General features: G+C 52.8%; 2 protein-coding genes across 4 annotated transcripts; both read right to left on the minus strand.

Annotated features, from left to right (window-relative positions):
- Positions 1–53,007: 53,007 nt before the first annotated feature.
- Positions 53,008–109,434, minus strand: NRF1 (nuclear respiratory factor 1). 3 transcript variants are annotated; one of them, XM_077340404.1, is made up of 11 exons: positions 108,959–109,434; positions 91,592–91,826; positions 88,635–88,749; positions 83,088–83,214; positions 81,054–81,194; positions 77,384–77,542; positions 76,064–76,294; positions 73,892–73,993; positions 70,885–71,042; positions 67,425–67,549; positions 53,008–55,002 (listed from the first exon to the last, which is right to left on the minus strand). In XM_077340404.1, the coding sequence occupies exons 2-11, from the start codon at positions 91,812–91,814 to the stop codon at positions 54,839–54,841; spliced, it is 1,545 nt and encodes a 514-aa protein (XP_077196519.1). In that variant the 5' UTR covers positions 91,815–91,826; positions 108,959–109,434; the 3' UTR covers positions 53,008–54,838. The 3 variants fall into 3 exon arrangements, with proteins under 3 accessions (XP_077196519.1, XP_077196520.1, XP_077196521.1); XM_077340405.1 differs by lacking the exon at positions 108,959–109,434 and adding an exon at positions 92,780–92,798; XM_077340406.1 differs by having other exon boundaries at positions 53,009–55,002; positions 76,100–76,294; positions 108,959–109,428.
- A 3,136-nt stretch (positions 109,435–112,570) lies between these two features.
- On the minus strand, positions 112,571–117,899 carry SMKR1 (small lysine rich protein 1). Its single transcript, XM_077340407.1, has 3 exons — positions 117,691–117,899; positions 116,918–117,019; positions 112,571–115,841 (listed from the first exon to the last, which is right to left on the minus strand). The coding sequence occupies exons 2-3, from the start codon at positions 116,918–116,920 to the stop codon at positions 115,626–115,628; spliced, it is 219 nt and encodes a 72-aa protein (XP_077196522.1). The 5' UTR covers positions 116,921–117,019; positions 117,691–117,899; the 3' UTR covers positions 112,571–115,625.
- Between the last annotated feature and the right edge of the window lie 5,231 nt (positions 117,900–123,130).

The raw sequence follows: 123,130 nt of genomic DNA on the forward strand, positions 1-123,130 counted from the left end.
TTTTTCACACTGAAAACCCCTCCTCGGCTTATACGCAGGTATATACGGTAACTGAAATAAAAGCCAGCTCCAGCCAGCCAATCGTTGCATTGCCTTTTGCAAATGTGTCCTGCACGTTCATCTTGCTCTGGCAGCTTGTAGGACATCAATGGGTTGACTGAGGGACTCTGATATTTTTTTCCTTTTGCCTTCAGTGGCAAAAGGAATGGCAGGGCTGGGTGGGAGAGCCTGTGATGAGGGAGCATTTCCCACCCTCGGCTTATATGTGAGTCAATAAATTTGCCCAGATTTTGTGTTAAAATTAGGTGTCTCGGCTTATGTGCGGGTTGGCTTATATGCGAGTATATACGGTATTTATTATTGATTGCCAGAACATGAGGAAAGGGGCATTGCAAGAAATCCTCTTGTGGGGGGAACACAGACCGATCGTCCGTCTGCCCCCCCCCCCCACCTTCGTTGCTCAGCCAGACAACTCACCCACCTGGCTCCGAAATATCCCTTTCCCAGAATTCCTATAAGGACTGTGTGTTGCTGGGGAATGACACCGTGCTTGTGTTTTTCCAATTGGACACATGCCTTTTGACTAAGGATATCGAACATTTTGGGGAGCTTTGGTCGGGATGCCATCCTCCAGGTGAGACCTGGGGATCCCGCAGAATTCCAGCTCATCTAAAGACTGTAGAGATCAGCTCCCCTGGAGAAAATTGATCCTTTGGGAGGGGGACTCTGTGAGATTGCACCCCACTGGGCTCCCACTCCAAATCAGGGTTGTCAAACTGCGGCCCTCCAGATGTCCATGGACTACAATTCCCAGGAGCCCCTGCCAGCATACGCTGGCAGGGGCTCCTGGGAATTGTAGTCCATGGACATCTGGAGGGCCGCAGTTTGACTACCCCTGCTCTAGGCATTTCCCAACCTGGATCTAGCCAGCCTCACCCCACCATCTCCTGCTGGTCGTCCAGGAGGGGGACCCGGCAACAGTTGTGAGTTCCCTGCACAGTCCAGGGGGTTGGACTAGATGACCCCAGAGGTCCCTTCCAACCCAACGTAGGAGTAGCAAAAAATATGGGACTTAGTTATTAGTACTGTCAGTACAACAATTATATGCTCAAAAACGGAAAAGCTTGTCGTTACTACCTGGGCTTGAAGAATGCTCGACAAATATGGTAGAATCATCTGAAAGGGCTTGATTTACTGCTTCAATTAAAGGAAAGACAACCACGATAGTTTTAGCTATTTGGAACTTTTTAATCTGCATGAACCAACTCTTCTTCTTCTTCTTCTTCTTCTTCTTCTTCTTCTTCTTCTTCTTCTTCTTCTTAGCAGGTAGTGGCAATTCTGTGGCCCCGCAGATCGGCGGCCATCTTGTGGGTCAGTCGAGCGGCCATTTTGTGCCAGGCCATTACCCCAAATGGAAACCGAGGCCTCCTCAGGTGTTTCTTGGGAGCCAAGGATGGGCAGAACGAACACAGAGGCATTTCCTCTCCTCTCTTCCACCCCCGGGAAGATCCAGCGTCCGATGGACAGAACTCCCCAGGCCGAGGCGGTTGGGGAGCTGTCCACGTGCCAATGGCCGCCCTTCATCCCCTCTCGCTAATGGATGCTCAGGCCGTGTCCTGAAGAGACGAGCAGGCCGATCGACAGCCACCGAGGCAAGCAGGAAGCCGGGCCGAGGCCTGGGCTGGCGGGATGGGCCGTCCGCCTCGGCTTTGCGGCCAGAGAGCCTCCGCGGTCTAATTTTCTCTCCCGGCTCCATTAATATTGCATCATCCTTTCTCCATCCAGCCAGCGGACTCATCGGCGGATTTAATCCTCTCCCTAAAGGAAACAATGGCTTTCAAAAAGAAATAAACTGGACACACACACACACATGCACACATGCACACACGCACAAAAACGCCCTCCCCGCTGAACAATATCCCCGCTCATCTTCTCTGTAGCAGCCGGGCTATCCTGTGACATCTGCCACTGCGGCCCAGCGAGGGAGAAGAAAAGAGGCTTGAGAGCATTGCCGTAACCTGATCTGATCACTCAGAGGAGAGGGAAACGGCCGACAATGGATTCGGCAACCCTATCTGCCAGCCGGTTAATTCATTAATTTAAGTGTCTGTCTGGCCTGGCCCTCCCGCGTCTGGCCAGCCACGCAGCCGGAGGGACGTACAAAATGGTGGCTCGAAAGGAGCATAGGGTTTGGGGGGGGGGGGTTGTTTTTTAAAGGCGGAACTAAAAATATCCTGGGAACAGCCCTCTGTGCACAGCTGTTAGCCAGGAAACGCAATGGAGCCTCCAGGGGCAGGGGCAGTCAATGGGGTTGTGTGTGGGAGTCTCCTTCACCAGGGGAATGAACCGAAGAAGTTGCACGGCAAATTCAAGAACAGTTTTGCGCCATTGAAAGGCTTGCCGGACCTTGGTGGGCCAGACTAGCTTGATCTCACCAGATTTCGGAAGCTAAGCAGCTTTTAGCCGTGGTTAGTCCTTGGATGGGGGACCCCCGAGGCAGACCTGGGCAAACCACCTCTGTTTGTCTGATCTGACTTGGATGGTCCCGTCTAGTCCAATCTTGGCAGATTTGGGGGACTCAACAGGGTCAGCCTTGGTTAGGGCCACCAAGAAAGTCCAGTGCCTCTATGCAAGGGCAAATCTATTTGCCTCTTCCTTGACCTGTCTGGTCCAGGTAGCCTGATCTCATCCAGTCCGGGACGCTGCCCAGGATCAGCCCTGCTTGGATGGCAGACCACGAAGGAAGTTTAGGATCGCTGCAGAGTGAAGCCCTGTAATTGCATCTGATAATTTCAAACTTGAGGAGCTGTGTTGATCTGCAATAAAACCCACTAGATTCCAGTGCAGGGGCAGCAAGATCTCTGGGTTTATACCGAAAACCCTTGAGTCTCTACGGTGGCCATATCTTAAATTTACATTTTCAATGTACTTTTCATTGTTTAAATGTTCTGATGTTTTTCATGTTAGAAGAAGAAGAAGAAGAAGAAGAAGAAGAAGAAGAAGAAGAAGAAGAAGAAGAAGAGTTGGTTTTTGATACCTCGTGCTTCACTACCCGAAGGAGTTTCAAAGTGGTTTACATTCGCCTTCCCTTTCCTCTCCCCACAACAGACACCCTGTGAAGGAGGTGGGGTTTTGAGAGAGCTCTGAGAGAACTGCTTTGTGTGGACAGCTCTAACAGGATTGGGGCTCGCCCAAGGTCACCCAGCGGGCTGCACATGGAGGAGAAATGGGGAATCAGACTTGGCTGTCCAGGTTTGAGGTTGCTGCTCTTAAGTGCTATACCAAATTGTCTCTCCTGGCTGGGTCCAGTGGTGGCATAAATCTATTTTAAATTGTGTGTGTAAATTTTAGGAAAGTCTATAAGTTTATAGATTCAAGTGCAAGTCAACCAAGAGCTGCGGCATAGAAATTTAAAAAATAAATACATACATACATCCATGAATACATAAATACATGAATACATAAATTAAAAAATATACATTGGAGAGAAGGTGGGGAGCTCTTGGGCTTGAATGTAAACTGGTTTTAATAGTTAATTTTAATGTTTTCACTGAACAGGCACAAGACATGCTGTGAGCTACCCTGAGCCCCTGGGAAGACTGGCATAGAAATCTGAATAATAAATGTGTGTGTACAACCATGTAGGTTATACACACCATTATTTATTTCCCTTATATACACTCCCCCCCCCTTCTCATCGAGACTCAAGGTGGATTGCAGGCGTTTCCAAAATTCCAGCAAACACACCGGGCAAGCTGGGAAGGTTTAACCCCTGTCTTTCGTTGATGCACAGGAAATGGAGAGGAGCAGCAGAAAATGTGACGCTCATCTGAGAGGAGAAACCCAGTTGCAACGTGTGATTCTTCAGTCACCCCGGAGGTGAATCTGGGGAGACATGATTTTCCTGGGTCTCCAAATCTGACCAAAAATGCCGCAAAACGGATATTTACCACCAATCTTTGTCCCCCAATCTCAACAACCTTAGGCTGCAGCCAGAGTACATTGGGGTGATTTGTCGGAAGCATTCGTCTGTCCCAGCCCACGGCTTGCAAAATTCTTTGGGCTCGCTTCCTTTGCCCTGGCCGAGTATCAGAACTCCGCTGGCCCAGGGCCCACTGATTGCCTGGTGCCAGGAGTTGACTCCAGCCTCTTGGCTCTGCTCTCAGGTTCAGCACCCTGGCAGGACTGGCCCACTTTACCTGGAGGCCCATGGGATGCTGATCGCAGAAGTGCCACCCTTCTAAAATTGTGCTGCCGATGCTAATTAAGGTGGCCTTGAGAGCCAGTGTGGGCTGGTGGCTAAGTGGGTCCGATGGGTATCTGAGAGACCCAGGTTCAAATCCCTCCATACCAAGGCAGCTTACTGGGTGCCCTTGGGCCACTCCCAGGCTCTCAGCCTAAAAGGGAGGTAAAGGCAGATTTAGCACAGGGGCTCCTTGGCAGAGATATCTGGAGACATTCTACACTAGTAGAAACCTCTTCTTAGAATTCTCTTATCCACCTTATGGTCCCTTTTGCAACGGTGCATCTGTGCATCCATGCGTCAATGGATCTGTGCAGTCGTGTATCATGAATAGTGATGCTTTTAAAATCTTAAATGCACACTCGCAAACGTTTCTGTTTGTATTTGTTTTGTATCCTTTGGATTTAAACATGTAGCCTATCCTGCTTCTCAAGCTCTTAAAAATACCCAGAATTAGATTTTGTAAGTCTTAAAGGCGGGCAGAAGCACGAAAATTCACACCCAGAATTGGATGTTATTAGAATCCTAGAACCCGAGTTGAAAGGGGACATCTAGTCCAACCAACCCTCTGCTCAAGGCAGGATCAGCCTAAAGAAGGGGTAGTCATACTGGCAGGGGCTCATGGGAAATGTAGTCCATGGACATCTGGAGGGCCGCAGTTTGACTACCCCTGGCCTAAAGTATCCAGGATAAATATCCAGACCACCAGTGAGGGGGAGCTCCCCACCTCCTTCGGCAGCCCATTCCACCGCTAAACTACCTTCTACATTGTCAATTCTTGACTGTGGGTTCTCTGGTCTGCTGCCAGCAGGAACTATTTATTGCCCTCCCCTAAGTGACAACCTTTCAGGTACTTCAAGAGATCCGTCTTGTCCCCTCTCCGCCTCCTCTTCTCCAGGCTGAACATTCCCACGTCCCTCAGCCTTTCCTCACAGTGCTGCGTCCCCAGGCCCCAGTTCGTTCTGTGGCTCTCCTCTGCACCCTCCCCGTTTTGCTGGTCTTCAAAGGTGTGCACCTGGAAAATTATGCTCCTTCTAACGGCTGGTCTTCAAAATGCCCAGCATTTGGATTTTGTTGGTCTTCAGGGGGTGCACACTCAGGAACTACCCAGCATGGGGTCTTCAAGGTGCCCCTTGAGCTCCATCGTGGTTCGGCTGCCTCAGACCCCCCCCCCCTGCCCTGGGGCGCCCACCTGAATCGGACTCACTTCATGCAAATGGCCCCGAGTTCCTCCTCAGAGAAAGGCCAGTTGGAATGACCGGAATCAATGTCCTCCTTCTCCCGTCTGACCCCGGATCCCAGCCGGCTCTCCCCCCACATCTGGGGCAACGAGACCCCAAAAGTGGATTGGACCCCCCCCTTCCCTCTTAGGGCTATGATTACGATGATCCTTACTCCCTCCTTGGGTTATGAGCTGGGTGGTCTCATGTCGCCTCTGCTTGGATTGGTGGGGTTAAGGTTGGGTTGTTGGGCTTTTCTAGAAGATTTTATTGTATTAGGGGGTTTTATAGGGGTTTTATTGTTGTGACCCGCCACGAGCCTTGTGGGTGTGGCGGGCTACAAGTCCAAATAATAATAATAATAATAATAATAATAATAATAACAACAACAATAATAATAATAATATTAAAAAAGGGAACCTCTCCAGTCCCTGCGCTTTGTCCCTTCGCAGTTCCCCCGTTTTGCTTTTTCCTTGCTCTTTAGGCGAACAAGAGATGCAAGGCCCCTCGGAAGAGAGCCCCGATCCGTGCGCTTTTCTCCACCGCGTCCCCCTCGAGATCCCACTTTCTCCTGGGTTTTTCTCCCCCTCTCCTTTGCCCTCCCCCAAGGCCGGCTCTCCCCCTCGCAGGCCACAATCTGCAGCCGGCAGTGAGCAGGCCGCCCCCTCCCCTCCCCCGCCCCCTCCCCCTTCATCCGAAAAGGCCGGCCAAGTCTGCAGCAACCCGATCCCGTCGGCGGGCAGGCGGGCGGACTGGTTGGACTGGTTCGCTCCTGCGAGATCCCGAATGCAGTTTTCCCCCTGGATGCATTTCCGGAGAGGAGCCAAAGCAGGGTCTTCCTCGGGGAGAGGAATTCGCACGCAACAAAGCAGATCCAAGCCGGGACACACAAACACACACACCCTACACGCACGAGAACGTGCACACAACACACGGCAGGAGCCCCGGGCCTCAGCTGTCCTCAAACGGCTCCAAGCTGCGGGAGAGCCGGAGTAGCCTCCAAGCTGCGGGAGAGCCTCTTTCGGAAGACGTAGGAATTCGCGCAAGTTCACACGTGAATGGGCACGGCTTGCACGTGGGAACAGGCTGGCTCCCGTCTCCTCCACCTTCCCCGCGCCGCTTGCACGTGGGAACGAGCTGCGTCCCCCCAGACGCTCCACCGTCCAACACTTCACTCAATAGACCTGTCCCCCGGAGGAGGGGAGACGCGCGATACTGGCGCACGTGGGGATCGCTCTTGCGGGAAAGGGGCTCAGACCGAACGGCTTTGCCTCCCAAGACCGGAGCCTTCCGGTCCCCGCTTCCGCGCGTCTTTGCCGCAATCAAATGTCTCGTCTGAATGCCAAATCCAGCGAGTGGAGGCCTTGGGAAACGGGGGTTCGGGGCGCGCCCCTGGATTTCATTTGTTAAGGGGGGGGGAGAAAGAATAGGCATGTGGGGAGGGGCTGATCGGCAAACAGAAGGCCGGAGGGACCCCCCTCCCCTGCCCCCGTCTCCCTTTTGTCGAGAGAAGGAAGCAGGGCGAGTTGGAAGGTCTGTGAGAAACCCCCCGAAGGCTCCCCGTTCCCCAGAAGGTCCCCGGTTCGATCCCGGGCAGCTGCAGTCCCGTGGACCGGGCAAAGTAATATCTGACGTCTGACCGCCTATAATGTCTTACTCTTTAATGCAAAATGGTATTTTCATGATATTTCAAAATTCAAAAAAATCAAAATATTGCAAAATTCAAAATATGTATCTTTTATAAAAACCAAATCAAAGCCAAACGCAAAAGCCCAAACGGAGTCCGGAGAATTCCATGTCAATTTCAATGTCCCGCTTTCAACTGCGGCGTCTTCAAAGGCGAAACCGTTTGGATGACGATTCACCTTCTCTGTCCATGCATCGTTTCATAGGCGGCATATAAATTGCCCCCAGCCCCACCCCACCCCGCAGGCTCTCAGTCCCTACAAGAATTGTTGTCCTGCCCTGGAGCAGGTTGGCTTTGATTTGGCTGCTGTAGGAGCCTTCCTGGGTTAAGTTTTTGAATTTTGGAATATTAGGAAAATACCGCTTTGCATTAAAGACGGAGGCCCTCTAAGGCGCCACGCGTCGAATATTCCTTTGCTCTGTTTGTGATTCGACGGGCCTGGACTCACTTCCCTTCCTAGGAAAGCACCAGGCGGAGGAGGCCAGGCTGACCTGGAGGATCCGAGGGCCTGGATCCTTCCTTCCATATTCCCTGCGTTTACACCGGGCCTTTCTCTCCAAGGGAGACTCACAGCAGCCGACATGGTTCTTTCTCAGAGGAGACCTGTGAGGCAGGACTCGAACTCGGCTCCCTAAGATCCTAGCCTCACGCTCCCACCACTAGACCTCCCTTCCCACGAGTCCACCGTTCTGCGTCCTGTGCAGGATTCAGCCCTCCACGCCCACTCCGTATGGTCTTCCTTTTTGCCGTTCTTAGTCTATTTCCTCTCCCACTTTCTTATTCCCCTTTCATCTTTCTTCCCGGTTTTCCTTTCTTTCTCCCTCTATTTCCTTTAGTTCTTCTACTGCGTTCTCTCTTTTTTCTTGTTCCATGCCCTCTTTGTTCGTCTTTCCCTTCTTTTCGTTGTATTCCTGTTTCCTTCCCTCCTTCCTTCCTCTCTCTCTCTCTCCTCCCCCTCCCCTGCCTCCCCGCCTTCCTTCCCCGTCCCCCGGCGCCCCCTGCCTCCCCCCTCCCGGCCCCCCAATGTTTCCAGGCCGCCCCGCCCGCCGTCCGTGCCCGGGAAACGCGATCCCCGCGCGGGGCCCGTCTCGGGTGTCGCCGGGCGGATCTCTTTCCTCGGGCCGGCGGTGTCCGGTGCGCGGCAGCAGGCGAGCGGGCACAAAGGAGACGGCCCCCCCGCGCCCCGCCGGCCGCCATAAAGGCCCTCGGGACGCCGCGCCCCCGGCCACCCACAGCCGCCCCGACGGCAGCCGCAGCCGCAGCCGCAGCAAGACGACCAGGCCGGGCGGGCCGGGATGGGGTGGGCCCGTTGGGGGCGCTGCCCGGCCTCCCTCTCTCCATCCGGCCGCCTGGCCGGCGCCGCCCGTGCCGTCGGGGGAGCCGCCCGCGCGCCCGTCGGACCAGGTAGTGGGCGCCGCCAGGCCCCGGCCGCGCTCCCGCCCCTTAGCCCCTCGAGGGCTGGCCAACAAGCCCCCAGGCCGGCCGGCCGGCGGGTAGGAGGCCGGGCCCCGAAGGGGCGGGCCGGGTCGGGCCGCGCAGCCCCCGAGGGAGAGAGGCGGGGAGGGCGAGCCGGCCAGTTCAGCCCCGGCCTAGTGGCCCGCCGCAGTGGGGAGGGCGCCCTCCCTCCCCGGCCCTCCTCGGCCCAGCCCCTCCAGGCGTCCTCCCCCACGAACAAAGCCGGGGCCACGCGGGTGGGTCTCCCAGAGAACGGGAGCCGCGGGTGGGTGGCTGAAAGAAAACCCCCGCTTCTCCCACTAGGTATCCTTCTCCTTGCCTCCGTTCATTCTGACAACAACCCTGCGAGGCAGGTTAGGCTGAGCACGGGTGATTAGACCCTAGTCCAGGTGGCCAACCTGTGGCCAACCTGTGGGTCTGCCAGCAGGACCTCATGGGAATTGTAGTCCATGAACCTCTGGAGAGCCAGTTTGGCCTCTCCTGGCCCAGCGCTCTAGCCACCCCGGCGCCCCCTTAGGGCTTTCGAAAAAAATCTCACCCTTCCTGCAAGGAGCTCTGAGCCTTATACAAAGTTTCTGTCCTCACAACAACCTTGAAAGGTAGGCAGGGGAGAGAGGGCCCCAAGGTCTCCCAGGAAGCTCTATTGCGCGCGGTCATTTGAACGTGGGTCCCTCGACCCTAGCTTTAACCTGGGCACTACATGGAGGGCTTAAAAAGGGAAAAATAACCCCCCCCCCACAGCTGTTTCTGATGCATCACCCGCCACAAACCTGCCTCTTGGGGCCAGATTCGCCAGTGGGCGGCTCGAGCGGCCTCTTCCTTCCCCTAAACCAGAGGTCCCCAACACCCCCGTGGCGCCCCAGTGGCCGTCCGCGCCCTCCCCGGATGGCTTTGGGGCTGCGTCCCCACCACCACCACCACCGGCTCAAAAGGCTTGCCGACGCCCGCCCTGGACTGTGGGGGCACCGCGAAGCCCCGCCCTTCCTTTGAAGTGGAGGGAAGGGGGCGGTTCCTCTCGGCGGAACCCGCCTTTATTTATTCTTTCCAGTCTCCTCCACGAACCGGCCAGAATCGGAGGAGGGACCCTGACAGCATCGATGGGTCTCCTCGGAGGAGTGGCCCTTTCCCCAGAGAGCCGGGGCCTCCGAGACTCGTGTGAACGCGTTACGCGGAGGGTCTCCGGCGTGTCCCGCGCCTCGATCCGGCCCTCCCTTTGAAGACGAAGAGAATTTGTTTCTTTCTTGCCTTGTTTATTTATCCAAAAACAGAAATCACAAGAGCGGCGCTTTAATCTTCCCGCGGGGGGGGAGGGGGGGGTCCTTCCTTGGGCGCTTTTTGCCGCCAGGCTCTGAGCCCGGGTGGATTTCCTCGCGAGTAAGCGCTGCTGGGTTTCTCGCGCGAAGCTTTCGGAAGGTTTGGGGGCTGCGGATCCCCCCCCCCAAAAAAAGAGGAGTCAGGTGCCTTTCGGCGAGCCAGTCGGGGGGATCCGGCCAGGGACCCCGGGTCCGCGCTCTGCAGCCGGTCAAAGCCGCAGCCGGCTGGTCGGGAGTCCCTAATCCGTCTCCATCCTCGACGGCTCCTCTAAGAGGGATTAGGTGGGAGGGGGTGGGCTTTCTGGGGAGGGACGACGGACAGATTCGCCTCCAAAACAAATGGCTCTCGAGCCGCCCAGCTTTACGCGGAAGCAAACCCCGTCCACAGTTTTAAGGGCTTCCTTGCGAGTAAATGTGGGATTGACTCCTGCGTAAACGCAGGTGGAGTCGGCCTGCTGGCGGCCCTTCCTGGCATGTCCGGGGAACTGCGGATCGCCACCGCGGGAGGGTCGGTGGATTCCGTCCAGGCCGGGCTGGATTCGGGAGGTTTTTGGTCCTGATGGGGCCAAAATTGAAATTGGGGTCACCGTGCGGGGGCAGGTAGTTGAGAGTGTCCTGCACTGTGCAGGGGGTTGGACTAGATGACCCTGGAGGTCCCTTCCCACTCTATGTATGCTTATCGGGGACCGCTCAACTGGGTGCAACGGGGATTTTGCGGGGAGAAGGGATGGGTTAAATTGGTGTTGATCCTCAGGATGCCGCCGAAGGGCTTAATTCCGACTGGATGGCGCCTTGGCCGTCCCCAGGTCCAAGCCTCGCACAGGGGGGGGGTATGCCACCTCCCCCCCCCCACCCCCGCCTTGCAATGGAGGGTAATTTTGGCCTGTTTGAAACGATTACGTCGCTCCTTGAAACATTTTTGTGAAAAGGAAAATTTCGCAGAGGGGAGAGAAAAAGCGAAAGTCGGGGGGGAGGGGATGCCCGGGGCTCCGGCGTCGGAAAGACCATTTAAAAAACAATATATGTTTTTTTCCCCAAGGTGGGGGAGGGAGGGAAGCCCCCCAAGATCTGCGGCGCGGCCTCCAGGAGGGCGAGGGGAGCCCTGGGCGGATCCGGGCCCCGATTTCTCCCTCCGGGCTCTTCTGAAAAGCCGCTTCGCCATTGGCTCGTTGCCTTTTCAAACTCGGCCTGAAGAATCAGACGATCCACACGTTACGGTGATTCGGGACCAAGCCCCGCCGCCGCAGCAGCCCCTCCCGCCCTCCGCTTTCCCTGCAGCCCAGCGGCGGGAAAGGGCCGGGAGGCAGAAGCTGCGCCGGGGCCCCGATCCACCCCCTCCCGGGAGCCGCTGCCCACCCAACCTGTTGACGGGGGGGCGCTCCCCGAGGGGCTGAGACCCCCCCGAAAGGTTTGCTTCCAGCTGCTTGGGAAGGATTGGGGCATCGCCCCCCCCCCCCCGCGGCCTCTGGATCGCGGCCCTTCTTGGCGTGCGCCTGGGCGCAGGGACAAAGAGGGGTGGGCGCGGCGGGGGCGGGGGCAGCAGAGGAGCCCTCGCCAGGGACGGCCGCGCCCCCAACGCCCCCCCCCGGACACCCCCTCCCCGCCGCGGCTGGGCCCGGAAATCGGCTGCGGGGCCCCTGGACGCCCTCCCCCAGCCCCCCCCCCCGACGGAGCTTCCCCGGAGAGCCCCTTGCCGCGCTCGGCGGAGAGGGCCCGGGGGAGGGGGCCGGATTAGTCCGCCTCAATGGTCCTCCCCCGCCCCCTCCCCGCCCCTTGCTCTCCGGGCCGGCCGCTTCCGCGGGACTTACTTCCGAGTAAGCCTCCCTCCGCAAGCCTCTCCCCGCTTCTCGCCCCGGTGGGCGCTGGTGCTGCTGCTCCTCCCCTCCAGGGACCGCCTATGCCGGGAGCCAGGCCCCCTCCCCTCACGCCCCCCGCAGCCGCCGCGCAGGTAAGGGCCCCAGGAGGCGCCGAGGCCGCCCTCCCTCCCTCCCTCCCTCCCTTCCTTCCTTAGCCTCGGGGCTTGGCGGGGGGGGGGCAGGGGGAGCCTCCCGGGGAGGGCGGGAGGAGCGAGGGGGGGCTGCAGATCGGGGGGAGAGGAGCGTAGAACTAGCAGCCGCCCCTCCCCCTCCCCCTCCCCCTCCCCCTCCTCCTCCCCCCCCCGCCGGGTGACACCGGATCCCCCGGAAGCCTCCCCCTCCCTCTGCCTGCAGAGATGCGCTCCTGCGGCAGGCGGGGCGGGGCTGGGAGGGAGGGAGGGGCTGCGCCTGGCCGCCTCTCTGATCCGACGTGAGCCGGCCCGGCGCTCCCCGGCTTGTCTTCTCTGCTCGGCTCACCTGTCCTCCTCCTCCTCCCCGCCGGGCCAAGAGCCGCAGGCAGGCAGCAGGCAGGAGAGAGGCAGGCAGGAAGGCAGGAAGGCGGGCAGGAGCAGTTCCCTTCTCCCTCCCTGTCCGCCCCCCAAGTCCAGCGGGCCAAGCGGGGCTTCCAGCCTCGAGGGCGGCGCGGCCTTTGTTCCTCCCCCCCCCCCCAACCGAAGCGCCCTGCTCGAGCCGTGTGGACGCAACGGGAGCTGGTTCGACCCCCGCGCCTTCGACGCCGGCGGGAAGCCGAGGCAAGGTTGGAATCGAAGCGGGGTCGTCGGAAGGCTCGCTCTGGCTTCTGCGGGGCGGGGGGCGAGGACTCCTCGGAAAGGGTTTGCCACGGATCCTTTCTCCCCCCCTCCTCGGGCCGGCGGGACGATCCTTTTGTGCGCTTTCGCGGAGGGAGGGGAGGGGAGGGGAGGGAGGGGGGTCTTTGCAGAAAAGCTTTTGAAATAGGGGCTGCCTGGCGCAGGAGGAATTCTCCGAGGCGCGTCTACTGCGGAATCTGTTTGCGCGGGGTGGGAGGGGGGGAGAGAAACATTGGGGGGGGGGGGCTTTGCAGTAGATAAGCAGGAGAAATCCTCCGCTTCGGATCTCCTCGAGTTCGAATCCCCGCAATGTTTCTATCGCAGCCGGGCCGGTCCGAAAGCCTCCCGAAGTGATACCCAGAATGAGGCTTGCTTGGTGTGCCTGGAAGTTGTGCCTTGGTCGTATCCAAGCGGGCCGGACCCGTCCGGGTTCTGGTCAGCCTGGCCGGGAATTCGGAATTCGGGAGGGAGGGAGAAGCGGCGCCGGATTCGGATTGCTCGGGAGCTGCTGGCGCCGGACGGTGACTCGGGGAAAAGACGGCCGGAGGCGCTCCTGGTTCCGATCCAAGAGATTCTCTCCCTTTTGTTTTTCCATCCTCGCCGTGTTTGTGAAACGTGCCCGAACCGCAAACGGATATAAATAGCTCCGTCGTCTTTGGGCGCGAACCAAGAATCGGATTGCATAACGAAGAAGCGGTGCCTTGGCTTTTGGGGAAATTGCATAAGCGGAGCCGGCGGGGAAAGCGCTTCGCTCGGGCTGCGGGCGATTCTCCGGTCTGGTTTCGCCCCCCTTTTCTTTCATTCCTTCGCTTCTGCAGAAATTGGGGAGGGAGAGGGGGGGTTGTCGTGTTTGGAATCGAATTGAGGCCCCTAATGCAGGGTTAGTCCGCCTGGGGTCCTCCAGAGGTTCATGGACTACAAGTCCCATGAGCCCCTGCCAGCGTTCGCTGGCAGGGGCTCATGGGACTTGTAGTCCATGAACCTCTGGAGGACCCCAGGTGGACTAACCCTGCCGGTATCCTGCGACGCCCCTGTTTCTCCGTCCTACTAACCGGCTCGCGTGTGTTCTAGCCGCGCAGAGTTAGGAAGTCTTCCGAAAATATTCCGGATTTTTAGGATGCGCTATTTCTCTCTTCCTTTTAATCTCAATTCTCTCTCCCCCCCCCGGACGCCGCCCCCAGATTGATTCCCACCCGTTCTTATTATTCCCCCCTTCTCTTTTAAAAACGCAATCCTGGTTTGCGATTTCTTGGTGACCCCCACCCCCAACCTCAAATCCACTTTGTTGGCGTTGGAAAAGTCAATCCTGGCTTCTCTGGTTTGAATTCTGGCTGCGTTTGAGGCCGGCTGCGTTTGGTTCGGCTTCTCCCTTTTAGGAATTGTGGGGGGGCACCCAAAGTAACCTAGTCGTTCCCAAGCCAGAAAGTGATTTCATCGGAACCTGTGCTCGGAACCAGCACCCTCCAGGGAGGCCGAGTCCTAACAGAGATCTGGGGGGGCTGGGGGGTTGGGGGGGGACAGAGAGAGAGAGAGCCTGGGGGACTCTGGAAAGCCTCTTTTCTGGAGATCTTGTTTGTCTTTATGGGGCGGCTGGACTCGAAGCGCCCCATAAGAAGGGCGTGTCCCTGCCCACGGGCACAGTGCCTTTCAGCTTCAGCGCGGGAGGGCTGTGGGTTCGAGTCCAGGCAGATCAGGGCAGCAGCTGGGGTTAGGGAAGGCAGGTTTGGGGGCCCGGCGTGCAGCCCAAGAATCCCTCGCTGGTGCAGGGCAGATTCGGGCAGAGGCCGGAGCCTCTGGCTTCTCCGCTATCCGGAGGGAGGGAGGGAGGGATGAAGGGGGGGGGGCGCTTCCCGGGCTCCTCAGGCAGGGCTTGTCTGCTTTGGCGCGGGGCAGCTGGAGCCCCCCCTCCCGGTTGGCCAGGGGAGAAGGTGGGGCCGCTGGGGATGCTGCAGGGCGAGGTCCCGCAGTGCCGTCTTTGCAGGGCCGGCGGGCGGGGAGGGGGGGTGGAGCCCCGTTGGGTGTGGACGCCGCCGAGGAGGAGGAGGAGGAGGAGGAAGAGGAGGAGAAGCGCCAGGGCGGCCGTCGGGGCTAGCGGCTGGCTCCGGGCTCTCTGGGCCCCCGGCCTTGGGAAGGTGAGTGGGACCCCCTCCCCACCTGGCCCCCGGCCCCCTTCCCCCTCCCCCGCCCTCTGGAAGTGGCACCCTCTTTCTGCCCGTGGGTTGGGGAGGGGGAGCGTGTGGTCCCTCCTAATCCGGGGAGGAAAGGCGATTAGGGCCCAAGCCGCTGTCCGAGGGTGAGGGGGGGCGCTGGGGGGGCGGATTTCACCCCGGAGGCCGCCCAGAAGGAAGCCGCTTGAGCCGTCGGGAGGTCACAGCCCGGCCGGAGCCGCATCTGACCCTCCAGGCTTTGTCCCCCCAAGGTCGCAGCCCAGCCGCGGAGATTTTGTTTTTTGGGGGGTCGGGGGGGGGTCGGAAGCCCCCTTGCCCCCCTGCCTTGAGCCTGTGCCGGGACCCCACCCCTCCCGGCCAGGGCGGCTGCCAACCCCCGCCCGGGTTTCTGTCGCTTTCCCGTGCCGCCTGCAGCGTTGGGCGGGGGCTCTCCCGGGGAGACGAGGCGTTTCCTTCGGGGCTTCGTGGAAGCGGATCGAAATCCGGTGGGCGAGCCGCGAAGGTGTCACTCCGGACTCCCGGCAGAGGCTTTCGATCCAGTTCGCGGCCGGAGAGACCGGTCCGAGCTCGAAGCCCCCCGGAGCCCGGGCAGCCGACGGGGCGGCCCCTCTGCAGGGTCGACCCCACAGGCGGCTCCGGCGAGTTCTGACCCGGGTCCGAGATCGGGTGGGATGGGTGACCTCGGCAGCCCCCCTCCCCTGCCCCCCCCGCACCCACTCTTTGCCTTCCTTCGCACCCTTTCGGTTCTTCAGAGAGACGGTTTGTTTTCAACATCAAATGCATGTTTGAACCCCCCCCTTCCTCCACAAGTCACTGAAAAGAAATTCGTCTAACCCCCCCGTTTTGGCATGAAAAGAAATTCGTATTTAGCCCCCCTTTTGACGTGCAGTGAAAAGAAATTCGTATCTAGCCCCCCTTTTGACAGTGAAAAGAAATTCGTATCTAGCCCCCCTTTTGACAGTGAAAAGAAATTCGTATCTAGCCCCCCTTTTGACGTGAAGTAAATGAAAAGAAATTCGTCTTTAGCCCCCCCCCCCGTTTTGGCATGAAAAGAAATTTGTATTTAGCCTCCCTTTTGATGTGCAGTGAAAAGAAATTCGTATCTAGCCCCCCTTTTGACAGTGAAAAGAAATTCATATCTAGCCCCCCGTTTTGACAGTGAAAAGAAATTCGTATTTAGCCCCCCTTTTGACCTGAAGTAAATGAAAATCAATCCGTATTTAGCCCCCCTTTTGATGTGGTCAGTGAAAAGAAATTCATATTTAACCCCCCTTCTGTCATGCAAAGAAATTCGTATTTAGCTCCCTTTTGAACGTGAAACCGCCTGTTAGAAAGGAAACGCAACCCCCCTCCCCCTTTTCACACGAAATGTCCATTGAAGGTGCATTTCACCATGAAGGCACTCTGTTAAAGGAGAGGCCAAGGAAGAATCAGCAAAACCACCCGGATTTTTGCACTAAGTACAGTTGTGGATTTGGGGTGCATCCCCCCCAATTTCCAGTGCCCCCCCCGGGATCCTAAAGAGGAAGAAGAGGAGAGAATAACGCAGATCTCAGAGCAAACCCCCGGGGGGGGGGCAGTGGCTTCCCAGGGGCTTTTTCATGCGGGGGGGGGTTGGGAGGGGGCACCCCTGTTTCCTTAGATGACCCCAGCTCAGCCGTGGAGAGATGGATTGCTATGGGATGCCTCGAGGGGGGGGGAAACCAGTTTTGTGCTTTTGCTTCTTGTTCCGCGCCGCTCAAAGAGGAGTCCTTTTGTGTCGTTGGGACCTCTGCGAGTAATAGAAGGAGCTGGATGTGGGAATCGAGGTCCAAAAGGCGTAACATGGGAGGGGGGAAAGGCGGCTTTTCCCCAGACGTTCTCAATGAATCCATGCAATTTGCAAGCCCCCCAGAAATGCCTGATGCATTTCAGGGGAGCTTGCAAATTGCAACAATTGCGTTCTGGGCAGGGTCTGTAGCTCGCCCATCGAGAACTGCGACTAGCCCAAGGTCACCCGGCTGGCTGCAGGCAGAGCAAGGTGGGGGGATCAACCCCAGTTCTCCAAGATGGCTCTCTCTGAATAGAGACCCCAGGATCGGGTTGGCGGCAGCCCAGGACCATCCCCGCCCTGTTTGCTTTAAAGAAATAAAGGCTGCAAAAGCCAAGCAGCTTCGGCCTTGTTTGGTGTCGCAGTTGAAAATCGCCTCTGGAGAACCGGGTTTGATCCCCCACTCCTCCTTCGCGTGCATCCAGCGGGGTGACTTTGGGTCAGTCCCAGTTCTCTCTGAGCTCTCCGCCCCACCTCCCTCACAGGGGTCTGTGGTGAGGCGAGGAAGGTGTTTGAGACTCCTTCAGGGAGTGAAAAGCCAAGTGTGGAAATCTAGTTCTTCTTTCCGTTCCTACGGGTCTCCTCGAGGACAACAAGGCTCCCAACGGTTTCTGTGGGGTCACTCTTCCATGGGGGTCCACAGCAGCATCCGCAGGGCTCTCTGCCCACTGCTGGCCTGTTGTGCAGCTAGGAAGGCTCTGCCGCATCTTTGGGGGCACATGATGTCAGGTTTCCTTCCAACCTGAGCTTCTCCTGCGCCAGAACATGAGCTCATGTTTCAGAAGGGCATTGTGTGAGCTGCAGCACAGGGAAGGAGGCCGGGATGGGACGGGGAAAACAGGCCGGGAAGCCTAGCTGGGGGGCGGGGGGGGAGGAAACGGACAGCAACAGAGAAAAAGAAAAAGAAAATGGCCAACATCCCCGGATATCTAATTCTTGTGTTTTCGATTTCCCGTTTGGGGAACTTTTTCTGACACGATCCGGAGAGGGGAGACTGCGCTTCTCTCCCCCCCAGTTAGAAAGCCAGCCTGGTATAGTAATTAAAGTGGGGATGGGGGTTCAAATGACCTTGGGCCACACACCCGCTCTCATTCCAGCCTACATCACAGGGTTGTTGTGAAGATAGAACAAAGGAGAGGAACGCTAACCAAGATCAGCCCTGCTTAGCTTCTGACAGCTGAAGAGCCAGGGCTAGCCTGGCCCACCAGGCCAGGGCTGTTGTTTGGAACTATTTACTAACAAATCAGTTTGGGATAAAATCCCCTGATGGGGTGGGAACACTAGAGACTCAACCTTGTGCTTCACTCGCCCACGCTCTTCCCCCCTCCCCATCGCTGCCTCCGTGGCTGATCCGCCGCATACCTCCTGAGGAGAGCCAGCTTCCAAGAGAGCGTGGATCAGACCGGGCTGTTTGTGTGCAGTCCTGGAAGGAATGACGTCAACAGCAAAGCCGCCATTGGCTTGTCAGTGGCGCAGGCTGGCGGCCGCATGCGTCTCCAAAGCTTGGGCCTAAATAGTCTTGAAATCCATCAGATGCCCTTCCCAGCAGCAAGGGCTGGGCCGCAAGTGCTCATATCTAAACAGATATTTTAAAGCAGGGGTAGTCAACCTGTGGTCCTCCAGATGTCCATGGACTACAATTCCCATGAGCCCCTGCCAGCGTTAGCTGGCAGGGGCTCCTGGGAATTGTAGTCCATGGACATCTGGAGGACCACAGGTTGACTACCCCTGTTTTAAAGAACAGAGTGGGAGAGAAGAAAGGCCTTCCTTTGTGCTTCTCCCTCTCTCGTGGTCGCCCGCATCACCTTCTGTGGCAGCCATTTTGTGCCTGCACCTCTCGCCCTGTGGCAGAACTCCAAAGAGGTGCACAGGCTCAAGTAGGTTGGGGACACCCGGCCTAAAACATCTCAGGAAAAGCTTAATTGCAGTTCTTGCGTCTGCTTTTTGGACGGGAGGCCAGAAGCCAGGACTGCCTCTAGACCCGCAATGGTCGGTGTCGTTGCGGTTATTGTCTTCAGATGAGGTTTGCGTAGGGCGGTTTCTCGGTCTCGTTGCCACCGTCTTGCTCATCCAGTTTATTTTATTCGTTTGGTCAAAATATTCATGCGCTGCCTTTCCACCCCGCCGGGGTCCCCTGGCTCGGGACTGGCCTCGCTGTGCATCTGTGAGTGTCCGCTCTTTTCATCTGAAGGTTGTTGAGGGATCTGAATAAGGCGGCCGTCGTTTCTCTAATACTTTGACTGTGCTCCGTCAGCCTCTGTGGATTCCTGGGAAGAATGTTATTCCCCGTTTACAGATGGAAAACTGAGGCTGAGAGAGAAGTGCTGTACTTTTAATAGCTGAGCAAGGAATTGAGCTTAGCTCTTCCAGACACAACCGTAGCAGGGAACTGGATCTCAAAACATGAACACACATGAGGCTGCTTTCTACTGAGTCAGACCATTGAGCCAGCAAGGCCAGGATTGTCTGCTCAGACTGGCAGCTGCTCTCTAAGGTCTCCGAGAGAAGTCCTTCCCATCCCCTCCTGCCTGGTCCCTTCAACTGGAGATGCCGCTGGACGTTGAACCTGGTCCTTCTGCAGGCCAAGCAGGGTCTCTGCCACTGAGCCAGACCCCCTCCTGTGCTTATATATCTATCTTCTATATATCTATATTGCTCTTGTGGAAAGCTGTGAGGATACCAGCTCCCATCCTGAATGTTTGTAAAGTAAGCCCCAAGATCACTGCTGCAGGTTTATAGTTGTCTGTCCTGCTCAGGTTGTCGGTCTATTTCTTATTATTTTAGTGTTATCATTTTTGTTGGTGTGTCTCAGGAAAGCAGCCTTACACTGAATCAGATCATCCACGTCAGGATAGTCTACTCTGACTGGCAGCTGCTCTCCAGAATTTGAAGAAGAAGAGTCTTTTCCATCACCTTTAGCATGATCATGTCAACGGGGGATGCCGGGGATTGAACCTGGGACCTTCTGCCTGCCAAGCAGAGGCTCTGCCACTGAGCCAGGGTCCCTCCCTACCCATGAAGCTGCCTCATATTGACTCAGACCCCTGGCCCGTCAAGTTCAGTATTTTCTACTCTGACTGGCAGCTGCTCTCCGGGATCTCTTTCCCATCACCCTCTGTCAGATCCTGTTAACCTGGGACCTTCTGCATTCAAGGCAGAGGCTCTGCCACTGAGCTATGGTCCCTCTCTGCTCCTGCTGGCATTAATGCCAAGGTGTTAGTTAAAGTTTTTAAAAGATACTGTGGTTTCCAACTGCATTCCCCACCCCACAAAATCCCACGGGGTCCTGAGGGCCGTTGGTGTTTCTTATTTTCTAAATTACATTATTCGTACTCTGACTTTCCAAGGGGGCTGTTTACGCACACGGCGGATGGCACCTTCTAAGGCACTTTAGCAATTGTTTGCAAGTTGATTTCCCTGCGTGGAAAAGCAAAATCCACTTGGAAAGGATCAGGACAGCACACTCAACGTGCGAGAACAGACTTGAGGAAGACCACACCACGGGCGTCAAGGGCATTGGGGGGTAGGCTTTCATGGCACAGTGAAATGAGATTAGGGTTGTAGAACCAACCAGAAGTCTAGACCCAGAACCAAAGCCAAGCGTCAATGTTACGACACATGAAATGGCGCAAGAATTACAGAGTAAGATTGAGTTTCAGCGCTTGTTGCACAGTGGCATTTGCCCAATGGCTCCATCTAATTTTTAATAATGGATCATACAGTCGCAGGATGACATTTCAAAGCAGGGAATGCAAAGGTTTTGAGACTAATCAAGGAATGTCTTATTACTTGCACAATGCTCCCTGTGTGAAAAGAACATCACCAGTCAGTGTGGGGTAGTGGTTAAGAGCACGAATCTGGCGAGCCGGGTTTGATTCCCTGCTCCTCCACTTGCAGCCAGATGTATGACCTTGGGCTAGTCACAGTCCCATTAGAGCTGTTTTCGCGAAGCAATTTCTCTCAGGGCTCTCTCAGCCTCCCCTCCCTCACAGGGTGTCTGTTGTGGGGAGAGGAGAGGGGAGGCAAATGTAAGCCACTTTGTGACACCTTTGGGTAGAGAAAAGCGGCATATAAGAACCCACTCTTCTTCTTTAGTAAGAGACGATCTCCACCAATGACGTGTTGGAGATGCACCTCTAAATCGATGTGGGTGTTCAGTTCTCATCCTGACAGCTTTTCGGAGGGTGAGTGGGATGGATTCGCATTGACCTGTGCCATTTCTCCCTTGGGTGCCAGGCGGCTTGCACAAATCGAGCCAACGCAATCCATAAACCTTATGGATAAATGCAAGCATCGTTTCAGAGTGACTGTGCCCTTTCTCAAGCCAGGATTTCATCCCCACCAAAGGGCCCTCTTTGCCGCCCTCAATTACATGCCTAAAGTTCAAAGGTGACCTTTAAAGATGGTTGCCCTTTTTCTTTTCTTCTTGGAACAGTGACACCCCCCCCCCCCATTTCACAAGCTGTCTCTCCCGAGCAATTTGGCCCGAGGACGTTGTCTTCCCAGCATGGATCGGGGGCAGGCCTCTCTTTGACCATCATGCTGCTGCTTCCGAGGGTTACCCAAAGAGAGCCTAGGGCCAGTGGTTCCCCGGTTCTGGGGCCGGAAAGAAAGAGCTGGCCTTTCTAGGATTTTGATGACGGTGAGAAGCTGTCATGTCACGGCAAGAGAAGTTCAGGGGTGGTTTTGCCACTACCTGACCCTGCTTAGCTTCTGAGATGTGGAGAGATCGAGCTAGCAGCCTGTGTTATCCCACAAAAACCCTGGGAACGAAAGCATAGATACCCCCTTTTTACAGATGGAGAGTGAACGCAATGCTGTTTTATGCACAACATCCCTGCAGGCAGTATTTGTCTGCGGTACTTATCACAACACTATTTTGTGCATTCGATGCTCTTAACACGCCTCCGTAGGGTCAGTTTGTGGCGTGTATTGAAGATCCAGATGCTAATGTTGTCCTCTTCCCTCCCCAGCAGAGAGTCTCTTTGCTCTTGTCTTGAGATTCCTGGAGGTGCCTTAAATTTGTCAGAAGAGGCCTTCTGGATCAGACTGGGGCTTGCTTTCCAGCCATCGCATAAAAACCCAGCTTAATTGAACGGACGGGGACCACCTAGCATCTGTCAAGCCGACATCCAAGTGAGTTTCACACCCGCAGTTAAACTGGGCTACGTTTCGCATGATTTTGGTGGCCATCCGCAAGCCAGACCCCGATTCCACATACGCATCCGTGAAAATGACTCTGGGTTTTATGCGCCATCTGAACGAAACCCTAATTCCCAACTGCAGGATACCCCTGGAACATTTGCAGGCAAGGCCTAAAGGCAGGTGTTGTCCTGTGTCTTAGCATCTGTTCTCAAGAGGTAGACTGCCCCTGAGCATGGAGGTTCCATTGACCAGCAATGTACATCTGCGCCCTCGGTTCACCCTCTCCCTGCTAGTGTGTGTTGTTACGGGATTGTTAGACTGGGTATGTGCTTTTTGCCCCATCATGTTTTCTGGTTCTTTATGGACCTTTGTAGTGTACTTAATGGATTTTTGTGCCTGTTTTTAAGGGGGTTTATGGGGGGTTTAGTCAAACATTGTAACCCACCTCGAGCCCTTGGGGAGAGGCGGGCAATAAATTTAAATATAATAATAATAATAAATGTAAATATAATTTTAATATAATAATTAAATAAATGTAAACATAATAATAATAAATGTAAATATAATTTTAATATAACAATTAAATAAATGTAAACGTAATAATAATAAATTTAAATGTAATACATGTAAACATAATTTTAATATAATAAATAAATTTAAACACAATTAAAGAGAAAAGGACAGCTGTAACACGTTCGAGAATATCGAGCCGGAATGTGGGGACAGAGAGCTTTCCAGGAAAATGGTTATGCCTAAGGGGGAAAGCAGGGCCAGCTTGTACCCATGTGGGGTGCTTTTGAGCCAGAAATGTTACATGTGCCCATTTGCGCAAGGGAAGCAGCATTAGCTTCTCCCCCCCTTCACCGAATCAATCTAAGTGCTCCCAAAACATACCTCCCACCCGGCAAAGCAGACCGCTTAGAGATCGTAAAATATTAATAATCCTTCTAATTGATTTCCCCCCTCACCCTCCCCAACCTGCGCCCCTAGGAGAGCCGTACAAGAAACGAAACATGGAGAGAGAGAGAGGGGATTAAAAATTGACATGGGGGGGGGGGTGGCTCTCATCTCTTTGACCCTGGGCAGATTGATTTCCGTCGAAATGGGTGATACTTCACCCTGGAGCCCGTGAGTCGCCTTTGGAGCGGGCGTCAGAAGGGGGCTTTGGATCAATGTTGGGCCTGCTGAGGTTGAATTTGGAAGCGGGAGAGGACGGGCAGCAAGGAAATGCGTCCTAGAAGCACAGGCCCTAAAATCTCAGGCAGGCTGGATACATCGACGCCTTCAAGGAGTTCCTGAGGTGCTTTCTACGCAGACTGGCCATATGGCGTCAGAGCTGGGACTTGGCTGAATTTGCCACATGTCACCCAAGCCCAAGGCTGTGACAGGCGTTTTCGGGGCCCCGTGGCAATGGAAATAGCACACTCAATTGGTCTGGGTCGTCTTCTGACATCTGGCAGGAAGAGAAAATGGTTTCATTGACAGAAAAGAAAGAATCCCCTCTTTCTTCCGCCCTCTTGTATTTCCCCTCCTCTCTTTTGACTTTTACGGCAGTCTGTTTGATTTAGGGAGGTTTGCTCTCTGTTTCTGGAGGGCTTTGCTATGGGGTGTGGCCAAAATCCAGGCTTCATTGCTGGGAAAACTTTGAAAAATCTACTGTCGACAGCTTATTTTAATATGTTTCTTATTGAGGGCAAATTGTCTTTTGTGGGTTTTGTATCTTTTCACGTGACTTGAATAAGTGAAAATATTTGTATTCCTTGAGGGGAAAAGGAATAAGAGGGGGGAATTCCAAGGTGATGAGAACTTTGTAAGGATTTGTACCCGATCCCACATCCCAGATTCTTTCCACCGGATGGCAGTGTTTGGAAAAATATTCTTAAGGTCTGAGAATAGAACTTCCATGTTTAGGAGCATTGTACCTCTGAATGCCAACTTAGGATCCGCACACAGGATGGATTTTGTTTTGCTTGTGGATTTCCTGAAGCTTCTATTAGGCCACAGTGGGGTGTCAAGGAGTCTATAATAGAAGCAGCGTAGCAGGAGTCATTTTACTGTCTTCTAAAAATGTCTTTGGCCTCACAACAAACTTGCAAAGTAGACCTACATATATCTGCCAATCGTGTTCCCAGCAGTTTGTTCCTCGAAGACTCCTTCGGGCAGAGAAAAGCGGCATATAAGAACCAACTCTTCTCCTTCTCCTTCTCCTTCTCCTCCTCCTTCTCCTTCTCCTTCTCCTTCTCTTCTTCTTCTTTTTCTTCTCCTTCTTAGAGAGTGAGGGCAAAAGGCCCGGCTCAAACTGATCCCTGCTTATACCGAGAATACAACTCTGTCGAACTCAAAGGTGTGCATGCACACAAAAGCTTATATCCAGAATTATTATCTTGGTTAGTCTTAAAGGTGCCTCTGGACTCTTGACCCTTCACCTTCCCCGGACAGAGGCCCTGGCAACCTGCAAACTGGAAAGAGAGACCTTTGCCATGCCTTACCTGCTGTCCACAACAGAAAGGAAATGGCCCTTTGCCCCTTTCCTATACTCCTGGGAACAAATCAGTGGGCAGAGCAAGCGTTTCAGATCTCCTTTCCCTTGTTCAGGGCCACATACAGGCCCTTTTGGCTGTGGCTCAGTAGTAGACTCTCTGCTTGGCATTCAGAAGGTCCCCGGTTCAATCCCCGGCATCTCCTGCCACAAAGGCCAGGCAGTAAGTGATGGGAAAGTCATTTGCCTGAGACCAGGAGAGTGGCTGCTGGTTCAGTCTGAGGCAGCATCATGTGATACGTCATTTTTTCTAAAGCATCTTACTGCTGGGCCAGGCATCACCTGAATCTTGGCCTGGACTGATTGCAGGATGCAGGTTTTGCAGGATGCAAATTAACCTGATGATGGGAACTTGGTCCAGAAGGCATGGCTTAGGAGCAGCGCAGAACTGGGGGCTGGGAACTGACTTCTGGGCCAGGAAGTGCTGAGTCCTGCAATGTCTCTACAGTGGCCTCGGGCAGACAATCTCACGCTCTGCTTTCTACCTTCCCTAGGGGAACAACAATGACAACAATAATATGTTATTTATGATAATACTAGCAGGGCTCTTCTGATGTTTTTACAAAGGCCTCGGCATCTCTGCCCTGTTGTCTGTCCTCCAGAGCAGGGGTAGTCAACCTGTGGTCCTCCAGATGTTCATGAACTACAATTCCCATGAGCCCCTGCCCGCATTTGCGGGCAGGGGCTCATGGGAATTGTAGTTCATGAACATCTGGAGGACCACAGGTTGACTACCCCTGCTCCAGAGGATCTGGTTGGCCCCTGTGGGAGATGGGAGGCTGGACTGGAGGGACTCTTGTTGGTTTGACCCTCCATGTTCTTAGGAAGACCTCGGAATCTCTTCCCTGTTGTTGGCTGTACAGAGGAACTGGCTGGCCCCTGGGTGAGACAGGATGCTGGACTGGAGGGACTCTCCCTAGCCTGACCCAGCAGGGCTCTTCTGAGGGTCTTCTCAGGGGAAGGCCTCGGCCTCTCTGCCCTGTGGCTGGCCCTGCAGAGGAACTGGCTGGCCCCTGAGTGAGACGGGAGGCTGGACTGGAGGGACCCTCCCTGGCCTGACCCAGCAGGGCTCTTCTGAGGGTCTTCTCAGGGGAAGACCTCGGAATCTCTGCCCTGTGGCTGGCCCTGCAGAGGAACTGGCTGGCCCCTGGGTGAGACAGGAGGCTGGACTGGAGGGACTCTCCCTAGCCTGACCCAGCAGGGCTCTTCTGAGGGTCTTCTCAGGGGAAGGCCTCGGCCTCTCTGCCCTGTGGCTGGCCCTGCAGAGGAACTGGCTGGCCCCTGAGTGAGACGGGAGGCTGGACTGGAGGGACCCTCCCTGGCCTGACCCAGCAGGGCTCTTCTGAGGGTCTTCTGAGGGGAAGGTCTCGGCCTCTCTGCCCTGTGGCTGGCCCTGCAGAGGAACTGGCTGGCCCCTGGGTGAGACAGGAGGCTGGACTGGAGGGACCCTCCCAGCAGGGCTCTTGTGGTGTTCTTATGAAGGCCTCGGCCTCTCTGCCCTCTTCTTGGCCCTCCTGGGGAACTGGTTGGCCACTGAGCTAGACGGGATGCTGGACTAGATGGACCTTCTCTGGTCTGACCCAGAAGGGCTCTTCTGATGTTCTAAAGAATTTGGAAAGAGGATGTCCCAGCCTTCCTTCAAAACGCAATTGCTGGCTTTGATTCTTGTTGGCAAGTGTGTTGATATATTCCATTGATTGATTACACTTCTATTCCTCCTTCTTTCCATCTTGGAATGCAAGGTGGCTTCCATTGGGCATCGAGCTGGTCTCCCACCAAAACAAGTTGCTTTCAAACCATTCTCCTGTGCCAGGGAGTGGAGCGATTGGTACCAATTTCGGGCTGCAGTGTGAAAACGTCAGAACTGCAGGAATGAATGCAAGCCAGGACCCAACTCTGGAAGCCTTTTTGTGGTTTTGGTGTGATCTCCGCCTTTCCTTCTCTGGAAATTTTCACTCTCTTGGGATTTCCTGTCAAGCCCTTGCATCGGGCAGGAACAAATCACAGTTGAGTGGGGACAAATTGTGGAATTGAAACAGAAATTGTTGGAGTCATCTTGGGAAACAGAATCGTTTTTCTCTGGCAGTTTTTTAAATGCCAGAAATGACTAGATGGGACCTGAACGTTTGGTTTATGAAGGAAGTAGCAAGAGTCCAGCCGCACCTTAAACTCTCAGAAAATGTGTGGCAACAGAACAGCATTTGTATGTCACTGCTCAGGGCTGCACATCTTCATTTACGCAGAGATGCTTTTCGATTTTGCTCATTTGTTTTATATTCATAGAATAGAATCAGAGCTGGAAGGGACACTACAGGCCATCTAGTCCCACCCCCTGCTCAGTGCAGGGTCAGCCTCAAGCATCCAGGAGAAGGATCTGTCCAGCCATGATTTTAAATTAAGCATGGAGAGGAAGGGTCTTACCGGTGTTTCTTAATGGCATCAGCCCCTGTCTGCCCTCCATTTCCAGAGGTGGGCCCTCCCCAGTTACCAGATGTTGGAGATTTAGAAGAACAGACAGAAGGGGGGTACGATGCCAGTGGACACAGAATCTCCCCTCTAAAGCATGTTTTCCCTTTAAGGGAGCTGATTTCTGCAGTCTGGAGATGAATTGTAATTCCACAAGCTCTCCATATATGTGGACCTCCCTTATGAGCCTTTATGGCCCTTGTTGCCAGAATGAATGCAGGACTCGATTGCCAAGAAGCCTGGCCCAGCTTGGTCCATCACGTTTCATTGTCTCTCGAAGTTTTCTTTGCCATCGAGGAACTGTCCCCCGGTCTGCTATAGCTTCCGCCCACATCGTCCAGTTGAGTAATTGGTGGAGATGACAAATGGCCAAGTTTAAATTGGCAAAGCAGAGCAGTCACCTGGACCCTTAGAGAACAGGATAGTTTTATTCTGCAGGGTAACGGCTATGTAAAGAAAGAGGAGAGAGAAAGAGAAGGAGGTCGGTTTTCGTCGTTCAATCCGTCTTCTGTTCTGGAGGCAAGCAGGGAGGAAGTGTGCTTAAAACGGGCAGGAAGTCTCCCAGTGAGCCAATCAGGACCCATCTGAAAAATATCCGGAGGTCCCTATTCTAAGCATGCCGAAGATACATCTCCTGCCCTGCCCCCTGCAGGACACTCTGCTTATGCGGCTGAATCAGGCGCGCTGCGGATCTTGCCGGTTCCAGGAATAACGAAAAGCCGAGGGGCACGGACCGCCTCGCCCAGCTGTCCTCACGGGGCATCTGCTAAGCTCTCCTTTTTCCTTCTGCCTCGATTTTACCTTCGCCGTCCAGAGAGGCCAAACCGTGCGGATTCCGCCAACGAGAGCGCTTGGCTCCCATCCCAGCCGTCTTTTCCGCCGCCCAGCCAAATGCTTGGATAATCCAGAGGCAAAGTCAAGCCAAGGAGAGCTCAATCCGGCCTGACTGAGTTGGCTTCTCTGGCCGGAGGAAGCCTTCTTAAGGGCTGCCCTATTTGGGTGGAAGCTGGATTGGGGTTGTTTTGTGTGTGTGTGTTTTGTCTCCAAAGGGCTCCCGAACGACCGGGGGACCCATGAAATGACCCAGATGATCATATCGAAGATTCAAAAATATTTCTCGATGCAACAAGCGACTGAAATGAGGAATTGGGTGCCAGAGGCATCGATGGCTATAGAAGAGGATTGGGCAGATTATTCATGGAGGACGGGACTATCGGTGGCTACAAGCAAGGTTGACTAAGGAACTTCCATGTTCCAAGGCAGTCAACCTTTGAATATCTGTGCCTGGAGGCAGCATTGGGCCAAAAACAGTTAAAATAATATCCTGAGTGACTCACAGAGAATGACCCCCTCTCCATTGAACCTGCACGGAGCTCTTTTAAGATTCCAGCAGAACCATCTTTGTAGTAAGTGAGCCAAGAAAATAAAACCCATAAAGAGAGCTGTGTGACGAAAAATATGGATCAGGTCTGAACCGGATGGGGGGGAGGGGACTGATCCTGCAAAAATAGTTCTTGTAAAGACAAGGAAAAGGAATCGAGCCGTTTGGCTGGCTTTTTGATGCGTAAAGGTGCCCTCGGGGTACACCTGGAGATCTGGTGATGTGAAGGTCTCAAGCATTCGGTCCTGGGACATTCCTGGAGATCAGAATTCTGGGGGGTCTCCAGGCACCCCCTGCAGGATGGCAACCCTAATGGCAGGGCAATCTCTGCCTGCTTATTATAGAAAATCCCATGATTTTCTGGTCTGGAAAAGAGGGTTTTGGGGCAAAGATTGTTTGTAGCTGAGCCAGCATCTTAACCTGGGTCTCTGTGCTCCTTGCATAAATCCAACATGCAAGAGATTTTCCAGGTTTGTAAAGTCAAGAGGTCAGGGCTTCTTTTGAAAACAAGCCAAGCAGAAGTCTTGCTGCTGTAAATGGAACACATTTCTGAACAGCAGCTTCTGTCCAAGGAGGTTCAGTCGACACCAGTAAAAGTCATTGCATGGCGACTCATAAGAAGATATTTCAAAATGGTGTGTTTCTCATGAACTGGCCTGGGGCTTCTCATCTGGCAAGCGGGGTTAGATTCCCCATCCCCCCCCCACGCATGCAGCCAGCTGGGTGGCCTTGAGCTTGTCACAGTCCTGATAGTGCTGTTCTCACAGAGACTCAATTCTGTCTTTTGAGCTTCTTGGGAGACTTCAGGCTCGATTTGATCTTGAACTCGCTGGGATTTGTCGTTTTGGTGGTCCTCAGTGTCGGTCAAACTCCCCCCCACACACTGCTTTTCAAAGGAATCGGCTCTCTTCCTGTCCATGTCCTTCATGCCTCATTTCTGCTGAGGCACATTGATCTGAAAGGCAGGGCAAGGTGTAATTTGAGCCAGTGAAGAACTCTCCCTTGAGAGATGTCCGCTTGAAGGGCTGGAATCCGAATATGAAGAAGAAGAAGAGCTGGTTTTTCTTCACTGCTTTTCACTGCCTGAAGGAGTCTCAAAGCTTACAATCAATCTACCCTCAACAGACACCCTGTGAGGCAAGTGAGGCTGAGAGAGCTCTGACAGAACTGCTTTGGGAGAACAGCTTTAACAAGACTGTGACTAGCCCAAGATCCCTCAGCTGGCTGCATGGGGAAGTGGGGAATCAAATCCAGCTCTCCAGATTAGAAGCTACCGCTCTCAACCAAGCTGTTTGTAAGAAATCAAAATCTTAGTATTACTTAAGAGAGCCAGTGCGGTCTGGGAGTTACAAAGCAGCGGCCTCTAATCCAGACCCTCCTTGGCGTTGATCAGGTTTTGGTGGAACTGATTTTATTCATGTTTGCAACCCTTCATTCCCTGGAACAAATTTTTGCGACTGCAGGATTTGTGCAGATCTATTGCTGGGTGCGGGTAGGACTCTGTCATCCGTGTTTATTGGATCATCTTGGGCCAGTACAGAATGGCCTTGCTTCCCCTCGGCCGGACCTACCTCACAGGGCGGTTGTGAGAACAGGATGAGGGGCAAAGCCCTGGATGCCACCCTGAATTCCTTTGAGGAGGAGGAGGAGTTTTTTTTTAAGGTCCCAGTAATTGACATTTTTATCCTTCAAAAGGGAAGACCCTCTGCTGTTTAAGAGTGTGTGAAGTTACTTGTGCGGAATGAATATGCTGGTACGATGAACGTGATCATCCACAAATCTCCAGGAATTCTCCCACCTGGAGCTGGCACAGGCAGTGAGGTCTGGCGGTCCCCTGTCGCTCCTGGGGTGGGGTGGGGTGGGGAGCGTTAAAGCAGGATCAATCAGGTAACAGGGCCCTGCACAAATACACCACCGCTGCCTCACCTGGGTCTCCTTCCTCAGGGCGGGGGAAGCCCGGCGTCCGCGCTCTCCTCCTGCTGGCAGGTTTGTCCGGGCCGAAACTCACTCACTCCTATCCTGTGTATGGCACTGGTAGAATTCACTGTGAAAAGACTCTATCAGTGAATTACCTTAGGGCCATAAACAGAGCAGAGAAAGAACCACGCAAGCGCGTCCCCCTCCGTGGCTGGGCCACTTCCCCGCCCGGGGAGAGCCCTAAGAGAACGGCGGTCAGGGGGATATTCGTAGCTGGGGTCTGCTGCGGCCACGGCAGAGGGGCCAGGGTCAAGCGGCCCAGGGGAAGCCAAAAATGTTCAAGAGAAACAGTGACCTGGATCCTCTCTCTTTCCCCGATGGTCGTCTATGGTCAGTGCTTCATAAGGTTGCCAACATCCAGCCAGGTCCTGGAGATTTCCCCAAGTTGCAACTGATTTTCAGAGGCTATAGTTCAATCTCCTTCAGGGGAAGTGGCTGTTTTGGTAGGTGAACTATGCCAGGGGTGGCCAAACTGGGGTCTCCAGAGGTCCATGGGCTACAATGCCCATGATCCCCTGCCATCGGCAGGGGCTCATGGGGATTGTAGTCCTTGGACCTCTGAGCAGCCCTGTTTGGCCACCCCTACTCTAAGGCACTAAGGTCCTTCCCCAAAGTCTAGCTCCACCCCCAAATCTCCAGAAATCTTCTAAACTGGAGTTGGCAACCCAAGTGCTCAGCTCTGTGAGCCTCAACATTGGACGACTCTCCAAAGAGGCAGTTCAGCATGGCGTGTGCTGCCCCCGTCTCCCTGAAGGCCGGCCCTGCGTACCTTGAGCTCCACAGTCCCCTGCTCCGGGCTTTGGGGGCGCATGCCTTGGCCAAGCCTCCATGCGCAGGGGGATGTGGCGGGGAGGGGGGGCCGCGGCTTCTTCCCTGCAGGGGGCGCCCTGGATCCTGCCGACCTCCTTCCGCTTGGCCCTTTTTGGCACTAGCACATTTTTGCTGTTGTGTGTAGACTGTGAGCAATTATGTGTAGTGCCAATATGGGAGAAGATGGAGAACACACCGGCGCTGGCCTCGAGAAGGCTTGGCGGGGGGTGGAACCACCTGGGGAGGAGGGCTCCTTTAGGTGGGCGAGGTGTCTACTGGGGCTCAGGGGCCTTTTTAAAGAAAATAGATTTAGCTCTTTGTTCTAAATGCAGGTTCATTGGCTGGGTGTGTGCCAACCTCCAGAGAGAGCCGGAGAGCTCCCAGAGTTTGTTTCCTTCCTTCCTTCCTTCCTTCCTTCCTTCCTTCCCTCCCTCCCCTTAGCCCTCAGTCTTATTCTCCTTCCTTCCTTCCTTCCCTCCCTCCCTCCCCTTAGCCCTCAGTCTTATTCTCCTTCCTTCCTTCCTTCCTTCCTTCCTTCCTTCCTTCCTTCCTTCCTTCCTTCCTTCCTTCCTTCCTTCCTTCCTTCCTTCCTTCCTTCCTTCCCTCCCTCCCCTTAGCCCTCAGTCTTATTCTCCTTCCTTCCTTCCTTCCTTCCTTCCTTCCTTCCTTCCTTCCTTCCTTCCTTCCTTCCTTCCTTCCTTCCTTCCTTCCTTCCTTCCTTCCTTCCTTCCTTCCTTCCTTCCTTCCCTCCCTCCCCTTAGCCCTCAGTCTTATTCTCCTTCCTTCCTTCCTTCCTTCCTTCCTTCCTTCCTTCCTTCCTTCCTTCCTTCCTTCCTTCCTTCCTTCCTTCCTTCCTTCCTTCACTTCCCTCCTCCCTCTAGGAGATTGTATGGAGGGTGGGTGGGATTGAGTTAGAACAGCGTTGTTTTTGTCTGCCGTATCTTATTTCACTGATGTCATTTTTTGATTGTATTTTAAGTCTAGGGTTTTAAGGGCAGTTTATTGGGGTTTTATACAGACTTTGTAACCCGCCACGAGCCATTCGGGAGTGGCGGGCAAGAAATCGAATGAATGAATGAATGAATGAATGAATGAATGAATGAATGAATGAATGAGTTGTTAGCATTTTGACAGTGGCATATGATGCACCTCTGAAACAAGCAGTGGTTGAAAACGCGTATGAATACAAAGCTACCGTCTATTGAGTCAGGCAGTCGATTCCTCTTACTCGGTAGTAAGAGGAGGGATTCTCTCTGGCAGAGAGAGGGATTCTCTGGGAGCTGCCGACTGAGGTCCTTTTTATACAATCATAGAGTTTGAAGGGGCCTCCTGAGTCATCTAGTCCAACCCCCTGCAGAATGCTGGAAACTCACAACAACCTGCCCGCCCACAGTGACCCTGATTCCATGCCCAGACAATGCCAAACAGCTTTTTCTCAAATTCTTGTGAAACGGAAATTCCAGACCTTGGTTGAGATTTCCATTCATCCTGGAGATACCTCGTCCTTTCTCTCCACGTGTGAAAAGACCAGTTTTGACATCATTTCATTCCGGTATTGTATTTACTTTTGTCCCTGCCTTTGCCTCCAGTGGGGACTCATCGCTGTTGGCCTCGTTCTCCTCTCCTCCGTTTTGTCCTCACAACAATCCTGTGAGGTTGACTATGGCAAAAGAATGTGACTGGCCCAAGGTCCCCGGCACAGAGGGGATTCGGACCTGCCTCCTAGATCCAAGTCCGACACTCTGACCCAGGGGTAGTCAAACTGTGGCCCTCCAGATGTCCATGGACTACAATTCCCAGGAGCCCCTGCCAGCATTCGCTGCGGCCCTCCAGATGTCCATGGACTACAATTCCCAGGAGCCCCCTGCCAGCATTCGCTGCAGCCCTCCAGATGTCCATGGACTACAATTCCCAGGAGCCCCCTGCCAGCATTCGCTGGCAGGGGCTCCTGGGAATTGTAGTCCATGGACATCTGGAGGGCCGCAGTTTGACTACCCCTGCTCTAACCAAAGGGCTTATCGTCCTGCTCAAGGTAAAAAACTAAATAAATAAATCAGATGCCCGGATTTATGTAAACCGTTAGAGCCCTGTACTGGCCGAAAGGAGCGGTTTTGATTTTTTGCAAGGTCCTCGATTGAATTACGTCATGCCTTTGGTTATTTTAAGCCGGCGACACCAAGTCGGGCGTTCTGGATATTGGAACTGAGGGAGGTTCTATTGGACGAAAAGCCATAAATGCAGATGATCTGCTGTGTAATTTCTATTTTATTTATGTCTGGAAGAAGAACGGCGTGATTGCAGTCTAGATACAACAGCGAAACTCTCTTGATTCTTTCAGTGGGCAAGAGAAAATGCAGGCGTGGTGCTTGGGGGGGCAGCAGGGGGGGGGCTTCTGGAGTTCTGGCCTCCAACGTACCCATTTTCTCCAGGGGAACTGATCTCTGTAATCTGGTGCTGATTCCAGGGGATCCCCAGGTCCCACCTGGAGGGTGGCATCCCTGTGCCAGCTCCAAACACCTGGATATTTGGAGTGGGGGGTGGGGTCCCTGTGGAGTGCATATAAAAAGGCCAAATCTTCGTTGCTTTCCGCAAGGAAGCTGAGGCAAGGAGGTGACTGTTGTATTATGACCGTTACATTATTTCCCATACCTTGATTCGGGACTCCACATCTGGAGAAAAATAATTAATAATGTGGTTTGTTGCCATCGACCATTCTGCTCCCACCTGGATGGGCCAGGCTAGGCGGTTTTCGTCAGATCTCGAAAGCTAGAAGATATTGAATCTAACATCAAAATGTGCCTTATCTCTATTTTAACGATGAATGAAGCAACCAAATCTAGATTTGTGCCGTTTTCCATGTTGAATTTTCACCAGTGGTGGTTTAATCCCAGGATTGTGAAAATTATCCGTGCAAGTTTCCAATATCCCAATCTGTTTCCTATTCTATATTGATGACAACCACGTCTTTTTACCATATATCCAACTCAAAGTTGCTCTTTTGACAAAGCTCCCCCATACCTGCGAGCTGAAGGCCGGTGTTATATGAACAGAGTTCATGCTACAACTTTGAATTGGATACACAGTAAAAAGATGGCCGGGGTGGTCCCTTCCCACTCTGGGATTCTGAGAATCTAGTTCAGCAGTGGAAGGGGCTGCCTAAGGAGGTGGGGAGCTCCCCCTCACTGGCCGTCTCCAAGCAGCGGCTGGACAGATCCTTCTCCTGGATGCTGGAGGCTGATCCTGCACTGAGCAGGGGGTGGGACTAGATGGCCTCCATGGCCCCTTCCCACTCTGGGATTCTAGGAGTCCAGTTCAGCAGTGGGATAGGCTGCCTCAGGAGGTGGGGAGCTCCCCCTCACTGGCCGTCTCCAAGCAGCGGCTGGACAGATCCTTCTCCTGGATGCTGGAGGCTGATCCTGCACTGAGCAGGGGGTGGGACTAGATGGCCTCCATGGCCCCTTCCCACTCTGGGATTCTAGGAGTCCAGTTCAGCAGTGGGATAGGCTGCCTCAGGAGGTGGGGAGCTCCCCCTCACTGGCCGTCTCCAAGCAGCGGCTGGACAGATCCTTCTCCTGGATGCTGGAGGCTGATCCTGCACTGAGCAGGGGGTGGGACTAGATGGCCTCCATGGCCCCTTCCCACTCTGGGATTCTAGGAGTCCAGTTCAGCAGTGGGATAGGCTGCCTCAGGAGGTGGGGAGCTCCCCCTCACTGGCCATCTTCAAGCAGCAGCTGGACAGATCCTTCTCCTGGATGCTTGAGGCTGATCCTGCACTGAGCAGGGGGTGGGACTAGATGCCCTCCATGGCCCCTTCCCACTCTGGGATTCTAGGAGTCCAGTTCAGCAGTGGGATAGGCTGCCTCAGGAGGTGGGGAGCTCCCCCTCACTGGCCGTCTTCAAGCAGCGGCTGGACAGATCCTTCTCCTGGATGCTTGAGGCTGATCCTGCACTGAGCAGGGGGTGGGACTAGATGGCCTTTAGGGCCCCTTCCCACTCTAGGATTCTGCAGTTCTGTTCTGTACTGAAATAGAGTCTCCTCAGCCAAACCTCTAGGTAGAGAGAAGGGAGGATTTAATTGCCAGGAGGGTTTCGGTGGAGTTCAGATGCCGAATTAACCCGCTCTCCGGTGGCCAATTAGAAGCCCAGCTGCCACTGGGTCCCATCCACTTTATGAAAACACACTTTGTGGTGCCAGAAAGGGTAACCCTTCGATACTTAGAAACCTCCAACTGCAAGTCACTTGAGACAGGGTGGGATACCAGCCGAAGGGAAGAAGGCAGGCTGGCTCCACCGTTTCACTCAGTTGAGACAGGCAGAGTCACAGAAAAGCCAGGTCGTAGAAGGGCTCTCCTTGCATCGGGCAGGCCCGTCCCAGCCTCCCCTGAGCGCCCTCCGTGAAGGGGGAATGTCTCTGGCTCGAGGCACACGGAGGGTTCCTTCAGGAAGAGAGAGGGGGTGAGGGGTCTTTGCCCCTCCTGAGGGGTGATACCTTTGGAGAGGGGGGACGGGAGGAGTCGCCTAGGCCCGTGGTTGGAATGTGCCCCCCTGCCACGTGGGAGGGCGGAGAAGGCTTCCCACAGGCCGTCGGTCCTCGGAGGGTCCTTGGGGCTGCCTTTGGATCTCAGGGGGCTGCTCCTGGCACAGGAACTGGGCCGCCTGACTCCGTTTGTCTCTTGTCGTTGGCACCAGTTAGAAGAGACTTCAGACTCTCGGGTGGGCATCAGAGCCCTTTAGGGTTGCCAACTCTGGGTTGGGAAAAGTCTGGAGGCTTTGGGGGTGGAGACAGGTGGGGCTGGCAGCAGGGAGGGAGCTCAGCGGAGCAAAATGCCACCCAGCCCCCCATTCAAAGCAGCTGTGTTTCTCCAGGGCTGGCTAGCTGGATGCATAAGGCTGGTTCTGGGAAGGTTCAAGGGGGTGGCAGGTGACTGTGGGTGAGCAAGAGGGTTGGGAGTTTCCTGCGTAGTGCAGGGGGTTGGACTAGATGACCCAGGAGGTCCCTTCCAGCTCCATAATTCCAGGATTCTAGGCCAAACAAGCGCTTTCTGACCTTTTCCTGCAGGAGGAGAGGCCAGTCTTCCTTGCTGTCTGCCTGACCCAAGGTCCCCCCCCACACACACACACACACTTCCCAGTTTATTGGGGGCAATGCAGAGTGGGTTGTCCACAGACCTGGGGAAATTTTTCTACCTCTTCAGCACATTGAAGGGCTGGGGGGGGGGGTTCCTGTTCTGACATCTCATTTAATTTTTACCGCTGTCTATAGAGTTATGGAGTCATAGTTTTTAGCTGTGGGAATTGTTTTTAGTTTTTGCTGTTATTGTTTATGGTCTTATGGAATTGGATATTGTATGTTTTGTGACTGTGAACTGCTGTGAGCCAGCTTGCTGGGAGCAGCGGTGTATAAATCCAATGAATGAATGAATGAATGAATGAATGAATGAATGAATGAATGAATGAATGAAAATAGTCAGGTTCAGTACATAGTCTGGAGCTCCCAGCAGGCCAACGGATAGTCCTCAGGGGGCAGAGTGAGAAATGAGGACTGGAATGTAGCCGGCAGCCAGCACGGTGCAGTACTTAAAGAGTGGCAGCCTGTAATCTGGAGAACCCGGTTTGATTCCTCCACTTGCAGCTACCTGGGTGACCTTGGGCCACCCACAGTTATATTACAGCAGTTCTCTCAGAGCCTCACGGGCTGCATGGAGCAGGGAGAGGAAGGGAAGGTGAATTGGAAGTCGCTTTGAGGCTCCTTTGCTGCCATTTCCCATCAGACTCCTTTTTGCTGGAGAGGCCAGGGATTGAACCTGGGGCTTTCTACATGCCAAGCAGAGGCTCTTGGTGAAAGCCATGAGAGCCAGCTTGGTGTAGTGGTTAGAAGTGAGGCGAGCCAGGTTAGATTCCGCGTTCCCCACCTGCAAGCCAGCTGGGTGACCTTGGCTAGTCACAGCACTGATATAACTGTTCTGACTGAGCAGTAATCTCAGGGCTCTCTCATCCTCTCCTCCCTCACAGGGTGTCTGTTGTGGGGAGAGGAAAGGGAAGGTGAATGTAAACCACTTTGAGACTCCTTCGGGTAGAGAAAAGTGGCATATAAGAATCAACTCTTCCTCTTCCTCTTCTTCTTCTTCTTAGCCCTGGGACAGTTCTTTTACACTGCTGAATATTTCAACTTCCATGGATACACTGGGCATATTCTTTCCGGATCTATAATCATTCCTGCTGTGAGGGATCATGATACGGAATTACAATTCTATACGATTGATCGAACACATTGATTCACGTCTAGCAACATCTTGGAAACCAATAAGAGTTTTGGGGCCGGAACGGAGATGTCAGAGTCCTTATAGCTCAGTCGGAAGGCTTTGAAGGATCCTTGTAGAGGATGCCAAGGCCCAAGGCATGGAACAAACTCGATCTGCAGTGCATTTCAGGAGAGGAGCCATGTTGGTTTGCAAAAGAACAGTGAAATCTGAGTCCAGAAGAAGGAGAGCTGGCTTTATACTCCGGCTGCATGTGCAGGAGTGGGGAATCAAACCCGGTTCACCTCCCGATTAAAGCTGTTGCACTGAACCATGCCTATGCTGGCTTATAGACCACGCGGGTTTGGGGGATACGCGTTTTGGAGAATTCAAGCCTTTTTTGTCAGGTTTCAGGTTTATTTAATATATTTTTTTAAAAAACCAAATGTGCAGGAGTGAGGTCCCAGTTTCCCAGGCAAATGCACTGAACAAATCTGCCCCCCTCTCCAAATCTCTCTCCCTGCCGAATTTTGGCACAGCTTCTGCTTGGACAGGGGACTGGGTTCGAGGAAGGCAGGCAAGAATCCCAGATCTCAGTTGAGGAACAAAACTGCCAGCAAGATGCAGGGTTTTTGCAGCAACCCAGCTGGGGAATATCTTATGGCAAATATCATTTCAACTTGTGGGGGGGGGGGGATGAAGGGGCCGATAATTGCACCGGTTGCCTCTGTTTTTCTAATCGATGGTCAATATCTCACGCGGGTCTGCAGCCATTTGTTCTTCTAGACACCGGCCCGGGGACCAAGTTCTCCCACCCGCCTTTCTCGGCCCCCGAAGGTGCATTTGGATGCATTACTCCCGACCCCCCCCCCCCAACGTCCCTCTATTTTCAGGCTCTTAACTCTTCTGCCCGGGAAATGGGATCGATTCCCATAGATCTTCCTGTCATATTTGGCTGTAATGGCTGAACGGCTCCCTTCCCTGTCCCCTCCCAGCCCCTTTTATTTTGACAACCAGACAGCAAAACCACACAGAGGGAGGGGGGGCTTAATGGAAGCGAGATGGGCCAGAGACGAGCTGATGACTCCTGGGGGGCCCCAAGTGGAAGGGGCTTGGGAGGGTCTCTTTTGTGGGTCCCTTTCACAGAATCCCACACCTTAAAAAAAAAAAAGAACCCTCAGAAGCAGACACATCCCTGGCTGGCTGCCAAATCACTAAAAATCAAACGTTCCTACAGAGGACAAACTTTGGATTGTTAAGGTCCATGTGGGACCGGGAGATCTCCTGAAATTACACCTGCTCTCTAGAGATCAAACCTCATAAAGAACATGGTTGCATTGAACATAACAGCATCAGAAGAGTCCTACTGGATAACACCAATGAGGGTCCCTCCAGTCCAGCCTCCCATCTCACCCAGGGGCCAGCCAGTCCTTCTGCAGGGCCAGCCACAGGGCAGAGAGGCCGAGGCCTTCCCCTGAGAAGACCCTCAGAAGAGCCCTGCTGGGTCAGGCCAGGGAGGGTCCCTCCAGTCCAGCCTCCCGTCTCACCCAGGGGCCAGCCAGTTCCTCTGCAGGGCCAGCCACAGGGCAGAGAGGCCGAGGCCTTCCCCTGAGAAGACCCTCAGAAGAGCCCTGCTGGGTCAGGCCAGGGAGGGTCCCTCCAGTCCAGCCTCCCTTCCCACCCAGGGGCCAGCCAGTTCCTCTGCAGGGCCAGCCACAGGGCAGAGAGGCCGAGGCCTTCCCCTGAGAAGACCCTCAGAAGAGCCCTGCTGGTTCAGGCCAGGGAGGGTCCCTCCAGTCCAGCCTCCCTTCCCACCCAGGGGCCAGCCAGTTCCTCTGCAGGGCCAGCCACAGGGCAGAGAGGCCGAGGCCTTCCCCTGAGAAGACCCTCAGAAGAGCCCTGCTGGTTCAGGCCAGGGAGGGTCCCTCCAGTCCAGCCTCCCTTCCCACCCAAGGGCCAGCCAGTTCCTCTGCAGGGCCAGCCACAGGGCAGAGAGGCCGAGGCCTTCCTAAGGACACCAGAAGAGCCCTGCTGGGTTAGACCACTGAGAGTCCATCTAGTCCAGCCTCCCGTCTCACACAACCGCCAACAAGTTCTTTTGGAGGTCCAACAAGAGGGCAGAGAAGCTGAAGCCTTCATAAAGAAATCAGAGGAGTCCTGCTGGGTCAGACCAAAGAGTCCAGTCCAGCCTCCCATCTCACTCAGTGGCTAGCCAGTTCCTCTAGATGGCCCGCAACAGGACAGAGGGGCCAAAGGGGTGGAGAGATCTGGCAACCGTTCTTCTAGGGAGGAAAGACAACGAAAGGAAGCAACACAGAAGGAAGGTAAACGAGGAAAGATGGTGGTCAGATGTGGTTCCACCTGATATTTATAGGCTGTGATTTAATCGGGAATAAGCACCAAGGAGTGGAGCCAAAGGGATGAAGGAAGATTTGGGTGTTTTTATTAAAGAAGTGAAGTGCCGTGGTAAGTGTTCGAGGCACAAGGGAGGGGAAGAAGGGGGAGAGATGCAACTAGCAGCCATGTTGAAAATGACCAGACCTCTCTCCTGGAAGGAAGGCGGGAGGTCATCCATTTTTTTTCCCAGCAGGAAAGGATGCTGGTCTACCCTTAGGGTGCCTGGAGAAATTCCTGGATGTTTGAGGTCAACCTTGGGGAGGCTAGAGTTTGTGGAGGATGGACTTTGGAGAGTCCCCCTCCAAAGTAGCCAATTTATTTGTTTATTATATATTTATATAAAACATTTTCTCCAGAGGAGCTAACCCCTGTAGTCTGGAGATGAGCTGCAACTCAAGGGGACCCCCATGTCCCATTTGGGGGCCGGCATCCCTAAACTGGAGGCTGCCTCTGAAGGGGGACCAAGAGACCTTCTTTTCGTCTCTACCCCCAGCCCTCCCCCGTGGTTTTTATTTCGGATTCTCTGTCCTGCCATCAAGGGCGGTGAAGGTGGCTGGTGGATCTATTCGCAGCCTAAAAATAACCCTGGATTAAAAATGCACCAAGGTGGTGCTGCAAAACCAGAGGCAGAGGGAGTTGAAGTGTGTTGCAATCCAAGCAAAGAAGTTTTCGGTGGCATCTCTTTGGGGGAGCCAGCCCAGAGTTGGGGTGCCACCACGAAGCCGGCCCCGTTTAGGAAAGCCCACAGGGAGGGGTCCTCCAGCTGACCTCAGAGTTAGGGTTGCCAGCTCTGGGTGGGGAAATTCCAGGAGATTTGGGGTGCGGCCTGGGGAGGGTGGCATTTGGGGAGGGGCCTCACAGTGCCAGAGAGCCCCTCCTCCAAAGTAGCCATTTCCTCCAGCGATCCGACCACGACAGTCTGGAAATCGATTGTAATTCTGGGAGATCTCCAGGTCCCAGATGGAGATTGGGAACCCTCGGAGGCCCCAGGGCCAGATCCCCCTGGTCCAAGAGAGGTGTGCAGTGCCCTTGGTGACTATCATTTGGGGTTACCTGCTCTGGGTGGTGGTTTGAGAACAGTGAACATACATCAAAAACAATTTATAACAAATTAAAACCAACAAAACAGCTCTTAGGACTAGCAGCGGCATCAATATGGTTGTCATTTCAAGATGAAGAAGAAGAGCTGGTTCTTATATGCCACTTTTCTTTCCCCAGAGGAGTCTCAAAGTGGCTTACAGTCGCCTTCCCTTTCCTCTCACTTACCTTAGCAGGTTTCTTTCCAATGAAGAAATTAATTCAAAAGAAATTCCATCTAAGCATCCGGAAGAAGTTCCTGGCAGTTAGAGCGGTTCCTCAGTGGAACAGGCTTCCTCGGGAGGTGGTGGGCTCTCCATCTTTGGAGATTTTTAAGCAGAGGCTGGAGAGCCATCTGACGGAGAGGCTGATTCTGGGAAGGCTCAAGGGGGTGGCAGGTGACAGTGGATGAGCGATAGGGATGTGTGAATGTCTTGCATAGTGCAGGGGGTTGGACTAGATGACCCAGGAGGTCCCTTCCAATTCCATGAGTCTATGATTCTATGAAGATCTTTTCCAGGGAGTGACTTTTATAGGGGGGGGGGGGCATTCGATGTTGGGAACAATGTTGGGACACTTTGGGGGTGGGGCCTGCAGAGGGTGGGGTTTGGGGAGGGGAGGGACTTCAGTGGGGTATTTAATGCAATCAGTCCCCCTATTAAATGGCCAGTTTCTCCAGGAGAAGCAGTCTCTGTTCTGGGGGATCCCCAGTTCCCCTTCTGCCAGTGGTGGGGAATGGTGGGGGGAGACCCCCTGCCAGTGTGGGGCCTACTAACACTCCGCTCTGCCTTCTCTCTCCCCCGTAGGCCCAGCCTGACCCGGAGCCACTCCTGCTTGGTGTAAAAAGATGCAAACGAGCGATCGATCACCCCTCTGCAAGCAAGAACGCAAAGTGCAGGCCGGAAGTCCCCAAGCCACACCTGTGCTCCTCAGCCCTGGACACGGCCTCCGTGGTCCCCGCAGGGCTTGGGGCGAGTCGCCCGGCAGCTCCTGGGTCTCCCTCCGGCTGTCTTTGGCAATGGTAGAACTCACACTGGTGAGGTATCAGGATCCGGTGGTTCTAGACTTGCCAACTATTGCCCGAGGGCCGAGCCTCCCGACGGGGCCAGAGGGCGGGGGGGGGGGGCATCTTGGTCTGGGGCGGGGCGGAGAACCACCCCCTTGGGTCAGTGGCTGAGGGCCGGTGCAGCCTGAAGTCAGATTCCAAATTCTCTGCCCGCTCAAAGCCACAGGACTCCCAATCCTCTGAGCCGTGGGCTCCTGCGGGCTCTTGGTCGGGGTTTCTGGGGAGCTTGCGGGGTTCCCCAGGTAGGGTGGCCAGCTCTGGGTCCGGAGATTCCTCAAAATTTGGGGGTGGGGCCTAAGGAGGGTACATCTTGGGGAGGGCAGGGATCTCGGGGGATACTACGCCAGGCAGCCCACATTTCCTGCAGGGGAGCTGAGCACTGTCATCTGGAAATCAGGGGTCACACTGGGGGGAACCTGGCTCTGATTGGAGGTTGTACAAAAGAGGAAAACCCAGTGGGTTTTCTCAACTAAGGAAGAGCTGATCCAATAGGGCAGAAGTTTCTCCAGTGCTTTAAAAGCACGAGCAATTCATAGAAATACTGCAAAGGTGTGAACAAGCTGTAAGGATGTCCCAGGACATTCCAGGGCCAGAGGAGGAACCAGCATGGTGTCCATTTCACTTGAGCCTGCTCCTTGGTGGTCCCCTCCCAAAAACTCCCAGACGACATTCACGTCCTAATGAATCTCTTCATGATTTTATTGCAGAGTGACAACTCCTAAAACACGTGAAGGACAGTGTCTGTGCTTTAAAAGCAATGGGTGAACTTTCCCTATATTGTATGAACTCTTGCTTGGTTGTGTTACTATATGGTGGGGGGGAGGGGGGTGTTTTCTTCTTTTGCACAACTGTGACACACTGTGGACCCTATTTTGTATTTCCAGCTCCATCTGGAGGGGAGCAGCCCAAAGGCCACTGTGGGCCAAGCCGGGTTTCTCCTTTCCCCTCAGAAATGGGATAATTTAAAAAATAACCAGAGCTGACCTTCTCTGCGTCTCCCACGTGCATCCATGTGCCAGCTACTGCCAGTCCCCTACAAATAGTTTATGGCTCATAGAAATAACATTGCACATACCTGGCCTTACTGACTCACAGTAAGGGGTGGAATTCTGTAGAGACAAAGAAATGCTTCCGTTAACATGTTTATCTTTTTGTACATTAAAATCGTTTCTATAAACGCTGTGTCAGAACTTCTCTCTCCCGACCAACTGCTAGATGGTACGTCTCCCTCTCCCCCCCCCCCTGTCCTGTGTTCGAGGTGACGCAGTGAATTCGATTCCAGAGGTTCTACAACCTTATTCCAGGATCAGTTTTTGCACAGCAAGAGCAGAACTGCACTGGGAGCTTCTCCTGCAAAAGGGAATGGAAGAGATTTGAATCCAGGGCCGTTTTTGAAATTTTAACTTGGGAGTCCGAGGGTGGTGTTAAGAAGTCAAAAGCACTGGGGGCCTTGTTCTCTTCCCACTGACCTGCATCACACCAACAGCCTGCAGGGGTGGATCACGGTCTTTTGTCCCCCAAGACAGAGAAGACCCCTAACCCTAAAGATTACATTGTTTAAACCCATGTTGTCACCCACCCTGAGCTAATACGACGTATGGGGTGTTACCATAAAGTTATTATTATATCTGAAGATATTAATATTGGGCAAGATTTTTGAAATGCACATGTGACTCATCCATATTCGTCTGCGCAGTTACGAGGCACGTCTAGCTTCTGGCTAGCTGCAGGTACAGGGGAAGGAGATTTAATTCAGGTGGGTCACCATGTTTTGGTCTGAAACAGAACAGCCAAGTCTGAGTCCGGGGGCACCTTGAAGACGAGGGAAGCTTGAGTCAAGGGGTATGCACACTTCCACAGACACATTGAAAGGGGAATTTCCCAGTCCATACATAAGGGCAGAGGTCAAGCAGCACAATTAAGACGTTGAACAGACGCAAGGAGCATGCCTGCTCTTGGCTACCCTGAATTCAGGGTACATCTGCCCAGTAATCACCAGTCTTGACATTTGTATTTCCTTCACTCTGTTTCCCCCCTGGAATTTGACCCAAACAAATGGGAACCCTAGAGAAGAATCATAGAATCATAGAGTTGGAAGGGGCCATACAGGCCATCTAGTCCAACCCCCTGCTCAATGCAGGATCAGCCCTAAGCATCCTAAAGCATCCAAGAAAAGTGTGTATCCAACCTTTGCTTGAAGACTTCCAGTGAGGGGGAGCTCACCACCTCCTTAGGCAGCCTATTCCACTGCTGAACTAGACTCCTAGAATCCTAGAGTGGGAAGGGGCCATAGAGGCCATCTAGTCCAACCCCCTGCTCAACGCAGGATTAGCCCTAAGCATCCTAAAGCATCCAAGAAAAGTGTGTATCCAACCTTTGCTTGAAGACTTCCAGTGAGGGGGAGCTCACCACCTCCTTAGGCAGCCTATTCCACTGCTGAACTAAAGTCCTAGAGTGGGAAGGGGCCATACAGGCCATCTAGTCCCACCACCTGCTCAGTGCAGGATCAGCCTCCAGCATCCAGGAGAAGGATCTGTCCAGCCGCTGCTTGGAGACCGCCAGTAAGAGGGAGCTCCCTACCTCCTTAACTCTGACCCTCAGACTTTGCTCACAGGGCTTGGTCCCCAGGTCCTGGATCATCCTCCCCTTCTCCGTTTTGTCCACGTCCTTCTTGAAGTGAGGCCTCCAGAACTGCTCTCAGGACTCCAGGTGGGGTCTGACCAACGCAGCATACAGCGGGAATGTGACGTCTTGCGATTTCGACGTGACGCCTGTTGATACAGCCCATGTTTGCATTCGCCTTCTTTACTGCCGCGCCATACCGTCTGCTCATATTTTGATTACCGTTAATGCAATGGGCATGAACCTGAGCGTGTAAATAACAGCCGGGAGAGCCGAGTGCTGGCTCACCCCTTCTGGCCCTCCCCTCCCTCCATTTATTGAGGGAACTCCGGGCCCCTCCTGGAGGTTGGCAGCCACCCCCTCCTCCCTTGCTGCCCATGCCCCCCACTCCCCACGAGGCCCAAGGCCCTTTCCTCTCGCAGGTGGAGGTGCTAACTCAGCTCCCTGTTTACCGTCCGCCAGGCCAGGCCGTCTGGGGCCACCAGCAAAATCTAGGGCAGCGGCGGCTGACGGTGGCCTTTCCAGAATAAGCTGTTTGGATATTGGATGAGAGGGGGATTAGGAGTGATGCCCGGCAGCCCTTTAAAATCACTTCTGATTCGCAGCAGAGGGGGAGGGGGAGCCACCGGACCTAGCCGGAGGAGGCAGCTATGGTGGCAGCGTTTGTGTGTGTGTGTGTGTGTTTGTGTGTCTGAGGAACCAGGAAGGTTCTTGGTCCATTAGCAAAAAGCAAGATGGTTGACAGTCACCCCCACCCAGCCGCCGGCAGGGTATAGAGGGGTCTGGTTGCCAGATCCAGGCTGGAAATTCCTGGAGATTTGGGGATGGAGCCTGAACTGGGTCCTCAGTGGGGTGCAAGGCCACAGAGTCCCCCCTCCCAAGCAGCCAGTTCCTCCATGGGAGTTGATCTCTGCAATCTGGAGGAGCTGGAATTCCAGGGGGTCCCCAGACCCCTCAACTTCTAATTAAAGTCTTCATGAGCATTTGCCGCTACGAAATAGAGAGAGAAAAATAGTCTGCTGATCAGATGAAACCAGTAGCAATGCAATTTATGCCGTGAATCCAAGAATAAGGAGCATGAAAGAGAAAGTGATCTATTTCAAGATTAATAATTATAGGGTTGAAGGGATTTTTCTTCTTTTGCAGATTCTTATGTGTTTTGCCTCTTTCCCCCCTGGAGGCTGGCATCCCTAAATGTCAGGTTCTACCATGCATGGTGGGGGAAGGGCTGGATTCAGAAAAGGAAGACACCCCAGGGATCATATTGCAAATTTGCACTGGTTCCTGGGAAGATAGCAGAGAATTTTACAAGGAAATCAGCTGGAGTGTTACAGACTATAGCAAAGCTTTAGACTGTGCAGCCCTTTGAAATATGGTTATGTCGGGAGTTTTACAGAGACCCACAGAGCCCCCCCCCAAAAGACAAATCCGAGAACTCTAGCTCAAATCAAGCCAGCACTCTCTCTAGAATCACAGTTGGAAGGGACCTCCTGGGTCATCTAGTCCAACCCCCTGTAGAATGCAGGACACTCACAACCCTATTGCTCATCCCATCCCCTGCCACCCCCTTAAGCCTTCACAGAATCTGCCTCTGCGTAAAAATCTCAAAGGATGGAGAACCCACCACCTCCCGAGGAAGCCTGTTCCACTGGGAAACTATTCTGACTGTCAGGAACTTCTTCCGGATGTTTAGATGGAATTTTTTTCGAATTAATTTAATCCCATTCGTTCTGGTCTGTCCCTCCATAGAATCCTAGAGTTGGAAGGGACCTCCTGGGTCATCTAGTCCAACCCTCTGCACCATGCAGGACACTCACAACCCTCTCACTCCTCCACTGTCACCTGCCACCCCCTTGAGCCTTCACAGAATCAGCCTCTCCGTCAGATGGCTCTCTAGCCTCTGTGTAAAAATCTCCAAAGATGAGAACCCACCACCTCCCGAGGAAGCCTGTTCCACTGAGAAACTGCTCTGTCAGGAACTTCTTCTGGATGTTGAGACGGAATTTAGAATCCTAGAATCCTAGAGTTGGAAGGTACCTCCTGGGTCATCTAGTCCAACCCCCTGCACTATGCAGGACACTCCCAACCCTCTCGCTCACCCACTGTCACCTGCCACCCCCTTGAGCCTTCCCAGAATCAGCCTCTCCATCGGATGGCTATCCAGCCTCTAAAAATTTCCAAAGGAAGCTAAAATGACTAAGTTGAGGCTTGTCCTTCAGTTGGTTGCATCATGAGAAGACAAGAATCACTGGAAAATAAGGGAAAACCAAATCTGAGTCCCACGGCACTGCCGAGACCAAGAAAGTGTAATTCCGGGTGCCAGCCTTTGTGGGCATGGGCACGTCACCAGATTGACACAAATACTATGAATGGTTGCAGGCAGCAGAAAGAGGAGATGGGGGGAACTCCCTCAAGGACAGCCTGACCACACACTGCATGTGCAACTGATGTTTTATTGATACCGTTTAATTGTGCTGGAAATGGTGTGGGGTGTTTTACGGAGAGAGGATAAGAAATAACAGGCACCCACAAATTGTGCTGGGGAGCGTTTGGTGTCTGGGAAACCTTGCGTTTGCATGAGTAACTGGCTGGGTTTTGAACGCTTACTTTGTTCATTTAATTTGTTGGAATGTCTTTTTGAAGAAGAAGAAGAAGTAGAGTTGGTTCTTACATGCTGCTTTCCTCTCAAAGCGGCTTCCATTTGCCTTCCCTTTCCTCTCCCCACAACAGACGCCCTGTGAGGGAGGGGAGGCTGAGAGAGCCCTGAGATTACTGAAGAAGAAGAAGAAGAAGAAGAAGAAGAGTTGGTTCTTAGATGCCGCTTTTCCCTACCCGAAGGAGGCTCAAAGCGGCTTACAGTCGCCTTCCCTTTCCTCTCCCCACAACAGACACCCTGAGAGGGATGGGAGGCTGAGAGAACCCTGATATTTCTGCAGAAGAAGAAGAAGAGTTGGATCTTATATGCCGCTTTTCACTGCCTGAAGGAGTCTCAAAGTGGCTTCCAATCGCCTTCCCTTCCTCCCCCCACAACAGACACCCTGTGGGGTGGGTGAGGCTGCATGTGGGGGAGCAGGGATTCGATCACCTTGCCAGATTTGAAGTCCACATTCCTAACAGCCGCATGTGAAACAGCCGCACGTCGTGGAAGAAAAGTCTTCATGCTGAGAAAGGAGAAGGAAACATTTACATCACATATACCTTCAGAATCCATTGCTAAACAAAACCAGAGCCTGACAATAAATCAGCAAAGATCATGGTGAATGAGAAAGTTTGTTTTGAATCCTAGAGTGGGAAGGGGCCCTAAAGGCCATCTAGTTCCACCCCTGCTCAGTGCAGGGTCAGCCCCCAGCATCCAGGAGAAGGATCTGTCCAGCCGCTGCTTGAAGACGGCCAGTGAGGGGGAGCTCCCCACCTCCTTAGGCAGCCCAGTCCACTGCTGAACTAGACTCCTAGAATCCTAGAGTGGGAAGGGGCCACAAAGGCCATCTAGTCCCACCCCCTGCTCAGTGCAGGATCAGCCTCAAGCATCCAGGAGAAGGATCTGTCCAGCCACTGCTTGAAGACGGCCAGTGAGGGGAGCTCCCCACCTCCTCAGGCAGCCCCTTCCACTGCTGAACTACTTGAAATGTCTAAGGTTTTCCCCCCAATATCTAGCCGGTACCATTCTACCCATAGTCTACCCATCCCTGCTGCCAACAGAAACCTTTCAAATACTTCAAGAGGGCTCTCATGTCCCCTCTCCGCCTCCTCTTCTCCAGGCTGAACATTCCCAAGTCCCTCAGCCTTTCCTCCTAGGGTTTGGTCCCCAGGCCCCGGATCATCCTTCTTGCTCTCCTCTGCACCTTCTCCATTTTGACCCCGTCCTTTTTGAAGGGAGGCCTCCAGAACAGCACTCCAGGTGGGGTCTGGCCCTTGAGGTATACCTCTAAGCAGGGCTTCTCCAAGGAGTCCCATAGCATCTTAGAGACCAAGAAGATGTGGGGAGCATGTTTCAACAATCCAGGCTCCCTTCGTCAGGTATCAAGGATTTTGTCCCTCTGTGGCCAGCCCCAGCTTTGCCACCTGCTTCCCCTGCAAGGCATGCTGAGCCTCCTACCCAGGTGACTTGGCTGGAGAAGCGCCTGGAGGGCAGCGGATGTCAGGGAAGTCCAAGCCCCCAAACTGGCCAGTACAGGGGTAGTCAAACTGCGGCCCTCCAGATGTCCATGGACTACAATTCCCAGGAGCCCCTGCCAGCATTCGCTGGCGAATGCTGGCAGGGGCTCCTGGGAATTGTAGTCCATGGACATCTGGAGGGCCGCAGTTTGACTACCCCTGGGCCAGTACAAGTCAAAGCAGAGCATCTCTCAACAGCTGGATGCCCGAAACCCAGGAAGCCCTTGGTTCAGAGAAGCCCGTGAGGATTACTTTGGCCACGAACGTCAGAGCCGAATAAGCCCTCCTGACGGTGGAGACCGCTCCGGAGGGCAGGCGCCCGGCTCCTGGGCAGTGCCCGCTCCCCAGCCGCAGCCAGCCTCTCTCACTCAATAGGATTGCTGCAGCCCTTTAATCTCCCCTAATCATTCCTTAATTAGAAGGTCAGGGGCCTCTGCCGGATCCCAGCTTGCACCTGTCACCGCTGATTTAATCCTCCCCCCCCCCTCCCCACTGCACCTCTCACGGGGTGTCAGGATGAGCAACAGGCGGGGAGGGGGGAGGCCTGAATCGGGTGGGGGGACACAGTCTGGAGGGAGAGAAAAGAGCATCCGGGGAACACGCTGCAGAGATGAAGGGGCCGGCTCAGTTGCAACCCCACCATTCCATGTAGCTTGATGAGATCTCTTTAGAAGGAGCCCTTCCTAAGAACACCAGAAGAGCCCTGCTGGGTCAGACCAGGGAGGGTCCCTCCAGTCCAGCCTCCCGTCTCACCCAGGGGCCAGCCAGTTCCTCTGCAGGGCCAGCCACAGGGCAGAGAGGCCGAGGCCTTCCCCTGAGAAGACCCTCAGAAGAGCCCTGCTGGGTCAGGCCAGGGAGGGTCCCTCCAGTCCAGCCTCCCGTCTCACCCAGGGGCCAGCCAGTTCCTCTGCAGGGCCAGCCACAGGGCAGAGAGGCCGAGGCCTTCCCCTGAGAAGACCCTCAGAAGAGCCCTGCTGGGACAGGCCAGGGAGGGTCCCTCCAGTCCAGCCTCCCGTTTCACCCAGGGGCCAGCCAGTTCCTCTGCAGGGCCAGCCACAGGGCAGAGAGGCCGAGGCCTCTATGAGAAGACCCTCAGAAGAGCCCTGCTGGGTCAGGCCAGGGAAGGTCCCTCCAGTCCAGCCTCCCGTCTCACCCAGGGGCCAGCCAGTTCCTCTGCAGGGCCAGCCACAGGGCAGAGAGGCCGAGGCCTTCCCCTGAGAAGACCCTCAGAAGAGCCCTGCTGGGTCAGACTAGGGAGGGTCCCTCCAGTCCAACCTCCCGTCTCACCCAGGGGCCAGCCAGTTCCTCTGCAGGGCCAGCCACAGGGCAGAGAGGCCGAGGCCTTCCCCTGAGAAGACCCTCAGAAGAGCCCTGCTGGGTCAGACCAGGGAGGGTCCCTCTAGTCCAGCCTCTCATCTCACCCAGGGGCCAGCCAGTTCCTCTGCAGGGCCAGCCACAGGGCAGAGAGGCCGAGGCCTTCCCCTGAGAAGACCCTCAGAAGAGCCCTGCTGGGTCAGGCCAGGGAGGGTCCCTCCAGTCCAGCCTCCCGTCTCACCCAGGGGCCAGCCAATTCCTCTGCAGGGCCAGCCATAGGGCAGAGAGGCCAAGGCCTTCCTAAGAACCTCAGGAGAGCACTTTTCCTCAGAAAATGAACTACCTATAGTCTGACGAAGGGTGCTTGCACTTGAAAGCTCCTGCCTTGAATAAATCTTGGTTGGTCTTAAAGGTGCTACTGGATTTTTTTGTGCTACTTCAGACCAACACCTGAATCTATCCCAAGTGAGAATATAGACAAAGGTCTCTTGAAGCCTGGTTTGGGCTCTTTCATAGGTTAATCAATTAACTGGATTTAGAGAATGCCCTCCCCAGCAAACCGGCTCAGGTGTACATCGTGCCGACAACATCAACAATCATCAAAAGTTCATTAAATTACTTTAACATCTAAAACAGGTATGTGTCAAATTTAATACAGCATCTGATGCTAAAAACCAAGGTACAGCAGCATCCGCCTGAATTTTTCTGGCGCTCTTCCGGAGCTAGGGCGTGGTCTGACCAGTACGCCAGATGGCTAGCTGCAGGATTTGCAACTGGGAGGCTGGGGGTGGCGTCTCCCCCCAGAGAAGCAAAGAGGAATAGCTATCAAGACGTCAAGGGAAGAGGTACAGTGCTAAGAATCATAAAGAACAATGTGTTGTAACTTAAGGACGAGACTGTAAAAGGAAGAAATCATGAACCTCCCCTACCTTCCCCTTTCCTTACCTGACATTCTATCCCTGTGTATTCTACTTTTTGTTGTATAAAAATAAAACAAATATTTAGTAATTAAAAAAAATAGTGGTCAAACAGAGGCTGGAGGACATTGAGAGAAAACAGGAACTTGCAAGGTCACCTGGACCGTTTCCACACGGAGAGGTAAAATGCGAGTGACGTCTTACTTGTGAACGTGGGATGGTAAGCCCTCCGTATGGGAGACCTCTCCCGCGTTTCCCTGCTGCTGTTTTACGCCTTTTCCCCTCCATACTGTACTTCCCACTCCTTTGCTTGTCAATCATCTGAAGCAACCAATCCCCTCTCAGCAGTGGTTTAGGGCAGGGGTAGTCAACCTGTGGTCCTCCAGATGTTCATGGACTACAATTCCCACGAGCCCCTGCCAGCATTTGCTGGCAGGGGCTCCTGGGAATTGTGGTCCATGAACATCTGGAGGACCACAGGTTGACTACCCCTGCTTTAGGGTACTCTAACGTTTCCCCGAGTACCAAAATGATTTATTTTTAAAAATAAAGGATATTTGCACGTTGTGACGCATTAACAACAACAAGAAAAAACATATGATCTCCCTGACACTGTCAGCGCTTGCAAACAGATCTCACCAAGGCGTGATGAGAGAATTTCCAGCCGGTCCAGGCCTAGAACTTGCAGCAGAACTGGGGGAATCTGGGCTTTCGGCCCATGGGCTGACCGGGCCAGCAGAGCTGGGCTTCACTCCCATTAGAGCCAACAGCCGACCCACGTGCCAATCTGTGTCTCTGGTATAGCGGCAAGGTCAGGCCAATAGCGCCCATGAATCCAGCTCAGAAACAGCCTCCCTCGCCGGCTGCGAATCAGATGCGTTTGCGAAGAGCTCTTAAGCGCTCCCGTTTGCCTGGCTGTGCGCCTGCGGCAACAGAAGGAGGCACGGCTGGTTTCTCTGCTGAATGCATTCGACTTCGTGGGCAGAGACTAGAGTCGGGAATCGGAAAGCAAAATCTTGGAAGTTACCCCACCAGGGGTGGCCAAACTGTGGCTCTCCAGATGTCCATGGACTACAACTCCCATGAACCCCTGCCATGCTGTGGCTCTCCAGTGGTCAATGGACTACAACTCCCATGCGCCCCTGCCATGCTGTGGCTCTCCAGATGTCCATGGACCACAACTCCCATGCGCCCCTGCCATGCTGTGCCTCTCCAGTGGTCCATGGACTACAATTCCCATGAGCCCCTGGGGCCCTCCATGGACCTCTGGAGAGCCATCGTTTGGGACAAGTTCTTGTGTGCATGAACGCTTCTTCAGTCGGGTCTCTGAAGGAGCACGCATGCCCACAGAAGCTTATACCTTAAATAAAACCTAGCTGGCTTCAGAGGGGCCCCTGGAGTCTCTGAAGAGATCGGGCCACCCAAGTCACAGCCATGGCACTTCCGAGGCCAACCAGGTCTCAAGAGGCAAAGCTCCCTTTATCAGAGTTTTGATGGCTCACAGCCCGAAAACCTTACTGGTGCCGTTGGGTCTGAAGGTAACTGTTCATTCGCTACCTGGATGTCCACACACACATCTTCTAAGGCAGGGGTTCTCGAACGACCCTTTCACAGGGGTCGCAGCAGGGCAAGCAGCTTGGCTGGGGGGGGGGGCGCCATCCACACAACAGCCTTGCGGGGTAGATCTAGATAGATTGTTCGTCTGTCTGGAGCAGCGGAAAAGAGCGAGATCGGCATGGTGGGACAAGAGGCAGAACTGAACTGAGAAACCCCAGGAGAAAAAAAAGCCAATTTATACACAATCATGAACCATGGATCTTCACCCCATTGGTCAGTCTCGGTTTAATTTCTGTGAAAGAACTCTTGCATAATTTTATGGCTAAAAGGTAAAGGTATCCCCTGGGCAAGCACCGAGTCATGTCTGACCCTTGGGGTGACGCCCTCCAGCGTTTTCATGGCAGACTCAATACGGGGTGGTTTGCCAGTGCCTTCCCCAGTCATTACCGTTTACCCCCCAGCAGCAAGCTGGGTACTCATTTTACCGACCTCGGAAGGATGGAAGGCTGAGTCGTCCTTGAGCCGGCTGCTGGGATTGAACTCCCAGCCTCATGGGCAGACAGCTTCAGACAGCATTTCTACTGCCTTACCACTCTGCACCACAAGAGGCTCATAATTTTATGGCCGGGGGTCCCTACAACAGGAGGAACTGGATTAAAGGGTCGTGGCATTAGGAAGGTGGAGAACCACTGGCCTAAGGAGACACACTTTGCAAAGGCCTAAAAATGACAGACCCAAAGCCCACCTCCCGCCCCCCCCCCCGGCCAAAGGGAATGAACACACTTCAGAGGCACAGGGGATGGACATGTTTGTAACAATTTATTGAAGGAGGAAACAGACAGAATTGGGGAGGGGCTGGGGACGGGCAATTCCATGCTGTGCTACGGGGCTTGGGGTGGGGTCAAAAGGAGGGTGGTTTTCTCTTTGGGTCTCAGGGGAATAATTTTCTCAGTCTTATCAGAACGTTATTCCGTTGTCCAAAAGGAACACCGTCTTTAAAGTCACACCTGACATCTTCACGACGACGATAAAAAATAATAATAATATTAAAAAAATAGTAAATCGGAGCCCTGGGAGGGTCTCGATGGGAATGCTTCCCTCGCCGCAATTTTAGTCCAGGAAAAAAATATATATATACAAAAAAAAAAAAAAAGGGGGGGGGGGAAGAGTTGAGCTTTTCCATAAACTCTGCCCACTCCACCCCGAGTAAATACAAGAATCCTTTTTCTTGGGGGAGGGGGGGGGGATCCTTGCCTTGAAAGCTGGATGCTGAGAGATCTGGTGAATGGCTGAGTATAATAAAACAAGGGGGGGGGGAAACACAACACTCTGTATAATTCCAGGCACCGGTGGGCGGGGAGAGCGGAGGGCGCAAAAGTGCTCGTCCGAGGAGGAGACGGCAGTGCTTGTCTTCTACCCGGGGCAGCAAGGCAGAGATGCCTCCCCTGGGGAGTTACGGAAACACCAGCGGCTAGAAATGTGCTAGGGCCGTCAAGAGGCCGAACGGGGCACCCCCCCCCCCAAAGGGCATGGGCCCACTTTGCCTACCGGGCACGATGATGCCTGGGGCTCCCCGTCTCTCCCACATCTCTCGAGGGCACCCGGGCACGTCAGCTCCTGTGCCACCGGCAGGAGCAGGGAGCAGGCATGACCGGGGGCCAGCTGGAGACCTCTCTTGGGTCTGAGCAAGGGAGTGTGGGGCAGGATCCTGCTAAGGTGCAGAAGCCGCCCCCGGGGGTGCCAGAGGCTGTTCTCACGTGCCCGGTGGGAGCCCAAGGCGGTGAGAAGGAGCACGGGGAAGGCTCAGGACAACTTCTCTGCCTGACAAGGGAAGGAGAAAGCTCTCGCCAACGCTGCCCGTGCCCCGTTGCGACCCTCTTGCCTCGAGCCCGTCTCAGGTTCTTCTAAGGAAGAAGGTTCTTGAAAGGCAAGCAAAAATGGGGGCTTGTGGGGAAGGGGGTGGTGGGTATTCAAGCATGGGCTTAAAAAAAAGGGAGGGCACAGCACGGGACCCACAGTGTTGGGTCTCCCCACCCACCTGCAGAAGGAAAGGCCACGGGCGTCCTTAGGGGGCTCCAGGGTCGGCAGGGGGCAGCCCTCGCCTGTTGCCTCCGGACGGCCTCGGCTCTTTTGCGCCTTCTCGGAGAGGGGGGGAAATAAAGCCTCTCTCAAATCCACTCGTCTCTCTCTCTCTCTCTCTCCCTTTATAAATTTATGTCCATGTTAAGCGACGCCTAAATCTCAGCACAAGGAGCTTGGCTCTACGTGCCTCTGCAGAAAGGGGCCGCAAAGGTCTGCCGGAGACCCCCGGAGAGGGAAGGGCCCCTCAATCGAAGGAAGGAGGATCCACACAGCGTGGGGAGGAAGGCTTGACCCAGCCTGCTGCCCCCCCCCCCGGCATTCTGAGATTCGGATGGTGCAGAAGGCCACGCCCCAATGTAACCCCTTTGGCTCTATTCCCCTCCCCCCTTATCATTACCCAAACCCTCGGCCTCCAAAGATGCGAGACTCAAATGCCACCCGACTGGCATTTCCGGAGAGGCGAAGAAAAACTATTTGCACGAGAGAGGAGGAGGAGGAGGAAACGGCGGCCTCACGACCCGGACGCTCTTCCGTCACTGCTCCAGCGTCACGACTTCCACCGCCTGGCCATCCATCGTGACGGTGCTGTCTGTTATCCGGGCGGCCACGGGGGCCATGGCGACCTGCACGGGGCCGTTCCCCTGGGCGAGGCTGGTGACCACGGTCTGGTACATGCTCACGGGGATCTGGACGAGTCCTGCGGAGGCCGAGAGAGGGAAGGAGGTTAGTTTGGTACAGGAGACACCCAGACTCTTCCCCCAGGGAGCTTAGCTCTGGCAAGTCAGAAGGGCAGATGGACCAACCATGTGACTCAAGGGCAGACGGACCAACCCACAAGGCCTTTCCGCCCCGCAGGTCCGAACCAGCAAGAAATTAGTGGGCTCCTGGGTGAACCAAAGGCTGGATCCGATGGGCCTTTGGTCTGCTCCAGCCTGGCTCTTCTGTTGTGATGTGCAGCAGACGGGGGACCCCTGGCAAGCCATGCAGCTCTGGGAGGCTGGGGCCAGGAGGCAAGGACAGGCACAAGAGGCGGAATCGGGGAGGTGCCAACCTGGTTTGATGGGGGGGGGGGGAGATGGAAGCCCTTCTTGGCTGAACAAGGAACCACCTGGGCATTGGGTTCAAGACAACAAAGCTCCCTCCTCAAAGAAAACACCTTGCCAAGCGTTGCCTTCTGGGCAGGCGGCATCAGGCGGACCCTGGAAAGGCCTTCAGCTACGCGGAGTTCTTTTGTCAAGCTTCATGCCCTCTGCAAGCCCGGCGGTTGGTAGCAATGCAAAGGAGGCCGAACGCCCCCGGGTGCCCCCAGGTCACTCTGCTGTCCAGGCTTCAGCATTGAAGCCGTGTCCGAGTCAGCTCCCAATTTGGCAGTGAGAGCAGCAGAAGGCCCTGCCCTGGGGATCTTCCTTCGGCCACCCCGAAACCCTCAATGCACCCCTCAAGCACCCTCCCCGGGAGAGCAGAGGGAGCCGTGTGGTCCTGGACCCTGACACAAAGCCAGGAGGGTCACGTGGCTGGATGGGCGGTCACAAAAACCGCCCGAGGAGGAGTCTGCAAGATATGCTCTTGAGCCAACCGGAAGGCATTCCCCAGAGAGGGAGGCTGACCACATGTGTCAGCGCTCGCTTTGGCCTAGGCACATGAGGAAAGCAAGAAGGAGCTGTGGGACCATAAGGTGATCCTGAGTAAAGGGAGGGTCACAGATCAGCCTGCGTGGCTCTTCCCTCCCTGGCTGGCACCAGACTTCGCAAGGCTTTCCCTCAAGAGCTCCATTTAAGAGTGAGATAAATGCTCAGTGGGGGGAGCATGCCTGCACAGTGCCTTGCTTCGGCAGGACAATTCGGACAAAACCACCCATAGGTGCCACATAGCTGCCTTGTCCAGGGAATAGCCCGGTTGCTACAAGGTGCCGTGCCAGTGCAGAGTCCTGCCTTGCCAGAATAACACTCGGATCAAGTCTGGCCGGCCCTACGGAGCGAATATTGCAGGGGTCCCCAACACAGTGCCCGTGGAGGCTGCCACCCTGCCCACCAACACCAGGGATGGCAGCCTCCAGGGGGGACCTGGGGATCCCACCGGAATTACAGCCCGTCTCCAGATTATACAGATTATTAGCTCCCCTGGAGAAAACAGATGCTTTAAATGCAAGACAGAGACACGGGTAGGTGCGTGCGTGTCACTTCCTGCATGCAGACTGAACCAAATATGGACTCTCCGGCACAGCAGACGGCTGGGGCCTGCCGTCCATCTCGCCCCCAGGCCAGTCCGCTGTCCTTGGGAGGGAGCATCCTTCACGTCCCCGAGAGATGGTCATCGGGGTGGGGATTGTCTCCATGCTGCAGCTGCCCCTCTGATTAGCCTTAATCTAGCTGGCACATGTTAAGCTACAGCTTGGGCTTCTGGACCCTTTCAATGGTATTAAAGAGAAAATCCCCTTGCTCACAACGTGCGTGTGAGTGTGTATGTGAAGTGGAGACTTGCTTCTCCCCGATAGTACACCTGCAGCGACTCAGCCGTTAAGGGGTCATCTGGACAACGGGAAGGAGGGGAGCCTGTGCATTCCAGTGGCAAACTGTGGAGGGGACACCGCATCCCTTGCGCTTTAAGCACGAATCAAAAGCATGTGCGTCACGTAGCCAGGAGACCCTAGGCTGGTAAGACTTGTCTTCCATAAAATAGTTGGATCCCCTTTTAAAGCCATCTACAACTGTGGCCATCACCACGTCTTCTTGGTCATAGGGACCGAGCCCTATGAAGATAGATTGATAGGTTTTCTGGCAGCAAAACTCCCCATTTCACTCAGTCACCGTGTAAAGAAGCTAGATTGAAGTGGGGGGTTGCACTGCTCTTAAAGGTGTCACTGGATTCAAAATGTGTTCGTGTAAAGAAGCATTTCCTTTCCCAAAGTCTTTGACCCCAGTAGTTCCCAACATAGGCCCCTCCAGTGCTGGAATCCCTTGGATCCCGACCCTCTGCTTCCTGGCCTTTACCTAATCCCATAAGATGACCCGTAGGGTTTAATTAAGAGCTTTTTCTTGAGGGGGGGCTTGCTGAAAGCTTTTGGAAAGCCCACATAGCTGCTCCTCCTCCTCCTCTCCTCGCTGACCCTTCCCAAAGATCCTAATGGGCTTGGTTATTCAGAGTGGTTTTCTGTGAGCGCTTCTGGCTGCCAATCACTTTATCTAGCAGTTTCACCTTGGAGAGAAGACAGGCCAGCAGGTCTGAAATTTCCCAGACTGTCCTAGGATTCCCCGCTCTGCACACTTGAGTGCCTAAAATGGCCTCCCAAACCTATAGGACAGGGGTAGTCAAACTGCAGTCCTCCAGATGTCCATGGACTACAATTCCCAGGAGCCCCTGCCAGCAAATGCTGGCAGGGGCTCCTGGGAATTGTAGTCCATGGACATCTGGAGGGCCGCAGTTTGACTACCCCTGTCCTATAGGAGAACAGGATCGGAATGAGAAACGGCACACAGTTCAGCAAGTTCGTCTTCAAGTCCTTGGTGACTTCTCTGTTCCCCCTTCTGATCCCGACTGCCCTTCCCACCACCCACCACGCCCAGCCGCCACTTTGGACAGGATGGGAAAAACATCCCTCCAGACGCCCGTTGCTTCTCTGCTTGTCTGCATCCTTTTGCAACAGGACTCTACTGCCACCTCCTCCCACACTGGGGTCCCTTGCAAAAGTCCTGTAGGCACTTCCTGGTGGCCCTGCACAAGATGAAGCCCCCTCCAGGTCCATCATGAGCCATTTGGGGAGGGGCGGATGGGTTGACATGACTATATATGGTCACATCACCCGATAAATGTTTGGAAAATATATTAAAAACGTATTCACTCTCACCAATTTGGGAAACCCAGGGCTGTCAAGAAACCCCCAGGGGGTCACAAAACTCTACTGGAGAAAGGCTGGGTTAGACTGTTCTAGACCCAGATTCGAATCCACATTCTGCCACGGAAGCCAGCCGGGTGACCTTGGGTGCTGCTTACACTTAGCCTGGCCTACCTAACAGGGTGGTCGCAGAGATGAAGTGGAGAAGAGACCAATGAAAGCTACTTTGGGTCCCCCCACTGGGGAGCAAGAAGTGGCCGAAATGAAGTAAACACACAGTGGGGCACTGCCTGGCTAGTCTACCGGCCCACCGTGCCCGATGCTTCTTGACTTCTGCCCAGGGTCTCACGGCTACGAAGGCGGCTATTGCTTAGGTCTCAGAAGGCCAGCCGGGCACCTCAAGGACAGGCCAAGGGCACGCGTGACCTCCGAAACAGATCCGACACAGACCCCTTCAAACCACAGGGATGGTCCTTCTCCTCCCTGAATCTGCAGCGCAAAGCCGGGGGCGGGGGGAGGAGGAAGAGGAAAATATAGGCCGATTCCCCCTGCAATCTCCCCGGCGCAGCTGTTGACTGGCTACGGATTACCGGAGTCACATGATCCGCTTTCGAGTGAAGCCAAGCTGTCCCCGGACGGAGAAGGTCACGGGGAGATGTGGGCCTGGAGGAAGGGAAAGAAGGCGGGAGCCCCTCCCTTCCCGGGCATGTCCCACAGGCAAAGGGCGTGAGTGCTCCATTCCAGACAGAAGGTATCAGAAAGAGGAGCAGCCGGGCAGTGAGGCGCTTGGCCGTCAAATCAAAGGCTATAGCATAAGCTTGGGCATTGCCAGCCTCTACCCCGCCCCCAAATTGCCCTCGGAGCACCTGGGGAAGGCAGGTGGGGCAAGGGGAATGCCTTCAGGAGGACTGAGATGTCGTAGCAATGCGACAGATGGTGGTTTGGTGCATGCTGCTCACTCTCCTGAATCTGTGTTGAGCATTTACGCAAAGCCAATCTGAATAGCGCTCGGGGCAAAGAAAACATTTGGGGGTGGATTAAAAGGAGCCTTTGGGGCATCAGACTGGGGGCAGCCCGGGTGGGGACTAGTGAGGTCGCATATCGATGATGCAAATGGCTGTGAAGCGTAATTTTCAAGACGGCAGACGAAAAGGGAGAGGCCGCTGCTTGCTCTGAGGCTTAGGGAGGGCAGCAGACCAAGCACTGTGGCAGCATCTCTTTGCCCTTCTGCCAGCAGCCTAGGTGGGATGGCCAGGAGGACCTCTCGCCGTGATTTAAACTTTTGCCCAGGAATTACGAGCAAGAGGAGAGGCCCTCCTGACTGCCCCAGTAATCAGATACGCTCAGGTAGGCACACAAGACAGGGCCTGTTTGGTGGCAGCTCCACGATTATGAAACAACCTCACCAGGGAGGGAGGTATTGCTGGCCCTGTCATCTCCAGGAGGTAGCTAAGGCCAGGTTTATTTAGAAGAAGATGAAGAGTTCGGTTTTATACACCAGTTTTCACTACCCAAAGGAGGATCAAAGCATCCTTCCCTTCCTCTCCTCACAACAGACATCCTGTGAGGTAGGTGGAGCTGGGAGAGCTCCGAGAGAACTGTTCTGTAAAACAGTTCTAAAAGGACTGTGACTTCATGTGAAGGAGCAGAGTGGAATCGAAGCAGGCCGCTGCTTTTAACCACCCACGACGCCAAACTGTTCAGAGCCACATTAGAGTCACATTTGATTTATTTCAATTTTGTTTATTGGCAGACCTAGCTTACGAACCTGCCCAACCCACTGGGTTTCAGTAAGAGTTGAGGCTCCTTTGCAATCCCATTTCCCTCTCATTTTATTCTCTCGTGGTATTATCATGTTAATGCTGTTGTCATAATGTTATTGTTATTATCACCTGTTGTTACCATATCTTATCTGCATCTTCTTTCCTGTTCCCTGTAAACCGCCCCGAGCCTTTGGGGAGGGCAGTATATAAATATAAATAAATAAATAAATGTGTTTTTATAACCACCTTATTGACATGGCAAAACACCCTGAGTTCCTCAATGTACAAATGCTACTAATAAATATTTAAATATTAAGTGAACGGAGAAATGCTGGGGGAAGAAAATGTCACCCAGCAGGAAGGAGAAGCTGGGCTGTCCGACGGCCTCTGCACTGGGTCTGGCTAGGCAGGAAGAACTTGGGCTCGGAGTACCAGGCCTCCTTCGGGTCCTCAACCTGATATCCGACCAGCCGCCTCCCCAGCCAGATCCGAAGCCGAAACCGAAAAGCTCCATCGTCCACGCGGGACCAAGCAGAAACTTCTTTGCCTGGCCCTGGACACCAGCAACGAAGGCCCCTCTGGAGCACTGACCTCGCCTAGCAGAGCTGCTCGTGGGTCCTTCTGGTCACCCGCAGCTTAGAAAAAGAGCCACAGCACCCCCTCGCTTGACGCAGAGACGGCCTTTCTTGGCACGGAGCGGTTCTCCCTGCCAGGCCGGTCGCTGGAGTGAAGAAGTCGCAGGTCAAGCGACCGCAGAAGTTACACAACGGATTCCGCTAATTAATCTGCCTATAAAACGAGCGCCCTGAGCTGGGCGGGCCGGGCCAGGTCAAGTTCATCAGGCCTCAGCCGCTCAAGAGGGCCGTCTCTTGCTAGGATTTGGGTGGGGAGCTCCAAGGAAGCTGCACGGAAGCGGGCAGCAGCAAACGCCCTCTGACTGTCTCTTGCCTTGAACCCCTTGGAAACTGGAAGGCACTTTCTTTCCACTGCTCTCAAGCAAGCATTCTCCTGAAAAGCACTCCCTTTCAACCATGTGTTAAGGGTGCCATGGCAGCCACAGCCTCAGAAGAGGCATTTTGTGTCTGTTAGCGCCGGCGTGGTGCAGTGCTTAAGAGCAGGGGCCTCCTCCATGTGCAGCCAGCTGGGTGGCCTTGAGCCAGTCGCAGAGCTGTTCTCTGGGCCCCTCCTACCTCACAGGGGGTCTGTTGTGGGAAGGGAAAGGGGTCTGTAAGCTGCTTTGGGACCCCTTCAGGTAGTGAAAAGCAAGCGAGGTATAAAACCAAAAAGCTCTTCTTCTCCTCTTCAAATAGGCCCCTTACTACCAAAGCATTTTGCAAATGCATCTATTACTCATTAGGGTTTCTTACAAACTCCGATGCTCCTTTAGTGGGGCCGGCACAGTTTAATTGAAATTAATCCACTCAACCTTGCAACGCCTGCCCGCCCGCCCCACGCAGCCAGCAACACAATCCCTCCTGGGCCGCCGGCAGCTCCTCTCTACTGAGCCCTGCCATTATGCTCCCTGCCCTCCCTGCGGCAACCAGAGACCGAGAGGCTGCTGCATTATAGATGGCGCGCCAGAGAGGCCCAGATCCTGACACGAGCCTGCCAACGCAGACCGTACGCAAAGCGGCAGAGGGTGACGAACTCCTTGCCAGTCATTTAAAATATCCCTGCCCCTCTTCTGCGAAGCAGGAATCACAGCGACTCACGCCAAATGAAACACGAGCACGCCTGCGAAGCACAGAAAGACAAGGTGGAAAAGGAAAGGCAGCCCGATGTACACGCACGAGCAATTAAAAGCGCGTCAGAAAAGCTCCAGAGAGCCTCTGGCAACCCTACATGAGGGCGGAGACACACCCACAGCTATGAAGTTCTTAGTAGCCTGCCATCCCCGTGGTAGAAACGAGTGTGCATGGATTTTCTTTTCTGCTTCCAGGAAGCAAAGATCTGCAGGATACCAAATATCAGAGGCAGCCACAGCAGGGCAGGGGGCCCACAGCCTTGCCAAGGGTGGCATCTCAGGGCCCCAGGTTCAAATCCCTGCTCTGCCAAGGGAGCTCGCTGGGTGACTTTGGGCCAGTCACACACGTTCAACCTATCCTACCTCACAGGGGTGTTGTGAGGCGAGGAGAACAACGTCAGCTGCTTTGGGTCCCTGTCGGGGAGGAAGGTGGGATAAATTCGACATTCAGTGACTCAGCTAAAAGACGCTGGGCAAACGGGACACTGGCTCGGCTCATAATCGGGCGGCTTCCTGTGCTCAAGATTCAGCTTGAGACGGGAAATCCAGAAACCGTCACGAGAGGAGGAAGAGTCACAGCATCTGGCTGTGCTGCCAACCTCCAGGAGTGACCTGCCAGGGAAGTGGGAAAGCCGAGCTGGCAGTTCTCCCGAAATTACAACTCTTCTCCTGAGACCAGTTCCCGGGGACAAAATGGCCGCTTTGAAGGGCAGATTCTCCGGCCTACCACAGAGTCGAGGAGAAATGCGTGCCGCTGCCCAGGCCATGCCCCCAAATCTGCAAGGATGAACCAAGCTAGAGCCGGCAACTCTAATGCCCGCTGACGGGCCGGGCCCTGAGCTTCACTTGAGGCTCTTTGTTTGCCAAAGCCCAAAATGGCTGCCCGTTGCCTCCTCACATTACACAGCCGGCTACTCTCTGGCGCACGGCAGACGGAAGCATACTGCAGCCGCGAGGAGCACAAAAGGGCGTCTGTCTGTTCCTTTAAATGTAACGCTAATGCCTCGTAATCAGCTTTAATTTTTAAACAGGCCCAGTCCCTCCTGTCCATTTCCCCTAATTCAGGCCACGTGGACGGCAACGGCGGTCCGGGGCTCGGAGAGATGCCATCAGGCCCTTGCCTGCGACAGCCGGAGGGGGAGACGCGGCTGCCTGCTGGAGGGAGAGGATGCCGGGGGGCCCAGCAGGGAAGGGAGGCAGCAGAAGCGGGGCACTGAGACCCCACCGCAGAGGGCTGCCTCTCTAGGGCACGATGCCAAGGGGCTCTGCTGGTCCCTGTCGATGCCTCTCCCGGTGCCCTCCAAGTGGTTTTAGGGCCAGGTCTCTGATTGGTTGTTTCGGCAGCCGCTGCAGTACAAGGATCTGCACTGAGTGACTGAAGGGAAGCTGGGGCGGCCATTTTGAGGATGGCTCCCTCCTGCGGCGGCCATTTTGTGTCTTCTCCCACCATGCCGTGGGAGCTGGGGACTCTTGCTCTCGTCATTACAGCCGGCCCTGTAAGGAAGGCCGGCACTTTCTCCCTTGTGTTTTGGGAGGGGCATCCGAACTGGCAGGCAGTGATCTGCCCAAGGTCCCATTGCACACTAATGCCTGAGCCCAAACCGGGTTTTGGGACTGAGTCGATGCTGGAGTTTTGATTGGTCGTGCCTCACTTGATTTATTCACCTATTTCACTGATATGCCTTGCTCTCCAGCGAGGATAAACATTCTCCTCGCCTGCATTTTAGCCTCACAACAACCCTGTGAGGTGGGAGAGGCAGAGAGTTTGGGAATGGCCCAAGACTTCTGTAGCACAGCAGGGGTTCACACCCAGCGGCGGCCTCTAATGTGGAGGGCTGGGTTTCCCTGCTCCTCCACGTGCAGGCAGCTGGCTGACCTTGGGCCAGTCCCAGTTCTCTTAGGGCACTTCTCTCAGAGCACTCAGCCCCACCTCCCTCTCAGGGTGTCTGCTGTGGGGAGAAGAAAGGAAGGCGACTGGAAGCAGCTTTGAGACTCCTTTGGATAATGACAAGTGGGGTATAAGAACCAACTCTTCTTCCTCTGTCCCTGACCTTCCCTGCCCAACACAATGTTAATCCCCCCCAGGCAGCGCTGGAAGTCGCACGGGAGGCATTTAAGGAGAAGAGGGGATGATCATGTGACCTCTCGGGCATGGATTTGGATAGATCATTCGACAAAGCTACTTGTCTCTCTATTTCAGGCTCCCACAGGGTTGTGTCCGGGCAGCGGCTTCACCGGCGTGCCAAAAGGGCACCAAAGAAGCAGAATTCAGCGGCCTGGAGTCCTGTGTGCAGTTCTGGAGGCCTCACTTCAAGAAGGATGTAGATAAAATTGAAAGGGTACAGAGGAGAGCGACGAAGATGATCTGGGGCCAAGGGACCAAGCCCCATGAAGATAGGTTGAGGGACTTGGGAATGTTCAGCCTGGAGAAAAGGACGTTGAGAGGGGACATGATAGCCCTCTTTAAGTATTTGAAAGGTTGTCACTTAGAGGAGGGCAGGATGCTGTTTCTGCTGGCTGCAGAGGAGAGGACACGCAGTAATGGGTCTAAACTACAAGTACAACGATATAGGCTAGATATCAGGAAAAAGTGTTTCACAGAGTAGTTCAGCAGTGGAATAGGCTGCCTAAGGAGGTGGTGAGCTCCCCCTCACTGGAAGTCTTCAAGCAAAGGTTGGATACACACTTTTCTTGGATGCTTTAGGATGCTTAGGGCTAATCCTGCGTTGAGCAGGGGGTTGGACTAGATGGCTTGTATGGCCCCTTCCAACTCTATGATTCTATGATTCTATGGCCTGACAGTTTCAGCTTCCCCTTTTTTATCTGAGAAAAAAAAAACATGTTTCTAGCCACTTATTGATTTAACTTTACTTGTATCCGGCCTTCTATACCCAACGGGGACCAAAGCAGGTGACAATACCCTTCTCCTCTCCTCCATTTTATCCTCACAACCCTGCGAGGTAGGTTAGGCTGAGAGCTTGTGACTGGCCCAAGGTCACCCAGCAGGCTTCCATGACCCCAGTGGGGATTTGAACCCAGGCCTCCCAGATACCAGTCGGACACTTTGACTACTACGCTGTGCTAGGACCAGTCATGCAAAGGGCCGGAGACGAACGCAACACCTGTTGCCCTAACCAGAAAAGCTGGAGTTATGCAAAGCAGGGCACAAGGCAGTCTCATGCAAACTGTGAGGGGTAATGCAAAACAGCACAATTTACGTAAATCGCTTTTCTTGGGGCAGAATTTCTCTTTTATTTCCAAGCCTGAAGTACACGCAGAGAACGCACTGTAGTCTTCCAGGATTGAGCTTCAACAAAATGTTTCAGAGGGTAGCCATGTTGGTCTGTGGTAGAAGAGCAAGGCTCAAGCCCCACGGCAACTCAGGAATCAACACGGTTTTTGGGGGGTGAGCTTTGGAGAGACCAAGCGCACTTTCATCAGATACCACGATGGAGCTCGTGACGAAGGGAGCTTCGGCTCTTGAAAACTCACACCCTGAAAACCTGGTTGGTCTCCATGGTGCTAATGAAAATTTTCTCCCTCTCCCAAAAGCTTCAACCTCGAGGGAATCTAATGATGGGCAGTAGGCTCAGAACAGACAACAGGAAAGATTAGAATGTGGAATTTGATGCCAGAGGATGTACTGATGGCCACAGCTTCCAAAGGGAATTAGATAGATTCAGAGAGGATAAATTTACCAAAGGTGATTGAGATGAACCTCCACATTCAGAGGCACCAATCCTCTGCCTCTCAGGGCCAGGAGGCACAATCAGGAGAAGACCTCAGCCTCTCTGCCTTGTTGTTGGCTGTCCAGAGGAACTGGCTGGCCACTGTGTAAGTCAGGTTGCTGGACCGGACAGACCCTCTCAGGCTGCCAAGCTATTAGCCAAGGTCCAGTGTGCCACCCTGCATAGCAGACCCAGGAAGCTGCCTCCTACTGAATCAAATCCTTGATCCATCAAAGTCAGTGTGGTCTATTTAGACCAGCCGTGGCTCTCCAGGTCTCAGGCGGAGGTCCTTCCACATCACCTTCTGCTGGGTTCATTTTCTAATGGAGATGCCAGGGATTGAACGTGGAACCTTCTGCATGACAAGCACGTGACCTGCCACTGAGGCACAGCCCCACAGCTGCCACTTTCCTGCCCATTCCCAAAGAAATTAATAACCACAACAGAAGTGTGATCTACTTTCTTTTTGTCCTGGGCTGGCCAGAGCCCTGGACCTCCGCACTGCCACTGATGAACACAAGAGGTGACCGGGGGGGGGGGATCTATCCCCTCTTCCTTACTCCCTCCTCCTCCGTGGACTGACTCGATGGACTAGGGAGATGCGCTAGCAGACATCAAAATCCAGGAAACCACGGATCCAAGTTTGAGCCCAGCAGCACCTTTAAGACCAACGAAGATTAGTTCTGGGTCTAAGCTTTGTTTCTGTTGCCTACCCACTCGAATCTAAAATAGGAAACCGATATGATTACGTCCTTGTAGGCAAGAAGATCAGGGTTAATTCCAGCACCGTTCTCGCTAGAAGGATGTGCAAGGGGACGTTACGACAAGCCCTTTTTTTTCAGACCAAATCTAGGGCAAAGTGAATTAGCCGGTTAATTCCACAGCCAGCGAAGAATCTCCCCCCTCCTCCTCCCAGCCAACGGGGCCAATCGGGGAGCTGCCGACTAATCTTCTGCGCTGCTGAGGCCTTGCTGATTGGCTGTGCTGGAGAGCCGACAGGCGTATAACCAGGCAGATCCTATCCTCTAAGGAAGGGGAAAGGCCTGAGAGTCAGCGGCAGGCGACTGGCACACCCAGCGATTAACAACCCAAAGGCAAGGCCTCAAGGCCCAGCAGGGATGCTGAGGCTTGCTCCATGTTTTGCCAACAGGCAGGGGGAGATATATCCAAGGGCGGCTTCTGGAGCCTTTCGCCACAGCCCCCGCCGGGCCGCCAGGTAGCTGCCGATTAGGTAATGAAGCTAACCTGGAATGCACTTTTGACAACTTCCCAGAGGCACTTTAATATCCCCCGAGATTAAGGCACCACAAGATGGGAGTAAAAGATGGGGAGGATGGAGGGAGCCCAAGGAAGGGGCGTTGAAGGGGCCCAGCAGTGAAGGAGCTGTTCTCCTCTTAACGCCCTGCCATTCCGGGCGGAACAGAGGCTGCTGCAGAGCTGGATTCCGTTCTGAGTGAGGCAGCCGGAACAAGCCGCAGTGGGGCTGCTGACCTGGCTTGACCTTAAAAGGGGTGTCAAGGCGATCTATGCCCCACTTAAGCAGGCCGGAGGTGCCCAGGTCAAGAGTTGCTGAGCCAGCAAAAAGAAAATTCTACCCTTTTTTGGGCAGGTTGACCTACCCACTCCCAAAGTGGCCAATGCTGGGCCTGGTGGGAAGGAGAGGGCCCCTGGTTGCTTAAACCTTTGGTCAGCTGAGGTTTCTCTCATTTCTGGGAGGCGTGGCCAGCTGACATCACTTCCTGGTACTACCTCAAAGCCTGAAAAATATTTCCGTGGGACCTTTGACAGTCCAAAGGTAGGGAAAGGATGCTCCCAATTCAGAGCAAGTCAAAGTGAGGGCAACAGGCCCAGATTAGACAGCGGCGCCACCCTGCTGCCCACAGTCACCTTCTGAGAGGACGGAACGACAACCCAAGCAGAGTAGCTCACCCGAGGAATCTTCCCTGTGGCTTATGAGAAAAGCCCGCTGGAACTGGGGAGCCTCCTTACGCAGGGAGCAAGCTTTGACGCGGAATCAGGAAGGAAGGCCGCCCAATGCCGGCACCGGCTTACCGTTTGCGTCTTGGACTCCGGTGAGCGCTCCGACGGCTGCGGCGGTCTCGCTGGAGAGGACAATTTGCCCGCCGCCTTGAAGGGTGGCTTCGGCGAGGGTGGCCACGGCGTGTGCGGCTGCTTCGCTGCAAGACACAGGAGATAAAAGGCAGGGTCACTCAGGAGGCGGGGAGTAGGACCACCACGGCCTCAGTCAGAGGGCTGCAAAAGGCAGCTACGTGCACGAGAGAGACATTCGTTGTCGATCCGCTTACACGGAAAGCCGCTTTAAATACCAGAGGGTAGAAAGGCAGCTAACAGCCAGTTTAAATGAATAAAATAATAAAGAGAAGAAGAGTTGGTTTTTACATCCAACTTTTCACTACCTGAAGGAGTCTCAAAGTGGCTTCCATTCCTCTCCCCACAACCAACACCCTGTTAGGTAGGTGGGGCTGAGAGAGCTCTGAGAGAAACTGCTCTGTGAGAACAGCTCTATCAGGGCTGTGACTAGCCCAAGGTCATCCAGCTGGCTGCATATAGAGGAAGAGCTGGGAATCAAACCCGGCTCACTAGATTAGAGGCTTAATCTCTACAACAAGCTGGCAATAAATTCATGGCTACTTGCCATTGCTACTCAATGGAACCCCCATGTTCAGAGGCAGTGCACTTCTGAATGACAGTTGGAACAATGTGGTGGACTTTGGTCTCCCCTTGAGTAAAGCTTTGTGGCTCTTCAAGGTGCCTTTGGACTCAAACTTCAGTCTTCCAAATATGCATCTCCTCTCATGCCCACTGCAAGATACTCTTCATATCCCTCTGAAGCAGTGGTTCTCAACCTGGGAGTCGGGACCCTTTCGGGGGGTCAAACGACCCTTTCAGAGGGGTTGCAGCAGGGCAAGCAGCTTGGCCAGGGGTGAGGGCGTCATCCACACAACAGCCTTGCAGGGTAGATCAAGAAAGAGCGTTAGACGAATGCTCTATCTCGATCTACCCTGAAAGGCTGTTGCGTCTGGAGCAGCGGAAAAGAGCGAGATGGGCATGGTGGGACAAGAGGCAGAACTGAACTGAGAAACCCCAGAAAAAAACAATTTATAGACAATCCTGAACCATGGATCTTCACGCCATTGGTCAGTTTCGCTTTAATTCCTGTGAGAGAAAGAACCCTTGCATAGTCTTATGGTTGGGGGTCCCCACAACAGGAGGAGCTGTATTAAAGGGTCGTGGCATTAGGAAAGTTGAGAGCCACTGTTCTGAAGCATGCTTACTCCACCAGAAACACGGCTGTGTAGCCTAACACTCTTATCAAAACAGCTTGGCACAGGGAAGCAATTAAAAGGCAAAAAACAAGATGAGCAAGTCCTCCTCTTTCTCTTACGCCCCTACCTGGCTGGGGTGGCACACCCAGGGGCCAGAGCAGTTTGCCACGGGAAGGGTGGCTCTGCCAGAACAATGGCCTCCCTGCATGCCCCTTGCCTGCCTGTGGGTCCCCCCCCCCAGCCCTACCTGAGCTTCCTGCAGGCAGCTGAAGCCTCACTCCCCTGCAGGTCTCACTCAGGGCAGCTCAGGTGTTCAGTGCCTTGTTAACAAAGCCTCAAGGGACACCACTAATCTGCCGCCTCCAGAAGAAGCCAGGAAAGGGGTTTGTGCTTTCCCCACAGCAGTGTAGCAGTGCTTCCTGCTATCAGCCGGCCTCTCCTGGGCTGCTGGGCCTCAAGATGAACCACAGGAGTGAAACGCCGGTGTACAACTAAAGGGGTTGGGGGGAGGGCTGTGGCTCGGTAGCAGAGCCTCTGCTTGGCATGCAAAGGGCCCTGGTTCGGTCCCTGGCATCTCCAGCGGAATGGGCCAGGCAGAAGCGTCTTCACCAGATGTTATGGAGGGGTTAAATAAAGCGATGGAATATGGGACAATGGCTAACCTTGCATATTTGATATACATCGAATCGCCACTGGAGTTCAGAGGAAAATAGAGGGAAATATTAGGCTGAACAGCAAAATGAAAGATGAAAAGAAAGAACCCATCTTCAAGTAACAAAGGAAGCTGCCTTAGACCTTTGGTCTATCAAGGATTGGTATACACAGATTGGCAGCACCTCTCCAGGCAGAGGTCTTCCCCATCCCCTCCTGCCTGGTCCTTTTAGCTGAAGATCCTGGGGATTGAACTGGGGACCTTCTGCCTGCCAAGCAGAGGCTCTGTCACTGAGCCAGGGTCTCAGGTCAAGGTCTTCCCCATCCCCTCCTGCTTGGTCCTTTTTAGCTGGAGATGAAGGGGATTGAACCGTGGACCTCCTGCATACCAAGCAGAGAATCTACCACTGAGCCAGGGTCTCAGGTCAAGGTCTTCCCCATCCCCTCCTGCTTGGTCCTTTTTAGCTGGAGATGAAGGGGATTGAACCGTGGACCTCCTGCATACCAAGCAGAGAATCTACCACTGAGCCATTGCCCCTGCTGCTGTCCGTCTGAAATGTTGCTGCCAAACAGGAGAACGTGCAGGTAATTTTTTAAACAGCAAAAATAAACTTTGCACACGGTTAAAAAATCGATCTTAGAAGTGCTGAAAATGTCACAGCATCAAGACATTGTTAAGAGATAGCTGTCAATGATGCATATTCAACTAGAGCCAGTTTGATGTAGTGGTTTGGAGTATGGACTTCTAATCTGGTGAGCCGGGTTTGATTCCGCACTCCCCCACATGCAGTCAGCAGGGTGACCTTGGGCTCGCCATGGCACTGATAAAACTGTTCTGACCGAGCAGTAATCTCAGGGCTCTCTCAGCCTCACCTACCTCACAGGGTGTCTGTTGTGGGGAGAGGAAAGGGAAGGCGAATGTAAGCCGCTTTGAGCCTCCTTTGGGTAGAGAAAAGTGCCAACTCCCCCTCCTCCCCCTCCTACTTTCTAGATAGAATCATAGAGTTGAAGGACATCTAGTGCCCCCGCTCAATGCAGGATCAGCATAAAGCATCTCTGATTAAGTATCTGCTCAGCCTCTGCTTAAGACTGCCAGTCAGGGAGAGCTGACCTCCTCCTTAGGCAGCCTATTCTCCTGTTGAACTACTCTGACGATGAACACCCCCCCCCCCCCAATATCTACTCTTGACCCCTCTTCTCCAGGGTGACCATTCCCAGGTCCCTCAGCCTTTCCACCTAGGGCTGGGTCCCCAGGCCCCAGATTATCCCTGCCACTCTCCTCTGTACCCCCTGTTGCATAGTTACCAGAGGGGGAGAAAAAAATAACAGAAATTTCGTTTTGCTATGGATTGATAATTGTTGATAAAGCGTCAGGCGTATTTTTTAGTTTCCCAAATCCGTAAACAAACCAGAGTCCAAACGACTGTCTTGCAGGGACACGGAGCCTCAGACCCCACAAATGATGTGAAGGATTCCAGCTTCTTTTGCAAGAGGAGGAACCCACTCCCCTGAGCAGGCAGCAGAGGGAAGGGAATTCAGCCCCGCTCTCCCAGGCCTGCCCGCTGCCCACAAACCTGTTGAGCGCCATGGTGACCGTTGCGCCTTGCTGCATTTCTTGCGAAGCCGCCACCGCTGCTTCCGCCAGTGATGCCACCGCCTGCGTGGCTTCTGAGGCTTGGGTGGTCTGGATGGTCATCTCGCCCCCCTGTAGCGTCGCCCAGTTCTGCTCCACCTAGTGGGATGAAGGGAGAAAGGCATTGTGGGACGGGGAGCTTTCCCAAGAGCCGTAAGACTTCGGGAAGGGGGACGGAGGAAATGCTCCTTTTGCAATACTGGAAAACGTCTCAGCTTATGATTTCACAACGCAGCACGGCTTGGTGTCGTGGTTAAGAGCGGCAGCTTCCACTCTGGTGAGCCAGGCTCGATTGCCCACTCCTCCCCATGCAGCCAGCTGGGTGACCTTGAGCTGGTCACAGAGCTGTCCTCACAGAGCAGTTCTTTCAGTGCTCTCTCCGCACCACCTACCTCATGGGCTGTCTGTTGTGGGGAGAGGAAGGGAAGGCAACTGTAAGCTGCTTTGAGACTCCTTCGGCTAGAGAAAAGTGGCATCTAAGAACCAGCTCTTCTTCTTCTTTCTCTAGACCAGGGATTCCCAACCTTCTTTGAGCCTGTGGGTACCCTTGGAATTCTGGGTGCAGCCATAAAACGGCTTCCCCGGGAGTGCAGCCAGCCACAAAAGAGCCGCCACGGCTCACCTTCAACCCCACAGAGAAGATTCTTGTGCTTCGGCAGCTGTTTTTAACAACTTGCAGTCAGTCAAGTCTCCAGTGGCCAATCAGAACCCTTGCTGGGCAGAAGCCTCACCTGGCCCCGCCACTTTCTGAAAACACTTGGGGAGGGTCAGAAAAAGTGTCAAAGGGGAACATGCTGCACATGGCACCGCGTTGGCTGCTTGTGCTGTGATCCCTCCCATGCCTTTAAAAGAAACGCCAATGCACATTCCAAAGGACAACACACGCAACTGGTTCCAAGGAAGGCCCCTGAACTGGCCAAAACAGAGGCTGCCAACCAATGAGAAACAGCCGCCATTTCCCAGAGGGTCACTTGGTCTCTCAACCCCAGACGTGTGACGTGCGCCAACACTGTGGCCCTCACGATGGCTTCAACTGAATCGTGCCCTTCGTCGGATGGTCCTGCTGCCACCCGGGGCCAAGGGCATGAGGCTCCAAAGGGAAGGACTCCTAGTTCAGTGGCAAAAGTCCCTGGCTCAGTCCCAGGAAAGGAAACCCTCAATGGGGATGGGTCACAATGGTCCCAAGCCAAGGATGTTCGCCTGGCCTCGACCCGGACGAGGGCCTTTTCAGTCCTGGCCCCAACTTGGTGGAACGAGCTCCCAGAAGAGCTAAGGGCCCTGGAGGATCTACCAGCTTTCCGCAGGGCCTGTAAGACGGAGCTCTTCCGCCAGGCATATGGTTGAGGCCAGGGCAGCTCTCCCACAAATCCATCAGAGGATCCCCTCCAATATTGAGATCTCCAACATCGATATCATGGTTAGATCTATTGTATTGGTGCCACCCTCTTCTGAATATTATTCTCCCCGCCAGGCTGAACTTGGGGGGAACTCGGGTAACTAAGATCAGAATTGTGACCTCCGCCGCTTATATGTTATATGTGACTTTTGTTGATGTTAATTGGGGTTTTTATGGGGATTTTATTGTGTTTTAACTATTTATGTTGTAAACTGCCCTGAGACCTATTTGGAGAAGGGCGGTCTAAAAATTAAATAATAATAATAATAATAATAATAATAATAATGATGATGATGATGATGATGATGATGACGATGATGACGGAGATCCTCTCTCTTCCCCAGTACCAGCGGCATCAGTTGCTGGGGAGCAGGGGCAGAAGGATGCGGTCGGGGTGGGTTTCCTAGGGGCAGCTGAACAGAACGCTGGACCAGATGATCCGGCAGGGTTCTCCTTTGGTCTTTAAAAGAAGCAGGCGGGGAAATTCGGCCCGAAACCTTGGCCAGCCACCGTGGCGAGCAAAGCAGAGGAGACGCTATAGAAGGCAGCTTTGTGAATTCATGTGCTCAAAGCGCGCAAGGGAAAGTGGAATGTGCTTCAGACAACGAGGGCTTGTCTGCCGGTGAGGCCAGAAGCTCAAACAAAACCACCTGTCTCTCGTTGGCTCTTTCAGATGGAAATGCCGGCTGCACAGGGAAACAAAGCTGTTTTGTGCTGCCACCTATAGCTGGTGAATCCTATCCCTTCCCTGAGCAGAGTGGGACCGACGTCTTCGCTCTGCCACGGAGGCCTGGGGAGCCGGGCCCAGGAGAAAGAGCAGGCTTCCTCTCCAGGCGGCTGGGAGCTGGGTAGTCACAGGGCTTTACATTTGCATTACAGGAACATTTAACACCGGCTTTCTCACCCGGAGTTTCATGAAATCTTGGGGCTTCATGATGGCCCCAGAAGGGAGTTATTTATGCAGATGACAGAGACTGAACTCAGGAAGCTTCTGCATGCTGAGCTAAGGTCCACCAAGGCCCGAATTCTGAGCCACGGTCACTTCCCACACTGGCAGGCAGTGCCCGAGGAGTGCTCTGGCTACATTACAAGCATGTCAAGGGAGGTTTGGAAACAGCTTCCCTGAAACTGTCCAAGGAGAGGCTGGGCAGAACCTGAGAGGGACGCTCCTGATGGGGTACACCCTCTGTGGTGTCACGGTCAAGAGCGGCGGCCTCTAGTCTGGAGAACTGGGTTTGAATCCCCACTCCTCCTCCACACGCAGTCAGCTGGGTGACCTTGGGCCAGTCACAGCCCTGACAGTGCTGTTCTCACAGAGCAGTCCTGTCAGGGTTCTCTCAACCCCATGTATCTCGCAGGGTGTCTGTTGCGGGGAGAGGAAGGGAAGGCGATTTGTAAGTCAATTTGGGGATTTCTTTGGGTAGTGAAAAGCAGGGTGTAAATACCCCCCAGCTCTTCTTCTTCTTCTCTGTGCAAGGGGCTGAAGCTGAAACGCACCAGGTTCTTGCCCTCCCCTCTCCCAATTCATCTGATGAGCGGCACCCGCCCTTACCTCTCCATCTGTCACTGCGGAGTAATTGACTTGTGCGACCGTGACTGTGGTAGGCAACTCAGAGGCGTCGGCCAAGGTGGCAACTGTGGCTCCTGTTCCAACCTACAAGAACGACACCGCAAAACCGTCAACAAGACGCCACCGAGGGTCACCTCTGGAATCCTGCTGGGACCCGCTGAGTGTTGGGGCTCTGCTCATGGAGGCTGCTGAACCCAGAAGCTGAGAAGTTACAGACTTGGGGGAGGGGGGGGCAAACCCCTCCTGCCTGCAAAATGGGTTAACTGGTTGTTGACAGCATCTGCTAGTTTGAGGGCTGAGCCCCAGGAAGAGCAGCAGGCTGGTGGAGAGGGCCCCACGTGAAAGCTCAGCTCAGGTGGGAGGGCTGCACGTTTAATTCCACCTCTTCTTATTTCTACCCAGGAAGCCCCAGGAGCCTTCAACAGGGAACAGAGGCCGCCTTCCCCAAAGAAAAAGAAAAAATAGAAGAATGGACAATATCTACATCTAGATCAGAGATCAGACCTGGAACAATCCCCTTATAACAGGACGAGGAAGAAACATATCTGGATAATAACATTATAATCGTGGGGGTATCCAAACAATTTGTAACACGAGGAAATGACAGATATATCTCATCTGTATAATTCTCAAAATTAAAATTATTTTTAAATAACCCAGTGAGCAGAGGCCCAAATGCAGATTGTCTGAGGGGGAAGCCAAGCTGGTCTGCAACAGAAGAGCAAAATTCAAGTTTGGTGGCACCTCAAAGACCAACAGGACTGATAAGCTGTCAAAAGTCAAAACAATCTTCAGCTCAGGTATCTGACAAAGGGACCTTTGACTCTCGAAAGTTCAACCCCCAAGAATTTTGTTGGTCTCCGAAATGCAACGGGACTCAGCTCTGGAGACCCAGATGGGGCCCTCTGGCCAACTGGTTTCCTCATCCATGATGCATTCAAGTCAAAACCCCGTAAATATCCATTTATGCTGCTCCACTGCAGCAGGGTGCTATGTTTTGTTTATTTTCAAGAACAAGTAAACCCATTCACAGGAAATAAAAAATAATATATATTGCATATACCTAGAAAGGTAAAAAGGTTAGCTTTCCATTGAGCGTGTGGTCAAGAAAAAGGAGTCGTCTTACAAATATGCACCCAAACACACAAGTTACAAGTATGCTTGGAGTCAGCGTGGTGTAGTGGTTAAGCGAAGCAGACTCTAATCTGGAGAACTGGGTTTGAATCTCCACTCTGCCTCCAAGTGCAGCCAGCCGGTGACCTTGGCCTGGTCACAGTTCTCCTAGTGCTGTTCTCACAGAGAAGTTCTCTCAGAGCTCTCTCAGCCCCACCTTAGCACACAGGGTGCCTGCTGTGGGGAGAGGAAGGAAAAGCTGCTTTGGGACTCCTACAGGTAGGGGAAAGTGGGGCATTAAAAATCCAGCTCTTCTTCTGTCCCTCACCCCAACTTTTTCTTTAATATTCTTTGATTTATTAGTATAGTAAAGGAAAAATATTATATAACAAATACAGTAACAGCTTTTTGATTCACTGGCACTTAATTTCAGAAGTTAGCTACGATGAACTGCAGTAGAACAAGTAGGATGGAGTCCAGGAGGGCCTTAAAGATCAAGAAGATTTTTGGGGGATGTGAGCTTTTGAAGTTCAACTCTAAAAAGCTCATGCCGGGAAAGTCATGTCGTTCATGAAGGTATTAACTGGACTCAAATCTAGTTGGCACTTAATATAAGCCAGAGTTTTCCAATGATCTCAGGCACTGCTGGGGACCCTCCCTGGGGTTAAGTGAGCTGTTATAAAGACAAGGCCCCTTGTGAGTTAGAAGAAGAGAGTTGGTTCTTATATGCTGCTTTTCTCTACCAGGAGTCTAAAAGCAGCTTACATTCGCCTTCCCTTTCCTCTCCCAACAACAGACACCCTGTGGGGTGGGTGAAGCTGAGAGAGTCCTGACAGAACTGCTGTGTGTGAACAGCTCTAACAAGACTGTGGCTGGCCCAAAGCCCCCCAGCTGGCTGCACGTGGAGGAGCAGGGAATCAAACCTGGCTTGCCACATTAGAATCTGCCGCTCTTCACCACGACACTGAGCAGACATTCATTAAGTTTTGCTCCTCCCTCCCGCCGCTCCCCTGGGACCCGGCTGCCCAAGCCCCCCGGTACCTCTTCTTGGAGGAAGCGAGCCCCATGCCCGCTCACCTGGATGAGGGAGACGGTGCCATCGGGGTTGCTGAAAGTCTGGACGACGGTCTGGGACGGTACCAGGTGCGCTATACTGTGTGTGGCCGTGGCCGGCTGTGTTTGCTGGTCCTCAAAAGCGTACAGCAGGTCCTCCCGGCCGTGCTGCTTGTAGCAATTTTTCACAATCGTCCGCAAGGCCTGGGTCCAAGAGACCTGCAAGGGGCAGGGGGAGGGAGGGGAGAGAAGGTGCAGTCAGGGGGGCTATCTGTTGGCAAAACCCACCTGGTCCCACTGCTCTTAGTGTTCCTGGAAGTACTCTGGCCTGGATCTGCTGGTGCACAGTCCTTGCACTACGGCAGTAGTGAGTTCTTGGAGTGCCTGGCTGGAGAGAAAGGGTTGGATCCCGATAAGGTTGCCAGGTCTCTCCTTGCAACCAGTGGGGAGTAGAGAGGATTCGCCAGGAGAAAGAAGGCCCAGGCCTTGTCACAGGTGTCATAGAATCATAGAGCTGGAAGGGACCTCCTGGGTCATCTAGTCCAACTCCCTGCACTATGCAGGACACTCACAACCCTCTCGTTCCTCCACTGTCACCTGCCACCCCCTTGAGCCTTCCCAGAATCAGCCTCTCCGTCAGAGGGCTCTCCAGCCTCTGCTTAAAAATCTCCAGAGATGGAGAACCCACCACCTCCCGAGGAAGCCTGTTCCGCTGAGGAACCGCTCTAACTGTCAGGAACTTCTTCCGGATGTTTAGGAGGAATTTCTTTTGAATTAATTTCATCCCATTGGTTCTGGTCTGTCCCTCCGGGGCAAGAGAGAACAATTCTGCTCCATCCTCCATATGGCACCTTTTGAAATACTTGAAAGTGGTTATCAGATCCCCTCTCAGTCATCTCCTCTCCAAGCTAAACAGACCCTAGAATAATAGAGCTGGAAGGGACCTCATGGGTCATCTAGTCCAACATGCAGCACCATGCAGGACACTCACAACCCTCTCGCTCACCCACTGTCACCTGCCACCCCCTTGAGCCTTCCCAGAATCAGCCTCTCCGCCAGATGGCTCAGGGTCTCCTCTCCCAAGACCAGCGTTTCCTGGAGATCAGTGGGCTGTGGTGGGAAGAGGGAAGCAAACAAGCCCCATTCTGCCACTGGAAAATTAAATCTGGATCCAGCCCAAGGAGCTACTAAAACAGCTTGAAGCCAGCCACCACCACCACAGTGCTGAGGACAAGCCCATCAACCTCCATCCACGCGAAATCTGAGCTCGCAAAGGGGCCAAAAAGCCAAGGGCCGCTCAACACACACCCGCTGCTTCTGCTCCTCCGTCCGAACATCACTACGGACGTTGGCCCACGGGATATCTTCCGGCCACCAAACCGGCTTGCAGCTCTCCTTCCCCCAGCCCGGCTTCCCGCGACCCGTGGAGTATTTCAGCATTTCAGGGATGAACGCTCGCAGCTGTGCCTGGGGAAGCAAGAAGAGGAAAAGGTGAAAGATCAAAACCTGCAGGAGCGGAGGGCTTCGTTAAAGATCTCAAGAAGTTGCAAAGGAGACCTCCTCCGGAATGACTGGCCCCCCCAATCAAAGGTCAGGTCTCAGCATGAGAACAAAGACAGCTCTCATAGAATCATAGAGTTGGAAGGGACCTCCTGGGTCATCTAGTCCAACCCCCTCTTGTGGCTTGGTCTTAGGAGGGGAGCTGTGGCTCAGTGGCAGAGCCTCTGCCTGGCATGTAGAAGGTTCAATCCCTGACATCTCCAGATAAAAGGACCGGGCAGCGTAGAGTCATTACAGTCTACTCAGAAGTGGCAGTGGCTCTCCATCGTCTCAGGTAGAGGTCTTTTGTGTTATCTACGACCTGAGCCTTTTAGCTAGAGATGCTGGGGATTGAACTCAGGACCTTCTGCATGCCGAGCAGAGGCTCTGCCACGGAGCCACGGCCTCTCCCCTATGGCTGAGCCTTCCTCATGCATCTTCACTTTCAGTGAAGTTGCACCTGTATACAAGGGGATGCCACACAATTACAAGCATCATTCCTATGACCGGGTACTTGTACAAATCACATGCAGTAAAATACATGTAAATAAAACAAAACACATTTCAACCCTGAGGCCTTTCTAAGTGGTTTAAACCAGGGGTAGTCAACCTGTGGTGCTCCAGATGTCCATGGACTACAATTCCCATGAGCCCCTGCCAGCATTCGCTGGCAGGGGCCCATGGGAATTGTAGTCCATGGACATCTGGAGGACCACAGGTTGACTACCCCTGGTTTAAATGTTTGTCCTACGCCCCATATACTGTTTTCTTGAGCTTGACAAGGACTAAATATCGCTATTCATTGTTAGTTAGGACCATTGAAGAAAACCGTCTGAATGGCTGATGTTAGGAGTCCAAAGTTCCCCATCAGCCAGACCAGAGTCAAGCGTGGCCCCGTGGTATGTATTTGCTCATCCACCCCACTGCGGCGTCTGGATTCCTGTATGTGGTTACAGAAGCCACTACAGAAGGGGGAACTGGGGCAGCCCAGGAGAGGTGGATTCTGACTTGGCCCAAGAACGCGGCAGCTGCCAGCTCTGAGACTCATTTCCAGATGGATTAATTACTGGTCCCGCTCGAGCCGCTGCTGGCGCTTGTCAGGGCATCAGCTGGCACCACCAGGGAGGCAATCAACAGGAGCAAAGCCGCTCTGCCTGCCCGAGCGAGAGCGCCTGTCCAATTACCACCCCGGCAAGAACGCGGCTCTCCTCGGGCTCCAAGAGCCGCGGAACCCAAAAGACGTCAGCTGAAGGCAGAGCCTGGTGAGGAATCTGGCCCGGCTCTACCCACAGTCACAACCGGTTGGGACCTCAGGTAAGGTTGCCAACCTCCAGAATTAATCATTCCCCGGGAGAAAATGGCTCCTTTGGAAGATGTTGTGTGGCAGGAGGGTCCGGGCCCCCTTCCCAAACCCAGGCTCCACCCCCAAATCTCCACAAACTTCCTAACCCAGAGGTGGCAACTCCGAATGGGCCCAGATCTGGCAGCACAGGCCCAGATCTGGCAGCACAGCCTTGGCAGGAAACCCAACCACGTGCGGGTGCCTGTTTCATAAGCATCACATTTAGTTTTTCTCAATAGGGGATCACATTGGCCAACTTTAATTTACTCAGTGGTCCCTCTAGCCGAGTATCCTGTGTCACCCAGGGGCCACCCTCTGGAGGGCCAGCCACAGGGCCCAGAGGCTGAGGCCTTCCTAAGAACCTCAGAAGAGCCCTGCTGGGTCAGACCAAGGAGGGTCCCTCCAGTCCAGCCTCCCATCTCACACAGGGGCCAGCCAGTTCCTCTGCAGGGCCAGCCACAGGGCAGAGAGGCCGAGGCCTTCCCCTGAGAAGACCCTCAGAAGAGTCCTGCTGGGTCAGACCAAGGAGGGTCCCTCCAGTCCAGCCTCCCATCCCACACAGGGCCAACCAATTATTCTGGAGGGCCAACAGCAGGGCCCAGAGGCCGAGGCCTTCCCTAGACTTTGCCTCCGGGTACTGCAATTCAGAGGTTGACTGCCTTTTAGTGTGGGGATTCTCTCTAGTCTCTCTCTCTCTTGGCTAGCAGCCTTTTCCATGAATCTGTCTAATCCCCTTCTAAAGTTGTTTATTCTTGTGGCCATCACAACATCCTCTGGCAGCAATTTGCCCATTTTTATCCCTCTCTGTGTAAAGTAGCATTCCCTTTTCTTGTCCTCGACCTACCGCCCGTCAGCATGTTAATAGAAGAAGAAGAAGAGTTGGTTCTTACATGCCGCTTCTCTCTCCCTGAAGGAGTCACAATGTGGCTTACATTCGCCTTCCCTTTCCTCTCCCCACAACAGACACCCTGTGGGGTGGGTGAGGCTGAGAGAGCCCTGATATCACTGCTTGGTCAGAACAGTTTTATCAGTGCTGTGTTGAGCCCAGGGTCACCCAGCTGGCTGCATGTGGGGGAGGTCAGAATCGAACCTGGCATGCCAGATTAGAAGTCCGCACTCCTAACCACTACACCAAACTGTAATAAAAATACAGTTTTTTTATTTCCTAGGTTTTTCAAGGCAAGAGATTGGAAGGGGTGGTTTGTTTTACATGTAGCCAGAATCTGGAGGACCACAGATTGACTGCCCTGCCTTGGAAGACCAACAACAGGGCACAGAGGTCGAGGTCTTTATAGGAACACCAGAAGAGATCAGAGCAGTGACCCACCTAGTCCAGCATCCTGTCTTACGCAACTGCCAACCAGTTCCTCTGAAGAGTCAACAATAGGGTAGAAAGCCTATCTGGGTCTGGGATTCAGTGGTTTAGTGCCGCTGAATCTGAAGGTTCCCCTCAGCCGCCGTGGCTAGCACCTACTGACAGACCTCTCCTCCTTCAACCAATCCAATCCACTTTTAAAGCTATTTATTCCTGCAGCCATCGCTACTTCCTCTGGCAGTGAATTCCACATTTTAATTTATCACATTTACTCCATCTGTCCGAGGCCCTCGGGGTGACAGCAAAGGCTTTTCACAGCCGTGAAGCTCGTAGCTGAGTCCTGCTACTGTGAAAACATGAGCTCCACCATACAGATAGGACTCCTTACTGCCCTTCTAGACAAATGTCTTGCTAGAAGCACAGTGAAGCCACAGCCAGGCAAAGAAGCGACGCTGGGCCTGTGTGTGGGGCCTGAAATGGCTTCGTGCTTCCATGCAAAGCCCCTCGAGCTGACAAACGGTTCTGACATTGTGATCTGCGCTCATTATCCTCCCACAGGCCGTGTCAATGCATGCACGGCCCCCAGAACCGTTTGCCAGAGTCACTATGGCTCCCCCTGGAGAGAAAGAATTAAGCACGCCTCCAAGGAGCTGCATCCCTGTAACAAAGAGCAAACGAATCTCGGCCGGAGAGAAATCAACAAGCCCAAGATGCTTTCAGAGCTCCCCTTCCCTGCTCCCCCCCTCCAATAAAAACTGGCCACGTTCCTTCTGGTGGGTTACCTGGGTCATCTTGTCCACGGAGACCGGGATCCCGTCGATGGTGAGAGGGGGCAGCTCAGAGTTAACCTCCTGGGGCGCAGGTGCATGTTCCAGTAGCGCTGACTCCAGGTCTTCCAGAATCATGCTCTTGTACTTGCGCACCTGTGGGGAATCGGAAGCGCTCGGGTAAACAAGGCAAAGAGCAACAGGAGAGAAGAGGATGCTAAGTAACGCGGTGGGGGAGGCACACCCCCCTCACACTGCTGCACAACGGAGCGAGCAAACAACACCGCAGCTGCCGGGTAAAAATACCCACTGGCCCCAAAGCCCTCGAAAACTAGGAGCGCATTAAAACGAGATGATGAAACCGCAGGCAATGCAAACCAGAGGAGAGCACGGCAGCGACTTAGAGAAAACTTTGGAAGCACCGTGGGAGCCCCGCTCACACCTGTGGACACCTGCTTGTAAGAAAGACCCAGCATGCATTCAGTCGGGATGTGCTGCCAGTCCAACTAGAACACAGGTGTTCGCACCCAGGGCATAGAAGGAACCCCGAGGTCATCTAGTCCAACCCCCCCTGCCACAATGCAGGAAATTTACAGCTGCTCCTCCACCGACCCCTGCTCTGTGCGCAAAGAAGGGGAGAGAGAAAAAATCCCCCAAGATCCCTTGACCGCTCTAGCTTGAATGAACCTTCCTGACCCCAAAGAGCCAAATGCATCAAACCGCCAGCCTTGCCAGGAAGTTTCATAAAGCAATTGGTTCAGGCACCTGATTCTAGAAAATATGCTCTTTCCCCCCCCCTCTTCTTTAAAAAATGGAATCTAAAGATTTCCAAGTGGTATGTCCAGTATCAATACGGTACAATCCTGCCACACGCCCAGCTCCGTCTGGGAAAGCAACAGTATTTTCTCCTTCCTTGGAAAGGTTCAAGGAAATGTTTGGAGAGGCAACTGCTGGGGATGTCTGAGATGTCCAAATATGCTGGGGCCTCCTCATAGCAGCAAAGGGAGCCGAGGGGAAGAGTACTCAGACTGGGTGGGGAAAAGGACTTCTATAGACAGAGGGAAGGGCCTAGAAGTGTCTTTAGGAAAGCTTGCAAGCTTTTCTGAGCGGCTGGCCTGCAATCATGCAGTCCCCATGCATGCCTGCATAGAAGAAGAAGAAGAAGAAGAGGAGGAGGAAGAGGAAGAAGAGGAAGAAGAAGAGTTGTTTCTTATATGCCACTTTTCCCTACCCGAAGGAGGCTCAAAGCGGCTTACAATCACCTTCCCTTTCCTCTCCCACAACGATAAACAGTATAAGTAAATGGAAATTTAATATGCAAGTACAATAATATATTTTAGATTCAGCATGGCTACCCTCTGAATCTGGGGGTCAAACTGTGGCTCTCCAGATGTCCATGGACTACAATTCCCATGAGTCCTTGATAGCATGATGCTGGAAGGGGCTCATGGGAATTGTAGTCCATGGACATCTGGAGAGCCGGAGTTTGACCACCTCGGCTTTGAATCTATCTTGATGGCAATGGCTCTCAAGTATGGCACTCATCCCATGCACTTTAGGATGCTTAGGGCTGATCCTGCGTTGAGCCGGGGGTTGGACTAGATGGCCTGTATGGCCCCTTCCAACTCTATGATTCTATGACTTTGTTGTGCTCTCTTTCCTGTTGCTCCTCCAATGGTCTTTCTGCTTTTTACAGCATTTTGGCTCTGGGGCCTCTCACTTATAAGTCGAGAGGCGTGCCCAAGACATTGCACAGATGTGGATAACAGACAGGGTAGCCAGGTCTCCCCTGGCCACCAACAGGGGATGTGGTGTTAGGGTTGCCAGCTTCAGTTTGGGGAATTCCTGGAGATTTGGGGATGGAGCCTGAGGGGACAGTACCCTAGAGTCCACCCTCTGAAGAATCAATCTCCTCCAAGGGAACTGATCTCTGTAGTCTGCAGATGAGGTGTAATTCCAGGCGGTCCCCAGGTCCCACCTGAGGGCTGGCGTCCCTAAGCAAGAGACAGCTCAGATTTAATAGCAGGAGAATAAATTCTTACGACTTACCACATTCTCCAGAGGTGCTGCCCCAAACACCTTAAAAACCGGGTTGGGTTTGGAAGGCGAGATGCACAGAACAATCGCCTGCTGCCCCACACGGGTGGTGTATTCATCCAGCGTGGCCCGGAGTTTTCTGCAGGTGGAGGGCAAAGAGGAAGGGTGGGAGAAATAAATACCTGCTCGCCAAATGAAGAGGCAACCAATCCGTCTTCTCTTAATCAGCCTTTCCCAATTTCCCAGCAAGGCAACCCGACCCAGTGTTGGCCTATTCAAAAACAAGCTTTAAACTCAAAGTCAAGACACGCACAACCTGAAGTTCTGTTAGCCCCACCCCGAGCCAAGAGAACAATTCTCATGAGCTCCCAGTATTCTTAAAACCTAAGATCCAGTCCGAAGGCTGCTGCTTCTGGATCTCAGCTGCTCAGTGCAAAGACATTCATGCACATCTCCACGGAGAGAAATCGATTTTTTTGCTTCTGGCTCCCAGAATGCCAGGGTGCAACCCGACACCAGGGTGCAACCCTCTTCCATCTGCCCAGCATGCTGAGGAGACAAGGTCTTAAGACCATGACCTCAGACATCTGCTGCTCCTTCCCCCTTTATTTTCGTAACACCCAGCCTAATAAAGAGTGCTGGAGAATCTGCAAGCTTGCTTAGGGTTTTGGAGCATTTTTAATTGTCCCTAATAAAAGACGCTGCTGGGTTTTTGTTCTTGTGTTTCGATTTTGCTTCCAATCGACATAGCTGCCTGCCACCTCGGTCTACCTGCACTAGGAGAGCTGCTTAATACAGTCAGGATTGTTATCACATAAAAACCGCCCTTTTTGGACAGGCAAGGGACTACCCTGAAATCGGGGACCTGGTTTCCCTACTGAATATATTGGCTAAAAAGAACCATGGTAACAGACAGAGACATTCAGCTCTGAACCAGGAAACTCCTTGTTCAAATGTTTATTCTCTCGCAAACCCAGCAGGCCGTCTTAGTTAAGCCCCATCCCTCAGCTGTTCCGCCCCCTCTTAGAAGGTTAATTATACTGATGCACCTTGCAGAGCAGGGTTTGTAAGGAGGGATGACAAAGGGAGCTTTAGTCTGGAAAGCTCAGGCACTGAAACTCTCATGGGCCTCTGAGGTGCTGCTGCACCCAAATCTGCTGGGCTTTAAACTCTCTACTATATATGCACAATTTCCATGAGCCCAGCAGGGGCTCATGGGAATTGTAGTCCACGGACATCTGGAGAGCCACAGTTTGGCCACCCTTGGTCTAAGCCAGGGGTAGTCAAACTGCGACCCTCCAGATGTCCATGGACTACAATTCCCAGGAGCCCCCTGCCAGCGAATGCTGGCAGGGGGCTCCTGGGAATTGTAGTCCATGGACATCTGGAGGGCCGCAGTTTGGCCACCCTTGGTCTAGGCCTCCTCCTCAGTCATAAAAGAACATCTCTCTCTTTAGGTCTACATGATCATAATTATTATCTCAATTTATTACCTGCTACTCCCAAGTGGCTCGTGGCGGGTTACAACAGTCTGCATGAAAATCCCAGTAAAGCCCCCATTAAAAACCCCCCGGACATAAGAACATAACACAGATCCAACTCATCACAATAACAAAAAAGAAGATACAGTGGGGGAAAAAACTAACTGGAATCACTATCATTCCCCCCATAAAAATCTCATAGAAGGGGTGGGAAGAGGGGCACAGATGGAACCCACAAGCCGCCATTCACACTGCTCTATCCTGGGAGGGGGGGGCCATACAGATCTTCCTTGCCCCGCTGGCTTCAACCAGAGACCTGGTGGAAGAGCTCCCTTTTGCAGGCCTGGCGGAAAGCCGAAATCTCCCGCAACTGCAATCCTTGGGCTGCCATCTAGTGGCTGCTTCCGGTAACCACCACATTCAGGTAACCTGTACTTTTTGCTATTGGAGCTGCCAACTTATGAGAACGCAAGGAAAGTCCTGCTTGATCAGACCAAAGGCCCTTCGGGTCCAGCGTTCGATTAACGCGATATCCAGGGCAATCGGGTCCAAACTTGGAATTTCCTCGGCAGATGGAAATAAACTAGCCATGTCACAAATGGTGACATTTACTGCCTTAGTTATAAAGGTCATAGAATCATAGAGTTGGAAGGGGCCATACAGGCCATCTAGTCCCACCCCCTGCTCAGTGCAGGATCAGCCTCAAGCATCCAGGAGGAGGATCTGTCCAGCCGCTGCTTGAAGACCACCAGTGAGGGGGAGCTCACCACCTCCTTAGGCAGCCCATTCCACTGCTGAACTACTCTGACTGGAAAAACTTTTTCCTGATATCTAGCCTATATCGTTGTACTTGTAGTTTAAACCCATTACTACGTGTCCTCTCCTCTGCAGCCAACAGAAACAGCATCCTGCCCTCCTCCAAGTGACAACCTTTCAAATACTTAAAGAGGGCTATCATGTCCCCTGTCAGCCTCCTTTTCTCCAGGCTGAACATTCCCAAGTCGAAACACTCTCATGCTAGTATATCTTGCTCATCTTGCTCACTCTGGGTCTATTACAGCAGTGGCCCCCAACCCCGGGTCCGGGGACCGGTACCGGGCCGCGGCTCCCCCTCGTCCTCTTCCCCGGCTGCTGCCTTGGGGGCTGACCTGCCACCTTTGGTGCTTTCCAGCAGCTGCCATGGCTGGGGCTCCCCCTCGACATGGCACTGCGCAGCTGCTGCTAGCAGCACCTTCCAGTGGATAGCGGGAATTCAGGGGCGCCGGTGGAAAAGCAAGTGGAGCAGGGGCTCAGGCGGCGGCGACATCCCTTGGCAAAAGATCCCCCGCCCACCCCACCCCAGGCCTCAGTAAAATTGTCAAGCATTGACTGGTCCTCAGTGATAAAAAGGTTGGGGACCACTGTATTACAGGACCAGTAGTTTGCTTGCCTTGGTTACAAAGATTTGTGTTTGTTAATTATATATTATGTTTCCAGATTGTTAATGCATGTGTTATAGGTTTTAAGGGGATTGCTCTATGCCCTTGCTATGGCTGTGAGCTTAACGCAATCCACTTGGCTTGGATGTGTCCGTCCGCTGCAATTCTATGCACTGCGTGCAGCAGTTTGTTCGATGAGCCCTGGGACTGAAACCCCGCACAAAGGCACTGCTGGAATTGTTCTGGGGACGCTGAGCTGCACTGAGCAAGACTCAACAACAGGTTGCACTAGCAGGCCCTGGGAAATGCGCATATTTGGCAGAATGTTGCATCAGGGCTCCCCTGGAGGGGCAAGTTCTCTGGCAGCGCTTCATTTTATTCTTCTCCAGAACGTTTTGGAGCAAAATTCAAAACCTAACACTGGTTGAGGTAAACGGGCTCAAGGGATCGCATTAAGGGGTCTTCAAACCTTTGGAACCTAAGGGCCGGGGAACAAAACAGAAATGGCTACAAAATGGCTGCCGCAGTTCCTCTTTGTTGTAGCCGCTGCTGCCAAAGCAACCTTTTAAAGCAGGGGTGGGCAAAATGCGGCCCTCCAGATGTCCATGGACTACAATTCCCATGAGCCCCTGCCAGCATTCGCTGGCAGGGGTTCATGGGAATTGTAGCCCATGGACATCTGGAGGGCCACAGTTTGCCCACTCCTGTTTTAAAGACTCTGCTCAGCTGATCGAACCTCCAGTGGCCAATCAGAAGGCCTGCTGGGGAAAAGCCCACCTGGCCCGTCCCACTTTCTAGAGACATTTCACAGGTACCAGGAAAAGTGTCGGTGGGGACCCTTGGCATAAACTGTGGTTTCCGGTTTAAGATAAAGAATGAATTTATAACTAAGAGCAGCCCAAGCATGAACGGTTGCCACGGCTAACTAGCTGAAGCACATGTGGTCCTTTGGAGCTAAGCGTCAAGCACTTCCCTGGTTGTTCTCCCCATTTGAGTCTTTGGGAACTGAATGCCGAAGAAACAATCAGCTTGTTATTTGTACCCTGCTTTTTTCCCACCTGAAATAGGATCAAAGTGGCTTAGAATCACCTGTCCTTCCTCTCCCCACAACAGAGACTGTGGGAGGTAGTTGAGGTTGACAGAGCTCTGAGAGAACTGTGACTGGCCCAAGGTCACCCAGTTGGCTGCATGTGGAGGAGAAGTGGGAAATCAAACCCAGCTCTCCAAATCAGAGGCTGCCGCTCTTTTTCAAATTCAGATTCAAATACCTTTATTGGCATAAAATTTGATATTCATAAAACAAAATTTAAACCAGAAACAAATTCCAGGCATAAATGTTTGGACAACAGTAATAAAGCCTTACGTCGTACAGCCGACCTGCAGCAGAGAGAGATTGGTTCTCAAGATATTTGACAGAATTTTTGCAAGGTCCGCTATCCGAGAAGACTCCTTTACACTCAACATTTTCACCAGATGTTTCTCATCAATGTAGATATTTCTCTCTCATCACGCTGGCTCTCTCCCAGGGCCCAATTTGGAAAATGCTGGCTTACCTAGAGAACTATGGAGAGCCCCAGAGGAAAGCTCTTTCCCCAAGCATCCGCAGGAGCAGATGATAAAATGTGCACATCACCAAGATGGGGGAAAGCAACCCGGCTGGAGCAAGGGAATACCTCCTGGCCTGCCCAGCCTCCTGGACTGCTGTTTCTCCTTTGAATGTGCCGCAATAGCTCTCCACCTTTCAAAAGCAGAGGCCCAGCCCTGTCAGAAGACTCTGAACAGGGCATGTGAAACTGGGCAAGCTCAGGGCAGCCAGTTCGGTGTTGCAGTTAAGAGCCGCGGGTTCTAATCTGGCAAGCCGGGTGTGAACCCCCACCGTCCACATGCAGCCAATTGGGGTGACCTTGGGCTAGTCACAGTCCTGATAGCGCTGTTCTCACAGAGCAGTCCTGTCGGAGCTCTCTCAGCCCCACCTCCCTCACAGGGAGTCTGTTGTGGAGAAAGGAAGGGAAGGCGAACATAAGCCGCTTTGAGACTCCTTCGGGGAGTGAATAGCGGGGTATAAAACTAACTCTCCTTTTTCTTCATCCACAAATGAGCAACTTCATATAAACCTAGAATTGGAAGGCGCCATCCAGTCCAACTTCCTACTCAATGCAGGATCAGCATCCCTGATAAGTATTTGTCCAGCTGCAGCTTAAAGACTAGCAATGAGGGGGGGCTCCCCACCTCCTGAGGCAGCTGGTCCACTGCTGAACTACTCCCTCCCCCCCTAGCCAGTACCATTAAACCCACTACAGCAGGTCCTCTCCTCTGCTGCCAACAGGAACCTTTCCCTGCCCTCCTCTAAGTGACAACTTTTCAGATCCTTCCAGAGAGCCCTCCTGTCCCTTCTCAGCCTCCTCTTCTCCAGGCTGAACGTTCCCAGGCCCCTCAGCCTTTCCCCGGCCCCGGATCACCCTTGTCGCTCTCCCCTGCACCCTCTCCCTTTTGCCCACATCCTTCGTGCGGAAAGGGATTCTGCAGAGGCTGTGGAACCTCCCACAGGGGAAGGGGAAGGGGTGGGAGGCAGAGTCGCAGATGTGGCCCCCAGGCCCGCCCCAATTCAGAAATTGCCCCCACTCCAATATTGGGGCCCGGGGCAAAAACGGCCCCCTTACCGTAACAAGCGCGTCTGCTGCCTCTTGCGGATCGAGGGGTTGGACTCAAACACGTGGGGGCGCTTCCTTTTTTTACCTGTCGCCACCGCAGCGGCCGCCGCCATCCCCACCGGGCCTGTGAACAAAGATCAGTTGTGAATATCCCGCGGACAACGGTGAGGGGCGACCATAGCCTCACGCTGGAGCCAGCAGCCAGCACAATCTCACCGAGGATTCGATAAGTCAGGGACAGACGCATTCATTACTTAAATAGGTTCAAGTTCAGTAGCACTTTAGAAGGAGGAGTTGGTTTTTATAGCCTGCTTTTCACTACTCAAGGAAGTCTCAAAGCAGCTGACAATCATCTTCCCTTCTTCTCCCCACAACAGACGCCATGTGAGGGAGGGGAGGCTGAGAGAGCTTGGAGAGAACTGTAACTGGCCCAGGACACCCAGCTGGGAAATCAAGCCCAGTTCTCCAGATTAGATGCTGCCACTCTTAACCACTACACCAGAGACCAATGATATGGGGAAGAGTAAGCTACCAAGAGTCAAAGTTAACCTCTGTCAGACTCAAAAATTTATACCCCAACAACCTTGTTGGTCTTTAAAGTGCTACTGTTCTCCTTTTGCAGACCAACATGGCGTTAGCCGGGTTGGTGTCGTGTTTAAGAGCGGCAGCTTCTATCCGGCAAGCTGAGTCTGATTCCCCGGTCCTCCACATGGAGTCAGCTGGGTGACCTTGGGCCAGTCACAATCCTGTTAGAGCTGTTCTGTCAGTGCTCTCTCAGCTCCACCTCCCTCACAGGGTGTCTGTTGTAAGCAGAGGAAGGGAAGATGACTATAAGCCACTCTGAGACTCCTTCAGTGAAAAGCGGGGTAGAAAACACAACTCTTCTTTTTCTACCCTCCTGAAAAATTTCTTAATAGAAGTTCTTGTAGGCAAAGTACTTCATGGCCTTCACAATGACCTCCTTCCTCAGAACACAATGACCTCCTTCCATCTAAGCATCCAGAAGACGTTCCTGACAGTTAGAGTGGTTTCCCAGTTGAACAGGCTTCCTCAGGAGGTGGTGGGTTCTCCATCTCTGGAGACTTTTAAGCAGAGGCTGGAGAGCCATCTGACGGAGAGGCTGATTCTGTGAAGGCTCAAGGGGGTGGCAGGTTACAGTGGATGAGCGAGAGGGATGTGAGTGGCCTGCATAGTGCAGGGGGTTGGACTAGATGATCCATGAGGTCCCTTCCAACTCTATTATTCGATGATTCTAAACAACCCTGCAAAGTGTGCGTGTGTGTTGCCATCCAGCCCCTTCCGACTTGTGACAACCCCATGAATAAATAGCCTCCAAAATGTCCCGCAATCCTTGACGGCCTTGCTCAGGCCTTGCAAACAGAGGGCTGCCTTCAAATGAGTTATTAATATTTGTAGCTGGTGATATGCCACCTTGTGTCACCGCCCAGGGTGAGAAAGGTGGAGATGTTTTCTTTAGTAACTTAATAGTCCTTCGCACATCAAGGCAGCAGCAAACTAAAATAACTGGAAAGAGATCGCGTCAGTTGTTATGGCAATACTGCCCTCTCCTGGTTACAACTTCTCACCTAAGAATTCCAGCTTCCAGGCAACATGGAAAAGATTGAATACAGAGAATGGAGGGAAAACGTTTTCTCTTTCAGAGTTAAATATCTGAACAATACGCTTTTAAAGAAAGGGGCTTAGGAGACAAGCACGGGACCGGACAAACTAGGAACAAATACAGCAATTATTTTGCATTTCCTCAAAGATGTACCACAGAGAAAGTGAGAAAGAGAGTACGTTGTGTCTGGCACATGCTGAATCTTGACTTGTCTGCCTGACAACCTCCACTATCAGAGCCTTCCTAATCTGAATTTGGAGGGAGGTAAGTTTGCACCACTGCATCAATGCAGCTAGACTGCTAATTTTGTTTGGTAACAAACTGTGGCTACTTCACAATCTGGCTGAAATCATCCCATCAGAAAAAAAAAAAAAACACTGCCTGGATACAAAAGTGCCATAAAGATTTTAAAAACCAGAGCATGCAGTTCTCTCTTGCCCCGGAGGGATGGACCAGAACGAATGGGATGAAATTAATGCAAAAGAAATTCCATCCGGAATAAACATCCGGAAGAAGTTCCTGACAGTCAGAGCGGTTCCTCAGTGGAACAGGCTTCCTCAGGAGGTGGTGGGTTCTCCATTTTTGGAAATTCTTAAACAGAGGCTGGATAACCATCTGACAGAGAGGCTTATTCTGTGAAGGGTCAAGGGGGTGGCAGGTGACAGGGAAGGAGCGATAGGGTTGTGAGTGTCCTGCATAGTGCAGGGGGCTGGGCTAGATGACCCAGGAGGTCCCTTCCGACTCTATGATTCTAGGATTCTAAATTCCATCTAAACCTCTGGAAGAAGTTCCTGACAGTTAGAGCAGTTTCTCAGGGGAACAGGCTTCCTCGGGAGGTGGTAGGTTCTCTATCTTTGGAGATTTTTAAACAGAGGCTGGACAGCTGACAGAGAGGCTGATTCTGGGAAGGCCCAAGGGGGTGGCAGGTGACAGTGGATGAGTGAGAGGGTTGGGAGTGTCCTGCATAGTGCAGGGGGTTGTGCTAGATGACCCGGGAGGTCCCTTCCAACTCTGTTATTCTATGGCCAAAATGAGCAGACAAGGCTAAGAAAATATCAACATTTGCCACAAGAGAGGGACCGACTCAGGAAGCAAAGCTGCAGGATCCCACCTGCAAGACCTGGGCACGGCTGTCCAGCAAGGGGACGTTTTGGAGGTCATCCATTCAGAGTCACTGTAAATTGGAAGCCACTGGGCAGCACGTCATGCACTGTTGGGGGCTTTATGCGGCCACCTTCTGCAAACCCCATCCTTGCATCACCCACCTGAACTTGTTCCCAAACGGAAGCTACTCAAAGCCCCAGAGGAAGGATGAGAAAATAAGCACTGTTGAGAGGAGCCTCACCTGCAGCGGCCAGGTGAGCCGTAACCTCATCGGCAGCCGTGGAGTTGAGGATGTCGGAGTCGTCGTAGGACGTGTCTTCGGGAGAAGACGGCGAGTCTTCGTCTGCACTGAGCATGCTGTGCTCTGTGTACGTGGCCACGTGGACCTGCTGCACCTGCTGGGCCACCGCGTGGGCCTCTATGGTGGCCATGTGCTCCGTCTGGGTCACCGTGTGCTCCTCCATTGGTAGCTACGGCTAGACAAAATGAAACAAGGAAGGAGGAGATCAGCTGGGGAAAGGGGAGCATGACGTATCCTTCGAGTGACCAGGTAATATGGGGGGTGGGAATGAAATTTGAGGGGGGGGATTGCACTCCCCTCCAAATTGCCATCCAGGGCAACTGCAGCCAGGCTTGGAGCAGCTCCTGAACCATGGGCTCTGGGCTCTGCCGCCCAGCCAAGCCTAGCACAGTTGCTGGCCCCTTCCAGGCCACTGCCAAGGCTGGCATGGTGGTTGGCGTCTTCCACGGCAGTGGCTGAGCCTGGCGTGTGGCTGCTGGTATCCTCTCACTCCTCATCCGGGAAGAGCGCAGCCCATGTGAGGGCAGAAAGCATAAATGCATCTGGAGAGGAATTTAAACCACTCTTTCATTTGTTATCTTAGATTCTTCTGCACACCTGGGGAGTCCGCAGAAAAATCCCCTTAACTCCTACGTGGCACCAATTTGTGGATTTAGGTATCCGCGGATCATAGCCACACTAATAATATATAGTAGCTTTTCGCATCTTTTTGACCATTGAGAACCCCCTGCAACGTTCTTCAGCCTTCGAGAAACCCCAGAAGTGGCGCCATCATGCAGAATATGGTTGGGAAGCAGAGCTGTGGACACGCCCATGGCCTGTCTCACAATCAAAGCAGCTTCTCTCGTGGGTCTATGGGACAAGGCTTTTTTGGTGGCAGCCCCATGATTAGGCAATGACTATCCCAGGGATATGTGCCCACCCCACCACCGTCAATCTTTAGGAGGCAGGTGGCCGAAGTTTTGCTTAGGACCGCACTTGATTACAGCCATCAACTATAATTATTTGAGGCAATATTATGTATTTTCTCTTATGTATTATATTTACACGGCAAGCTGTCTTGAGCTCCGTTAGGAAGAAAGGCGGCTAGCAAAAGATTTACATCAATAAAAATTAACTCCAGCTAACCAGGGCTGGTTCACAGTCAGAGTAGTTCAGCAGTGGAAGGGGCTGCCTACGGAGGTGGGGAGCTCCCCCTCACTGGCAGTCTTCAAGCAAAGGTTGGATGCACACTTTTCTTGGATGCTTTAGGATGCTTAGGGCTGATCCTGCGTTGAGCAGGGGGTTGGACTAGATGGTCTGTATGGCCCCTTCCAACTCTATGATTCTATGATACTCTGGACAGGAACTTGCTTTTAGTTCTGTTGGTCAACAGAAGCATCAGTTTATAAAGTCGGTTGAATTGGTGCTGCCAAACTGATCTACGAAAAGCAACATCCAGGGCTAAAGGAGAAGTTTGACTCAAGGGATAAAGGTTGTGTGTGTGTGCATGCTCAAACTTTGTGCTCGCTCTCTCAGGAGAACTGGACTTGGGACCGCAGGTTTGCGGAGGCAGCTAGGCCTGTCCTCGCCAAACGGCTCTCCACTTCCTTCCCCTGCAGGGCCAGCAGCAACGGAGGAGTTGTCAACCACAGCGGTTCTCTCCTGTCTTGCTGCAAGAGGAGCCACGCGGCAGGGTTAGTCCAGCAAGGAGGCTAATCGGACAGGGCAGAATTGCTCTAGAGTCCTGTGGCCCCTTTAAGACCTGCAAGTTTTATTCAAGGTCCTGAGACAGAGCCACACGGAGGGGGTTTAGGACAGCCCTTGGCCCCAAAGACCTGCAAGAGAGAGCAAAATCTTGAGTCCAGGGGCACCTTTACCAGCCATTTTCATTCTGGGAATAAGCTTTTGTGTGTTATATGAGGAAGTGGGCTTGCATGCAAAGGCTTATATCCAGAATTAAACTTGGTTGGTCTTAAAGGTCTCAAATTCTGTTCTGTTGCTTCAGACCAACAAAGATCCCTGCCAGAATCCATGCCACAGATTCTTTCCAGCCGCCTCAGCAAGACCCCTTTAGGCAAGGGTCCCCAACATGGCACCCATAGGTGCCTGCGGTCACCTTCATTGGCACCCACCAATGAAGGGATTCAACAGGGCTCCTGCCCAGCAAGGCATCTGATTGGCCAGGGAAAAGTTGAATGGCTGCTCCATTTATTTTAAGTGCTGGTTTTCTATACCCTGCTTTTTAGGGCCCCAAGGATTCTAAAAGGCACTTATAAACACTTTCCCCTTCTTCTCCCTACAATAGACACCCTGTGAGGCAGGTAGGCCTGAGAGAGCTCTGAAAGAACTGTAACTGGTCCAAGTTCGTTGGCTGCATGGGGGGGGCAAGGATCTTTACAGTGTGGCTGGAGCTAAGTTGCATCAGCCATTCTGTGCTCACCCTTCTGTGTCAGAATCCCAAAGGTGCCTGGGCTGTAGTCTGCATGGGGCTTTTTACCCACTTCCAGATTGACCGAATCCCTGCAGTCTACAGTGAATTCAATTTCCATTTTGATTTTGGGCTCTTAAAATTTTCCCTAGGCAACACGCATGATTGATTCGTGGTGACCCCACCTTTCCCCCGCGATTTCCTGGAGTGGATATAAGCCTCGATATTTCAAAACCATGAGTAAATGTGCAGATTTCTGCTTTTTGGTGCCCCATGCCTCCAGGGCTGTAGCAAAGGAGTCTTCCCTGATTGGCCAGGGCATCAGTTCAAAGACTTCCTGGTTCCCGGTTGCAAGGCTTCCCTTAAAGTGACTGCGCTCCAGAAGCCCTAACGTCTTGTCTCTCAGCAGAAGTTTGCCTCGTTATTTCCCTCTCCTCTGCTGTCTCCAATCCTCTCTCTCTCACACACACCCATTCAAGAAAAGAGACTCCTGCTGCAATTGCCACCCCTCCCCATTCTGAGCTTCCCCAAGCAAGTGCAGAACACTTTCTGTTTCAATTTTTTTTGGGGGGGGGGGGCGTAGAGGAAGACCCGAGTTCAAATCGATCTGAATTCAGCAGGATCCACAACAGAAAAAACAAAGTGCAGAATCGGCCCTGGCTCAAATGCCCTCTGGGCCTTAGATCAGAATCACACAGAGCTGCAAGAGGCCACCTAGTCCAGCCCCCCATCATTGGGGACTTAGAACTCCCAGTGGGTAGCTTGGGGTGAGTGCTTGTGCCTCAAGCTTAAGGTAATTCCCGGGGCTGAGGTGGGGCTCTGAGTGCCCTGGGATGCAAATGCCACCGGACGAGACAAAGAGTTGATAATCTCACACAACTGCAGAAAAACAGGGTGGAACCCAAAGACACCACGCCTCAAGGGCGTCAAACCTCATCACCACCCTTGTTTCCATTTAAAATGTCCATGCTCCAGGAGCAGAGGAGCCACAGAAACCCCATCAGGAAGTTCAGCTTCAGAGAGATTTCCCCCTTGAGTTCTGGCTACATGTTCCTTGTTGGATCTTCCTTGCCCTGGCAAGAGCGTGCGATATTCCTGAGCCGGCCTCCTGCGCATGGAGCTGGTGCTCATGCAAATTTATTTCTTTATCTGATGATTTAGATAACGCCCTATCCAGCGAACTGGCTCAGGGTGGTGTATATGTTGAACAACACCGCCAGGTAAAATGGTGTGTTAAAATTGATTTAAAATCGAGGAAAAAAAGTTTTAAATCTAAAATAGCACCAATATCAGAACACAGTAGCAGCATCGACAGTCTCGGTTGATTTTGTGTTCTTCTAGAGCCAGAATATGGTCTGGGGGGGACTTTTTGAGGGGGGGGCTTGGCAGAATCATAAGAACACATGAAACACCTCCTACTGAGTCAGATCCTCAGGCCATCAAGGTGAATATTGCCTACTCAGAATGGCAGCTGCTCTCCAGGGTCTTTATCATCACTTCCTATTGGGTCCTTTCAACCGGAGATGCCTGGGATTGAACCTGGGAACTTCTGCCTGCCAAGCAGAGGCTCTGCCACTGAGCCAGGGTCTCAGGCCAAGGTCTTTCCCATCCCCTCCTGCCTGGTCCTTTTAACTGCAGATGCCAGGGATTGAACCTGGAACCTTCTGCAGGCCAAGCAGAGGCTCTGCCACTGAGCCAGGGTCTCAGGCCAAGGTCTTTCCCATCCCCTCCTGCCTGGTCCTTTTAACTGGAGATGCCGGGGATTGAACCTGGGACCTTCTGCATGCCCAGGAGACGCTCTGCCATGGAGTCACGATTCCTTCCAAAGCCATGCTCATCCTAACCCTACAGAATTGGACAAGCACGCCTGTGAATGTGATCGTGCACATCCACATCTGGGAATGTAGCTGGATCGGGGACAATAAAATTAAAACACATGCCTGGTTTCCCAGCAGGCAAACTGGGTTATTTGTTTGTGTCTGTGAGGCATCTTTCAGAAAACAGAGAATCCCTCCCAGAGGTTATTGCTGGAGCTGCAGAGGTGGCTGAGAGGTGGTCTGGCCACAAATACATCTGGCTGCCACACGTTGAGCTGTGCAGATTCTAGCCCAGGGCAGGTGGAAGGGAAGAGGGGAAGATGAGCAGAAGAAAGGAAAGCAGAAGGCAAGTGAACTGGGGAGATTTCAGAAACAAAGCCAGGAAATTTGGACAGGAGAACCAGGGGAAGAAAAGAGACAGGGTGGAAGGGGCAGAGAGACCTGCACATGAACGGGAAAGGGTTTTGACAGTCTGCATGCTCGCCTCATTTGTAGAGAACCTTCACGAAGCAAGAAGCTAAACTAAACTTGTTTCTCTTTCATTTTGCAGGCGGTGACGTTTGAACCCCTGTCTGATGACTCTTACCTAACAGGATACACCCCCCCCCTCCGTGGGTGTAAGGATGAGCCTGGATGGGAATCAGAGCCATTCCTGGCAGAGAGGACGTAGGGGATGTTCTGCTAGACACCTGGCAGCACAGGGATATTATGTGAGCGGTGAGGATCGTCTCCTCTGCTTGGGTGTGGCCGGAAGTCGGAGGACAGAAGCCCTTGGCTCTCTGCCCAAAGCTGGTCACCTCAGGCTTCCTTTCACCAGCACAGTGAATCACGATCATCCCAGCACCTTTGGTCCCTTAAAAGTTTATCATTTTACATTTGTAGTCCACTTTCCCTCCAGGTCTGGGACCGCATTCCTCAGGGACCTCCTCTCTGCCTACATCCCCTGAAGAGCACGCCAGTCTGCGAATTCCCCTGGCCCCAAAGATGTGCATTTGGCATCAGTTTTGGCCATAATATTTTCAGTCCTGGCACCTACTTAGTGGAATGAGCTCCTGGAGGAGATCTGGGCCCTGTCTGAGCTGGCACGGTTCCACAGGGCCTGCAAGACGGAGCTCTCCCACCAAGCTTTTGGGGCCCATGCCTTGGTAACATCTGTGGCCCTCCCCTACAAAACACCCTACTACTCTATGACACCTGGCCTGGAGATGTACGGGCAGTGCATTTCTGGAGGCCGCTATTGCTCAATGCTGCTGATTTGAGACTTAGGTTTTTATATCTTTTCATATTTTTAATTGTTGATGTACGGTTCTGGTCCTTAATTGTTAATTTTATATTCTACGCCGCCCTGAGCCATACTGGGAGGGCAGTATAGAAATTTAATACATTAATAAAAATAACAACAACAACAGTTGGATTCAAAGTCCCTTTTCACATCACTCCCACCTCGCTAGGGTAAGCTAGGCTGATAGACTGGGCCGGGCCCAAGGCCCCAAGGCAGGTGTCAGGATCAGCTCCTGTTCTCTGCCATGATTTCTTTGTTGTGAGTTTTGTCAGCACTTGACAGTAGGCTTCCATGGTGGAGCCAGGGATTCGAACTGCTTGCCCAGGTCTTAGTCTCACACTCTAACGCAGGGGTAGTCAAACTGCGGCCCTCCAGATGTCCATGGACTACAATTCCCACGAGCCCCTGCCAGCGAATGCTGGCAGGGGCTCGTGGGAATTGTAGTCCATGGACATCTGGAGGGCCGCAGTTTGACTACCCCTGCTCTAACGCAAGGGTTCTCAATGTGGGGTCACAACCCCTTGGTGGGTCACTCGACCCTTTCAGGGAGATTGCCCAAGACGGCGACCCAAAGGGGGTCGTAGGGTGGCACGCTCTGGCTGCTTTGGCAATCACGGAAGCCCGAGGTGCCCAGGGGCACACCAACATTGCAACAGCCAGCTCTTCACGCAGGGACAGAACTCTGCACATCCGTGCAGGTGCTGGCGTGCGCCTCCCCTCCGTACCAGGGCGCTGGCTGCCTCAGGCTTCCGTAATCGCTGAACCGGCCGGAGCGTGCAACCCTATGACCCCCCTTGGGTCACCAAGGCCGCCACGGCTTCAGCGACCCAAAGAGGGTCCCAACACATCATGTAAGTTGAGAACGACTCCGCAGCGCCAGCCCTGGCTCTCTCATTCTGAACTTGTGGACATCGCTTTTGGTCCTTCGGGAAGAACAGTGAGGGACTGACCTAACCAACGGATGAACCAGGTGAGGCCTCTAAGAAATCCAGCCAGCTTCAGCGCCAGGGTTAACCTGAAACCTGCAGGCTTGAGAAGGAAAACCCATCAATACTGAATGAGATCTGTGTGCCGTCCTTTAGGATTCTGAGTTTCGGTGTTAGTTTTAGCTTCAGGGTTTGGATTACGTCCTCTAGACAGACACCGCTCGTGAGCCTGGGAGGCTGTCCTCGTTTGACTTCCATTCCGAATTCAAACAGAGGAGCCCTTGGGGCGTGACTCTGGTGCTGCAGCGGGGAACCTGCCCAACTTGCGGACCTCCGCGAGAGGAGCATCAGCAGAGACAGAGCGCAAAAGCCCCGGAGCTCAAGGGGAACAAGCGCAGACTGAACCAGAAGCTCCTCCAGACCTGAAATCTGGCAGTGCCGTCAGCTGTTTACTGATCGTTCCGCCACGTCACTGGTTGGGCTGTACTGGAGCTCCATTTCCAGACCTTAAACCAGGGGTAGTCAAACTGCGGCCCTCCAGATGTCCATGGACTACAATTCCCATGAGGCCATGCCAGTATTTGCTGGCAGGGGCTCATGGGAATTGTAGTCCATGGACATCTGGGGGGGGCGCAGCTTGACTACACCTGCCTTAAATAGTTTCTTCAGGACAGGACGGAGAAAACGTGTACAGCCCAGGGCAACTCTGGCCTCTTTCATTACTGCGACCGTATAACCAGGACAAATCATACAAAAGAAAATGCAGAACTGCGCCAATTTGCAAAATGTACGCAGGACACAGAATTCGGATTTTTATGGCACAAAACTTGGGATACTTCGATAATCTTTGCAAAAGTTTTATGTAGCATGGAATTGTACATCATGCCATGATTAGAAACGGGTTGAAAGGATGGCCCAGTACCCATGCATCATAAGCCCATCTGGTCCAGCAGTTGACACTCCTGGTTTTCACTCAGGCAGCCTTGGGCCAGTCACATACTTTCACCCTAACCTACCTCACAGGGTTGTTGTGAGAAGAAACCAGAGGAGACAATGTAAGCTGCTTGGGCAGGATATATATGAAGTAAGTAAGATCTGAGATAGTATAAAGGCCTGCATAGCTTCCCGTTGCAGATGGGAAGATCAGAAAGACTTAAATTTTAGGATGTTCCCGGGGGGGGGGGCTTCTTTCAGCCTCAGGTTGTCAACCTCCTGGTGGGGCCTGGACACCTCCCAAAATTTGATCTCATTTCCACGTGACAAGAGTTCTTCAGATGTACACAAGTATTCCAAACCTGTTTTATGACACTAGGCATTAAATACCTTGGCTTTAGCATAACATATGATATATGGCAGGGGTAGTCAACCTGTGGTCCTCCAGATGTTCATGGAATACCATTCCCATGAGCCCCTGCCAGCAAACGCTGGCAGGGGCTCATGGGAATTGTAGTCCATGAACAACTGGAGGACCACAGGTTGACTCCCCCTGATATATGTTAAACAGATTATGTGCAAACATTGTTCAGAAGATAAAATGTCTTGTTCCAGTGGAGTCTGAATTATTGGCAAGGGAGAAGATGCACAATTCCAATTTAGCATCAAACTTAATTCCTCTAATGAAATGAATGCCAGCACTCCTGCATTCGGGGCATTCTGCTCTAGCCCAAATGTGCTGGTGTTGGTGTGTGTAGATCAGGGGTAGTCAAACTGCAGCCCTCCAGATGTCCATGGACTACAATTCCCAGGAGCCCTTGCCAGCATTCGCCGGCGAATGCTGGCAAGGGCTCCTGGGAATTGTAGTCCATGGACATCTGGAGGGCCGCAGTTTGACTACCCCTGGTGTAGATAAAAGATGGGTAGTTGCATTAGTCTGTCTGAAGCAATAGAAAAAAGCAAGAGGCCAGGAGCCCCCGAAAAACTAACAAAATCTGTGGCAGATTCTGAAGTAGTGAAAGCTGCAAATTTTGTTAAGTCTTTAAGGTGATCCTGGACTCTGGCTCTTTTCTAGTGTGAACATGCAGTGACTCATGAAAGCTCCTCCACTGCCACTTTATTATTATTACTATTACTATAATAATAATAAAATTATTATTTTTTAAAATCTTTACGGTGCTGTTGGACTCTTGCTCTTTTCTGTTGGCGCACGTATGAATGGAGAAATGCACCCCTCGTATCGGGGGTGTATTAACCTCTACTGAGCTAATTAGATGCCTTCTTGTATATTATCAGCTTAGGCTGCACAATTCAGTTTCGAGCCTCAGTGAGAAAGGCAGAATATGGAAACACAATAAATAAATTGTCCAATATTATACGCATTTCTGACTGCCCATATGGTGACACTGCCTCCAGGAAAAACCAACTCTTCTGCGTCTTTTAAAAAAAGAGATCCGCAGCTCTTCCAACAAAGTCAGCAAACTAACAACAAACTCTTGAGAAGTCAGCAGGACGGCAGGAACCGGGAGAGCGCATGATTAAGATGCAATAAATCTCACCACAGCTGTTCAAAGCTGCGACTGGCCTTGTGTTCTGAGCAGGCAAAGCATTAAAGTGAGAGCCAAATGCCTACAACCCCCAGTCACGGTAAAATCAATCTCCGTCCTAAATATGCGTGGAAGGGAAATGCTGGTTGGAGAACCTTGTCCAAGGCCCAAAATGACCGTTGGATGTGAGACAGTTTTGCTTACGGCGTTATAGTGCACTGTATTAGTTACCTTACCTGCATTTTATTATGTTTTTCTAAATATTTACATTAAAAGGCACCCAACAGTGAAGCCACGGTGCTGCCAAACTGTGCACGGTTTCAGAAACTTTATACTGTGAATGCTATATTGCAGAGACAAATGTCCATTTGGAACGCAATTGAGGCCATTTCCTGATTTAGATGGAGAGTAACTTCCAACCTCACTCTCCCTTTGTCTGTCTTATCCTCCCAACAACCCTGCGAGGTAGTTTCAGCTGAAGGAGTGTGATTGGCCTAAAATCACCCAGCAAGTTTCCATGGCTGAGTGGGGATTCGAACCTGGGTCTCACAAAGACCAGAGACGACACTGGCCTTCCTCATTACTGCCACCTTATTTAAAAAATTCAGCCATCAACTGTGAAGATGGAAAGTGTAAAACAAGGCCAAAAGTCAAAATGGCCTCACACTCTGTTTTGGACGCCAGTTTTCTGATTAAACTCCACTGTGTCTTGCTACCTAAGCATCCGAAGATACTGGATGCCAGCTGCCCGTGAGAGCTGGACACATAACTCCCACCACAAAGCTATTAGGCATGGCTGAGTCGCCACAAGATGTACATTAGCTTCAAAGAATCACAGAACCGGAAGGAGCCTTCCAGTCCAACTCAGTGCAGGATCAGCCTCCAGCATCCAGAAGGATCTGTCCAGCCGCTGCTTGAAGACGGTCAGTGAGGGGGAACCCCCACCTCCTTAGGCAGCCCCTTCCACTGCCGAACTAGACTCCTAGAATCCTAGAGTGGGAAGGGGCCATAGAGGCCATCTAGTCCCACCCCCTGCTCAGTGCAGGATCAGCCTCAAGCACCCAGAAGGATCTGTCCAGCTGCTGCTTGAAGACACCAGTGAGGGGGAGCTCCCCACCTCCTGAGGCAGCCCCTTCCCCTGCTGAACTAGACTCCTAGAATCCTAGAGTGGGAAGGGGCCATGCAGGCCATCTAGTCCCACCCCTGCTCAGGGCAGGATCAGCCTCAAGCATCCAGGAGAAGGATCTGTCCAGCCGCTGCTTGAAGACGCCAGTGAGGGGGAGCTCCCCACCTCCTGAGGCAGCCCCTTCCCCTGCTGAACTAGACTCCTAGAATCCCAGAGTGGGAAGGGGCCATGAAGGCCATCTAGTCCCACCCCCTGCTCTGTGCAGGATCAGCCTCCAGCATCCAGGAGAAGGATCTGTCCAGCCGCTGCTTGAAGACGCCAGTGAGGGGGAGCTCCCCACCTCCTGAGGCAGCCCCTTCCCCTGCTGAACTAGACTCCTAGAATCCTAGAGTGGGAAGGGGCCATGGAGGCCATCCAGTCCCACCCCCTGCTCAATGCAGGATCAGCCTCCAGCATAGAATCCTAGAGTTGGAAGGGGCCATGGAGGCCATCCAGTCCCACCCCCTGCTCAACACAGGATCAGCCTCCAGCATAGAATCCTAGAGTGGGAAGGGGCCATGCAGGCCATCTAGTCCCACCCCCTGCTCAGTGCAGGATCAGCCTCAAGCATCCAGGAGAAGGATCTGTCCAGCCGCTGCTTGAAGACAGCCAGAGAGGGGGTCCTTAGACAGCCCCTTCCCCTTCCCACCTCCTTAGACAGCCCCTTCCCCTGCTGAACTAGACTCCTAGAATCCTAAAGTGGGAAGGGGCCATGAAGGCCATCCAGTCCCACCCCCTGCTCAGTGCAGAGCAACCCAGGATAGCATTCCTGAGATGTGATATCTGAAAAGCTTTTTTGAAGATCCCTGAGCAAACTTAAACGGTAATGGGAGATGGGTTCTCTTATGAACCGGTACCAGACTGGGAACTTGCCAGATATTAAATGGAAACCCCCCCACCCACACTCCTCTCCATTTCTCTCCCCCTCCTTAAGGTGGCATAAATTGGTGGCCAGGAGGGGTGCTGCTGGTAGCTATGGGGGAAGGTTTTTACTGGACTATATGATGCCTTTTTTAACTGTGATTTTTAATACTATGTTTTATTGCTATCGTGTAAACCGTGTGCCTGAAGTCCCAGGTTCAGTCCCTGGAATCTTCAGTTAAAAAGGACCAGCTGATGTGAAAAGCCTCTGCCACAAGTCCTGGATTATTTATTGTATGGCAAAAGTGTAGAAGAACAGTTGGTTCTTCTATGCCGCTTTTCTCTACCCGGAGGAGTCTCAGAGCGGCTTCCAATCCCCTTCCCTTTCCTCTCCCCACAACAGACACCCTGTGAGGTGGGTGAGGCTGAGTCCTGAGATTACTGAAGAAGAAGAAGAGTTGGTTCTTATATGCCACTTTTCTCTAGCCGAAGGAGTCTCAAAGCGGCATCCAGTCTCCTTCCCTTTCCTCTCCCCACAACAGACACCCTGTGAGGGAGGGGAGGCTGAGAGAGTCCTGAGATTACTGAAGAAGAAGAAGAGTTGGTTCTTATATGCCACTTTTCTCTACCTGAAGGAGTCTCAAAGCGGCTTCCAATCCCCTTCCCTTTCCTCTCCCTAAAACAGACACCCTGTGAGGTGGGTGAGGCTGAGAGAGCCCTGGTATTCTTGCTCGGTCAGAGCAGTTTTATCAGTGCCTTGGCCCAAGGTCACCCAGCTGGCTGCATGTGCAGCTGAGTGCAGAATCGAACCCAGCATGCCAGAATAGAAGTCCACACTCCTAACCACCACACCAAGCTGGCTCTCAAACTGTAGTATAGCCAGGAGATCGGGGGACTGTCTGGCAGCGGGCAAAGGGGTTTGCATGTGGTTTGCCTTTGCCTGCCTCCACGTCATGACCCGAGTGTTCACAGCAGTACCCTAATGATGTGTTCCCTGGGGGGAATCCCTTTACTCAGATCTTTTTTACAACAAAAATAAAAGTCCGATAACACCTTTAAGACCCACAAAGATTTATTAAAGGTGTGAGCTTTCGTGCAAAGAATACACAAAAGTAGAGTCCAATAGCACCTTTAATGCCAACAAAGACTTATTCAAGGTGTGAGCTGTTGCGTGTAAGGCAAAAGAAATTGTGGCATTAGTAAACTGTGCCATTAGCTATTTTAGCAAAGAATTATCATATGGCATTGTATTATTATGACAGGTTACTAATTTGCCATAATTTGCTTTTGCCTTATATCTCTATTTATTTATTTATTTATTCATTTATAATTGGATTTGTATGACCACTGTTCCCAAGGCCGGCTCGTGGCAGTTTACAATTTCAATATACAATCCATAAAATAACAATAAAACCCCATTAAAACCCCATTAAAATAACATTCTAAGGTCAAAACAATTTATGGCGATACACCATTTAAATTTATATCCCACACGAGCCCGGTGGGTGGAGCAAAGATGACCGATGGAAAATTGGGATGATGTCACTGGGGTCCTGTTGAGTCAGGCCAGTCTAGTACAAACGCCTGGCGGAAGAGCCCCATTTTGCAGGCCCTGTTAATTTAGTCCGAGGAAGAGTGCATGCACTTGGACTCTATTTCTGTTGTGCTACTTCAGACCAAAACAGCTACCCTCTTGAATCTGATCTTTATTGTTATTTATTGGCTGAATTTGTACCCCAAGGGTGACCTTGGGCCAGTCACAGATCTCTCAGAACTCTCTCAGCCCCACCTACTTCACAGGGTGTCTGTTGTGGTGATTGTAAGCCGCTTAGAGGCTCTTTTTGGTAGTGAAACGGAGGGTATATAAAAAACAGCTCCTCTTCCTCTTCCTCAGAGATAACCTGCTTCTGCTTTCGCTAGATGACAAGATTGGGCTAGCCTGGGCTGCTGGGCCTTCGGTTCCAGACAAGGAAAAGGACTCAGAGGCCAATTGCGTTGTTTTCAAACTGCACACACAGCAACTGCTGCCTTCCAAATTTGCCCTTCACATTAAAGGGACTGAACTCTGTTCAAATCAATGGGAGAAGGGTGGGGCAGGAGATCTAGGCAGAGGGTGGCAGTCTGTGAGCAGATAAGGCTTCCCTGTGGCTCCAGCTGCCTGCAGGCTACACAGCCGTACAACAACACAGCTTATGGTCATGCAAAGGAAGTGGAGTCACCACTTTCCCTGAAATGCAGATCAAGCCTGCATTTGCTCTCTCTGCTACATGCAAGGCTAATGGGACCCTAAAGACCCTCAAGTACCTTATAGCTGGGAAATCTTGTTGGTCTTCTTGTTGGCTTCAAATTTGCTGTTCTACTGAAGGCCACCACAGCTACCCTCCTAAAACTATCCCTCTACTGTGACTTCCAGTCCCGGTGGGTTCTTATAGGCTTTGGACGCTGCAAAAAGTTATATAAAAGTTTAATGAATAAATACAAATAAAAGGGGAAAGGGACATGGGTCTCATCTTTACTTCCTCCTTTACAGCTCATAAAACATCTGATGCATGAAGGAGCATAGAAGAATTGTTTTTTATATCTCCTCACTATCTGGAGTCGCCAAGTGGCTTAGAAAAATTGGTTCTTACACCCTGCTCACTACTCAAAGGAGTCACAAAGCGGCTGAGGTGGGGCTGAGAGAGTTCCAAGAGAAATGCTCCATGAGATCAAGCTTGCTTTCTTGGTATTTGATCATACCAAGAACCTTCCTGGATTCTGGGGGGACACTGAAGAAATATCATGGGGAGAAAGGTGATGGGCCATCCCGGAACCAGGCCTGCAGGGTAGTTTCAGCAGCGCCAGTCCTCGCTAATTAAGACAACTAGGAGAATTCAAAGCAAGGAATGAAGGACTTGTGCTGCCTTCCCCAGTATGCATGTCCAGAGGGAATCGGCTATCTTGTTCCCCTTTGGGCTACTATGAGCAGCAAATCATGCACCTGCATCGCCTTCTGTAGCTCTTCAGCCAAAACGGAGGCTCAAACAGAAGCTGCGACTTCATAAAAACGTAAGCGAAGCCATGTTGGATGAAGCCAGTGGGCCCTCCAGTCCAGCATTCTGTGTCACGCAGCTGACAAAAGCCCAGGTGCCCTCAGGAGATCCGCCAGCAGGGCCCCCCACTGGTACCCCCCCAAGCACTCTCTGCTCTGGTTCGGCCTCACTTGGAGTCCTGTGTTCAGTTTTGGTCACCCCAATTGAAGAGGGATGTAGACAAACTGGAGCGTGTCCAGAGGAGGGCAACAAAGATGGTGAGGGGTTTGGAGACCAAGACGTATGAAGAAAGGCTGGGGGAGCTTGGTCTGTTTAGCCTGGAGAGGAGACGACTGAGAGGGGATCTGAGAACCACCTTCAAGTATTTAAAAGGGTGCCATATGGAGGATGGAGCAGAGTCGTTCTCTCTTGCCCTGGAGGGACGGACCAAATCCAATGGGATGACATTAATGCAAATGAAATTCAGTCTAAACATCAGGAAGAAGTTCCTGACAGTTAGAGCAGTTTCTCAGTGGAACAGGCTTCCTTAGGAGGTGGTGGGTTCTCCATCTTTGGAGATTTTGAAGCAGAGGCTGATTCTGTGAAGGGGGTTGGGCTAGATGACCCAGGAGATCCCTTCCAACTCTATGATTCTAGGAATCCAGAGCTTGCTTGCTTGCTTATATTTTCATTTATTATTATATTACATTGCCCCAGACCGTGTGTTATGGCTAATAGCCACTCATGGACCTCTGCTCCAGATGTTTCTCTAGTCTCCTTTTGCAGCTGACTATGCCCGTAGCCAGCAGCACTTCCTGTGGCAGGGAATCCCACCTGCCAGTGACTCTTCGGGTGAAGGACTTCCGTTGGTCTGTTCCAAGCCATAATTTCATTGAGTGCCCACGAGTTCTGGTCTTGTGAGAATCGATTTAAGATACTTCTTTCTCTACCTTCTCTATAATTTTTTAAACCTCTATCCTGCCTCCCCTCAATTGTTGCTGCTCCAAGCTAAAGAGCTCTAACTTAGAACCATAGAATTGGAAGGGGCCTCTTTAACCTTTCTTCACAGGCAAGGTGTTTCTTCCCCTTCATCATTTTAGTTCCCCCTTTATGCATCTTTTCCAATGCTCCCAGATCAAGAGGGAGGAAAATCAAACATCAAGTCATTTCTTTCAAGCAGGAGAGAATGGTTAACAGGAGCCAGGCTCCCCTGCAACCCCACCCCAGCAACAGACTCACACTGGCCGTCAGACAATAACCCTCAGCAGACACTATGCTTGCCAAGTGCCTTCCTGAAAAATACTCATATCTCAATTTTCTTCATTTACCAGCCTGTCTTTCCCCACAATGGAGACTCAAAACAGCTTACACCATTTCTCCATTTTTATCCTCATAGAATCATAGAATTGGAAGGGGCCAAACAGGCCATCTAGTCCAACCCCCTCCTGAATGCAGGATCAGCCCAAAGCATCCTCATAACAACCCTGTGAGGTAGGCTAGGTTGAGAGCATATGACTGCCCTAAGATCTTCCAGCAAGTTTCCAGGGCAGAGCAGGGATCCGAACCTGGGTCCTCCTGGATCCTAATCCAGCACTCTAACTGCTATACCACGCCGGCTCTCGATCTGCCAGGGTTTGCTCCCAAAAGCTGGGGACCACTCAAATTCTGCCTGTTCACTCTTTTACGACTCTTTTTCCTCAAGAGAGAGGCCTGCCCTCAAGTTAAAAGAGACACCTATCCTTCCAGGCTGCAACCAACAGTCAGAAAGGAAGCAAGGCCAGGGCAGACGGGGAAGAAATCAGCCTCCCTCCCAATACATGAACATTAATGCTTTTATTTTGCTGTCCTTCCCCTCTAACACATGTCAATGGTGGAGAAACATTATGGACCCACTCCGCAGCATATTTTTTTAATCAGCATTTGGCCATTCCTCCCATTTAACCTAGAAAGGCTCCCCAATGAAAGAAAAATGCAAATGACACACCCTATAGCTGAACCTGTTTTTTAGTCAGCTGTTATTTTGGGGACTTTAAAATGTCAGGACGTCTGAAACCAAATGGCACACACTTTTCCTCTGATACACAGCAGCGAAAGAGTGTGACCAACCACTAGCACCTTTTTCCTGCCCCAACAAGAATTTGACTCTTCCACAATTTCAAATCAGCAAATTCTTTCCCCCCCCCCCCCAACTCAGATTAAGATACTTCATTTAATGCAGATTCAAGCAGGTAACTGTGTTGGTCTAAAGAAAAAAACCAAGCTTGAGACCAGGATCAACAAAGTTTTCTTCTGGGCCTTCAGATTAATGGTCAGCCAGCCCGTAAATAAAACTTTGTTGGACTTAAAGGTGCCCCTGGAACCAAATTTTGCTCCACTGAAACAAAATTTGAGTCCAGGGGCACCTTTAAGAGGAGTCCCATCCAAGGTATACGCTTTCGTGTGCATGCTTTGGTCTGCCTCTAACAAAGTACACATGCACACACAAGCCTCTACCTGGACCCAACACGGCGACTCACCTGAATCTTCATTTGATTAAACTGAGGAAATCATATCACCTTTTCTAGCCAGAAAGGCTAACAAACATCAAAGGACACGCTTTTCCTGGATGGGCGTCCATTCCCTCTGACACCCAAGGGTCAGGGAGGGAGTTTTGGTACCCCCACCCACCCCTTCCCCTGCTCCAAGCAGAATTGGGCCACCCACTCTCCCACCCCCACCCCTCTGCTCCAAAGTCATGCCTTCAAACCTGCCTGGCTCCGACTCACTTCAGCTCCCCCACCCAACTGAACCCCCCACCCACCCCCCAATTGCACCCAAAGGCGACCCCATTTCCCCAGGGGTGCCTTTCCCCCCTGACCCTTGGCGGCGGAGGGAAGACGGTGGGGAGACCCCCAGGCACCCCCCTCCCTCCCTCCCACCCAGAGGGCATGCGGCCGTCCCAGGCAGGGCGGGCCCCCAGAGCAGCGTTGCTCCTGATATTTCCCTAAAAGCCCGCAGAGTCCGTCCCCCCCCCCCACGAGAGGTCTCCCCCAGGGTCGGGGGGGGGGTCCCGCTTGGCCACGTGCGCGCAGGGGCTTCCTGAGGAGGCGTGTGGGGGGGGGGTCTCTCGGCCTGCCTGCCCTGACAGGGCCTGCCCTCCCTCTTTCCCCCCCCCCCCCCGGTCCGGGGCCTTCCTGGCAGGGCGCGCGTGGCGGCCCTCCCTGCCTCCTTCCCTCCCTCCGTCCCTGGGCGAGGGGCCGGGGCCTAGCGGCGGGCCGTCCGGGCGTCTGCGGGGCCCCCGCGTTGCTGCGGCTGCGCCGGGTCTGGTGCGAGGCGAGTGAGGAGCTGCTGGGAGATTGCGCGGTAGGACACTCACCTCAGAGCGGCTGCGCTGCGGCGGGCCTGCGCCGTCGAGCCCCGCGCCAGACACACAGCCAGCCGGGCGGCCAGGCAGACTCACTCCCTCCCTCACACCCGGCCGCGGACGCCGAGCCCGCCAGGGAGAGGACGACGGCGACGAGGAGGAGGAGGAGGAGGCGGGAGAGCGAGCCCCACACAGGGCCGCGCGGGAGGGGCAGCGCGGGAGAGGGAGAGGGAGAGGGAGGGGGAGCGCGCCTGACGACGCCGCCGCCGCCGCCTGGGCCGGGCCTGGTTCGGGGCCTGGGCGGGCGGGCGGGCGAAGGGCGGCTGGGGCCTAGCGCGGCAGGGCGGCAGGGCGGGCGGCGCTCGAGTCCGGCGGCGGCGGCGGGAGCAGCAGGCCGAGGGGGGAGGGGAGGGAGGGAAGGAGGACGCACGGCGTGAGGGGAGCCGCCGCGCCGCCATGTTGGGGAGGGACGCCGCGAGCCTCTTCCCCGCGACGCCACCTCGCCCCCTCGCCACCGCGGACGGTGCACCGACGCTTGCCTCCCCGCCCCTCGCTCACTTTCCCTCTAGCTGGCAGAAGAGCGCCGGGGATCCGCGGGCGACGAGCGAGAGGGGTCCCGGGCGCCATGTTGGGAAGGGCGCCTGCCGCCATTAGTGGCGGGCCGACTAAGGCCTTTGGGCGCCATCTTGAGAAGGGATCGAGGCCCGCGGGCGCCATCTTGGGAAGGTTCCCTCCCGCGTTGAGGCCGCGGGCGCCATTTTGGGGAGGTCTTCGGTGGCGGGCGGGCTCCTCTTTGAGCCGCCATGTTGGGAAGGGGCTCAGGGAGGGTTAACCCCGGGACCCCGCCAACGAACTCCTGCGAGAAAGACGGCCCTTTTGACATGCCAAGAGTTCTGCAACGCGTGCCTCGCTGGGTGATTTGGGTGCCCGGCCTACCTCACAGGGCTGTTGTGAGGACAAAACAGGGGCGGGAAAGGACCACGCGTGCCACCTTGCTTTCCAGCGGGATGAGCCAGGATTGTAAAAAAAAAAAAAAAAAATCAGCATTATTAATAAATATTTCTCCTACAGAGCTGACGTTCCTTGTGATAATTTTGGAGGGCACGAGCTGAGTCGGCCTCCTGAAAATGTTGGGGCTGAGGGCTTGCAAAGGAGCCAGGCCCGGAATCTGCAGGTGCAGGAAGCCCCCTCTGCAGCGGGAAGAGGGAGGCCGGGCTGCAGCTTCCTCAGCACAGCCAAGGCCTGCTTGTGGCGGGAGGGCCCGCCTGCTTAGGCCCCCCACGGGGCTCTGCGGGTGTCAATCTGCTTGTGGCCCCTGGCCCCAGAGAAGCCTGCCTGGCCTCGACCCGGCCCTGGCCTGGTGGAATGAGCTCCCGGGAGAGCTGGGGACCCTGTCAGAACGGAGCTCTTCCACCTTTGGTTGAGGCCGGGTTTCAGGGACAACTCCTCCGGCCAATGCTATTCCACTCTGGGATCCCCGTACCTGTAAATTCGGGAAGGTTTGAGGGATTATGTCACCGTTTGGTGAGGGTTTTCGGGGATTATGATCTATTTTAATGGGGTTTTAATTCTATCTCCGTGTAACCCACCGCGAGTGGTGGGATAAAAATCCCAATCATAAAAAGGCCAACAATGTTTATACATGGCTATAACCTCCTGTGCATGCACGCTTCCTCATATGCAGACACCTCACTGAGAATGTGGTGGGAGACGGCACACAAGTCTGTACACAGAAATGCAAGCCCGCTGAGCTAACTCTGGATTTTGCCGTTGCTTGCTGCTGTAGCTTCCCTGGTAGTCCCTTCTCCAAGTACTAACCTGCCTAACTTCCAAGATGGTAAGCCTGAGGGGGGGGGGGGGCGCTATACAAATGTAATAAGATCTAGCAAAATTGGCCTAGCCTGGGCCGCCGAGGTCAGAGCAGGGGTAGTCAAACTGCGGCCCTCCAGATGTCCATGGACTACAATTCCCAGGAGCCCCTGCCAGCATCTAGCCTACCTCACAGGATTGTTATGAGGATCTATCAAAGATCCCCCAGTGGGCTTCACAGCTAACCCGGTTATTTGAACCCAGGACTTCCAGGCCCTACCTAGTTTGATCTTCTCACTAACACACCACACCTGGCTCAATGGGAAATTGTCACACGGAAAGCCCTCTGGGGCCACCTGTCTGTGAAATCGACTCTCCCCCACACTGCCCTAACAGCTTCGTTCATCTGAGCAAAGCCTGCAAATGGGCAACACTGCCTGTACATGCGCTTTCTCCGTGGCAGCCCCCACTCTGGAAATTGGGTGGAGGGTGCTCCCTTTCTTATGGCTTCTTTTTGCAAACTGCACAAAAATTGAATCCAGAGGCACCTTTATTACCAACAAAGTTCAATTCAAAGTTCAATACAGCAGGCAAAGGAAGCAGCTTGCTTCACCCCTTGCCTAGGGAAGATGGACAGCGGGAAGAGGCTGGAGATAGGGCAATTTACCAGCAGCAAGGCCTTTCAGAGAAACTAGCAAGTCTTCCACCCAGCAAGCTGCAGAAAGAGGAAGAGGATGGATAAGCCCCACAATTGGCCCTAAATGGAAGAGTGCTCTCTCCCTATTGGTGGCACACCCCCAAGGAGGGCCAATCAGGTAGGGAGTGAATTGTCTGCACACAATTTGAACTGATTGGCCCTCTTTAGGACAGTGTTCTCTCCCTCTCTGCATGCAATCTTAACTGATTGACCTTCAATGAGATAGTGCACTCTGCCTATTGGCAGCACACCCCCAGGGAGAGCCAATCTGCTAGGGACTGAGTTGTCAATTTGAGCTTTATTATGTTTAGTGATAGAGATGACTCTCTTGGCTCACTCTGCATAATCCGCTCTGAATCCCAGTGAGAAAGGGGATGATAAATAACAAAAAAGGATGAGACTGAAGGGCAATGAAAAAGCTTCTCCTCTAGCAATTGTCTTGTTAGTCTCTGCTCCCAGTGGAATCCTATGAAATGCCTCTCTAAGAGCCCCGGCCCAGAGTCTGTAGCAATGTTACCCAAAGAAGGACTTCATAGGAGTGGGGGCACATGGGATGGCAGCCTCGCAAAGGGCGATTGACACCCTGTGGGAGTTCTTGCACGACTGATGATGGTATCCACCAGATCGAGATGTCAGCTAGGCTTTGCTCAGTGCCAGGGCCTGACATGTAGAACTAAAAGGAGCAAGCTTTTCCCTGGCATGGGGTTATAGCGCTGCAGTTAAAAGGCAGAGGAGCAGGGCTAGTCTAAAACCAAACCTTGGCTCCCAAGGAAGCTTTTAACAATTAGGCAGGCATCCTTTCCCAACATTTTTCTGCTCTGGTGCTTTTGTCAGCAATGCGAGGACGCAGAAATGAAGCGGAGAATGCCTGCCTTCCTGGTTATCCGATCTCCGTGTCAGAGCAACATTTCCCCTGCCAAACTTTGTGGGTTTTTTTTGGGGGGGGGGTGTTAATGCTGCTGCTAAAGGGACAGGAGGGGAGAAAAAGAGATTTTAAAAGGCCTTGTTTCATACTCTTCAAAATGCCAGCAATGAAAGAAAAAGAAAACCCCTACACACACACATTTCCAACAGCTCTGAGCTCAGCCCCTCCAGAGGAACAAATGAGGAGAACTACATCAGTGCCAAGAAAACCATTCTAATTTCAAATTTTCATACAAAGGGACGTTTGATTCCTCATGGGAGATTTGGAACTCAAAACAAGCTGACAAATACCACACAGCCCCCCCACCCCTCCAACTGCACACCTTTACATTTTGCTCCGAGTTTGCTTGTTTCGGAGCCGGGAAATGGGTACCAAAAGCAGAGGTGTCTGGGAACCTGAACCCAAGGGACTCCTCATAGTAATGGGACCACCACAGAGCAAATCTGACTTTTGGGGGGGACGGACGGACACATAAGGACTTTATTTTCAGGGGGGGCGCAAAACATTGGTAGGACACCAGGAGAGACTTATAGGATGGAGGGTGGGCAAAATTTCCTGCAAACAAGGAAACCAGTGTGTTAGCACTAGAGTCACACTGGCCTCCTCTGAAGCTCAGGCAGGACTCAGAAATGTGACACTGCCTGTTTGGTGGGACTTGCCCAGCGGTTTGCTTCCAGGGGGCTGAGGCTACCTGCACGCCCCACAAGAATGTCCGGGAAGGAGCAGAGCAAATGGGGTCCTCTGCCCAGGTTAAGGGTGCCTTTTGTGGGAGAGAGAGTGGGGGAAACGGCAGGCAGCACTTGGTGGACCAGCTTGTGAGATGGGAAAGGAAAAGAACTTCCAAAGGTCTGTGTCCTCTTCCTTACACGGTGATGTGACTGGTCCAGAAATCCAGAGGTCTACTCCCAAAGCTGTGAGCTGAGGAGCCCCTCTTGGATCGATGCCCATTAGGCCCTCATCCCTCCTGCCGCTCTTCCTCTTGTCAGGCCCCTGGGGAAGACGTTTTTAAGATCTGCTGTCTTTCCACTAGCCTGCCTTCTCCCACTCAACATCTCCTTCTGCAGACGTGCAGCTTTCCAGTGTGCCACAGGGAGAAGCAACCGGCGCATACTTGCCGGGACCCTCGCTTTCCTACAGCAAAAAGGGACATTTTCAGACGGCGCCCTGGCTCGTGGGTGATGAATTCTGGCTAGGACAGACGGCAGAAGATTGAGGCCTGCTCTGGACAGGCTTTTCAACCAGAGGCAGAGTAAAAAAAGGCATTCTTATAAACATTAAAAAATAACAGAATTTCTTATGAATAATTTAAAGTACATAAGAAATTTTGGACTGCAAAACACCTGCACCTGATAGGTATTTAGGAGGTAACGTATTGAAGGTGTCTGCCCTGAAATGAATCTTAGGCCTTGTTTCCAAATAGCACCATTAAAAAGAATATTAAAATGTTTGGCCTTCGACTTAGGTCCATCAACGCCCAACAAAAAAGGGCATTCTGAACTTTCCGGTGGTTGCGGAGTACAGGGTGAAGAAGGCAGAAGGGGACTCTCTTCCTCTACAGAGAAGAGCTCTCAAGAGCGGGCGGGGAGGCCAGATCCGCAATGGAGAAGCAGCCATACCCGGCCTCATGCCCATCACAACATCCTCCGGGTAAGGAGGTCACGGGCTTCCCTGCCAAACTGGCAGCATAGAGGGTGCGGGTGGTAAGACTAGGCCGGATATCCTCCTCTCTCTCCGCCTGTGTGCCAGAGTTAAATTTATCAGCACGATACAGCTGTGGAGAGACCGAGAGGCTGCCTGCGAAGGGAGCCTGTCCCTGTCCGAAAGGCCTGCAAAGCTGGATGCTTCTGTGGGAAGCCAGCCCCAGGTTTTGCCAGGCCCTTGGCATTGCTTTTCCAGACTGGCACAACTCCTTCTCCACGCCCTCCTCTTCTGAAACTGCCTGGTTTTGGTCGCCGCAGCTCAGGCAGGTAGCAATCCCCCTACCCCGTGGTGCTTGATGCTTTCAAGGTTGGACCTTTCCGGAACCCGGGCAGTGATCTCAAACCCCCGCTGACAAAAGGAGAGCGTGCCAGAGAACCGTCTAAAGCACCTACACACTGCTTCATATCCTTTCCTCGATAAGTTCTCAGCCCTCAGCTGATTCATTCCCTTTGCTTTCTGGAGATGTTGAATCCAGGATTTCAGCTCTCGAGTGCGGCTCTCCACCCACCCTCCCTGCCTGCACAGAATGCAGCTCCTCTCTCTGTCACTTGCTCGGGATTCTCAGAAACGGGAATGAAGCCAGGCGAAACCCTGCCCAGCAAGCCAGGATCTGGCTTAGGGCAAGACACTATGGCCGGCAAGAAGCTCCCAGAGGCCCCTGTTTTTCTGGTCACCCTATCCAGGCTCTGACATGGGCATCCCCAAAAGATTCTGGCGTAGACCCTCGGGAAGCCAGCCAGCCAGGGTGGAATTTGCACATTGCTCTGTGTCTGAGGGGTGCCCCTTGAATTCTATCAACCCAGGGGAGATGTCCGGGCTGATCTCATTGTCTCTGGCGGGCATGCAGGCTGCTAAGGCCCGGTTCGTACACATCAGAGAATTGCACAGGGAGGAATGCAACAGCAAAGTCCGGAGGTTGCAATGTGGCCTGGCGTATTTTCCTGGAGCATGTGGTTTTGGCATGGTCTCCCCAGAAGCAGAACACCAGGCTGTGGTGGAGATAAAACCTTTCTCTCTGCGGTGGGACTGTGCTGTCGGGCTTTACTGCAAAGAGCTGGCACCCACCACCAGCCTTTCAAAGCGGCACGCGCCCTCCTGCAACCTCAGGGCTCGGCCTTCTGGTCCCCGTTGCACCCCCAGGCCTACTTGGACCAGGATTCCGCTTGCCACTGAGGGACCCCACTCTCAGCAGTGAGAAAAAGGGGTGCATCCCTAAAGTGCCACTGGCCGCAGCGACGCCGACTCCTGGTCCCATGGAAACCAAGCCAGCTATTAGGGCTCAAAGGATGCCTACACCCCAGTCCTGATCCTTGTGGTCGTGCGCAAGGCTTGCGGGCTGCATCCTGCGCCAATCACAAGGCAAACGCCGCAGGGAAGAGAAGCTTTACTTCCAGAACGGGGTCGAGTGGCACGAGAGAGCACATAGTTCCAGGCCACAAAGGCACCACCACGGAGTTTAGAAATCTGAGTGGATCAGAGCTTCTTTGGGGTCCCGGACAAAGTCTTGCTCCCCTTCCCGGGGGCTCCGAACCTCCACCGGGGCGTTCCTACTTGCGTTTCCCCGCCTTCCCTTTCTTCTTCAAGGAGCCGGACCACGGGAATCCGCGGAACTCGAGGCAGGCGGCAGCGTTGTGGGCAATGTAGTAGGCGTTGAGCATGGCGGCCGGGCTGAGGATGTCCACCTCCGCGGCAGCCTTTTTGGACTTCTTCCCTTTGCCTTTGCCTTTGCCCTTGCCTTTGACTTTCCCCTTGCCCTTCCCGGCCTGTCATGGCAAAACAAAAAGGGGAACGTGGTCATTCGGACGGCGACTGGCGGTCGGGCGAGCAAAAAGCCAGGTGCAGGGGAGCACTGGAATCACAGGAGCCTGACCACACGGCCCACATCAATTGAATAGAATCATAGAATCATAGAGTTGGAAGGGGCCATACAGGCCATCTAGTCCAATCCCCTGCTCAACGCAGGATCAGCCCAAAGCATCCTAAAGCATCCAAGAAAAGTGTGTATCCAACCTTTGCTTGAAGACTGCCAGTGAGGGGGAGCTCACCACCTCCTTAGGCAGCCTATTCCACTGCTGAACTACTCTGACTGTGAAAAACTTTTTCCTGATATCTAGCCTATATCGCTGTACTTGAAGTTTAAACCCATTACTGCGTGTCCTCTCCTCTGCAGCCAGCAGAAACAGCATCCTGCCCTCCTCCAAGTGACAACCTTTCAAATACTTAAAGAGGGCTATCATGTCCCCTCTCAACCTCCTTTTCTCCAGGCTGAATTGAGAAGGGTATTTATTTATTCAGTTTATATACCACCCTCACCTTCTGGCTCAGGGCAGTTTAAACGAAACATGAAGTCATAAAAATTTGTAAAAATTGGTACAATGAAGGTTATCATAGAATCATAGAGTTGGAAGGGACCTCCTGGGTCATCTAGTCCAACCCCCTGCACTATGCGGGACACCCTATCACTCATCCACTATCACCTGCCACCCCCTGGAACCTTCCCAGAATCAGCCTCTCCTTCAGATGGCTATCTAGCCTCTGTTTAAAAATCTCCAAAGACGCAGAACCCACCACCTCCCGAGGAAGCCTGTTCCACTGAGAAACAGTTCTAATTATCAGGAAATTCTCGATGTTTAGACAGAATTTCTTTTGCATTAATTTCATCCCATTGGATCTGGTCCGTCCCTCCGGGGCAAGAGAGAAAAACTCTGCTCCACCCTCTATATGGCACCCTTTAAAATTCTTGGTTATGAGATCTCCTCTCCAGGCTAAACAGACCAAGCTCCCCCAACCTTTCCTCATAGGTTTTTGTCTCCAAACAATTTGTGCTTTTGTGTATTACCATAGTGTTGTCCTTTTATGGATCTATACTGAGGATCATCCTGTCAAGTTCCAGAGGAAGAGAGTTTTAAATGTTAACGGCCCCAACTGCACGGTCTACACTCTAAAAAAAACAAGGAAAACAAAGCATGTGGATCACACACGAGATTGATTGCCCTGCGATTCCTGATATCCTACCTCCCCACCCATGAGCAATGCCAATAATTTATAGTTTTGTTAAGGACTTCATGTATAGCCTGCTTTTCTCTCCAAAGGGGACCCAAGGTGGCTTGGCCACTTCTCCTCTCCCCTATTTCAGCCTCACAACCACCCTGGGAGGCAGGCTAGGCTGAGAGCATGTGATCGGCCCTGGAATCAAAACCACACCGAATCAGCCATCAAAAACGTAATGTGTGGGCTAAAGGAAGGGGACTCCCAGCAGGACCCACACCTGCCATGCTGTGAAAAAGCATCGGGGTTGCCAGCTCTGGACTGGGACATACCTGGAGATTTCTTTTTTTTTGGGGGGGGGGAAGACTTCAGCTGGGTCTGATGCTCCAAAGCCCACCCTCCTCAAAAGGCCATTTCCTCCTGGGGTTGTCCAGAGAGCAACTGTATCAGCACATCTCCAGGTGAGGGCTGGAGACTGGCAACCCCACTCCTAACTCCCAGCCTGGACTGCCTCACGGGGCTGTTGTTGCGGGAGTATGGAGGAGAGAAGTCAGTGCCCGCACGCCAAGGCGCCGTCCCGACAGACCCCTGCCAACACGAGTCCCTGACATCCCAGAGCATTACCCTGCTTCCCATGACACGCAACTCCCGATCCTCACGTGCACGCGACACGCGTACCCAACGACTGCTAACGAGCCGGGAGATGCACTGAGCCCGGGCGGGGCTTCTCGCTGGTGGGCGGTGCCGGCTCGTGACTGTTTGCTGCGCGACCAGGTGGGTTACCATGGGGAGGGGGAGGGGATTCCCGCGTAACCTGGCAACGGAGGGTGTCGACAGAAACCTGTGGGTGCGCCTGCGCACAGCGCGGCGTCGCGGCGGGGAGGGGATGTGGGAGGGAGAGAAGACGGGAAAAGGAGGCGTGAGTGCGCGTGCGCGCAGCTTCGGTTCAACGCTCTCCGGCTTCTAGAGAAAGGGGGGGGGGAGGAGGGGAAAAAGGCGGGAATTCTGTCCCTTGAGGAAGGGGGAGGGGCGATATGTGGCCCGTTTAAAAGCAGTCTGAGGAGAAATGAACTCCAAAACATCCCAATTTACCTCATGAATTATGTTTTGTAATTCATTTTTGCAGATTTGAGCGAGCAGCCGTGCTGGTTGGAAGTACTGCAAATCCAAAAATAGGAAACCAAAACCCAACCTAACCGGAAAAGTTAGGAACGCCAAGGTTGAGCTGCAAAAATACTGTTTAAAAAATTTCAAATATTTACTACATAAAGTGCGCTAATTCAACATATTAAAAACTTAGTTATCATAATTTGAAAACGTCACATTTCTAACTACATGGAATAGACCAGCCTAGAAATGGCCAAACACATTTTGACACTGACGGTCTTCAATTATTGTGAAGTAGTGCAACAAAATTTGATTCTAGTAGCACTTTGAAGACCCGACAAAGATTTATTCAAAGCGTGCAAGCACTCGAAAGCTCACGCTTTGAATAAATCTTTGTCAGTCTTCAAGGTGTTTTTGGAATCAAACATCTTTGTGTCATGGAAGGAAGCTTCAGTCCAGGGGCACCTTGAAGACCAACAAAGTTTCATTCAAGAGATAAGTGTTCATGTGCACATTCTTCAAAATATTTGCCAAAGTGTGCATGCACATGAGAACGTACGCCCAGAATACAGCTTGGTAGGGCTTCAAAGGTCCCCTGAACTCAACCTTCCTTCTCCTACTTCAACGGAGCTACAAATCTGAATCTGTTTTTGTGTAGTGAAACAGTGACGTTCTCTGTTTTCCCTTCCTGGGTGCCCAGAAGGGGCGATGATGATGTTAGCCATTCAGTCATGTCCTACTCCTGCCGATCTCTGTGCCAAAGTCTTTCGATCTTGTGCCGCTACTTTTTGGCATACAACGCTCTGGCTAGTGTCCATTTTGATCATCTCCAACCACCGTGGTCTTTGTCGGCCTGGTTTCCTTTGACCACTGACCAGTCCTAGCATAATTCTCCTTTGAGCTGGATCGCATGATATGGCCAAAGTCAGTGAGCCGGAGTTGTGTGGTTTGGCCTACCAGTGATAGATCAGGCGTTATGCATTCTAGTATTTCCTTGTTTGTGACTTTTGCTGTTTGTGACTTTTGTGGAAGCCTTCTCCAGCACCAGAGCTTAAACAAATAGATCCTTCTCTTGTCCCATTTTTTCATCGTCCAACTTTCACCACCATAAGTGGCTCTTGGAAATATGATAGATTGGACTAATCTACACTTGGTAGTCTGGTTTATGTCCTTGCTTTTCCTTGCTTGTCATTGTTGTGCGATCCACAGCAATTTTCACACGACAATCACCATTCTCATCGGTCTGTGATCCAAGAAAAATCAATTCTTGAATGCACCCCCATCTCTTCACCTTCAGTTGATATTGTGAAATGTTCAACCACTTCTTAAACATTAAAAAGACAAAAATGACGACCACTGCACAGAAGGGGTATAGACCATAATAATCATGCTACATTCCCAAAGGCCAAACGAAGACAAGAATCAGAAGACCCATCATGGTCTGCTTCAAAATGGTTGCTGAAGGAGCTGGCACCAGCACAAAATGGCTGCTGTGGCTTCTTTTAGTCACACGGGGCTGCCATAAGCACCATTGCAAAATATCTTCACAGCTGATGACTGAATCGCCAATGGGCAAAGCACCTCCTGGCGCTGCCCACTTTCTAAAAGCATCTGGTGGGCATCCAGAAGGGTACCCAATAGGTGCCATGGCTCCCACCAGCACTGTGTTGAAAGGCCAGAGGGCGGCCATTTTACATCCATTTTAGTTTAAAGCCATTTTAGACGGCTGCACGCAGCTTAAGCAAGTTACATTCTGTACATGCGCAGAGCAGAATGTACCAGTCCGTATGCTGAAGATTAAAGCCATTGTTGTGTTAGGCTCAAGGCCGCAATAACAGTTGTTAAATGATGGACAAGACTTGTAGCCATCTTAAATAGCAATGCATAGCTTGAACAGACTAAATTTAACAAACGTGCAAGATAAAGTGTCCCAGTGCATAGCTGATAAGGGGTAGAGGCGAAAGATGAAGAGGCATTGGAGCAGCAATGATTTTTGCTATAGTTGTATCCTGATGCGCCTCTACCCATGCATAATAAAGAACAAGGAAATGCACACTTAGCAGATGCACCTTACGGAAAGCTGAGGTATAGAGGTTGTATAATCAAAAGGTAATTTGTGCATGTTTATTGTGACCCATAAAAGGTAACGCCAGTGATCCCAGGAGTGCCATGCTGTGAAAAAGCATTAACTGCTAGTTCCTAAAGCTCCAGATCAACCAGGCTGAGAAATTCCTGGAAATCGGGAGGAAGGAGGGTGCTGCCTGGGAAGGGAGGGGTTTGGGTAGTGACCTCAATGGGATATAATGCCATACAGCCCACGTTTCTAAAAAAACGTTTACTCCAGGGGGAACTAATCCGTTGGCCGAAGATCAGCTGCCACTCTGGGCGATCTCCAGCCACCAAATTGCTGAGCACAAAACACACACAAGCACCATCAAATATCAAAGAGAACCAGCAGTGCCAATTCCGGACCGCATCTGCCGACACTTCCAGATCTTCTTTTTCTGTCATTGGAAAATATTGCAAGAAATAAGGCACCAGACAACCTTTCAACGAAACAAGGATGCCCCAGGTTCTGGATGCCTGCCTGTGGAGCATGATGTTATGAAGATGGGAGAGCTGCATGACTTGCATCGTTTTGAAAACACAAGAGTGCCTTTTGGTTTTCATCCTGACGACTCTGCCTACGTATTTTTCAAGCTGTTGGATGCACTGGGCTCTTTAAAATATTTCAGGACAATTAGAGAGCCCATTCATGGGAAATGTGAGCCCTTTAGTGCTGTGATAAGTTTCTGTGGTGATTATGTGCCAAACAGAACCGGTTTGATATTTGAAGGTGCTTGTTTGGTTTTTGTGCTCACTGCCTGGAGGGTGGCAACCCCACTCCAGCCCTAGGAGGGAGCGTTGCATGGGGTGGAAGGAGGGGGTGCAGGCAGGCCACAGAGACAACATCCTGAAGCAACCTTGTTCTCCAGAGGCAATTATCTTTGTAGTGTAAAATTGTCATTTCTCCCTTCGATACTCCCATTTGCACCTGGGAAACGGATGGTTCCCGCTCTAGTGGGTTTCTACAAGAACTTTAAAAAACAAAACACAGAATTATACTGGAACATAATGGAAAACAAAGATGTTTAGGTAAAGGTACAAGGACTATGCATTATCCTACTGCGTTTTGTACTGTCTGCAGCTGTCAGTATGTTCCTGCAATGTACTTTCTGCATCATTTAACGTGTCATGTTAATGCTTCTACCTTGTTTCTGTTCTCTTCACGCTTCTGCAGTCCAAATTTTATTGGATTATTTACCCAAGGTCCCATCCTGCTGATCATTTGGCTTTTGTGGAACTGCCCCCTTGCCTGCCGTTTCCTCACAAGGAAATTGATGCAACTCCTGTGCAAGCCCCTTCAAATGTTGTCCTTAGGCAAAGTAAAAGAGGAGAGAGAGGGGGGGGACTTCTTTTCGGTACAAAAAGAACCTGCCATCAAATAATGGCCATATGCTTTCTGGATGACAATAAGGTAGCCAACCTATTACCAGATACCAAGTTGCAGTTCTGCATGGTTTTAAAATAATTTTGAAAGGGGGTTACGAGGCAGCACCCCAAAATGGCTTCTGCAGGAAATGGAGCCAAACTCAAAATGGTTGCCTCAGGCGATGCAGCCAGGCAAAATAACCCTGGAAAGGAAATGCAGAAGGTGGAAACAGAACAACACTCTGACTAAAGAAAGCTGAGTCGCCTACTTTATTGCCAAGGGAAGAAAGACTCTAGCCTTACACTGGCTGTCCTGGTTTCTGGAAAGCTCAAGGAAATTACTAGCCCCGACACAATGAAGTGAAGAACGCTGCATGGACACACACTTCAAGAGAAGCTTTTATTTTTTTGAACTGTAACCTGTGCTTATAAAAAGTGGACTTCATGTGGCCATTTCCTTGGGGAAATGGTTTAATGCAACTCACCTGAGGAGACAGATGCTCTCCACAGTAACAGAGGCAGCGTGCATTCTGTCCAAAGGTACGCCCCTTCCCTAATAAATGAATGACATGCTGTTTGGCCTGGCAGGTACTGTACAATAAAAAGGTGAAATTCAGGTAGGCAAATTCAGGGCCATCCCAATAAAAGGGGAGACTGCCCCTTGTTCTACAAGAAGGAGCTCAGACAGGTGAGTTCACAAATAATAAATTAAAAGTCTGAGATGACCTCTGTGGCCTTACAACGGATGGGTGGTGTAGTAGGGTGGATATCACACACACCTGGTTCCCAGTTACATCAACATCCCGTGGAATACATTTCTGAATTTAAAGACCACATCTCTGCCTGGAAGCTTAATATATGCATTACCCATTCATACAGGTTTTTGCAGATTTAGGAGTAATAGGGAGTCATTTTTTTAATCTTTAAGGAATATATCACACAGAGATTTTTGTTAACCCTAAAGTTTTCCAGTGAGAGACAGGCTGCCTTTAGCTATTAATGAGCCCTTGAACAAATCTTGTACTTGTTTGATTTTTGGCACAGGAGCCCCACTGCCCTTTGTCGCAAGAGGCATTTGGGGGACCTGCACATCCTCAAACCGTGCCCACAGGCTTCCACGTGGTGGGCAGGCTTTGTTAAGTAGAAAACCACGTTTAAAGTAGGCAAAATATGCCTAGACAGAGATCATGAAAGCAGACTTAATCTATTCACGCTGGGGGTATAACCAGGTCCCATGTTACATCCATAGGGCGGTTTCCAAGTTTGGATGCTCCTGGAATTGCCACTTGTGAGCCCCGAGACAGGCAGGCTTGCTTTCATCCAAGCCCACGGAATTTGTGGTGTTCAGATTCTGCGCAGCAAACAGCATGTGTTAACATTTCAAACACACGTCTGTTCGGGGAAGCCGGCACAGGAACTGTGCAGCCCATAGGAAACACCATGCAGATAACCACCAAGGCAAGCAAAAGAAGGACCTCCTAATATC

This window comes from Paroedura picta, chromosome 5 (assembly GCF_049243985.1).
Source record: "Paroedura picta isolate Pp20150507F chromosome 5, Ppicta_v3.0, whole genome shotgun sequence".
In the NCBI taxonomy this organism is placed as follows: domain Eukaryota; kingdom Metazoa; phylum Chordata; class Lepidosauria; order Squamata; family Gekkonidae; genus Paroedura; species Paroedura picta.

Excerpts from the sequence above, each read along its gene's own strand:
- NRF1 (XM_077340404.1), bottom strand. The coding sequence starts at position 91,814 with ATGGAGGAGCACACGGTGACCCAGACGGAGCACATGGCCACCATAGAG. Across the intron at positions 73,994-76,063 it reads CTCGCTTCCTCCAAGAAGAG|GTTGGAACAGGAGCCACAGT; the intron begins GTACCGGGGGGC and ends TCGTTCTTGTAG. Across the intron at positions 71,043-73,891 it reads CCGCAGTGACAGATGGAGAG|GTGGAGCAGAACTGGGCGAC; the intron begins GTAAGGGCGGGT and ends TCATCCCACTAG.